Source organism: Copadichromis virginalis, linkage group LG6, assembly GCF_057382275.1.
Source record: "Copadichromis virginalis isolate Kocher_CV1m ecotype Utaka linkage group LG6, C_Virginalis_male_GT1.1, whole genome shotgun sequence".
NCBI lineage: Eukaryota > Metazoa > Chordata > Actinopteri > Cichliformes > Cichlidae > Copadichromis > Copadichromis virginalis.
This window is the reverse complement of record NC_140623.1, coordinates 351199-495377: the sequence shown is the minus strand read 5'-3', so window position 1 is coordinate 495377 and position 144179 is coordinate 351199. Positions and strand designations below refer to the sequence as shown.

The 144179-nt window shown below is 42.4% G+C and overlaps 4 protein-coding genes, 1 long non-coding RNA gene and 3 pseudogenes across 9 annotated transcripts; 5 read left to right on the top strand and 3 right to left on the bottom strand.

The window, feature by feature from the left end:
• Positions 1–475: 475 nt before the first annotated feature.
• LOC146706854 (uncharacterized) lies at positions 476–1539 on the top strand. The gene is made up of 3 exons (XM_085460707.1): positions 476–807; positions 932–1214; positions 1348–1539. The coding sequence occupies exons 1-3, from the start codon at positions 476–478 to the stop codon at positions 1537–1539; spliced, it is 807 nt and encodes a 268-aa protein (XP_085316833.1).
• Positions 1540–1887: 348 nt separating this feature from the next.
• On the top strand, positions 1888–2951 carry LOC146706853 (uncharacterized). The gene is made up of 3 exons (XM_085460706.1): positions 1888–2219; positions 2344–2626; positions 2760–2951. Exons 1-3 carry the CDS (start codon positions 1888–1890, stop codon positions 2949–2951), a joined length of 807 nt encoding a protein of 268 aa, XP_085316832.1.
• Positions 2952–22908: 19957 nt separating this feature from the next.
• On the bottom strand, positions 22909–23997 carry LOC146706852 (E3 SUMO-protein ligase ZBED1-like; annotated as a pseudogene).
• Positions 23998–52884: 28887 nt separating this feature from the next.
• Positions 52885–54493, bottom strand: LOC146706851 (syncytin-2-like). The gene is made up of 3 exons (XM_085460705.1): positions 54482–54493; positions 53251–54207; positions 52885–52989 (listed from the first exon to the last, which is right to left on the bottom strand). The coding sequence occupies exons 1-3, from the start codon at positions 54491–54493 to the stop codon at positions 52885–52887; spliced, it is 1074 nt and encodes a 357-aa protein (XP_085316831.1).
• Positions 54494–56862: 2369 nt separating this feature from the next.
• LOC146706848 (UDP-sugar transporter protein SLC35A5-like) lies at positions 56863–120389 on the bottom strand. 5 transcript variants are annotated; one of them, XR_014920690.1, is made up of 6 exons: positions 111528–120389; positions 111176–111307; positions 104177–104374; positions 76604–76781; positions 58378–58646; positions 56863–57754 (listed from the first exon to the last, which is right to left on the bottom strand). XR_014920690.1 is itself a non-coding variant. In XM_085458134.1 (6 exons), the coding sequence occupies exons 4-6, from the start codon at positions 76689–76691 to the stop codon at positions 57686–57688; spliced, it is 426 nt and encodes a 141-aa protein (XP_085314260.1). In that variant the 5' UTR covers positions 76692–76781; positions 104177–104374; positions 111176–116066; positions 119569–120389; the 3' UTR covers positions 56863–57685. The 5 variants fall into 5 exon arrangements, 3 of the variants coding, with proteins under 3 accessions (XP_085314260.1, XP_085314262.1, XP_085314261.1); XM_085458134.1 differs by having other exon boundaries at positions 111176–116066; positions 119569–120389; XM_085458136.1 differs by lacking the exons at positions 111176–111307; positions 111528–120389 and having other exon boundaries at positions 104177–104538.
• LOC146706850 (uncharacterized) lies at positions 83575–85765 on the top strand (annotated as a pseudogene).
• Positions 87475–89234, top strand: LOC146706849 (uncharacterized). The gene is made up of 3 exons (XR_014921035.1): positions 87475–87572; positions 88960–89028; positions 89126–89234. It is a non-coding gene; the product is annotated as an uncharacterized LOC146706849 (long non-coding RNA).
• A 7718-nt stretch (positions 120390–128107) lies between the features above and the next one.
• LOC146706847 (uncharacterized) lies at positions 128108–131716 on the top strand (annotated as a pseudogene).
• Positions 131717–144179: the final 12463 nt, after the last annotated feature.

Here is a 144179-nt window from a genome sequence, read left to right as displayed (position 1 = left end):
GAGAACAGCTCCACTGTTACTTTGGTCCAACCAAGTTTCAGTTAAAAACATAAAATCAAGGCTGTGCTCAGTGATTAAATCATTACAGTTTTTCTCAAATGTTAAAACACAAAAGCCAATTCTGTAACCCAAATGACCAGTAGTCTAAACACATTTACAAAATGTAGCCACCATATTCCAGTACCATAAACACATGTCACATGAAGACACAATTCACAAAACACAACCCTCTGTACTCATAAATCTAAACACATTTTCCCTTGCTAAAACACATGTGGCAAAACAACTCTGCTCATATTCTCAAATGAAAGCCCATGTGATGCAAAATGCTTGCCACAGTCACCAATCTGTGAACACAGGGAACACACCTGGCGTCAGTCACTACACACAACAACTCAAAATTGAAAACACGTGTTGCTAATGATGTGACCCCACCTATAAAAGCATAGTCTGGTGAAGATGCCAAACAATCACAATGGATGAAGGCATTCGAGCGTGCGGAAGGAGAAGAGCTGCAGGCCAAAGAGGAAGAGGGGTTGAGATCAGAGGAGGAAGAGGTGAAGGCCTAAGAAGAAGAGGAGTTCGGAGTAGAGGAGGAAGAGAAGGAGGCCAACAAGTGAGGGGAGAAGGTCCAGGTGGGAGAAGAAGACAACCTCGCACCATCATAACAGATGATATGCGAGCAACAGTAATTGATCATGTCATTGTCCATGGCATGACAATGGCTGAAGCGGGACGAAGAGTACATCCAAACCTGAGTAGGTTCACCGTGGCCACCATTATCAAGGCATTTAGACAACACAACAGGTATAGTACGCTATTGCTTTCTTTGTCACACTACAGTTCTACAGGCCTGTGACAGTGGTCTGTTACTTTACATGTAGTTTTACATATAAATCGGTCAATTGACAACACATGTTTCCTTCTTTAGAACTGAAAGAATGCCACATAGAGGTGGGAGGGTTGCCATATTCACAGCGGCACAAGAAACCCTCATTGCAGATATGGTCCATGAGAACAACTGCATTAGACTCCGAGAGATCAGAGACAAAGTCATTGCAGATAATGTCAACTTTGAGAACATTGATGCTGTCAGCGTGTCCACAATAGACCGTGTTCTCTGGCGCCAACAGATGAGGATGAAACAGGTCTACAGGGTTCCCTTTGAGCGCAACTCTGCGCGACACATAGAACAACGTTACGAGTACGTGCAAGTACGTATACATCCATGTCCACAGTACAGTTAGTGGACATACTGTGTTGCTTAGTGGCCTACAGTACTTCTGGACAATACTGTGCTACCTGATTGACCGTTCTAAACACCTGTACGCATTTCCATGTTCACAGAGGATAATGCAGTTGGACGCGATGGCCAGACCCCATGAGTACCTCTTCCTGGATGAGGCTGGCTTCAACCTCCAGGAACGAAGGCGAAGAGGCCGTAACATCATTGGCCAAAGAGCCATCACTGAGGTTCCTGGCCAACGGGGGGGGTTACAGTTTTTCTCAAATGTTAAAACACAAAAGCCAATCCTGTAACCCAAATGACCAGTAGTCTAAACACATTTACTAAATGTAGCCACCATATTCCAGTACCATAAACACATGTCACATGAAGACACAATTCACAAAACACAACCCTCTGTACTCATAAATCTAAACACATTTTTCCTTGCTAAAACACATGTTGCAAAACAACTCTGCTCATATTCTCAAATGAAAGCCCATGTGATGCAAAATGCTTGCCACAGTCACCAATCTTTGAACACAGGGAACACACCTGGCGTCAGTCACTACACACAACGACTCAAAACCGAAGACACCTGTTGCTAATGATGTGACCCCACCTATAAAAGCATAGTTTGGTGAAGATGCCAAACAATCGCAATGGATGAAGGCATACGAGCGTGCGGAAGGAGAAGAGCTGCAGGCCAAAGAGGAAGAGGGGTTGAGATCAGAGGAGGAAGAGGTGAAGGCCTAAGAAGAAGAGGAGTTCGGAGTAGAGGAGGAAGAGAAGGAGGCCAACAAGTGAGGGGAGAAGGTCCAGGTGGGAGAAGAAGACAACCTCGCACCATCATAACAGATGATATGCGAGCAACAGTAATTGATCATGTCATTGTCCATGGCATGACAATGGCTGAAGCGGGACGAAGAGTACATCCAAACCTGAGTAGGTTCACCGTGGCCACCATTATCAAGGCATTTAGACAACACAACAGGTATAGTACGCTATTGCTTTCTTTGTCACACTACAGTTCTACAGGCCTGTGACAGTGGTCTGTTACTTTACATGTAGTTTTACATATAAATCGGTCAATTGACAACACATGTTTCCTTCTTTAGAACTGAAAGAATGCCACATAGAGGTGGGAGGGTTGCCATATTCACAGCGGCACAAGAAACCCTCATTGCAGATATGGTCCATGAGAACAACTGCATTAGACTCCGAGAGATCAGAGACAAAGTCATTGCAGATAATGTCAACTTTGAGAACATTGATGCTGTCAGCGTGTCCACAATAGACCGTGTTCTCTGGCGCCAACAGATGAGGATGAAACAGGTCTACAGGGTTCCCTTTGAGCGCAACTCTGCGCGACACATAGAACAACGTTACGAGTACGTGCAAGTACGTATACATCCATGTCCACAGTACAGTTAGTGGACATACTGTGTTGCTTAGTGGCCTACAGTACTTCTGGACAATACTGTGCTACCTGATTGACCGTTCTAAACACCTGTACGCATTTCCATGTTCACAGAGGATAATGCAGTTGGACGCGATGGCCAGACCCCATGAGTACCTCTTCCTGGATGAGGCTGGCTTCAACCTCCAGGAACGAAGGCGAAGAGGCCGTAACATCATTGGCCAAAGAGCCATCACTGAGGTTCCTGGCCAACGGGGGGGGTTACAGTTTTTCTCAAATGTTAAAACACAAAAGCCAATCCTGTAACCCAAATGACCAGTAGTCTAAACACATTTACTAAATGTAGCCACCATATTCCAGTACCATAAACACATGTCACATGAAGACACAATTCACAAAACACAACCCTCTGTACTCATAAATCTAAACACATTTTTCCTTGCTAAAACACATGTTGCAAAACAACTCTGCTCATATTCTCAAATGAAAGCCCATGTGATGCAAAATGCTTGCCACAGTCACCAATCTTTGAACACAGGGAACACACCTGGCGTCAGTCACTACACACAACGACTCAAAACCGAAGACACCTGTTGCTAATGATGTGACCCCACCTATAAAAGCATAGTTTGGTGAAGATGCCAAACAATCGCAATGGATGAAGGCATACGAGCGTGCGGAAGGAGAAGAGCTGCAGGCCAAAGAGGAAGAGGGGTTGAGATCAGAGGAGGAAGAGGTGAAGGCCTAAGAAGAAGAGGAGTTCGGAGTAGAGGAGGAAGAGAAGGAGGCCAACAAGTGAGGGGAGAAGGTCCAGGTGGGAGAAGAAGACAACCTCGCACCATCATAACAGATGATATGCGAGCAACAGTAATTGATCATGTCATTGTCCATGGCATGACAATGGCTGAAGCGGGACGAAGAGTACATCCAAACCTGAGTAGGTTCACCGTGGCCACCATTATCAAGGCATTTAGACAACACAACAGGTATAGTACGCTATTGCTTTCTTTGTCACACTACAGTTCTACAGGCCTGTGACAGTGGTCTGTTACCTTACATGTAGTTTTACATATAAATCGGTCAATTGACAACACATGTGTCTTTCTTTAGAGCTGAAAGAATGCCACATGGAGATGGAAGGTGTATGACAGACAGCCATACACAAGAGAGAACCTCGTACGGGCAATGGAGCTGGCCTGTGCTGACATCCCAGTGGAGGCCTTCCAGGGATGGATTCGCCATTCCAGGGCGCCTTTCCCGCCCTGGAATGCCTAGCAACGGACAATATAGCCTGTGATGTGGATGAGGTGATGTGGCCCAATGCAGCTCGGCGACATGATGCCGCACAGTGACTGTGTGTAATACTGTAAAAAGACCGTGTAGACAATAAAAAAGACTTCACACCCTGATCATGTTTCCGAGAGTACTGTTGTGTGCGATAGATTCTGTTTTTGCATTGAGTTGTGTTACAGTAGTGTACGTACATGCAGGATGTTTTTATAGATTTATAGTCTTCATGTGAAACTCACAAATCTAAATTCCTAATCCTCTGCAGGGTTCTATGACGATCCGTTACTGTACAGTTTATAAAAATATGCATTGGCAGTTATGAACCAAAGAACCTTCTCACAGATTGTGCATTGTGTTTTCAATTGTTTTGCTGTAGTGTGTAATGCTGTGTATAGTGTTTACAGTTTTGACAGCTTCGAGCTGCTCTCTTGGTGTGGGAGTTTGAGTTTTGCAGTAGGAAGGTGTGGTTGTGTTTATGTAGCTTTAGAGAAGGGTGTTGTGTTTAGACATTGGGAAACATGGTGGAAACGTTTGTGAAATGTGTTTTAGCATTTGAGAAAAACTGTAAGCTGTGGAGTGCTGGAGTGGTTCACTTGAACCCCCAGAAGACACTCGAAGAGGCTACACAAACTGCCCAGTGATCCCCATGGAAACTGCAAGAGGCTCTTCAGGGAGTCCAGAGCAAACTGAGTCCTCCAACTCAGCCTCTGGATCCAACCTGGCCTGGGTCTCAGTCCCACAGAGGCTTAGATGAGCTTCATGGCTAGCATCTCCGGTGCAGACAGTCTTTAGGGGCCTTAAAGCAGTTGACAGAGGTGCCAGTTCAGCCAAATGATAACATTGTATGAGATCATGGTTTCAAGGGACTGACCTCCCAGCCCATTGTTCCTTCATTGGTCCTAGTTTCATTCATTATGCAAATGTACTGTTTATAAGGTTGGGGAAACCTGCAGTCAGTTGAGACTGAAGAAGTCACTTGGATGAGTGATGAAATGTTTTTCCAACTGAAAACACTACATCCGGATGGACAGAATCAAGTTTTGGGGATTTACTTACCTGAATTTTTGAGAATGCATTAAGATATACACTACGTAAGGTAAAATCATGCTAAAAACGTTCTCAGTATAAGCACTTAGTATTCAGGTCTCAAAAACACTGAGACTGAACTCAAGACAAGTAACCTTAACACTTGTGAGTGGAGGAATGAAACAGACAAAACTCACAAAACACAAGAAACAGCTAGACAATGAGGGAAGTAAAACATAATCACTAATAGCAAGGAACCAATTGACCTAACATAACCCACTCAGAGAACCTAAACATAGAATATTCTTTTAACCCAGAAACACAGTCCAAAGGAGACTGAACAGTAACGTAAACACAACAACTATAACTCATACAAAACCAAGGAATGTCAATCTTCAAAAAAAAAAGAAGAAAAAAAATAAATAAAAATGGACACTGGGTCACTGGACCCAAGACCATGGCATTTTTAGTCAGAAGAACAACCCAGTTATGGTCTATTTGCCCTCTGAATTTAAAAATTGCCTTTTAATCTTTAGGAGTTGAGTTCCTTGCAGGCTGGAAGGTGCTCCACCTAGAGACTCTGTTGTCCTCCTGTGTAGCTGTCACATTGAAATGTAATTATTATGTGATTGCAATGTTGAAAAATTTGGTGTTTAATCTGGATTCATGTTGTGTTGTCGCCACCTACTGGTGGGCCTGAGTGTGGCGCTTTGTGGTGCGCATGCTTTGGGGTGAGGCTCAATTAAGAGCACGTGTCACCAGAGACTGAGGCTCGAGCCACAAAGAGAATGCTGGCCTGTGTAAAGGGTGGAAATATAGAAAATATGGACTACAATTGCTCATGAATGTTCAGTAGAAAGGCGCACACGGTATGTTGGTGCATTTACTTTGTGTGTATGTTTTATTTGAGTTGTAATTTTTGTTCTGCTGATGTAATATCCGTGTTTTTCATTGATCATTTCACCATAGTTTTTCACGGTGTTTGCTGGTGAAAAGAAGATTAAAATACTGGCTGAACATCAGTTGGAGCATGGCCCTTTATTCTACTTCGAACATGAAAAACCTTCAGGAGCAGTTACAGTGAAAAACGTGGCCTGTTATAGAGCGAGCAGCCAGAGCCCTGCACGCCATTCTTCCAAGACGGCAGCCCATGTGGAAGAGTAGACTGTGAGATCTGCATAAAGAGATCTAAGAAAAAGCCAAAGGTAAAATTGTATGGTGTAGATATTGTACATCTGTTCATTTATTGAAAGTTTATTACTGTGCTGTTTGATATTTAAGGTAGTGTACTCTGGGTAAGTTTCCTTTTATTGTTCTAAGTTGTTGGTTCAAACATTGTAATGGAACAGAGTACACAAGAAACTCATATCCTTGAGCAAATACTTATAGCCTTAGAAGATGAAAAGGCACAGTTAGAAAAGAAATTAGAAACTGAACTTGAAGATGCAGAAAGAGAAGAAGTTGAAGCACGCATAGGAGAAATTCATAGAGACCTTGAAATACACAAAGTAGGGCTGCCTCAGCCATCATCTAAACCTGACGCAGAGGTAAGACGGACAGACCGTCAAAGGCAACTAACAGAAAAAATGCGCGAGTTTAAACAGACAGAGATAACAAGCAAAGAAAGAAAGTTTATGTCAACATATTTAAACTTTAAGGCAGAAATTCAGCTCACTAGGTCCAAACTTAAAGAAGAATGTTCTAAAGCAGAATTAGCTGAAATGATCAAGTCAGTAGAAAAATGCGAGTTAGACCTACAGCAAGATTATGTGGCTTTACGTGCACTGACTACACCATCTCAAGATATGAGAAGAAAGATGGATAGCTGTACTTCAGTTTCTGCTGAGATGATGATACTTCTGAAAAGGCGTTACGCAGATGTTGACAAAGAGTTTGATGCAGGAGCTGTAAAAGAATCACTCCTTCAGTTACTCCAAAGAGAAGGTGCAGAATCAATTTATGGCTCAACTGTGTCTAGAGCTGGAAGAAATAGCCAGCACAGCCATAGTCAGCAAGGAAGTCATGTATCTGCAAGGAAAGCAGAGGCAGCAGCACGACTGGCATCGAAGCAAGCTGAAATAAACAGAGAAATGGAAATATCTGCCCGGAGAAAGGAGATATTAGCTCAACAAGAGCAATTGAAAATGTTGGAAAATCAAAGAGATCTTGAGGTCATTCAGGCAGAATACAATGTATATGCTGAAGAGGAATCAAAAATGAATGCTGAAATAAGAAATTGTGAAGTAAGGAGTACTTTGTCTTTCAGTCAGCTTCCTAAACCACTTAGCAGTCCCCCATGCACCCAAGTTCCTCAGAGCACTGCACCTCCTCACTCTGAAGGTAAATTCATCCTGACCTCACAAAGTGTTCACGCCCCTCAATATGATACTCAAGTGGTGCCAAAAGAAAGTGAGCTCTCTCTGGTGCAGGCATTAAAAGAGTCCTTAGTAATGTCTAGACTCCCAGTGCCAGAGCCGTTTACATTTACAGGAGACCCACTTAAATTTGTTGAGTGGAGCACTTGCTTTAAGGCGCTTATCGAGACTAGCTGCACAGATTCAGCCCATAAGCTGTTCTACTTGAAGAAGTACATTGGTGGAGAAGCTCTCTGTGTTTTAGAAGGGACATTTTATCGAAGTGACGAGGAAGCTTACAAACAAGCTTGGGATGCTCTGAACAAACGCTATGGACACCCATTTGTAGTTCAAAGAGCCTTTAGGGGAAAACTAAGCAGTTGGCCAAAGATTGGTCCAAAGGAGTCACTTAAATTGAGAGAGTTTAGTGATTTCCTCATTTCTTGTAAGAATGCTATGCCTCACGTCCAAGGCCTCAAGGTTTTAGATGATTGTGAAGAAAATCAAAAAATATTGCTGAAACTTCCTGACTGGGCCACAACCCGCTGGAATCGTTATGTCACAAAATTACTGGATGAAGAAAAGGCATATCCAGGGTTTGCAGAATTTGCAGACTTTGTGGCTGAAGAGGCGCGTATAGCATGTAATCCTGTTTCTTCTCTGTTTGCCTTAAAAAACACATTTGAAAAACCTGAGAAAGAACAAAAACGTCTGAAGGCCAGTGTCCTGGTGACATCAGCAAATGGGTCTAAAGATGTGAAGAACACAACTCCAGTTCAGAGCCACAGAAAATCAAAACCCAACCCTTCCTCAACTCAGAACAAACGGCAACTTGAATGTATCTGCTGCAAGCAAAACCATTTTATCTATAAATGTGCAAAGTTTACAGCAATGCCGCTTGAAGAAAAGAAACAGTTTATTAGGGACAACAATATGTGCTTTGCTTGTCTGCGAGTCGGCCACATTTCCAAAAACTGTCGACAGAGAGCAACATGTAATGTCTGCAGACGAAGCCACCCTTCTCCTCTCCATGAAGATCCTCCACAGGGAGATGAACCTGAACCACCATCAGAAGAGGAGAATGCAGTCACCGTATCGTGCAGTGTGAGAGTGGGCAACAATGATTGCACTTCAATGATTGTTCCAGTGTGGCTTTCTTCATCAGCGAAGAATCAAGAGACATTGGTTTATGCTCTGCTAGACACCCAAAGCAGCAACACATTTATTGACCAAGATATTTGTGAAAAGATACAGGCAAGCAGGGAACCAGTGAAGCTAAAGCTGACAACAATGACTGACAGGTGTTCGATTGTACCTAGTCAAAGAGTGGATGGACTGAGGGTAAGAGGGTACAACTCAGAAAAGTACATTGACTTGCCACCAACTTACACTCAAGAGTACATTCCATTGGAGAAACACACTATTCCAACTCGAGAGACAGCAAAGAAGTGGCCCCATCTACTTAGCATTGCAAATGAAATGCCAGATCTCTTGGACTGTCCTATAGCTCTTCTCATCGGTTACGACTGTGCAAGAGCACTAAAGCCAAGGGAAGTCATACCAGGAAATGATTATGATCCCTATGCAATAAAGACAGACTTAGGGTGGAGTATCGTGGGAGCCATTAAGCCATGGAAAAGTTCGATGGAAGCAGCAGGGATCTGTCATCGTGTCACAGTAAAGGAGCTGCCATCTGTCACACCTGCTTCTGTGATTAAAGCACTTGAAATTGACTTTCTGGACACAAACCATAAAGAAGGGAGTGTATCTCAAGAGGACATTCAGTTTCTAGAGATGCTGAATGAGAACATTCACTACAATGAGGAAGGCCATTTAGAAATGCCTCTGCCTTTTAGAGAACGCCCACAGCTTCCAAATAACAAGCAGCTTGCAATGTTTCGCTTGAAACGTTTAAAAGGAAAAATGGATAAGAACCCAAAGTACAAGGAAGACTACATCAAGTTCATGAATAGTGTCTTTAAGGATGGTGATGCAGAGGAAGCAGATGGCACATCAGGTAGTAACACATGGTACATTCCGCACCATGGCATGTATCATCCCAGGAAGCCAGAGAAAATTCGAGTTGTTTTCGACTGCTCTGCTAAACACGAAGGCATCTCTTTAAATGACCACCTACTCACAGGCCCAGACTTGATTAATGCTCTGGCAGGGGTTTTGTGCAGATTTCGAGAGCATCAAATAGCAATTATGTGTGATGTGGAAAAAATGTTTCATCGCTTCCATGTCAACCCAGAGGATCGAGACTTTCTTAAGGTTTCTGTGGTGGAAGGACGGGAATACAGATACTGAGCCTAAGGAGTATCGCATGCGAGTGCACATTTTTGGAGCGGCATCATCACCGGGATGTGCTAACTATGGCATGAAGTATCTCGCCAGGGAACAAAAAAAGGACTACCCACTGGCAGCCAGATTCATTCACAAAAACTTTTATGTGGATGACGGGCTAATCAGCATTGATTCAGTCAGGGAAGCCAAGCAGCTGGTCTGTGAAGCACAAGAGGTCTGTGCAAAAGGGAAACTGCGCTTGCACAAATTTGCATGCAACAACAAGGAGGTCATGAGCATTATCCCAGAAACAGAATGAGCCAGCAAGACTAAAGATGTAAACCTGAACTACTCTGTAATTCAAATGCAAAGTGTGCTGGGAGTAAAGTGGAACATAGAGGCTGACGTGTTCTCATTCAGTGTAGCACTCAAAGAAAGGCCAGCCACACGCAGAGGAATTCTAGCAACAGTTGCTAGTGTGTATGACCCGTTAGAATTTCTCTCACCCTACATTTTGACAGGAAAACAAGTACTCCAGGAAATGTGCAAACGCGGAGTGGGATGGGATGATCCTATTCCCCCGGCACTAGAGACCAAATGGAAAGCATGGCTCGGTGACTTGGAGAATCTAAAAAGGATTGAAATACCAAGATGCCTTGTTCCTGAGAATTTCGGCAAGGTCAAAAAAATTGAGCTGCATCATTTTTCGGATGCCAGCAGCAGTGGCTATGGACAATGTTCATACATCAGGATTGTTGCTGATAAGAACGTGCATTGTGCACTGGTCATGGGTAAAGCCAGAGTGGCACCCACAAGAATAATCACTATCCCACGCCTTGAGCTCACTGCAGCTGCAGTTTCTGCAGCTGTAAGTAACTTCCTCAGGTCAGAGCTCGAGCGGAAAATTGACGAGGAGTTTTTCTGGACAGATTCTAAAGTGACGCTTGGATACATAAAAAATGATGCTCGCCGCTTTCATGTCTTTGTGGCAAATCGAGTTCAGAAAATAAGAGACTCTACTGATCCGAAGCAATGGTTTTACATTGAATCTGATCAAAATCCAGCTGATCACACGTCTAGGGGCCTCAAGGTGGCAGATCTGCTAAGCTCGAATTGGCTCACTGGACCTAAATTCCTATGGGAAAGGGAAATTGTCACAAACCAACATTCCCCTAATCTTCTTGTTGGGGACCCAGAAGTAAAGGTCCTGAAGACAAATGCCCTTGAAGAAAACAGCTTTCTTGAGAGGTTCTCAAGATTTTCCAATTGGGATACAGCTCTTAACGTTGTGGCAAGAATTAAAAGACTTGCAAGGAGAGATAACTCAGGACCCATTAGTGTAAAAGAAAGACAAATGGCCGCTTTTGTACTCCTCCAGGCAGCACAGAGGGAAGTCTTTAAAGAAGAGCTCAAATGGTTCAGTCAAAACTCAGCTGGACTACCAAAAACTCATAAAATGTATCAACTTGATCCTATTTTGGCAGACAACTTGCTTAGGGTTGGAGGAAGGTTGAGAAAGTCCTCAGCATCATTTGCATTGAATCATCCAGTAATCCTTCCAAAGGAAGGCATTGTCACACAACTTGTTCTTGACCACTGTCACAAGAAAACGCAACACCAAGGCCGAGGCCAAACTCTGAACAAACTCAGGGAAAGTGGCTATTGGATCATAGGTGGCAGTAAGGTAGTGGCCAAATACCTTAAAGGGTGTGTCAATTGTAGAAAAGTGCGTGGGCCAGCTGAAGAACAACGCATGGCTGACTTGCCAGTTGACAGAGTGGATCCTTCGCCCCCATTCACCTACACTGGAGTTGATGTTTTCGGCCCCTTCTATACGAAACAAGGTCGAAAGGAATGGAAGAGGTATGGCCTTTTGTTTACGTGTTTAAGCTCGAGAGCCGCGCACATTGAGATGTTGGAGGATCTCTCCACTGACGCATTTATAAACGCTTTAAGATGCTTCATAGCAATCAGAGGCACAGTCAGACAGATTCGTTCTGACCAAGGGACAAATTTTGTCGGAGCTAAGAACGAGTTCAAGAAGGGTCTGTTGGAGTTAGACAAGGAGATGATTTCTACTTATCTAGCTAAAAACCAGTGTGACTTTCAAATGAATGTTCCTGAAGCTAGTCACAGAGGAGGCATTTGGGAACGACAGATCCGCACTGTTAGGAATGTCATGAGTTCTGTCCTAGCCCAAGCCACAGGGAGTTTAGATGACACCTCATTGAGAACTTTCTTCTACGAGGCCATGTCAATTTTGAACCATCGTCCACTCACTACTGATACAATCAACGACCCCAACAGTGCTGAGCCTTTGACGCCTAATCATTTGCTCACAATGAAAGAGTCTGTGCCACTTCCGCCTCCTGGTAGATTTGTAAGAGAAGATTTGTACGCCAGGAAGAGGTGGCGGAGGGTGCAATATTTAACAGAGTTGTTCTGGAGCAGGTGGCGCAAGGAATACCTAACCAGCATTAGTTTAAGACAACAATGGCATAGTCCTAAACAAAATGTACAGGTTGGAGATGTAGTGATTTTAAAGGAGGACAATATTCCAAGAAATGAGTGGAAATTGGCAAGGGTGGTTGAAGCCAATGAAGATGATGATGGGTTAGTGTGGAAGGTTAAGATCCAAATAGGGCAAAAGGATCTGGGAAAGAAAGGTGAACGTTTGAAACAAGTCTCTTTTCTTGAGAGACCAGTTCAGAAACTAGTGGTACTAGTTAAAGGGTCTAAACTACAGTGAAGTAGTACATGGGTTAAGAGCACAAACATAATATGTGATCTATAAGTTTATTTAAGAAGTGGTTTTTTTTTTTGTGACATAAGTTGATGTTTGATTGTCAATTTATTAAAAATTACAGGATTTAATTTTGTTTAACACTTGTAAATAGAAATCCTTTGTAATTTTGGTGGCAGTGTAGCTGTCACATTGAAATGTAATTATTATGTGATTGCAATGTTGAAAAATTTGGTGTTTAATCTGGATTCATGTTGTGTTGTCGCCACCTACTGGTGGGCCTGAGTGTGGCGCTTTGTGGTGCGCATGCTTTGGGGTGAGGCTCAATTAAGAGCACGTGTCACCAGAGACTGAGGCTCGAGCCACAAAGAGAATGCTGGCCTGTGTAAAGGGTGGAAATATAGAAAATATGGACTACAATTGCTCATGAATGTTCAGTAGAAAGGCGCACACGGTATGTTGGTGCATTTACTTTGTGTGTATGTTTTATTTGAGTTGTAATTTTTGTTCTGCTGATGTAATATCCGTGTTTTTCATTGATCATTTCACCATAGTTTTTCACGGTGTTTGCTGGTGAAAAGAAGATTAAAATACTGGCTGAACATCAGTTGGAGCATGGCCCTTTATTCTACTTCGAACATGAAAAACCTTCAGGAGCAGTTACATCCTGGGAGACTTCAATGCTCACGTGGGTAACGACAGCGAGACCTGGAGGGGCGGGATTGGGAGGAACGGCCTCCCTGATCTGAACCCGAGCGGCGTTTTGTTATTGGACTTATGTGCAAATCATAGTTTGGCCATAACGAACAACTTGTTCGAACATAAGAGTGTCCATAAGTGCACGTGGCACCAGGACGCTCTCCGCCGTAGGTCGATGATCAATTTTGTAATCGTATCACCAGACCTGCGACCATATGTTCTGGACAGTCGGGTAAAGAGAGGGGCTGAGCCGTCAACTGATCACCACCTGGTGGTGAGTTGGATCAGGTGGCGGGGGAGGACGCTGGACAGACCCGGTGCACCTAAACGCGTAGTGAGGGTGTGCTGGGAACGTCTAGCAGAGGCCCCAGTCCACGAGGTCTTCAACGCACACCTCCGGCAGAGCTTCAACAGCATTCCGAGGGAGGCTGGGGACATTGAGTCCGAATGGACCATGTTCAGCGTCTCCATTGCCGAAGCTGCTGCATTGAGCTGCGGCCGCAAGGTGGTTGGTGCCTGTCGTGGTGGTAATCCCCGAACCAAATGGTGGACACCAGAGGTGAAGGGAGCCACCAGGCTGAAGGAGTCCTATCGGGCTTGGTTAGCCTGTGGGACTCCGGAGGCAGCCGACAGGTATCGACAGGCCAAGTGGAATGTGGCTCGGGCAGTGGCTGAAGCAAAAACTCGGGTGTGGGAGGAGTTCGGAGAGGCCATGGAAAAAGACTTTCGGACTGCCTCAAAGAGATTCTGGCAAACCGTCAGACGTCTCAGGAGAGGAAATCAGTGCTCTACCTGCACTGTGTATAGTGCTGGCAGAGCGCTGCTGACGTCGACTGAGAAAATTGTCAGGCGGTGGAAGGAATACTTCGAGGACCTCCTTAATCCCACTGACACATCTTCCGAGGAGGAAGCAGAGTCTGGGGATGAGGAGAATGACCCACCAATTTCTGGGGGCGAGGTCACTGAGGCAGTTAAACAGCTCCTTGGTAGCAGAGCCCCTGGTGTTGATGAGGTCCGCCCCGAGTTCCTGAAGGCTCTGGACGTTGTAGGGCTGTCCTGGTTGACACGCCTCTGCAATGTTGCGTGGAGATCAGGGGCAGTACCCCTGGACTGGCAGACCGGGGTGGTGGTCCCCATCTTTAAGAGGGGGGACCGGAGGGTGTGTTCCAACTACAGGGGGATCACACTCCTCAGCCTCCCTGGGAAAGTCTATGCCAGGGTGCTGGAAAGGAGAGTTCGTCTGCTAGTCGAACCTCGGATACAGGAGGAACAATGCGGTTTTCGTCCTGGTCGCGGAACACTGGTCCAGCTCTTTATCCTCTCGAGGATACTTGAGGGTGCATGGGATTTTGCCCAACCAGTCTACATGTGTTTTGTGGACTTGGAGAAGGCATTCGACCGTGTCCCTCAGGGTGTCCTGTGGGAGGTCTTGCAATGGAGTATGGGGTGTCTGGCCCATTGCTACGGGCCATTCGATCCCTATACAACCGTTGCAAGAGCTTGGTTCGCATTGCTGGCAATAAGTCGGACTCGTTCCCGGTGGGTGATGGGCTCCGCCAGGGCTGCCCTTTGTCACCGGTTCTGTTCATAATTTCACTTTGGTGGCCTCAGAATCTCATCTCTGATTTTTGCGGAAGATGTGGTTCTGTTGGCTTCATCGGGTGGGGGCCTCCAGCTCACACTGGAACGGTTCGCAACCGAGTGTGAAGCAGTGGGAATGAGGATCAGCACCTCCAAATCTGAGGCCATGGTTCTCAGCCGGAAAAGGGTAGAGTGCCCACTCCGGGTCGGGGATGAGTTTCTGCCCCAAGTGGAGGACTTCAAGTATCTCGGGGTCTTGTTCGCGAGTGATGGGAGAAGGGAGCCAAAGATCGACAGACGGATTGGGGCTGCAGTAATGCGGACGCTGCACCGGTTCGTCGTGGTGAAGAGGGAGCTGAGTGTAAAAGCGAAGCTCTCAATTTACCGGTCGATCTACGTCCCTACCCTCACCTATGACCACGAGCTGTGGGTAGTGACCGAAAGAACGAGATCGCGGATACAAGCGCGGCAGAAATGAGCTTCCTCCGAAGGGTGGCTGGCCTCACCCTTAGAGATAGGTTGAGAAGTTCGGCCATCTGGGAGGGGCTCAAAGTAGAGCCGCTGCTGCTCCACATCGAAAGGAGCCAGCTGAGGTGGTTCGGGCATCTGACAAGGATGCCTCCTGGGGGCCTCCTGGGTGAGGTGTTCCGGGCATGTCCCACCGGGAGGAGGCCCCGGGGCAGACCCAGGACACGCTGGAGAGATTATATCTCTCGGCTGGCCTGGGAACGCCTTGGTGTTCCCCCGGATAAGCTGGAGGAGGTGGCTGGGGAGAGGGAGGTCTGGGCCTCTCTGCTTAGGCTGCTGCCCCCGCGACCCGGCCTCGGATAAAGCGGATGAAGATGGATGGATGGATGGATGGATGGATGGATGGATGGATGGATGGATGGATGTTTGTGTTTGTGTGAAAGTTTGTTTTTGCATGTGGACCTCTGACCTTTCCAGTTTGTAGGGCAAGCCATGCAGATTCTAAGGAGAAGACAGGATAAATTGCAGTGTAGCCACATCTGAGAGCTGCTTTCTGATCCTGGCCACTGGAGAGTTCTGGGATGCAGGTATATCATATAAGGGTGCTTTTAAATTCAACAGTTAATCTCTGAGTATGTGTTTTTCTATGTTTGTGTGTTTTTGCGTTTGTGTGAAAGAGTGTGTGGGTTTCTGTTTCTGTTTGTTTGAAAGAGAGAGATTTTGTTTTTTAAAATGCATTTGTTCACTTAATACTGATCAATGAAAACATCCAACTCAAATGAACACATTCCTAAATAAAATGAACTTCCAGTAACAGCCAATGTAAAGATGTAGATGTCCCAAGTCATTCTGTTTCCTTCAGCCTTGAAGCTTTTAACACACTAACTGTCATGGTCCTGGGTCATTTTGACCCAGCGTTTTGTGTTTCCTTGAAGTTCAGTTTTGTGCCTTGTGTTTATTCTGATTTTGTACTAGTTTAGGGTTGAACCTGAAGTTTGGTGTATATTCAGCCCTACCTGTGTCTGTCCTTGGTGCTCTGTTCATGTCCCCGTGTTGTGTTGTAAATCAGTCTGTGTGTTTCCTGCTTTACTTTGAAGGCTCGTGTTCTGGATTTCCTGTTCTATTCTGAAGGTCTGTGTCTGTTGTCATTGTGTTCAGCTTGTGTCCTCCAGTCATCATGTGTATTCAGATCAGCTGTTCTTCCCTCCTGTGTGCGATTACCCGATTACCTTGTGTATGTGTGTATATATAGTGGGTGTCGGTCTGTGTTTGTTGTCGGCTCGTCTGCGTTCATCTGTGTATCTCTGCGTTTTTGGTATCCTCCGTCAGTCTGCGTCTTTCTGCCTTTCACCCCGTGTCTTGAGGATTTCTAGTTGCTCTTTAGTTTTCCCAGTTTAGGTTTCCGTTACTATGTCTCATGATTCGTTGTCTGTTCTGCCACTGTCACCTGTAAATAAACCCTCACTCATATCGTCGGCTGTCTGCATTTTGGGTCCTCCTTTTCCTCCACACCACACGGCTCAACCCGCCAGCCGTGACAGTACGAGCCGACCAAACATGGACCCAGCAGCATCCGCACCTTCCCAGGAGTTTCGGGAGGAATTAATTGACTGTGTTTCTGTCACGGCCCAGCAGCACGAGGGAACAGAGATGGACACAGGTGCAGAAACCAACCCGGAAGCGAGACGATAAGGAACAAAGGATTTTTTTGCGCCCACAGGCAAACACAAGCAAAAAACAAAACGACGCCACCACACTAGTGGCGCGTAGGATAATCTAAGATAACGGAGGGTGACCTAGACACCTCTAGGAGACGGCTGAACAGCAGAGGCAGCGGGGAGGCGGAAACAGGACTAGGCAGGGGCCGGGGCACTGGAATAAGAGGAGATCACGGTCAGTGGGATTCAGCAGACAAGCAACGATCCTCCACAGTTGAATTGAGTTGCCTTACTTGGTTCCAGGTGGAGGGGACAGGTGGGGCGGAAGGCCCGGAAGCGGTCGAGACGTGGGGAGGCAGGCCACGTCGTATCAGCAGCAAGCGGCCCAGATCCAGGAAGGCGGGAGTGAGGGAGACAAGACCTCCACTCCAGGTGCTACCTCTGAGAACAAGGAGAACAAGTAAGTCATCACACGGATTCTGGACAGAGTTATGATGCTCCACTTGACTAAGATGGGGATAGCAGATACTCAGGCGATGAACGGTTGAGAGCGCAGGTCTGATATACTGCTGGAATAATTGCTCACAGGTGGTCAGCCAGGGAGGAGCAACCGAACTCCGCCTAAAGGAGGAGGGGCCGCTGTTGGAGACCTGCAGGTACCCACCCAGACCATGACAGTTTCAAGGTTGGTCAATCTGTGGCTCGAACGTGAGGGAGAGGAGTTTCACCGCGCTGTAGAAGCCAGGCTACAGCAGTTAATCTCTGCTCACTCCTGGCTGCTGGACTCTCTTCACCCGCTCGCACAGAATTTCATACTCAACGAACTGCACCTTCACCCACCAGCCGCTATCGCTTCCCAACCCAGCCTGGCGGTGAAGGTTTTGCCCGGCCCGCTGGAGGTTTTGCCCGGCCCGCCGGAGGTTTTGCCCGGGAGGAAGCGACGATGGTGCCGTTGGCGCGTCACCCCACATCCGGATATTAGGACTTCAGAGTTGCCGGCTGTGGTGAATGGAAAAGACACTCTGTCTGTTTCGCCAGATCGTGTGACTGTTTATTCCGGGGCTGTGTTTTTTGAGTCAGCTGCCCAGCCGGTAGCTCGGTTAGCTGCCCAGCAGTCATTAGCTCAGTTAGTCGCTCAGTCATCACCTCCATCACATTCAGCCTCACTACCCATAGCCCAGTTACAGTCACAGCCAGACTTAGTAGACACTATGTTACAGTCCATAGCCCAGTCAATAGCTCAGTTGGTAAGAGACTCATCAGCCTTATTATCAGCTCAGCCATCATCTTCACCAACTCCTCCGGTACAAAAAGTTGAGTCCATCCAACCCGAAAATAATTATTTTTCATGTGTTCATTCCAAGCAGAGAGACACACCACACAATGTTGTAATCAGTCCTCAACAGCTGGCCAGTTCAGAGACTGTGACGCACTCCAGGGCCTCCCCAGAGGCTGGGTTTCAGCCCCCAGCCGACTCTGGACCCCTGGAGGCTGGCTGAAGCCAGCTGAGGACTGCATCCGGCTGTCGCTGCCTGAGCTGAGTCAATGCTCTGTGCAGCCGCAGTCTGCTTTGTGTTCGCCAGAGGCCCGTGCGCCTGCTGGTTCCGATCTGTTCCTGCCAGAGGCCTGTGCACCTTTTGGCTCTGATCTGTGTTTTCCAGAGGCCAGTGTGCCTGCTGGTTCAGCCCTGCGTGTGCCAGGGGCCCCTGTGCCCGCTGGTTCAGTGACTATTTCCGCTGGGGGTTCTGGAGAGCCCGGCCAGCACTTTCCTGTCTCCGCTGGAGGGTCCGAGGGGCCCGTTCAGCCGCCTGTCTCCGCTGGAGGGCCCGAGGAGCCCGTCCAGCCTCCTGCCTCGTCAGCCGCAGGGCCCGAGGAGCCCATTCAGCCGCCTGTCTCCGCTGGAGGGCCCGAGGAGCCCGTCCAACCTCCTGCCTCGTCAGCCGGAGGGCCCGAGGAGCCCGTCCAGCTTCCTGCCTCGTCAGCTGGAGGGCCCGAGGAGCCCGTCCAGCTTCCTGCCTCGTCAGCTGGAGGGCCCGAGGAGCCCGTCCAGCCGCCAGCTGCAGCCTCATCATCCTCGCTGGCTGCAACAGCAGCTTCATCCTCGTCTGCTGCAGCTTCATCATCCTCGTCTCCTGCAGCTTCATCGTCTTCGCCTGGACCGGCTTCATCGTCTTCGCCTGGACCGGCTTCATCCTCGTCGCCTGGCTCGGCTTCATCGTCGTCGCCTGGACCGGCTTCATCGTCGTCGCCTGGCCCGGCTTCATCAGCGTCGCCTGGCCCGGCTTCAGCATCCGCTTCTGCCTCACCTGGCCCGGCTTCAGCATCCGCCTCGTCTGGCCCGGCCTCTGCTGCCGTCTCGTCTGGTGCTGCGAAGGCCACACCACCTTCAGGTCCCGAACTGCCGCCTCGACATCGGCGGTCATCTGCCAGGCCGCTTGTTGGGTGTCATCGCCGATATTGACGACCTCCCAAACGCCGCCGCTACTTTCCGTGCGGCCGGCCTCCAGACTTGTGTCGTCGCCGCCGTTGCTGTCCGCACGGTCAGCCTCCAGACTTGTGTCGTCGCTGCCGTTGCTGTCCGCACGGTCGGCCGCCTGAACTGTTTCCCCGTCCCCGACGTTGCTGTCCGCGCGGTCGGCCGCCTGAACGGTTTCCCCGTCGCCGCCGCTGCCGTGTGCACGGTCGGCCCCCTGAACTGTGTTTTGTTCTTGAACTCCAGCCTGTGTGTTTGTTTTGGACAATTCACTTGGTTCGCTGGAGCTTGTTTTTGTTCGGTGTTGGTTGATGGGGTCCTTCTATAAAACTGTGTTTCACAGACAAAGGGGTGAAGATTTTTGCAGAGGGACACACCGGCCTCGTCTTCCCTTCTAGAAGTGCATGCTTAAATGAAGATGAATAAAGATGAATAAAAGTTTTATGAAAATGACTACTGAGTCCGGTGCCATCTCTGGATGCTCGAGGAATAAAAAGAACCGGTGTAAAACTGATTTCTCAACAGTTTTGGTGCCGAAACCGCTGGGATTCGCTCGAGGCGCAGAGATGAATTGGCAGAGCTGAGATCATGAAACGAGGCGAACAGAGAGCTAGCTCACATGATTAAAAGGTAAGCACAACCTGTTTATTTTCGAACCGTGCATATTGTTTAAAGCCTAAATTATCTGTTCGCTAAGTTGAACGTATCCCAGTGTAAATTCACTCAGTAGAAAAAAAAGGCGGCTAGCGTCCGTCTCAGTGCGTTAAAGCAAGAGACTTTTCTAAGAACTCCAAGTTGATGTTTAGCGTACTGTGAGCGACTAAAGCAAGAGACTTTTGTAAGAACTCCAAGTTGATGTTTTGCGCCCCGTAAGAAAATCTCAGTGCGTTAAAGCAGGAGATTTTGGTTACGGATTAATAGCATCGGTGTTTCATCCGTCTTAGTTATTAGGAAAAAAGTGGCGGTGATCCGTCCTCGTGCGTTAAAGCAGGAAACTTGTGTTACTATTAGTTAGAAAGCGGGGCTGAAAGGCTGTGTCGCCAGCTGAGCGCTGCGCGTGTCACGGGTTTGGTTACCCCACCTAGTCTCGGACGCGGGGCTAGGACCTGAAGGCAGGAGATCCAGGGTGGTGACCTGGGGATTCGTGGCTCCTTAAATAACTAAGTCGGGGAGAGGTCCCTGTCACAGTCTGAAGTATGCATAAAAGCAGGATCGGTTGCTTTCGCGGGTTAGATTCCGAGCTGAGTTGAACCAGTGCCTGATGCAGAAGGAGGACGGTGTAGTGTGTGTGAAAGCGCCGTTAGAGTCGGCGTCTCGTCTGAAGTACGGGAGTTAATTAAAGTAACAAAAAGAATTCGTGTCTAAAAGTGTGTGTTTGTGGTGTGCAGAAATCGCGGCAGGATGCCGTGTCGCGAATTGTTGGAAACTGTGAAGTCAATTGGGGGTTTAATTTGGTTTTATATTGTTTAGGGGAAGAGAAACCGCGGTATCGAGTCCGTGGCGCAGTTTGAATGATTTGTGAAATGTACGAGAGCGGACGGCACCCGCTCTGTGTGCTGATTAGGGCGTTGTCCTGAATCAGCAGAAGTGTCTCGCAGAAAGTTTGAATGGGACTGCGAGAAGCATGAGGTGCGTGTGAGCCAGCCTCGAGGGGGCGGGTTCACAGGTGGAACGAACGAAGAGTAAAATGTGAGTGTGTGTGAGAGAGAAAGAAAAGGTGGGGGCGAGTGACCAGCCTGTGAGTGTGTGTGAATTCCTTGATGACAAAGAGGGAGACAAAGTAGATTAGTTGATTTTTTGTGAAATAATAAATAGTCAAGAAATCGTAGTGATCAAAGAGGAAAAAATGAACTAAAGTAAATAAAAAGAAAGAAAGAAAGAAAGAAAGAAAGAAAGGATTAGTGTTAAACTAATGATAAATAAATTGATAAAATTAACAGTGACATTTAAAGGTGATCAAGTATTCAAGTATTCAAGGATGAATGGAGAATTTGATTGCTGAGTGTATGAGAGCTGTTGGGGTGAAAGGAAAATGAGGTTGGAGGAGTGAGTTAACAGGTTAATGTGTGGGTGTAAAACAATGGGGTAAAAAAAAGAGAGAGAGAGAGAAAGAAAATGATGAAAACAAAGAAAACAAAAAGTGTGGAAGTGTGAGTGGGAAATTGTCTCCAACTGGGGGAAGCAGTGACGCTACAGGTCACCTTCTTCCCCTGCTGGACACAAAAGAAAACATAATTTGGAGTGTGGTGGATGAAAATAATTAACAATAACATTAAGAAGATTTTTGTGTTTGCGGTTAAGACCAAATAAAAAGTTCATTTTTGGGGTTTAAAGTCAGTAGAGTTCAAAACAAAATAAGCAGAGATGTGTTGCTTTAGGAGTGATGAAAACATATGCAGTCACAGTGAATAATGAAAGTCTCTCAGTCTGTCGATTACAGGTGGGGAACGGACCTGGATCAATTCTCCACGGGCAGCAGTCGGAAGAAAATTATAGGTTAAAATCATTAGAAAAAATAGAAACACCCAGCCAGAATTTTTTGGCTGAATTGTTTTGCAGCTTCCCATCCTCATCCTGAACAAGCAAGCTCCAAGGAAGCTAATCTCTCCCTGAAGACACCGAGTGCAGTTCCAGAAGCACAAGCATGAACATCAACGGTGGACAGAAGTCCAAGAGACAATACCAGAGTTCTGAGCAGAGAGGTCCAGCAGCGCTGTGGGCAAACAGCATCAGAAAGAGAAGAACCACCATCTAGATTGGATGGATGGAGATGCGTTTCCAGCAAGCTGCAACCTCACTGTGTGTGAAGGACTTTTGAGAAGACTGTCTGAGTTTGACATTTGCCATGTTTGGAGTGAGATGGCAATGAAAGAGACAGTGGGACAAAGAGAGACACGGGACAAAGCTGAAGAAAACTGACTCATGCAAGGGCAGTCACAGAGCACTGGCACGAGAGCGACAGCTCCGGGACTCGTGCTCTGCCACTGCCCTGTTCTATATTTATATACAACAGTAGGTGCATTTGATCAAAACATTGGAATGTGGATGTGTATATGTGTGTGTTTGTGCGCGTGTTCCAGGAGAGGCTCCTGCTACGAAGTGAAACTGCTTGTTAAGCTCTTATGTAGCAGGTACTGCTCCTTCCCTGCGTGATAACGGGTCACAGTGAATTAAAAACAGTCTGAGTTATAAAGAGATGATCACGCAGTATTCTATCATATGCAAACTTATATTATTCAAAAGATTATAATGACTACTAGGGCTGCTCGATAATGGCTAAAATGATAATCACGATTATTTTCAATGAAATTGAGATCACGATTATTTCACGATATTTATTTAACAATAACAATGCATTGAATAATTGCTTTAAAGATTTTCATAAAATAATGTGCAAATTCTGATAACCGTGCAAATGTTTGCAATATAAAAAATAAATAAAAAAATGTAAACATTAATGTTTAGTGAACTTCAAACTACTGCATAATATTTATGCATACAAATAACCAAACATCAAGGCAAGCTGTGTAGCCACACAATGCACAATTGCATCAAACTGACATTGAGGTATGTCAACTAAAGTTGCTGCCTGAACAAAAATAAAATTAAACACTGAAAGTAGTACCTTTTATAAGAAATAAATAAAAACTAGTAGGCCTGAGTCCCATACAATCTCAAAATGGCTCAACAAAACATGGTTCCTGCAACCTTTCAAAGGTTTTTAGCCAAAAACACCAGCCTATTGACATGATCAGGCTTCAGGGATGCACACAGGCAGTTGACAACATTTTCACCAGTGCTAAAGACCCTTTCTGATGAGGCACTTGTGGCTGGGATGCAAAGATATTTCTTTGCCAGGATGGAGAGTCGTGGGAAGAGGTTCTGTGATAGCTTCCACCACCCCAGTGGGTCTTCCTCTGTGTCCAGGGTCCCTGCCTGGAGGTAGGCTCAAAAAGCTCAAAAGCTATGGCCTGGTCCAGTTGAAGAGCATGTTCTGCACCTGGAGCTGTGCTGTGAGGGGCCTTAAAGAAGCTGCTTAGGCCCTTTTTCCTCTTCTTTTGGTTTGATGCACCATCATCAGCAACCTCCGTGTTGCCAACAGGTGTCCCCATCACTGCAGCCTCCTTTAATGGGACAAACATAAAATGACAGCAACACAGAATGAGGAACCGGTTTTATCTGTCTCGGGTTTGGCATTCTAAAATACAATCCTTAAATAATTACTATAAATAATGATAGATAGATGGATAGATAGATAGATGTTTAGTATCTTTATAAATACCATGATGGACTTCATTTCCATTGTCAGTCTGGCTTTTATTGTCTCTTGGCTGACCTCGCTTACATATCTCAGTTTGAACCTTGGGTCCAGGACAGTGGCCATGTCAAGCAACTCTTGTGTTGGTGAGTCACCATACTTTTCCTTTAGGTACTCCAGTATTCTCCTCTTGATGCATTTTGAGAGGTCTGTGTCATCATCTTGCTCAGCCAAGATTGAGTTGTTAAATAGGTGGAGTGTTGGTTTTATTAAAGACACACTCACATATTTCTCTCCAGAAAGTGCATCAGTGAATTCAACCAGAGGTCCCAAGGTCTTGTTGATGGCCTCAAGGACATCAATGTCCTGCCATGAGGGGATGAGGTGCCTGGTTCCTTTGTCTTGGGAGAGGACATGGGCAATGGCCTTCTGCTGCTCAAGGACTCTGGAAACCATGGCCTGCCTAGATCCCCATCTGGTTGGACATTCAGTCTTTAAGGAGTGGTCTGGCAGTTTGAGGTCTATCTGTGCCCTTTTCAGCTCTCTCTTTTTTTTCCAACTGAATGAAAAGGTGCTGAACACTTTTTTGCAGACCCCCACTGCACGCTCAATCCTGTGATCTTTCATGGCTCTTTCTATAAAAACATAAAAAATATAAACAAGCATTATCAGGATGATGATTGTCATTTCCTTGAGTGTGAATGAATAAGACAAAGTGATGGTAGCTTATTTATGTGTTTGTATAATTCATAGAAAATGTGTATGACTGTGAGAATGAATAAAAGTATCTCTGAATTTAAATTGTTTTTTATTTATTATATTCATTCGAAGCATTATGTTGTATACTTATTGAAAGAAAATCACATTATGCATCATATTCAGTAGGAATTAGGCCTACTCACCTATGGCCAAATGTAATCTGTGCCCAAAGCACTGGAGCCTCATCCAGCCATTCAGTTGTGCAGCCAGTATGATATTTGCAGCGTTGTCTGTGGTTATACAGACGAGTTTACTCTCCTCCAGATCCCACGTAGCCAGTGCTTGTTTCAGACCTGCAGCTATGTTCTGCCCTGTGTGGTCTTCTGGGAAAAATGCTGTCTGGAGACATTTTGTTTTCATGTTGAAATCCATGTCAATGAAATGTACCGTGAGGCTCAAATACGGCTCCATGGTGCGGCTTGACCACAAGTCCGTTGTGGTGGCAAAATATTGGGCTGTAGCCACTTCCTTTGTGACACCATCATGACACTCATCATATAAAGCGGGAATCGCCACTCGACTAAAATAGTGACGAGATGGCAAGTTATACCGTTTGTCCAAAGTGTTGATTAGTTTCTTAAAGCCGGGGGTGTCCACTGTGTTAATTGAGCATTGGTCTTTGGCGAGGAAAAACGTTACCGCGTTTGTTATCTCCTTGTGTCTCTGGGAGCTGGTGGGATATTTAGTCGCGTTGTACATGGTAGCGTGAATGGAGGTCTGTGAGGATGAAGCATGTGTTGTTGAGGGTTTTTCTCTATGCTCCTTCATTGTTTGATCGTATGTCACTTTGTGAGCGGTCTTCAAATGATTGAATAAATTTGTAGTGTTGCCCTGTGGTGCAGCTACAACATCGTAGCAAAGTTTACACACTATATCGACTTGATCCACGTCGGACTCATAATGTTTCCACACCACTGAAGTAGTTTTACCTCGCTTTTCAACCAACGGCATTCTTTCTTTAGCAGCCATTATCCTCTCCTCTCCAAATAACGTCTGGTTAGCTTTCCTCAGGTACTCTTAATTGATGTGACGTGTGTTCGATTTGCCACCTCGCGAGAGTAAAGCATGAGGGAGGGGCTAATAATAGGCCCAGTCATTTTTAATGATCGTTGAAAGCCCAGATCGTAATCGTGATTAAAATTCGATTAATTGAGCAGCCCTACTGACTACTAAGTACAATTTTCTATTGACAGTTCCTTTGGGTAAATTTTCTTTAGGTTATTTCGTTAATTTTGTAGAAAAGCCCAGATCCCACAACTCACTGGTTTGCCTGGTGTTGTTCTTTCTTTTCTTTTTTTGCCATCACTCCCTCTTCCTTTGGTTTTCATTAAACTGCATTCAAACATTGCTGCTTTTCAATTTATTTAAGGATGCACCACACTTATTTTAGACCATAATGACATTTTAAAAATGCATTGTATTACAGCTCTGACCTAATTCTTGTTTCTTCATCAGGAGGTATTGAATGACATCCGGAGTGTTTGGAATGCTCACCGTATAAGGCCCTCAAAGAATAACAACGTGCCCTGCGGGATACCTGATGTCATGCACATGGCCCCTCACCTTTAGGGTGCAGAAGACTGTCTCATTCCACTAACAGAAGATTTGACCTTGTGTAAAAATAGCTGCACTTTTGTTATTTCAGTCTCATGTGATGTGCAAGTGTTTGATTTGTGCACAATAATAATGGAGGAATCAAGCTTGTCCCATGTCCCAGGCCCTTGATTTATATTTTCATCTCAGGGATACAGTTCGTTCACAGTTATTTGAGGCTACTTAAATAGACACAAACATACAAATGTAGTACATTTTGTACTTAAGTACTTATTTCTACAGCTTAATGTACTTATTATTAAGTAATTATTTGTCTCCAGTGTGTGGTTACCTTGTCTTTGTATCAAAATTATCAGAAAAGACTGTATAACATAATTTTCATTTCATCCATGTCAGTAAATGAACTCATCATGAAGTGTTGCTTGCTCTTGGTAGCTACAAAGCGTGGAGTATTAAACTAAAATATGATACAGGTTAGAAAGAAAGAAATCTTTTTGGATTGAGTTAAACTTACCACACTGTTAAAGCATCAAATGTTGTTCATAATAGTTTTTGGTAGCAAAAATGCTTCTTCTTTTCTTTTAATCTTTGGGCTGAAGGAAGGACAGTACTCGGTGTATAAATGCTCAATCAACAATCATTTATTTCCATACAATTCAACACTTAAGAGCATTAAAACGTCCGGACGGGAGAGGTGTTTTGCAGAGGGTATGCAGCACGTCTCAACATGGCGACAGATCTCACAGTCTTTTATAGCTTCTGACGACCCCCACCTAGTCATAAAAGCTACATCTTCACATGTTTTTCTAATTCTTAGCGAGACTGGCTCCTGACCTTGGCTCCCTGTCTTTCTGCTTTCTGCAAAGGTGGGGGAATGGGCACGCTCTGAATTGCACTAATTCTTTTCAGCGCAGCGATGAAAATCTGCCTGCCTCTTAACCCGCCCATTGTTCGGGTGGAGCAACTTCATAATTTACACTGTATGTGAGTGTTGCTGTTAGTAGGAACTCACACACCCATTCTCTTACTTCTCAGAATCAGAATCAGAATCAGAGAGGGTTTTATTGCCAAATGTTGAGCAGGTTTACAACATTAGGAAATTGCTGCGGTGCTTCAGTGCAAACATAGTGTCATAAATTGCGCTTAAATAGACATGAAAAAAATAAAAGTAAGAATAAGAATTTAAAGTGCTACGTAGAAAGATATATGCATGAGATATACATGAGATATATACATGAGAATAAGAATTAAGAGTGCTACGTAGAAAGATATATACATGAGTGCAGGTGGTGATCAGTGCTAAACATGGAATGATGCAGTGAACACAGCGTAGGATCATGTGTTAGTGGTGGGAACAGTCATATGGTTATGACATGAGTCCAACAGCAGAGGGGAAGAAGCTGTTCTTATGGCGAGAGGTTCTGGTGCGAATGGACCGGAGCCTCCTGCCTGAGGGGAGCAGGTCAAACAGACTGTGTCCAGGGTGAGAAGGGTCAGCTGAGATCCAAGCTGCACGCCGCAATGTCCTGGAGGTGTACAGGTCCTGCAGAGATGGGAGTCTGCAGCCAATCACCTTCTCAGCAGAGCGCACAACACGCTGCAGTCTCTGTTTGTCCCTGATAGTGGCTCCAGCGTACCACACAGTGATGGAGGAGGTGAGGATGGACTCAATGATTGCGGTGTAGAACTGCATCATCGTCCGTGTTGGCAGGTTGAATTTCTTCAGCTGCCTCAGGAAGTACATCCTCTGCTGGGCTTTCTTTATGACGGAGGTGATGGTGGGCTCCCACTTCAGGTCCTGGGTGATGGTGGTACCCAGGAAGCGGAATGAGTCCACAGAGGTGATGGGGGTGTCAGTCAGGATGATGGGGGGGAGTGGAGCTGTGTGCTTCCTGAATTCCACAATAATCTCCACTGTTTTCTGGGAATTCAGCACCAGGTTGTTGTGGCTGCACCAAGACACCAGACGTTCAACCTCCCTCCTGTAGGCAGACTCATCCCCGTCCGAGATGAGCCCAATAAGGGTGGTGTCATCTGCAAACTTAATTAGCTTGACAGACTGGTGGGTGGAGGTGCAGCAGTTGGTGTACAGGGAGAAGAGCAGAGGAGAAAGAACACAGCCCTGAGGGGAGCCGGTGCTGATGGACCGAGAGTCCGAGACATTCTTTCCCAGCCTCACATGCTGCTTCCTGTCCGTCAGGAAGTCAGTGATCCACCGGCAGGTGGGATCAGGCACATTCATCTGGGAAAGCTTGCCTCGGAGATGGTCTGGAAGGATGGTGTTGAAGGCAGAGCTGAAGTCCACAAACAGGATCCTGGCGTAAGTTCCTGGGGAGTCCAGATGCTGCAGGATGGAGTGTAGGGCCATGTTGATGGCGTCGTCTACAGACCTGTTGGCTCTATATGCAAACTGCAGGGGGTCCAGGAGGGGGGGCGTGAGGGTCTTGAGATGGGAGAGAACTAGGCGCTCAAATGACTTCATGACCACAGATGTCAGAGCCACGGGTCTGTAGTCATTTAGTCCAGTGATCCTTGGTTTCTTGGGGACAGGGATTATGGTAGAGGACTTGAAGCAGGCAGGCACATGACATGCCTGCAGTGAGGAGTTGAAAATGCCAGAAAACACTGGGGCCAGCTCGTTTGCACAGTGTCTGAGGGTGGCAGGAGACACACCGTCTGGGCCGGGAGCTTTCCGAGCATTCAGATTCTTAAACTGCTTCCTCACATCTGCTTCATGAATATGAAGAGTTGTGGTTGGAGGAGGTGGTGTGAAATTCTCTTTTGTGTGGGGTGAGGAGGGGGGTGTTGTAGGTGAACAGTTTGAAGGTGGTGATGGCTCTATGGAGCGGGGAGAGGTGGGGGAATTAGTGTCCAAAGTGTCTCTATTGTTGGGGCCATTGGAGGTGTGAAGGCTGCCTGATGGCTCGTCAAAACGGCAGTAAAAGTCGTTGAGGGTGTTGGCCAAGAGCAGGTCATCAGTGGAGTGGGGGGTTTTAGGCTTGTAGTTCGTGATATTCCTAAAACCTTTCCACACAGAGGCCGAGTCATTCTCTGAGATCTGCTGCTGCATCTTCTCAGAGTGCTGATGTTTAGCAATGTCCACTTCTTTAGTGAACCTGTACTTGGCCTCTCTGTAGCAGTCCCTGTCTCCGCTTCTGAACGCCTTTCTCTTTTCCAGCCACAGCTTTTTGAGTTTAGGAGTAAACCAGGGTTTGTCATTGTTATAACTCACCGTGGTGCGTGATGGCACAATGCTGTCCTCACAGAAGTGGATATAGGAGGTGACAGTGTCCGTAAACTCGTCCAAGCTGTTAGAAGCAGCCTTCATTGTGTCCCAGTCTGTGGACTCCAAACACGTGCGAAGCTCCTCCACAGCCTCGTTGCTCCACAGTTTTTTAGTCCTCACGACAGGTTTGGAGAGCTTCAGCCTCTGTCTGTACGCGGGGATTAGGTGGATCATGACGTGGTCAGAAAGTCCAAGTGAAGCGCGGGGCACCGCGCGGTAGGCCCCGCTGATCATGCTGTAACAGTGGTCTAATGTCCTCTCCTCTCTGGTCAGGCATTTAATATACTGCTTATATTTCGGAAGCTCATGGCTCAGATTGGCTTTGTTAAAGTCCCCAAGAGCAATGATGAGAGAGTCCGGGAATGTCCGCTCCATGTGGAGTATCTGCTCTGCGAGTGCGCACTGAGCTGCCTGCGCATCCGCGTCTGGCAGGATGTAAAGAGCGGCCAGGATGAATGAAGCAACTCCCGCGGAGAAAGATATTCCAGAGAGGAAGAGCAGTGCTGAGCAATCACTGTCACATCTGTGCACCAGCCACTATTGATGTAGAAGCAGACGCCTCCACCGTTGGTCTTACCAGAGAGAGAGGCCTGCCGGTCCACGCGCAGCAGATGAAAACCCTCCAGCTCAAGCGCGCAGTCCGGGATGTTCTCGCTGAGCCACGACTCCGTAAAACATAAGACACAGGAGGAGGCAAAGTCTCTGTTCATGCTTCTCATCAGGGACAGTTCGTCTATCTTATTCCCGAGTGAGCGTACATTGGAAAGGAAGATCCCAGGAAGAGCAGTTCGCAGTCCGCGTCTCCTCAGACGCACGAGTGCGCCGGCTCGCTTCCCTCTCTTTCGGCGTCTCACTTTCCTGATCAGAGTCTGCAGTAAATCTGCCGCAGATGCGACAAATATCGGAAATAAATCCACAGGTGTTGTAGTCCTGTAGTTAAGAAGCACTTCTCTGGTGTAAGAGTATCCAGAGGAGTGCCCAGACACAGAAGAAATGCACAAAAACAAAACAAAAGTAACGCACTGAAGCACCAGGGCATCCATACGCGGCGCCATCTTGGTCTCCTGTTTCTCATTGCAAAACAAATGTAATTTATTCATATGCAAGAGAAATGACAAACCAAATCATTTTAACCTCTTCACATCGAAGCAGGAGGAGCGGTATAAGTCAGTGAACAAAATGCATTCGGGTGTTTGTAACTACTGCTACTTAATTTGTTTTTAACACATTCATAGAGAACAAGAACACATACTCACCCTTTGTGGTTGGTATCAATTCATGATGGTAGGTATCAATTCATAGTCCTTAGGACAGTTAGTATAATGCCAGCATACAACTATACTATTAGAGGAACATCGCCAGAACGTGGCCAGAACACACAAAAACAAGAACAAGACGATATATAAAAGTTCAAGTTCAGGCTCAGCTTTGGAGAGCAATTCATGGAAAACAATTGTACTCCAGTTCTGAAACCTTTCATTTGAAAACCCGTGTTTGCTGCTGAAGATCCTCTGGGTGTGGACCCTTCTGCTGCTGCTGGCACAGTGACTAGTTATGCAGAGCCAGAGGACAGAGGCATATGAGATTTAAACAGACTTAGCCATTATCATGTCTGACATTTAGTAATAACGCAGTACTTACAGCTCTGCATGTCTAGTTTTGGAGGTGAGATGCTCAGCATTGCGTCCTCCAGGTCTTTATCCTCATCCATCCCTGTGATGCAGGCAACAATTAGATAAATATATACTGAACTTATTTCACATCAACAATGTTATTAAAATATTATTAAAACAACTTACCCAGGGGCTTAGTTGGAGCGTTTGTGGAAGCAGATGCAGACTGCTGCTTCTTCCACAGGTACTGCTGCAGCTTATGCATCCGTGTTCCTTGACTGCAGCTCTTCCTCGTGATAAAGTCCTGGAGAAGAACTGCATTGTGCCTGCAGTTCTTATGTACCATGACTACCATGACTACATCGCAAATGTTGATTCAGATTTTGTCTCTTCATTGTTCTCCTGCATCCTGCTGTTAAACCCAGCCACAATGTGCAGCAAGATTAAAACCTGAAATGTCTTTGTTTCTGTTTGGAATCAATTTTGTTTAATATAATTGTTTATTTTTTCACTGAATGTCAAGATTTTCCTGAACTGTGGGACTCTCCCCAGCCTCAGGGTCAGGTTAGAGATGTTCTACATCACCCAACACAGTTGGTCTGCGCAGGACCTGATGCCAACTTGGTTTTAATCCTCCTCATTTCCCTCCTAACCTGGGTGGTTGAGAGAGACAGGCTGGAGCCTTGTGTTAATGTGTGCTGGATGCTGTTGTTGGGGGTAGGTAGTAGTGAGTCTGCCCGAGGGTACAACTGCACTACAACTACACTTACTACAACTGCACATTCCAGGGTGGCCTTTTGTTGTGGGCAGTCTGAGGTACACCTGTGCACTACTCATGATGTCAGATCAGCATCCTGATGTGGCACACCTGTGAGGTGGGATGGATTATCTCAATATGGCAGATGTGCCCACTACCACACATTTGGACTGATTTGTGACCACTGTTTGGGAGGGATGGTTATATTGTGTATCTGGACTGAATTTTAGGTCTCTACGTCCATCCCATGGGGAATGGGAGCAGTAACAAAGGTGTTGCGTTTATATTTTTGTTGAGTGTACGTTCCTTTTCACCTCAATACGAAACGCATAATATTTTCTCTGAATACGAGACGATTCCGTTTTTACGGGACGGTTGGAAACTCTACTAACTAACCTTATGAACAAAATAAAGTTCAACATCAGTAACATCATAGCACCCACCCAGCTGTATAGAAACTTGTGATGCTAGCTAGTACCCAGTACGAAAAAGTCAGCATAACGAAAATAAACTCCACTTAAACGTAGTTTATATCTGACCCAGACAGACTGCAGGTCATACCTTCTTACCTGAAGTTCAGTTCACCTGACACTCGGACTCCTCGGGTCTCTGCTCCTCCTGCCTCACCTTTCCCTCATCCACCTGCTGGCCTCCACCACTTGCTAATGAATCTGTGGATGCGCCGCGATAGCCACCACAAGAAGTAATGAATAACGAGCCTATCTAAATCCCAGTAACGATAACGTGTTCCTGATTTTGACATAATAACTAGTTACCGTGCTCATTATCACAATAATAACGTAGTTACTGTAACGCATTACTTAATAACGCGTTAGTCCCTACACTGCTGAATTCCGCCTGGGTAAAGTTTCAATTTGTAATTGGCCCAGTTTAGCTGCACAACAGTTCCAGAAAAACTGTTATTATCCGGAACTGGGTAACAAAGCCTTGGAATAAACAATCTCAAGGCCCTTATCCATTAGCAGCTACTCAGATCGACTCACCCCCTTATCACCACAACTTGGCTTGGAATGACTGGTTTCCCATTACAACCTAGTACTACCTTGTGTGCATGCTTGTCAACATAGCAATGCATCTGCACGTCCCACGACGTCAATAATGTGCGATACGAAGACTAAAGGTGGACATTTAGGCAAGAATATACCTACTGCTTGGTCTGTGGCTTTTCGTCAGACTCAAGGATCACCGCATTTCTTTTTTTTTGGGAGCTATTTCCCTCGTTGCTGGGTTTCAAAGATGACGGTTTTGACTTTCGTGAATGAGAAGCTCTCATGACTCATTGAGTGACACTACTGACCAGCCAATCAGTGTCATGCAGTGTGACGACATCACATTTTAGTACCTGCTCGGATCGTTTGGATCTGAAAAAGTACCAGGTACCAGGTACCAGGTACTATGACCTAATGGAAAACTGCGGTAAACTGTCAATGCGCGAAGGTACTAACACAAAAGGGGCTATAAAGTTTCCAGGCTTGGGAGGAGTGTGAAGAAAACAGTCTTCTAAATTCTTTGAGCTGGAGTTACCAGTCTCTGTAGTAATACTTCCAGGCTTGGAAGGAGCATGATGAAAACTTTTTTTTTTTTTTTAAAATGGAGGAAACTGCGTCAGAATAAACAGTTTTAGAATCTAAACACTCAGATCAGGACAGCTTTGTCTTTAAAAAAAAAACTTGGGACCTGGAGGAGGAGAGACATGGAAAATTTCTTCCGCTGCTGCAGCTGTGGTGATGTAGAAGACTCCTGCTGCTGTGGTGACGTAGTAATGGAGGAATTAAGCTGCAGCGCCGTAGAAGAGGAGGACCAATGACCTGGGCCAGCTCTCAGTGCCTCCTTAGCCTGAGTCAGGGAACAGCCAAAATCCTAAGCTATACATGTAAACAAAACCTAACAGTGATTGGAAACTGAGAACTGAAAACTCGAAACCAGGATCAGGAACTGGGGAGAATAAGAGAAGAGAGGGACACAAGGACAGCAGGGGAATACACAGCAATGTGAGACAACACAACAACAGGCAGAGGAAGGCGGTGGACTAAATACAAAGAGACATGACAGGGAGGAAGCAAAACTGAATACAATAAACACAGGACATGGGACTATCAAAATAAAACAGGAAACATGCACACACACTAAGACGTGGGGTTGACACTGGGACTGGGGACGAGACAGACATAGGGACATAGCCAACTGGGGAGACAGAAAGGAAACACGGAAATCAGACACAGGAGATAAATGAACATGAAGACAAGGGAGATGTGGAGCAGGGAAATTATTTTACTGCTATTGCTAAATAATTATTATCATTACCATTGCATTAAAAATATAATCTGGAGTTGATATTGTATTCAGAGGTTTAAACAGTGTGTGTCTTTCAGAAAGATTAAGTGACAGGCTGACAGGAAACAGGAAGTTGCAGAGAGTTTGCAGGACTGAAACCGAAAGTTATTCTGAGGAGCAGGCTAGACGAGGCTATTTTAATTGCTAGGTTATTTAAAAGATTCTGTTATACTTTTATATTCTTGTATTAAGCTTTTTAGTAGAGGTTCTTGATTAAAACATTTATTTTAAGTAGATGATATATCCATAGTTTCAGTTCGATTATTACATATACGAGAGTGGTTTCTGTCTCTCTGTCTGGTGAGAGGTCAGGAGCTAGTCGTGAGGTGAAACAGGGTGCAATTGTGGTTAAGCACACAGACACACACACTCAGTTAGAGAGAATCATTTATGGGGGAAAGTTTAATTATGTTTTGCTTGGCTTGCAAAAGCAGTTTGTCGCCAAACTGCTGCTGAGGTGTCAGGATGACAAAGCGAGCATCCGGCAGGGACAGGATGCACCTGTTAGGGAGATGGAAGACGATGTTCTTAAAAACTGTGTTAAAAGGTCTTTGTGGTTTTGATCTGACGTATGTATATATCCTGTTTGTGACGTATGAAGGGGCGTCAGTAAATTCAAACCCTGATGCTATAAGAATCTGTGTATGTGTTGATTAAGTCAAAGACAACTGGCTGTCTGCGTACAGAGTGTCTTCCCACATGTGTCATTAAAAATCAACTGTTTGACCAAAGACCTTCTGGACCATGGTGGTTTGTACTCTCCTTCCTCAATTTTTGAACCATAACAGAGACTAAACATGAAATGAGGAAAACAGGGGAGGAACAGTATCAAAAACCTAAAGACTAGAACTATAAATATAACCTGAGCAGATAGTAACTAAGAAAATTAGAAATACAAATGTTTAAACTGGAAACTTAAACAAAAGCCTAAGACTTAGAAATGCTGGTACCATGACAAAATAAGAAGATGATCAAAGTGTCTCATCTACCAAATCAGTTCAGATATGTACTGTAAGTCATGAGTAATCAGTCAGGGGGGATAAAGTGGACCTGCAGATTTAATTGGAGCTTCCTGCCCTTTAATCGTGCTCACTGGGCTTTCAAATTCCTTTTGTGTCTCATATGTCTGCACAATGACCGTCTTGAACACAGAGTGCTCAGCTGATGTTTGGTTTTAATGGATGTGGTGGTGACTGCTTGTGTGTCTGTGTGTAAGAGAGCAGGATTTTGTATTTAATACATAGTATAAGACATATAATCAGAATTATTTTATTGTATCTGTGGGTTATAGAGATACATAATTTCTTTCCCCTTTGAAAACTTGTGAATTTTCAGACGCAGTGAACCAAGCCATACTCTGTGAAACAGGGCAAAGTAGGCTTCTTTACTTAAACTCAAGATCAAATTCAACACACTTCTTAAGTCTTCAAATAGCTTAAGTTCAGATAGCATGTAAAAGTTTAAACAGTAGATCTTAAAGTTCTGTATTTTTATATATATGAAAGGCCTGTATAGCTGTTTGGTATAGTACTTGCACAACACGAGCGTTTGGTGATTGCTGTGCACATTTTTCTTAGTAATATTTGTTGTTGTTGTTTCTTCTTTCTGGATGAAAGAGGGAAGTTAAGAAAAAATCGAGGCAGTGTGCAAAAATGTTTCAGTTCTCTTTATTCGAAGAAATATTAAAATGATGTTAATCAAAAACATATCAACAATCAAAAATGACGTCTTTAAAAACATTTTGAAATAGACCATTCAGCATTATATCAACTTTCAACTGTTAGAGCTTTGAGCCAATCAACAAAGAGTATATTGGGACGCTGTGGAGTAGGTTGCCTGATGGAGGGAAAGCTTTGTGTAAAATGAAAAGTTCTTGAAACGTTTAACCTGACCCATTCAACCTGACCAGGCATAAAGGGAAACTCACACAATATATACACATGAGAGTGACAAGGGAAGTAGAAACACATGGGGAACACAGCTGGGACTAAACACACTGAACGCAGGATGAGAGAGACTGTCAAAATAAAACAGGAAACACTGAGGGAGAACACACATGGATACACATGACAGACAGGGGAGACATGGGAACAGAAAAGGGAGACGAGAGACGAAGAAAGAGAAAGTGAGCTAGAGAAATGGAGGGAAACACAGACATGACTGAGGAAACATACACAAAGGACATAACAGACTCTCAGATGAGACACAGGAATGAGCCAGAGGCAGGAAAACATGAACTAGAAATACAAAAAAACTTCGTACTAACTGCAAAAACTTGAACTTCTTGAAAAATGCAGTAAAAAGCAATCATAAATACAAAATAAACTCACTGTCAGGGTGGACCAACGACCCAGCAACCTGACAGTGTCTGTTTTCTTCTTAATTCTTCAGCTTTTCCTTAAATCACCACTTAGACCTTTGAAACCTGGACACAGCTGAGCGTTTCAACAGGTCAATAATTGCTGAAGTCCGGATTTCATAATTATTATATTAATATTAATATATTATATATATATATATATATATATATATATATATATATATATATATATATATATATATATATATATATATATATATATAATATAATATAATATAATATTATTATATTATTGTAGCTATAAATAATTATTAGTAGCTTGCTGCTGCTACTGCACATTCACCCAATGTACATACTATATATATATATTTATATGTAATGGTCTTCCTCTACCCCCCCAATTTGTGCACAAGTCGAGGAGCGTGTCAGGCTACATTGCACTGTGTGTTATACTTGTATGACTATGCATGTGACAAATAAAGAAACTTGAACTTGAACTGGTAGATCCCGCACTTAATGGTGACTTGTGCTATGAGCTTGAAGTTGGCCTAGTGTTGTACGCCACATCCCCATTGAGTTCCTAACGAAGGCTCTTAGGGTCCTGTTGATTGTACAATTCTAGGCATTCCAGTATCCAGCTGTGGGGCATTGAGTCATAGGCCTTCTTGTAATCAATCTAGGCAGAGCACAATTTGGTCAAAAGAAAAACAATGGTGTGCTTGGTTTCAACGTAACCAACTAATCTTGACTAATCTTTTGTCCAGTATTAAATATTGATTATGTTTAACTCATAGCTATGTGACTCACACTATTAAGAAATAAAATGATTTAAAACAGGTCTGCTTGCAGAAGAGACCTGCAGCACAGAGCTAATGTCCGTAGTTTGAGAAATTGTTTTTATCAAATCAAATACATACCTCAAGTGGAAATATAACAAGATTTTTAGATTATTGCTTCTATGTTTATAATGTTTACACGTTTTATAATTGTCTGTTTTTTGGGGGGGGGTTTTAGACATTGAGCTGCAAGAATATGGGGAAAGCAGCAAGTTCCACAGAATGCCGCGCCTAGCGCACACTCTCCATCTCACAATGAAAGATGCCATGAAACACCCAACTGCTGATTCAGTCATAACTAAAGCAAGAAATCTGGTACATGCTGTAAGAAAATCATCAGTGACAAATGAAGAAGTGTTTAAAAGGTGTGACAAAAGTCTGATCTGGGATTGTACCACTTGTTGGAACAGTACCAAACCAGAGCTGAACTAAACCAACTACTTGAGAAGCTGGGGATGGATACACTTCTCACAAGTGATTGGACCAAGATGGAGAACCTTGTCAAGTTGTTTGAACCCTTTGTCATTCATACAGACAGTGTTGGGGAGTAACAGAGTACATGTACCGCCGTTACATATTTAAAATACAAAATATGAGTAACTGTATTGTTGCGGGTCAGGATTGTTTGGGTTTTGTTTGACAGCTATGCTCTGTTGTTCCAGGCAGCAGCGTTATGGTTGCCATGGTGACGCGCGCTCTCTTTGCGACTGTGTGTTTCCAGGGTGAGAGAGCGCCTTTTTGTTGTTGTTGTGCTAAGCTAAAAGGGAGAGTGTTACAGACATAGCCCTAAAGAATGTAGCCTCATCGGCAGTGTAGTCCGTGCTGCAGGGAGAATGGACTGCCATACCCGTTATGTGTCTGTGAGTGCGAGGAGGGAGAAAAAGGAGAGTGGAAAAGTACGAGCTGTCATTGAGCAGAAACGGGAGCTGGAAGCATGTAAATATAATAATAACCACTGCAGCCAAGAAGAGTGCCTGACGAGCCCAGTTGTAAGTAAGCTATTAAGACTCGACTGTACACCGTGTTTGTGTTTTCCTCCGAAACAATAAGTTCTGTTGGAGCAGCCTTTCAACGCCTCTCTCTGTCTCTTGCTAGCAAAGATGACCCAGACAACAAAGTAAAGCTAGTTTTCGGCTACGACGTATTAGCCAGAGGTCCCTTTACTACGGTTCGGAGCCGCAGACCTTCAGTAATAGTAATAAATCTCATTCATGTAGTTGTAAACAGCATGATAATATATTAATATATTTTCTTTGTGTGAACTGCTGTCATCTTGGCTGAGAAACAGAACAACCACATCTCTGGAGTAGCGAGTTTTCCTTATGATCAACAAAAAATTGTTACTTCACTGATGTACCCTATATCCTTTTTGACCGACCTGGACATGCACACTTGCAGTTCAGTTCAGGGCCTTTTTTTTCATGTTTTACTGATGGATAACTAAACACTTAAAAACTACTCATGATGGCTTGGCTTTTGTGTTTTGTTGTGTATTGCCAGTCAGTTGCAGTGTTTTATCACAACACAACACAACAGTTGCAGCTTTCATTGACAGCACAAGTGGTACTTGAACCTTTGTACTGTTTTCATTAATTAATTTTGCAGTTAACTTGTGAACATGTTGGATGCTCTGTCTGCTGTCACTGGTTGGTGCTGAGGTCTGAATCTGATGGCAGCTTCTGTAATCATGATGAGAACAGAATCATCACAAACTGAAATATAAAGTTTATTTCTCGAAATTGAAATAAAAGCAATCCTTCTCTGTCCTCACACACTGGGGATCTGAAGTTCTATTGTTACATTTTTTCGGTTCTACAGTTTTGCAGACAACAAAAATTAATGCTTCAATTATTTCTTTCAAAGGATGTAAGTTGTACTGAGTACTGTACATTTAACCATGAACAATACTAAGAATTATCCAGACTGTTTCTTAACCTGAATATTTAGTATATTTGCAGAATGGCAGATAGAGACAAAATACTGTTAATCTGACTATCTTCAGGTTTTACATGCTTACATATACACATGCAGTTACTGTCCCTTCATTTAGAAAGGCAGAGGCGTCAAGGTGTAATTGTTTTACATGTCGTTGTTTTTTTCCTGTGTAATAATATTCAACATTGCTATCAATACATTTTTCAAAAAATGCCTCTCTGTGCAAAATGGGTTCAAAAACATAAACAACTGTGGGATACTGTTTGTGATTTGAACCGGGGGAACAAATTGTGGCAGGATCAGCCTGATATTATTTGTATCCCGCTGTAACTTTACTGTATAAAGAGCTAACATCTCCAAAATATCAGGAGTAGTTAGTCAATACAACAAGTGTGTGTGAACTAAAAATCAAGAATGTGGGATGCTGTTTGACCTACCTTGGCACTTGTGCAGGTGAAGCCAAAGGGAAGATATGCTTCACCATATTTTCTAGTCTTTGGATTAGAATGAAGTTGGTTTTGAAACATATTCAGCTATGTTTCATCTCCTGCTTTGCATTTCTGTGGGCACCCCGTGCTAGCAGCGTCCACACCTGAGACCTGACACTTGAGGCCTGACACCTGACTTTTGAGACCTGACACCTGACTTTTGTGACCTGACACCTGACTTTTGTGACCTGACACCTGAGACCTGACTTCTGACACCCGAGACCTGACTTTTGAGACCCGAGACCTGACTTTTGAGACCTGACAGCTGAGACCTAACTTTTGAGACCTGACGACTTTTTGTCTGAGACCTGACACCTGACAGCGTTTTGTCTGAGACCTGACAGCTTTTTCCTGAAACTTGACATTTTTCTGTCTGTGACCTGACAACTTTTTGTCTGAGACCTGAGTATGTCCTAAAATGTACACCGTTTAAAGGCCATACTTTGGACCTTGTTTGTTGCTCTGGACTTACTCCTTCCAACTGCAAAGCTAATGAACTGCTAATTTCTGATGACTTGCTTCTTTCTTTCAATTGCAAAATTACCTTTTCTATAACCAAGTACAATTTCTTTTCGGAATATTAAGAAAATCAATCCTGAGAACGTTTCTTTTGCTTTCTCTAGTCATTTGCATTTTCATAACTTGCTCAGCCAAGAGCACTTGGATTCCTATTATAACTCTAGTCTCAACAGTATTCTAAACTCTGTTGCCCCACTCAAAACTGAATCTGTATCATTCTCTCAGTCAGCACCCGGGTTTATAGCTGAACTAAGGCTTCTGAAAGCAAAAAGTCAAAGGCTTGAATGTCTCTATAAGAAAACTTACTATTCATAAGGACCTTCTAATTCTTGGCAGATCTGCCTTTTGGTGATTCTTGGTTGACTCTTTACCCTCCTGACCAATTTTCTCTCAGCAGCAGGTGATAGCTTGCGTTCTCTTCCTGATCTTGGCAGTGACGAAACAGTGCCATGCACTTTATACTTACAAACAATTGTTTGCACTGTTGCTCTTGGGACATGCAGCTGCTTTGAAATGGCCCCAAGTGACTTTCCTGACTTGTTCAAGTCAATAATTCACTTTTTCAGATCCATGCTGAGCTCCTTTGACTTTCCCATTGTAGCATTTGTGGGCGTTTGTATCCAATGAGCCCTATTTAACTGGTCTAAGAGAAGTCACCAGCTGTCGTCACTCATAATCACTCACAAGAAGTTAAGAGGCCATGCTATGAAGCTCAGTTCACTGACAACTTTCTAAGTCACCAAAATTGCTAATTCATGTTGCTGTATGTATATTTTTGACCCAGCAGATGTGATCACTTTTTTCTGTTAACCCATAATAGAGTTATTAAAGAACCAAACTTCATGAATGTTTTTTGTGACAAAGAAGTATCTGTTCCAATCACTCTATCAGAGGAAAATCAGAGTTTTAGAAATAATGGGACACTCGGTAGAGCCATTATGTTATATTGTTTACAAGTGTATGTAAACTTTTGACCACAACTGTACACATGCAGATATACACTCATCCCCCCTCTCCTTCCAAATGCCTTCGACGCTTATTCCCTCCCGATGCAAACGGTAGATCAAAGGGGACCAGCGCATATGCTGCAGGCCTAGATGTGCTGTCTAAACTGGCTGTCTCTCACCTTTTACCCATCCATGCCGATTGTCATGTGTTTCTGTGGTGTATTAAGAGTTTTTTCATGTGCTATGCACAGAGTTGTTTTTTTCTGTTGTCAAACTGATCTCCCTGTTCGAGCTCAGTCTTGGGGGAGTTCGTTTTTCTTGTTGTTTTTCTTGATGTTGTGTATTTCCCATTGTTCAATTCCAGGTCGCTGCTCATGCGGCTGACCGGCCAACTACCTAGCCTGACCTGTGTTAAGGTTCAAAATATTGGGGATGGACACCAGAGGAAAAACCCACAATAACAACACTGGTCCGGTCGGGTTGAGTCAAACGATGATTTTAATGGTCACACGTGGGAGATGGACACTGTATGCAGACAGTCTCAGATCTCAAAATGGTGGAGCATTGCTCAAACTCTTATAGCCTCTGGAGCCTCCACGTTATCATAAAAGCCTAAACATTCACATACTTTTCTCTCACACGGCGCCTAAGCTACGACCTTGGCTCCCCGTTTATCTGGTCCTGCTGAGACGGGGCAGAAAACTCCAGCATGTTCTGTTCTCTTCTAATCAGACAAATAAGGCAATGTCTTTTCTGCGAACAGTATTTCTCATAACTCAGCAGTATAATGCATCATAAAACAATATCATTCATCCACAATAAATCAGCAGTCTAATGTAATGCAAATCAGTTTAACTAATGCAATAGTTATCAGCTTCTTCTAATTCATAAGGCAAACTAAAACTACCTAATAATTCACAATCTTTAACTAAGGGCATAACATGGCATAAAATAATATTCCACTTTTTACACTCCCCCTGATGAGCTCGTTAGAATAATGAGCTCACCAACACCCTCTAATCCAGTGTGGCCGGGATCATCTCTTCTCACTCCTGAGGTCCTTTGTCCCTCTGATGGGCGAACCATATGTGAGATGACCTCTGTGTTTGCGCAGTTCAGGTGCAAGACAAACTATCACTACAACAATAGCAGGTACAGATGACACTCCCCAGTTCTCCCACAACTTTATTTGGTGCTACCTTATACCCTTCAGACGTACTCAGACTAGAACCTCTGTCCAAGGGACTTTTAACCTTTATTTTATTGCTGCAGCTACCAGTGTCTTCCAGTTGGGTGATCCTCTGCTCTTCTTTCTTCAACCTCAGGGGTTAGACAACCCTTCAGTCGTGGCACAGATCAGGGGATTATTCTGCCCCGATTTCAAACAACGATCTGTGTATCCTCCAGAAAAAGGAACAGGAACGTGTCCCCCTTTTTGCCCAAGAGCCTCTCGAACCTCGTTGGTCTGGTGTTCCCGAATTTCCGCCAACCCCTTCATGGTTATTGCTGTGTTTATGGGATCCATCCTTTTGTGGTGACTAGCTGGAGCCCAAACGCCATGACCTTTGGACCCAGGTGGTGTCTCGGCAGTCACCGTATCTGTTTCCGCTGCGAAGGATCCTCGCATATCTGTAACCTCGTCTGGTGTCTGTTCCTTTCTCTGCAAGAGACAGAAAACCAAAACACCTCTCTGCCTAGCTCTAATAATCTAATGTTGTTATCTACTGACCTTCTAGTGATTCAGAATTGGTTTAAAACAGTCAGAATGTTCCAGGGACTTATTCTAATCATATCCTATGTGTGTGTAAGCGTGTTTGCATTTAGCCCTCTGCACTCAAGGCATTTCCTACACTTTATCAGTCCAGACAATCACGCCGAACGAAGCTTCTGACCTTCAAAAGGCCGAGTGCCAACTCATTATAAGCACATTTGCAAGGTTTGTCTGAAAATTATTGAAACCACTCTTTTTAACAAAAGGCAAACAAATTAACGAATCTTCTAAACGCTCTTCAGTTCATTTCAATGATCGATGCTTAAACATGGAAATAATGATTTATGCTTCTCACTGATTCTCTAAAAGGAGTCCAGAAACTTCTCGGGCCACTATTAGCTTAAGCTTTACCATACCTAAATTATTAAAGACACAAATCAAGTTTTTGACACATTCCAATGTGTCAAATCAACGGAGCTAGAACATTTAAAGAAAAGGTTAGGCAGCTACAAGGTTTCCCAGATTGTTAAGTTGATCTGCGTGTAATGTTCTGACTCAGGTATTTAATATTTTTATAAATGTCATTCAATCAACTACCACTACTTAAACTTAGCAAAAGACATAATTGAATAAAAATCACAAACAATAAGATGATATCAGTGGTGTGTAAGCGCGTGCGGCCTTCTTTGCTTCAAGTCACTCAAATCCATAGATCAGCCAAACATCGCGCTGACTGTAGCTTTTAACCCTTATTAGCTTGAGCACAACTCTATAATGAGCAACAAACTGCAATATGTATAAAAATAATCATGGTTACACCTGCGAAGAAAGATTATCTGATTACCCTAACACCTGTGAATAAAAGATCAACCTGAGGTTATAACAATCACTGAAACACAAATGTTAATATAATGTCAAAAACTTCAATAAATGATGATCAATGCAATGCTTAGTACTTGATTCTGATACAATAATAATGCCGATGTGAAAATAACAGTAAAACACCCCCTTTTGTCCCGTTTAACTTGACACATAAATGTTTATAGATGGTCCTCTTAAATTTGATTTTCCCCTGGTTTCTTCCTCACTGACCACAGCAGGGGGAAACTCTGTTTTGATTCAGCCATGAATGCAGCTCACCTAATTAATCACTGAGCTCCTTCATGACTGACATCTGAGAGGGTGGCGCTGCCTACTCTTCCTTTAATGGGTCTATTTTCAATCTGTTAATTAGATTACTTAAACATGAAGCAGACTACATCCACCACAAGTCAATACAGCTGTAGATGTGGCCAATCATCAATCTATTACCAATTAATAACAACAGATAGCTTTTATTTTATACATGCTCTTAATCAACCACTCACCCAGAGGATCTTCAATCCCAGGAAATTCCTTCTCCTCTTAAATTAGTCTGTCCTCCTTCCATGCCCTGGTAACTGGTCCATCCAGAGCCACATGATCTCGAAATATACATACAACAAGCCAAACCACACCTTGGTCACACTAACCCTTTTCCGCCCTGATAATGTCCAATGCCATCCTAGTATGGACTGTCAAAAGTAACTTTAACGCTGACTGTTCTGACAATCCATTTTATAACATTTCCTGGTCAGATTTGTCAATCTCTGCACCAGGGTTTTAAACGTTTCGCCATTGTCATTAGTTTTTATTTTCATTTAGTTTTACCTCCAGATTTTCAATAATCATCAGTCCTGATGTTTATACCAGTTGCAATTAGTTTTTACCAATTCTTTGCTAGTTTAGTCTAGTTTTTATTTTCTGAAAATCCTTAGTTTAGATTTCAGTTTTAATCAGTGCCAGTTATAGTTTTAGTTGTGTTTTGCAAAAATTAAGTGTCGCCAAATCCTAGCTCCATCCTATCAGTCATGCTCTTCTGCTTATCTTTGGGTATTAAGACTATTAACTCTTGCAGCACCGGGTGTTCCTAATTTTGGTTCAAGTAAATTGATAAACTTTTGAAGGCGATTGACTCACACAGTTATTTAGATGTCCCAGTCCTGTTGTCTCGGGATGCATCACGCTGCCTTATCTGGGGTTAGCTGTTTTCTGGGGATGCGGGTTGAGTGGGTGAGCTCTTCAAGGAGGGGGAGTGTGCTCCCCCTGATGAGGTCTTCTAGGTAAACTAGGTTAACCTTCTTGTGTGAGCTTTTCAAATGCACTTCAAGGTTTGTGGGACTTTTGTTTTATAAATGTCCCTCATAACCCCTGATGACCCAGTATTTCATTTTTTGCACACTGTAGTACACATTTAGTTTTGCTTGTAGCTCTCATACTCTACTTACCACTCATCTAAGTCCTGATGTTAAAATTTTTATCCCATATGTGGGGGTACGGCCTTGCCAACTGTTCTTCCTATTCAAAATGGCTGGCATCCCCACAAGCACATTTTTGGAAGAAAAAGGTAAGCATGATATTTACATTTAAGATATTTTTATTTAAACTCAGATTTTACTTAATTTTCAAAACTAAACATCTAGTAAATGATCTTAGGTTATCTTTAGGATTAGGCTTATTTAGTTTCAGAGAAAACATGACTAATTTATTAATGTGTGCTCTAATGTACATTGGGACCTGGTACTTATATTTATTTATTTCACTTTTTTTTTTTTCTAGTAGAGAACTCTTTGACAAAGGCAGGGAGAATTCTTAACAGAATAACTGAGCGAGATTCAAGCATAGTTTTTTCAAGGAATGAGAGTCATGTGAGCCAAATAGGAGAGAGTGAGACCCCAGTAGGAACTACACAAAGATTATCGAGATGCAGTGGCAGGTGTATTAGAGAAAAACACAGGGCCACCTGATATCTATCATCGTATCTGGTTCAAAACCGATATGTAGGAGAATCCGGAAATTTTAATTTTTAAGTTAAAAATAAAATCTGGGTGAAATGCAGAAATGTTTTCCACTAAAGTAAAGATAAGAGTCGCAATTATAGATGAATCCATGGCCCCTAATTGTTTCTACAAGATCACGTCGTTGCTGAAAGTTATCAGTGATCTCAATATACGAAAAGGATTCACTGTATCTCGAGTTCAGGGTCCTCTTAACTGAGAAACCTGGGACAAACATATGGGTATGACCTGAATGATATCAGTAATGAAGAGTTCTCTCCAAAACTCAAGAAAAGGAGGTTCCAATCAGACGAAAGTGTAACCAAACGTTTCACTCCACTTGCCTGAACTGTTTAGCAGTCCAAGGCATTTCAATTATAGAATGGTTGGGTGTAACAATGAAACAGATGTGTGAAGAGGGAAATGCCAAATGTTCCTTTGTGTCTCCAAATAAAATCAGTACTTCCTCAGATATCCTAAATAAATTGACTTTTGTGAAACAGAAAGTTCAGTGCCATCACTTATTCCTGAACCAATAGTTTACAGCTAGTGAAGTGTCAGTGACTTCTGGGTTGGTCCCTGATCTTCATCTTATGAGATTGTTATTTTAATAACACTTGATTTATTTAAAAGAAAAAAGAAAAAAAAAGAAGAAAAAACGAAAATATTTTTCTCCCTGTTTTATCTTTTTCTCTGGGTCTCAGGAGGACATTATGTCTCTCTCCACTACAAGACTCTTGTTATGTCTAAAGAACAGTCATATTAAAATGATCCTCAATTGGACTCTGGCGCTTTCTCCCGACTTTCCTGACATGATTCTGTGCGTGGACGGAGCAGCCGCACAGACGACTCGACTACCGTAGCGCCTTAACTTAGCTATTGTAGGGCGCGCACACATCAATGAAACTAAACACATTTTACAATAAATCCAATTGACTTTGGCTAATTTTGTGAACATTCATTACAGTTTTAGGTAGTTTTCCTTTTTGTTTTGATTTTATTTCCGTTAAAGCAAACGTTGTTCCACCTCTAGTTTTCGTTATTTCATTTAAATAACATTTATTTTCTTTAATAATAATAACCCTGCTCTGCACACTGGAATAAACATAATCAACATGATCAACATTTTACTGCGTGTTATTTCACTATCTTATTGAGTCAAATACTCCATGCTTATGTGGTTTACGACATTATGTTTATGTACTCTGTCTCTAAATGTTTGAAGAATTTTCAAGTTTGGGGTCAACTTTTGAGAATTTGACCATAAGTGAAAGTCATGGCATTATCACCCCCTTTGGGGCTTACCTTTCCCAGTTTTGATGATATTCCTCCCCATTCTCTATTCTTTGCAAGTACCCTTTTTCGGTGGCGAGAAACTGTTGGTGTGGCCAAGTGGGTGCTGTAAAAACAAAAGCTCAAGACAGAACAGTCACCAGTCATGTACTTCATACAAACTTAAGATATATTGACCTTCATATTGATCCTCTGAGTGTAATGTTACATTTTAATTTAAACTTCTCAAAGCTAAACACAATATTTTACTTTATTTTACTCTTGTTCTTGTGCAGCACCACCCCTATCGGTTCTCTCTTAGTTTTAAATTGCTGACTATTTCAAAAAGCACCCAAAAGGCGGGGGCCAGTGTTTATCATTATATATCTCTCTTTTGAGTTTGGCAAGTCTATCATTCCCCTGTTATTCATAGACCTCAGTGGAGGATTTTTTATTTTATTGTTTTTTTATAACCATTAATTGAATTTTTACAATGGCCTGCTATGGTTAACAATAACATGTTCAGTCATGGGCGAAAACGGACCTTTTCTTCACTTTAGCATTTAACATTCCCAACAATTTTATAATGATACATTAATCGAAACACAGCTACTATAACACAATTTTCTTAATGCAAACATCAATAACTCAAAATTAGCAACCAAAGGGTTAAGTCTGCAGTTCACACTCATGTGACGCTGCAGCCTCCCCCTTTAGTCTCTGTCATTCTTCTGTTCTTATAAAAAACAACCCAAAGCAAGACAACTTTTCTCAAACTAGGCGTTACCTTAAAAGGAGCCTTTCTCTCACATTTCTCTGCTTGTGTGTGTTTTTGTTTCACCTTTTGTTGTGATGCTCCGGACGCCTTCCCAACCTCCACAAGTTTGTTGGGCCCAATGTTATATGTTAAAAACTCCTCTTAATTTCTCCTTTAACTCTCTGCTAGCTGCTGTCTTTTCCACAGCTGCTGATTCTTGCTGAATTTGGTTTCCATAACTATAATTTGCTTCGGCCGCTGTGCTTGTGGGGGCAGTTGGTCCAGGCCCGTAGCCACCTGTATCAACACACTGAGAGATTTATTTAATATCATTTTCATCACAATCTTAATCTGCCGACTGAGGTGCCGGTCTTAATCATATACGATTTGTCTCTTCTATATCAAAACCCAGCCGAACATCAAACATTCAGCGTAGTCATTCAAAACCTTATTTATAATATTATAATCAGTAAAATCAGCGTTTTAATTACAGGCATGTATCATTGTTTGCAAATCAAAATTATAAAACTCAATAACACGCTAAACAGCAACAAAAGTCCTCTGTACTCCTCCCAGCTCATTTGCATGTTCACACACAGTCTAAAAATAGCTTGCAGCGCTGCAGCTGCACGTCACACAGAGTCTCACACAAAGCTCAGGCAAAACTCTATTATTTTATATTACAAAGACGTCTTATATTTACAACCACTGAAAGGCCTGACAGATTCAGCACCTAACAAATTTCGACAAATTTAACCATAACGGGTCCAACCGAAGAAAGTCTCACTGTTTCTGATTTCACTGAAATCAGACAAATAAGGCAATGTCTTTTCTGCGAACAGTATTTCCCATAACTCAGCAGTATAATGCATCATAAAACAATATCATTCATCCACAATAAATCAGCAGTCTAATGTAATGCAAATCAGTTTAACTAATGCAATAGTTATCAGCTTCTTCTAATTCATAAGGCAAACTAAAACTACCTAATAATTCACAATCTTTAACTAAGGGCATAACATGGCATAAAATAATATTCCACTTTTTACACCTGTCTCCCCAATGTGATGTTTGTGTATTGTATGTACGGTTGGCAAAGTCAGTCTCTAAATTGCCCCTCGGGGATAAAGAGTCTTCTGAATCTGAATCTAAATTTCTTTGTGCCCTCCTTTCCCTGTTAATGCCCTACCTGACCCCCTGGCAAAGGTTTGCTAGACCCGCCCCTGCACAGTTACCAGCTGTCAGCTAGCTTTTAATAAATGATTATCTGAATCTTACAACCAAAGTTTTTATCTGACGTAAAATGTATACAAATCATACATATACCAACAAGACAAATAATTCAACAAATAATTCACCTGTTCTGGTGTGTATTCTTCTCTACAGGAAAAATGCCACGTCAGATGACAGAATGCCCAATATGCTTGGTTCCATATGTTGCAGTTGGGCAGCATTTAAAAAAAACCCACCATGTTGTAAACAAAGAAGAATTACATTTACTGCTAAATTACTGCTCTACAGTGTAAGTCACTGTCATACAGTATATGACAAAACATTGCAACAATTTAAAGTTGTAGTTACATTTGTCAAACTGGATGTGATATGCAGTTACAGGGGCAGGCTGGACTGTCCAGTATGTAAAGCTAAAAACCGTATAAGACTGGATAAGCACTTGGAAAATGTCCACTGTGAGATTGAGGTTAGTGTTTTGTATAGCTTACATTTTGTTGTTAAATTAGAATGCATTCTTATGTGACATGTTTCACTAACTTTCTCAAACATTGCTGTTCTATTGTTTATACCCTTTCAGAAATCAGATCAGAAGAAAGTAATAAGGACAGCGAAACGATTGGCTAATCTGAAAGCCCTCAAAGCTCTCAGACGTTCAAATCCACAGCCTCCAATGGTGACCTCACTGGACATAGAGCAGCTGACTGAAAGCAGTGATCAAGAGGAGCGAAGTGATAGCAGTGATACCAGTGAAGATTGTGTGGAGATTAGAGAAGACAGCTCAGTCCATTCCCCTCTCAATCAATTAGATGATGCTCAAGTCCAACATCAGACTTGCAAAAAGTGCAAAGAACAGGATTTGTTACTTCAACTCCTGAAAAGGAATCTGAAAAGTTTGAAATCCACTAAGGATAAACTTGGCTTCAAACCTCTCAGCCCCCCAAAGCGCCAGAAATTTGAAAGAAGTAAACGTGACCCAACAGCCCGGCTTCCTAAATTTGGTATGAATTCTTTGGCAATAATATTGTTTCTTGTGTAGTGTAATCTGAATTTGTATATCTGGTTGTTCTATTTTGGAACTCACATCCCGCTAATTAAACAGATACTACTAATTAGCAATATCTTCCAAATATCATTGTCAACCAATTGAATTAGAAGAATGTTTTCTGTACCTCATCAGTTTGTCATGACACTTCTAATTGCTATGTTGTTACTACACTTTATTTTAAACAGAGAAAGACCTGAATGCTTGGTTTCAGCACATTTGTGGGACAGGTAAGAAGGACGTTGAAAATGCCAAACAACGGGTCCAATATGTCCGTGCCTGGGCATATTTCATGTCTCACAATCAAGTTCCTGCAATGACGTTTGCATTTATGGACAACAGAGAAAGACTGACTGAGTACATTTTTACAAATTTCTGTGATATATTAGTCCAGTAATCTCAATAATACTAAAGTGATTACTGATTTGTGTTTGTTTGTGGGCCTTTTTAGATGGACAACGTATCTGAATAAATATGCTGTAACAACCAAAAGGATCTGGATTGGAAGTGTGAGGGCGTTCTTGCAATTTCTGATTGATGCACAACTGCCAGAGGTCAGAGCCTCCCGTAAGGCTTTAAAGGGGACTTTATTTGCACTTCAGTCGGAGATGAAGAAGAGCAGAAGGGAGTTACAAACCCACAGGCAAGACATCCAAATCAAAAAATCACGTAAGATCCAACTTTACTACTTATTCATCACTGTCGTTACTTAGCATGTGTAATAAATACATTATTTATAAATGTCATGATGTCATTACTGTGATGTAGTGAGGAAGGAGGACTCAAAATGTTATAATGTAAGGTATAAATTGTATTTAAGTATATATTTTGTACACTGGAAAGGTATACATTGTACAAAATAGAAACTAGGAAATGCAGAGTAACACAAACAGGCAGGCAGCAAAACAGTTTGTCACCACAAGGAAACAGTGGCACACCAAAGCTACTTATTCCAAAGTAAGAAGGAAGTAAAGATAGCTGAGAGAACCTACCACAGATGTAGACAACAAAATTGTCTACATCTGTGGTAGGTTGAAAGTGAGGGGTAAAAGTTATACTAAACAAAAGAAAAATGTCACCAAAAACAGGAGACATGACCAGCAACTAACCAGTGGGAAAACATAACTAAACATACAAACGCAGAAAGAAAAAACCTAAAATATGTCTATCTAAACAATAAGCAAACTAGTAATCAAATTAAAGATACCTAATGATAAAATGAACTATACAGTCAAAAAACACAAAGACTAAAATGGTAAAGGAAATGAGACTATCAAAATTTAGGATATTGATATTTCCTTTTTTCACATGAATGTGTTATATTCAGTACTAAGCTTAGTAAACTTCGAAAATTTAGGAAGTAGGATAAATAAATTGAAAGGGTTAGTATTCTGGATTGGGAAAGTAAGATTTAAGTTCAAAATGGCAATCCAATTCATTTTCATATACTGTGAGCTCTGATCGCCAGTTCTTCTTCCTTACAAAATAATTTTTTGAAAAAAATTAGGTCTAAACTACAACTTGTTTTATATTTACATCATTGCGTGCAGCATGAATGAGCATGACTGGAGCTGCAGGAACATAAAAACATTCTGTGTCTTTTAGAAATGCTTGTAGATCCTGTCCACATCACTGATTTTCTCAAGAAGACCACCACACACATCCCTGAAGCACTTGGTAAGTGTTTAGTTCATTTATCCATAAGGACAACTCTAATAACCCCAATAATATCTCTGTTAATGAGAAATTATATAATATTTACTTACCAGCTGTAATCTGTATGTATATATATAGTTCAGAATCTCAGATTTACAGAAATATATGACAGAACTTTTTGCTTTCAATTAGAACAGACTGCTCATTTATAATCACTTGTTGGACTTTTGATTTTTGTTCAAATATATAATACATATACAAACAGTAGCATTTGTGAGGTTTATATAGGATTATATTAGGGGGAGTATATAGCAATATAAGGGATATGCTCCCCTATCCCTTGTGTCTTATCGTGCAACCTCTATGTTACTCAATAGTCGAGCTTGAGAAACATCCCACAACTGAGAACCTAGACTGGTTCTATGGTCTTCTGGCTGGATTTGTCATCTGCACAACTGGGCACAGAAGAGGCGTCATATCAAATATGACAGTTGACGAAGTTGGCACTGCTGAAGCGGATGGTGATGGCCGGCGGATAATCAGAGTAAAATCATTAAGAAATTATTTTTTCTCCCTGATTAAAGGTTTTTTCTTACCAGCGACATCAATGACTGTGTGCAATGTAATTTAGTTGCTGATTCTTTTACAGGTAAAAGAGCACAAGACCAAAGAAACATTTGGCCATGCACTTGTTCCGCTAATGAACAACGAATACATATGGTTTCACCGCTTTGTGTACCACCACCACAGATAGCCTGGTGTATCATCACAATTGATTTTTGCCAACACTGATGGAGGGCCTTATTCTAAGATGCTGACATCATTTCAAGATGCATGGAGGAAGTTTGGTATCCCAGGAAAACCAACCTTCTCTATGATTAGGAGCAGCATCAGCACTTTTGTGAGTAGTTTCCACTTTATGGTGATTCAGTGTTTTTATCTTCCTATCCTTTTAGAGGGATGATATAAAACAGTCACCCTTCCTGGTTCTACTCCCAGTGTTTTAATGTTGAAAGGACATTTCTTTTTCTTTATATTGTCTTCGGTTGTACTTCTTTTTGTGGTTCTGTCCTTAGCTCTGCAAATCTCCTTGAAAATGTCAAATGTTAGTGCAATTAATAGGGCTGTCAAAACTGAGAGCATTGTCCTTGTTTCAGACTGTCCCACAACATTATCGGCTTTGTGGACCACTTTATTGAGCCAGTTGGCATCTGCAAACTGCAACCTGCTGCCCCAGCATGCAACAGCAAAGAGGATGGCACTGGCCACAACAAACTCATAGAAAATCGTCAACCACCTCAGAAAATTACCTGGGCACTCTCGAGTGCAGTAGTGTTTTTTTACCCAGTCCAGTTTATTTTCAGTGTGTACTTATATTTACAGTGCTCCACTATGTCTGCATTGACCCCTTTGATTAAAACAGGGGTCACGGGTTTCCTGGTCTTCCTAAAGTACAAAATCAATTATTTGGTCTTTTTCACTTTAAACTGCAGAGGATTTTGCTCACACTACATGACAAAGGGGTCCACCACAGCCTGGCACTCATCACCCTCAGTGATGCATCCAACCACCGCAGAGTCATCAGAAAATGATGATGGCAGGTCTTGCAGTGGCTGAAGTTTGTGATGTAGAGGGTGAAGAGAAAGGGGAGAGGACCGTCTCTTGTGATGCCACTGTTTTGCTGATCACCTTGTCAGACACCTTGTGTTGAAGATGCATTTATTGTGGTTGTCCTGTCAGGTAATCAACAATCTAGGACCAAGAGTGACCTGACTATGTCGAGAGTGATTTAGGAAAATTATGGCCAGTGCTGTGGCTAAGAATAAATGAAGCAGGCAAAAATAATGCTTTACATAAAGCATGTGTAGTCTTACCCACACTAAACGACCAATTACAGTTATTCTAGTATCCATGTCACTCTGCTGCAACAGTATGTAATTGGTAAAGGTGTTAGCAATCATTTTATTCACCATCGATCTTACACATGGCAAAATGCAACCTGTAAACAAGCAAAGCAACGCCAATAATGTAAGAATGGGAGTCAAAAACTTTAAGAACATATTCCACCATGGTCCAGATGTCAACCAGGCTATCCAGCCTTGTGACGCGTCTCCTCCTGATGTGTGGTCTGCCACATATTTCTGCAGAGCAGTCAAGTTTTGCAGTGCCTCATAGATGTCTCCTCCAGTCGTATATCCATCCGGAATAAACGTACAACATGTCTCTCCAATCAGCTTACACACACCTCCTTGTGATGCTGTTATCAAGTCTAGGGTCAGCCTGTTCTGCAGTACCATCGTTCTGATGGCCTGTTGCTCCTCCGCTAAGGCTGTTCCCAGAGTCTTAGTGAGATTAATGTGTCGCAGTAGGGCATATCGGTTGATCTCCACATGATCCCGCACCTCTGCAACTCCGATGTTTGGGATCAAACTTTGGAAGAACTTAGCTCCTCCACTCCAAATGCGGAATTCTCGCGGCACTCCAGTGTCTACTGTCACTCCAAACGAGTCAGGTGAGGCTAAATTCACCTCACGCTTCTGTCGGTTGCTAGCGTGATGTTCAACTCTGTCCATGAAGAAGACATGATCGGATAATTTCACCACGGCACACAATCCTCCCCATCCCTCAGGGAGTGATAGATAGGCTTTATGTCCACACAGGAAATACCAATCAGCCAAAACTCTTGTTCCTTTGCTGCTCGGCACCGTCCTTGAACATCCTGTCCACTTCTGACTCTTTGCCTTTACTGGTATCCTGTAAGCCCGGTTGGACTTGCATTCAGTCCTCCTTAATGTCAAGTTCTCAGCGCACTTTGCATCGGTCAAGTATACCTGTTGTAGTGACTTGTGAATAATTTAATTCAGGTTTAGGTAAATAGGGCCAGACCACAGTCACATCAAGCCATGTTATATTGATAATAAAGGGGCAGCCAAAAGTAGCTAGTGTGTGATGGGCAGCCCCATAACAGAATGGCCGTGCTGTGTAGATCAATTAACTTGTTGAATACTTAAATTAATGCGGTGTGAATTTGGAAAGCATGTAAGTCAAGCTGTTTTTTCACTCTAAAATGTAAAGATGTCCCCTAAATGAACCACACACACTCACGTCTTGATGCATTCTCAATCATCCAGGAGATGATTGGAGATTCACACACACTCACATTTTTGTTTTGAAAAGAAGAGTTATAAACATATACTCACTGAATGTGACGTTGTCAAGGAAGAAGGTGGTGTGGTGAGCTTTTTTGAGAACTGTGGTTTCACGCTGTGATGAAATTCTTAAACGTTACATGTTTTTGGGCAGCTCTTATATTTCACACCAATTTCAAGTCCTGTTGGAGGGACTTGGGAATGCATTACTGTCAATCAATATCCTCTCAAAGAGCCATATAAATATACAGTGGGGCAAAAAAGTATTTAGTCAGCCACCGATTGTGCAAGTTCCCCCACCTAAAATGATGACAGAGGTCAGTAATTTGCACCAGAGGTACACTTCAACTGTGAGAGACAGAATGTGAAAAAAAAATCCATGAATTCACATGGTAGGATTTGTAAAGAATTTATTCGTAAATCAGGGTGGATAATAAGTATTTGGTCAATAACAAAAATACAACTCAGTACTTTGTAACATAACCTTTGTTGGCAATAACAGAGGTCAAACGTTTACTATAGGTCTTTACCAGGTTTGCACACACAGTAGCTGGTATTTTGGCCCTAGTCTAGTCTAGTCTACCCTCTTCCTGACCAAGGATGGGATGTTTGCCTTCGTGCTTTTATGTTATATGACCCTTTTGACCACACACACACACACACACACACACAGTATTCTTTGTTCACATGTATACCTATGTAAGATGCTATATGTTAATGACCCTATGCATATTCATGTAACCACAATAAAAGGAGTGCTATGGGGAGCCTGGCTGAGAGTCTGACAGAGGTCAAGTGGTGGGACGACACTTGGCTCCAGGCAGATCTCCCTCATGCATGAGTAAACCAGAGCCTTGTGTCTTGCTTTTTGCTGCGTAGCAGATTGTCTGCAAATTACCTGCAAATTAGGGGCATAATACTATAAATAAGACTTTGCCAGTGTGGTTCTTTATCACAACTGATCAAGATGGCAAAAGATTATCTGCTGTGAGGGCCATCCAATTGATTTTGGAAAAGAGAGGGGCTTCGGATGATGATGTTGACAAAGAGGTTTCAGAATATTTCACATTTCTGAAAATTCAGAGTCTGACAGGGACTTTGAAGAAGAGGATGAGGTTGAGCACCATTTAGTAACAAAACGAAGACGAGCACCCCATCTGCTGCCAGCTCCAGGACCAGAACAAGCCCACCAGACAGCAAGTGAAGAAATATGGATGTCAATAACTGGTGAAATTGAATGGTCTTCTTGCCCAAGAAATGAGCCACCCTGCAGAGCTGCTACTGGCCAGGGCCAACACGGCTGACAGTTACTCATGTGCAGGACATCAAGTCTTCATTTGAGCTTTTCATCCCAGATTCCATCCAGAAAATTATTCTGGATTGCAGTAATCTAGAAGGAAGGTGTGTTTTTGGAGAGAGGTGGAAGGAGATGGAACAAATTCATCTAAGAACCCCAAAGGCCTACTTTGGGGTTCTTATCCTTGCAGGAGTTTTCAGGTCCGAAGGGGAATCCACAGAACCCCTGTGGGATGCAGAAACTGGCAAGAACCTTTCCGTGCATCAATGTCTCTGGAAAACTTCCACAAAATTTCCAGGATTATCCGTTTTGATAACCGAGACGACAGACCAGCTCGACGGCAGAGAGACAAGCTAGCTGCCATCAGGACAGTGTGGGATAAGTGTGTGCACCACCTCCCCCTGTTTTACAACCCTGGGCCTAATGTCACCATTGATGAGCAGCTGATCCCATTTAGTTGTGAAACATATTGCTTCACGTGTAAATGTGTTGTGTCTTTCCACTCACTCCACTTGATTATAACTGATTTATTTTTTTTATAACATTTTATAAAAAAAACAAAAAAAAAACGAGAAGCACATTAATTCATAAATGTGATCTAACAAAGGGAAAGGGAAAAAAATTAACCATCTTTGCTGTTCATATGGCTTGTAATTGGGATGAAGTAAACATCTGTTGAGTAATTTAACATAAAATTGTTTGATAGTGTTAATTTGGAAAGCCAAAACTCTAGTGGGTCCACCAGACGCATGAACACTGGCTGAGTAACAAAAATATGAACACCACACAAGGGTTAAAGCTTAGACATCAGACTGCGTTACAGTCTCTCTTCTCTTGGATCTGTATAATGTTAGTGGGTGTGGAACACTGTTATTCAGCAGGTGGGTAAAATATCTAAGAGTTGGCTTAAAGGAACTGATAGGGAGCTAAAACAGCTATCAAGCATGTGCAAAGTAATAGAAGAAAAACATGGAGTTAGAGCAGCTAGTACCCTTTAGGTCTTCCTCCAGAAAACCTCAGTATTTAAATAAATGCACAAATTTATGACAAGACATCAGTGATTGTATTAAATTGCATTACTTGCACAGAAGTAAAACAACTTGCCATTTATTTTACAAGAAAATGCATTTACACGTGAGGATTTTAATGGCACAAACAACAATCTTTAGACAATGTTATTTTACAGTTTAACAAGAAAATATTCAAGCCCCAAGTAAGAGAGGCAGGGAGTTTGTGGTGCTGACAGAAAGTCAGGCATTAGTGGCAATTATGTCAATACCACTTATTCTGGCTCAGAAAATAAACAAATAAAAAAAATAAACTGCCTCTTCCACAGTACAATACAAACTGAATTCATCATAGTGTGGATAAAGATTCAAAATCACCACAATTTCAAACAAATCTATTATCAAAACAATCCTGAAACTGCAGTTTCTGGTCCTTAGACGTCCAGCACCAGCAAGCAGTCAAATAGCAGCATGTACAACAGGAATCATGTAAAGAAATACACTGTCCATAAAAGGAATCCATAATGAATCCAAAAGTATCACTTATTTTCCAACAAACAGCGTTGCTGGTACTTTCCCCCATATGAATGACAGCAGTCATCCACAGACAGGCACGTTTCCAAAATATACACATTTCGCTAATTCTGTTATTAAACACTTTGTTTTTAATACTAGGAGTCTATCATATAATCTATCAACAGTATCTTTCACCGTTTACCTGCTTATCACTGTTCAAATAAATGCTTTCACAGACAATCTGTGACCATGTTCCATCCAGTCAATTGTCCAGTTCGATATCAGCAGCAGGAAAGATGCAGAGTATCCTCTGGATACTTGGGAGTGAGCTCTGTCATTACTACAAGGACTCTTCATCAGAAACACTGTCTGCATTTACCTTTGTCAGGAGATCGAGCTCCTCACTGTCCTGCAACACAAAAAAGAGACAAGGCATCAGAATGAATGAACAAGTGATCAAATCCAGTGGACAAATCTGCAGACATTGAGGCACTGTGCACATCTTTTTTCTGTTTTCAGAAAGTGGAGGGCAGTATTTACTCCCCGAAAAACACCGGGGAAGTACCGTGCATTTTAAAGCCACGGCTGCCAATGGAGAGGGTATTTTTGTTAGTGCTCTCGCAAAGAAACAAACACCTGAAACCTGGCATTTCACCTGAATTACAGGGTTTCTTCAATACAGAACAGGACGCTGGGGATGAAAAGAATTCCAGGATAGTATCCCCACAGACTACTGTATTGTTAAATAGCTTCTTCCATCAAAAAACACTTGACTACTAAAGGAATTCTATGACGTAAGGCTCCAGCATGAGCCTGGATGCTATTTTCATAGCTGGGAATCAGGTTTCCTCTTGCACTCAAGAAATGACATTACAGAGAAACAAGAGCCAAGTTTCCTGCAGAGCACTTGGTATGTGGGCGGGAGTAGAGGAAGTGGATATACATCGGGGTTAGGTGAGCGAAGTTGTGTGAGGAAAAGGAGTGTGTGGGCTTGTGTGCGTGACTACTGAGGATTTGTGGTTTGTCTCCTACCCCTCTTGACCTCTCAAACACCTCCCCGTTGATGACCCGTAGTTTCTCCCGCTGCAGGCTATATTCCAGGTCCTTGGGCCAGCTGGCATTGTAGATAAAGATGGCCAGCAGGACCGTGGGTGCCTGGAGGAAGAAGTCCAGCGAAGGGTGGAAGTCAAAGAGGAAGAGGGAGAGGCCTGTGACCAGAACAGTAGTGAACTGGCCAGTCAGCACATGGAACATGTTGTCTCTGAATTTTAAGATGAAGGCCACGGATAAGCCCAGGGCAGCTAGGGAGAACACAGAAGATTATGAGTTCTTCAAATGCATACTAGAGATAGATAAATGAACTAGTCCAGTTAATAACAAATTACACCCAGCAGCTGGATTAGTGTAACTTAGCACTGATGCCAGAAGCAGGACCAAATACCCACCAGGCTCTGTTCAAAGGCATAAAACAACTCAAGTACCAGCAGCTTACAAGATCACAAGTTAAGATGATTTTGTCTGTAGACGACAGAAATTGTACAAAGTAGTGGTTTTGCATGCTACAGTCTTTTGGAGCCCCCACCCCAACCCCTCCTCTATTTACGCCAGCTTTCATCTGATTGGCTGCCCCTACATCTGAGCTTCTACAAACAGAACCAGGTGCTGCACCACTTCCTCTGCTTATCAATTTGACAGACTTCCTTCAACCCAGCCATGCCTTCCAGCTCATCCTGGAGGACACAGTATTCCCCAAGCCCGCTGAGACCTCCTCCCAGTAGGACATGGCCAAAAACATCTCACCTACCAAGGAGTCCAGGAGGAATCCTGGTTAGATACCTCAACTGTCTTCTTTTGATGAACATATTTTCTCTTCCTCAAGCAACTTATATAATCCACATGGACATGTTTGCATATAATTCAAAGCAGCAAACTAATTAAATTAAATTAAATTAAATTAGAGTGGACATCTCCAGCAACAGAAATGACAGTAGGAGATCTCAGTTCAATCAACATCACACTTATGCCTGCTTGATATTCATCTTCCAGTCATATGCTGTATAAAACAGTATTCAAATGTCCCTCTGATGTGAGAATGATGCACTACAGTGCTGACTGAAGTTATCAATCTTGTGATAGGCAGAAACACCAAAAGTTAAAAATGGAACAGTCAGGTCACTAAACTGCTGAGACTGGAGTGGGGCTGGTGGAAACTGCGGCAGACCAGGGCACTGAAACATAGACAGACAGTTCTTTTGCAATGAAAAACATAAACACCCATGCTCCCGGTAGGTTTCCGCTGTGTCAGCTGTTTACATTATAGGTGCTTATGCAGTAACCATGGTAACCACGGACTCTGAGCGGCTGGATCGACGGAGGTCAGACAACAATTTTACATATATGATCTTCAAACAGGACACAGCCATTATCCGTCCTGGCCTCATATCAAATGTGAACGCAGACTGAGTCTATGTTTGACGTTTGCTTTATATCTAATCTTCCTCTCAAACATTTAAACAGTAGCGAGTCTGCAGCTGAGGGAACACAAACTCAAATTGTCGGAACAGGTTTGCTCGTTTCTTGCGTGTATTCATTTGGTGATTTATTAAATGTGTAACTGTTATTCTAATCTGCTGCTGAGTCTCTTACGCTGATGAAAATGCAGAAAACACAGATCACGAACACCTGTTCAACCAATCACTTTCATTCCACTTTGATCTGCGACAAACTGACGGTTCATCTCTGTTACAGTGTTGCGTTAGACTGCTATATTTTTTTGTTCTTTATGCTGTAGATTTTCACGTCTCTGGAATAGTTGGCAGTAATAAGGATGATCTTCTGTAAAATCATATTGATATGACCCGTGACATATTCGTACATGTCAGTTAGACTAGTCAGCTGGGAAACTGTTAACTCATAGAGCTGAAGATATCGTGGATATGCTGACCTCGCTCCGTGGTGTACAGGGCCGTTTACCCTCATGATTACTATTCACAATAAAAATATTAGCCGAACATCATGAAGTCTGTATGTGTTTCATAGTGTCGAACAACCTTTGTACAGTTAAAGCCAGCAGTTACTACATGACGGAAACACCAACATTATCTCATTTATACGTTTATACGCAGGTCACGCTGATTACTGAACAAAAACCCAAAGATCAGCTCTTAATCAAATTTATTTGCTCTCTCTCCTCCTTAAACATGTTTTTAATGTTAGTTATAATTCAGAATTGGCGACTGAACATCAGGAAATAAAACCCCGATAAATATAACCTCAGTAAAAGAAGTCAGTGTCAGCGGGGGTTATTACAGCTGTGTACCGGGGCCTGCGCTTTGTCAGTGGTAATAACAACTTGATTGCTTGCGAGGCAAACGGGTCTATCCTGGGCAGACATCTCCAAAATCATCGAAGGACTTTTGCAAAGAGGCTGTATCTTGACAAACCGACCAGACATATGAAGATTAAATCACTACATTCTCGCTAAAAAAAATATTAAAACGGTATTTGGTGGCACACAAACAGGGTTTTTCAAAGTTCAGTTCTGTGAGTTTCCACATGCTGGTTGTTGTGTGCTAAAAACAATGGCCACCAGGCCAAAGCAATGGTTTTGACTCGATCAGTGTTAACCCCGCCTCCTGAGTTTGATGGGTGAGGTTGACAGATAAAATTATTTCATGGTGAGACCTGAAGGAGTCAACTGTGCCAAAATGAATTAATTAAATACACAATTAAATAATTATTTAAATGTGGCAATAATTAATTAAAATGTGAAATAAATAAATAAATAAATAAATAAATAATTAAATGTGTCAATAATTAATTAATTACATTTGTTGTAAATATTTATGTAATTAATTATTTCCGATAATTAATTAATTTGTGCATGTAAATGGAGAGTCCTCTTCACACACTGAGGTTAATTATGGAGTTCCACAGGGTTCAGTGCTAGGACCAATTCTGTTTACATTATACATGCTTCCCAGCAAGAGCAGCAGTCATCAGGAACAGAGGAGCTTTTAGACAGAACGCTCTTCCAGTGTAGCAGTAACAATGTGTGCCCTGATTCCCTTGGTAAGAGTTTTGATTGTTTGGACTTCTTTCATATATAATCATTTACTCCATCATGAACAAAACATATTTAATTTGTACCATAAACAGATGGTGAGCCCAGGTCAGGGTGAGGGTGCCGGTAGTGCCGGAGCCACAATAAGAGAAACTAAACAGGATTTGAAAAAGGAGGTGGAGCATCTACAAAAAGTGACATACCAGTTGCGCAAGAGAAAAGTATGTAATGTATGTTCTTGCACTTGTTTTTAGTGTTTTCACTGACCACTGGCCACGGAAAAGGTCAAAATTGTCCTCGGTTTCAATGCCTTGACCAAAATATGTATTCTTTTACATCAGATGGTCAGCTCATCTGAAATATGCAAGGAGTAAAGGTATTAAAGGTAAATGAGTTTAAATACCTGGGGTCATTTTAAGCAAATTGACTTCCATGTCTCCTCAGAAATATTAATATTTAGGTCATTTCTCCAAGATTATAACTTAGAAACTGATGTTTCTGGGGAGGCAGAGACAACCTCTGTCTCTCTTCCACAGCATGTCTTTATCCTGTCTTCCTTCTCTCACCCCAACCGGTCGCAGCAGATGGCCGCCCCTCCCTGAGCCTGGTTCTGCCGGAGGTTTCTTCCTGTTAAAAGGGAGTTTTTCCTTCCCACTGTCGCCAAAGTGCTTGCTCATAGGGGGTCATATGATTGTTGGGTTTTTCTCTGTATCTATGAAGCGCCTTGAGGCGACTTTTGTTGTGATTTGGCGCTATATAAATAAAATTGAATTGAATTGAATTGAATCCAGTTATAGAATGTTGAAATTAAGCCTTTGTTACCACTTTTTTTCCCTCCACCATTAACTCCTCTAAATTAGTTAACTGGGGAAGGTTGAGAGACTGATTTTGCATGGAAGAAATGAAGCTTCAAATCTGTAAATGCTTAAAGAAGTGTTTTTGGAGGATTTGAAATTTTGAGGCTAAATCCTCAAATGGAACCATTATTCCATCACAAAAAAGATCACCCACTTTCCTAACACCTTTTTCTGCCCAACCCTGGAACCCTGCGTCCATATTTCCTGGTGCAAATAAGGCATTTTCCCCAAATAGGACTAAAATGAGAGAGATTATTCTTAATATTCAAAATTTCTTTTATTGTAAACCAAACTTCAATCATATTTCGGACTATAGGATTATTTGTTTCTTTCTTTAATTGTTTTGGCTGTGCAGAGTATAAGTACAAGTTTAATGGCATTTTAAGAGAATTTGCTTCCATGAAAAATAAAACATTATTGTCCTTAGATGAATAGCCAGATAGTACCAGTAAAAGTTGGGGCATTTCAACCCCCCTGTATCAAAGGCAAGATACAACAAAGACAAACAAATGCGGGGATGCTTCTTGTTCCAAATAAACTCTCTGATTAATGACGCTAGTTTGGTAAACAATCCAGCAGGAGGAGCCAGTGGGACATTCTGAAACATATACAAGAGTTTAGGTAATACATTTATTTTAAGAACACTTATAGATAGTGGTAAACTTATCCAACGCTCCAGATCTTTGGAAATTTTCTGTAGAATTGTATTATATTTAAGTACCACCACATCTTTTATTTTAATGCCTAGATGAGTGAATTCAGAATTAACAGTAAAGCTCTTGTTTAAGTAACATTAATGATGATTTTGTTACATTTACTTTATACCCTGAGAAGGCCCCAAACTGGTCTATTAAATCCTTTACAGCAGACACAGAAGTTTTTAGTTGCTTTAAAAATAATATGACATCATCAGCAAATAACGCAATTCTATGCTCCTTTCTACCAATCTTAACACCTTGTATTTGTCCACTGGTTCTAACCGCTATTGCCAGAGGTTCAATAGCTAAAAGGAATAAAAGTGGAGATAATGGTGAATCCTGCGGGCACCCTCATTGTTGCATTCTGAATTATATAGCGTTTCATAAAAAACTTTAAATGCATTGTTTATCTCGATTGGGTCTATTATGATATTTCCATTTGAAGTTTCAAGTTTGGTAATTGCCCTTTCAGATTGCTGCTGTTTTATACGCTAAGCCAGGAGTTTGCTGGGTTTTTCACCTTGGTCATAGGATTGTTACTTTAATCTCAATAAATGTACAGCTGCTTTTTCGCTTGTCATTTCGTTATATTGCGTTCTCAATAGTAATAATTCTTTGACATTGTCCTCCTTATTCTGGCCTGATTGAAAGCTGGTCTCTTCTAACATTTTTATTTTTTTATTCCAGATATTTTATCTTTTGGTTTCGTTCTCTTGTTTTCTTACTAGTATAGCTTATAATTTGCCCTCTTAAGTATGCCTTGAAGGCGTCCCATCTCACACTTGCCGATGTTTGATTTGAATTGTGCTCAAAGTATTCATTAATTTGCTTGCCTAAAACTCAAGAAACTGTTTGTCTTGCATCCACTTCAATTGAAACCTCCATTCAATTCGAGTTTTAATCAGTTTTGACTCTATGAAAGTCAAAGTAACGGCTGCATGGTCAGATATTATTATTTCCTTATACTGTATACTATATCTTTTGTATAAGGAGCCAGCTCAGTTGATACCAAAAAGTAGTCTATTCTGGAATACACTTTGTGTGTACCTGACCAGCAAGAATATTGTAATTTGGTTGGATTTTGATCGCGCCATATGTCGGTTATATTGAACTCCTTCATAAATTGTTTGATCACCTTTAGTGTTCTATTGTAAGTGTTATCCATGCCTGACGATTTATCCTTCTGTGGGTTCAAAGCAAATTGCAATCCCCAGCAATTATACATTTACCTTGTAAATCTGAAATTTTAAGAAATAAATTGCTATAAAAATGTGGATTATCTTCATTTGGGCCATAAGTATTAATTAAATTTAGTCTAGTAGATAGTAGGTTACCTTGTAGTATTAAAAAAAAACGTCCATTAGAATCCTGAAGCACATGCTCAACATGAAAAGGTATGGATTTGTGTATCATTATCATAACGCCCCTAGAATTGGAGGAGTAAGGAGGTGATAAAATTTGACCTGGCCATCTGTGTTTGATTCTATTTGTCTCACTGCCTAGCATATGAGTTTCTTGTAGAAACACAATTTTGGCTTTCAATTTCTTGATCCTACTAATGGCTTGTTTTATTTTTACTAACTTGGGTTTCAACCCAGCCCACGACCACCACTGCGACTACTACAACAACCAGAGCAACTACAATGACAACCAGAAAACCCACCACAAAAAGGCCGCTGATCCATAACTCATTTCACCATCATTTTTTATGTGTACAAAGAAAAGTTTACCACGACACCAGCTCAAGACCAAATCATTCTCACAATGTTTGAATCAGTGAAGAAAATGAAAAATAATATCTGCTTTTGTGCGCTGGTGTTGACTAACGAGTATGAAGACAAGTATGAGCCTAGCAAGCCAACAGCAAGCAATCCAGAGGAGTCAGAAGTCATCACTGTTATCACTCCTACCAGGAAGGGAAAGCACGATAAGCATGACAAGAAGAAGAAACCGAATGACAAGGGTGCCAAGAAAGCCGACAGAAGAGGAAAGCCAGGAAAGGAGGGAAAGATTGGGGGAAAGAAAAATGGAAAGAAGGCGTCAAAGTGGACTATCCAAAGCCCACTAAAAAGCCAACGCCACCACCAAAGGGTGCCCTTGCCTCCTTTCTGGATTACTTTGAAAACAGGAGGCGGCTGCTGGTGAGACGTAATAGCATGACATAATATTGACAGTTCATAAGAGGCTCTTTCACCTGGCAAAACTCCAGGCTTCGAGCTTTGGCCAGAGGGAAATGTCAGTACTCAGAGCACCATCGCTAAGTGTGAGGACAGGTTTAACATTTTGGCCAAAGTGCTTATTTGATTTCTTGCCAAAATACAGATGAATTCAAATGTCAGACTATGGGCATCTGGAACAGTTGCTTATTAGCCTATTATATTTCAAACACAGCCACTTCCTGATAAGCAGATAGCATGGACTTCTCTGCACCCAGCCAAAAAATGGCTCCAACAGATGAAGCATGATATGTGATTTAATTTCTGATTTAGCATTACCTCAGTAATTAATTGATGTTGCCTCCTTTCTGTAATAATCTAAATATCTCCTCAGTAATTAACTGAGTTTTCTGTCAAATACAACTATCAGCCAGCTTTATGCTAAGCTAACTGGCCAATAGCTGTAACTTAATATATTTCCCAAACAAACTCGAGAATGGGATCAATCTCTTCATCCTACTTGCAGCAAGGAAGCAAATAAGCAAAATTCCCTAAAATCTCAAACAGTTTCTTTAAAGAAAGACATCAGCACTACAGTAATGAATGCAGCTATAAGAGAAATTAAAAGACACAGCCATCAGTGATCCAACAGACGTGCCTGCCAAACTCATTAGTCAAACATGAAATTAGTGCTTTTTTTTCTGGACTTCAAATTTTGATCAACTGGATAGGTTTCGAGTTGGGAAGTTGAGCATTACACCATTCTGAATCACTGAGCAGCTGACAGTGTGGAGCAGAAGGAAGTGACCTAAAGTTGGTGCGGCTCCAATAAGGAAAGACTTTGTTTTCCAAGACAGAGTACTGAAATGTTCTAAAGACTCACATCAGGACAAATAATTTATTGTTGATTAATTTTAAACTAGTCAACAAACAGGTAAGCACCTCTGTACAATTTATTGTACAGTGTCACTTTGTGATGGCATGCCACACATGGTAAGCTCCACACCTCACCACCCGCTGTTCACTTTAGTTTAATTTACAGTCACTACTTTAAAATATTCTACTTATTGTTCAATATCGTTTCTTTATTAAATGTATTCATTTTTCCATCACACCTTCCAATGTTTATATGGCGTGCACACATATTAACCTTGCAAGGTCAAAGTTCTGTTTTATGTTATATTAATACATCTTTCTTTGTTTGAGTTACCTGGGGGTTGGTGTCTCCTCCTGTCTGGCAAAAGGTGTGGCAAAGGGCTGGGAGACCTGAAGTACTACTGACAGCCTAATTGGATTGCACCACATGCTTCATTGCCTGGGGGGTGTTTCATGTTTGTTTAAATGTTTTGTATTAGTTGGTTATATGGCAGCCATCTTATTTTCCCCCGTGTGTGTCATTTGGTTTAGCTAAACCAGTATTTAAGTCCCCCTGTGTGTCATTTCAGCAGGTCAGTTTGTCATATGTTTGTTTGAGGTTCTGTTAATTATTATCTTGAGTAGTGATGGTGAGATGAAGCCTCATGATGAACTGAAGCTTTCCATCCAATTGGTCGACTCATGGTTCGAAGCATTGTGATGATTCATTTGCTCTACTGCGCCATCAAGTGGACAATTCAAGTGAAGCGGGCTCTTTGATTATAATGATGTGTAAACCTTATGTACATCTGGATAATGACAAAAACTAGTGTTTGGTGCTTCACTTTTTAATAAACTAAAAGACAGAAATCAGATTATAGGATGTGTAGTGTTGTTTATTTATATTTTGGTGTTTATCATTTGTGATATTTATTACTGTGTGCATACTTTATTAGGAGAGACAAAATTTAAAAAAAACAAAACATCTCTTCCTTGCTGGTTCCATCGAAGAAGAAATGCACAAGTAACTATGTAGCACGTACGTAATCCAATTCCACAACACGGTGTGATGGGGAATCAGCTGTTTTCCTGCCCATGTTATTTCGAATCTGGCGCGAACCGGTGAACCAGTCCCTGAATCAGTCACGTGGTACGGACTGCCCGCGAGGCCTCGAACGTCACTGCCTACGTAATCAAAGCAAGCCTCGATACGCGCTTCAGAAAAACGCCCCCGCGATTACCCGACGCACGATTCGAAGCTTCGACACACAGGACACATCACTAATCTTGAGTTTATTGAGTTGACCTCTTTTATTGGTCTGCCTGTTTAAGTTTTGGCTTTGTTAAATATATATTTTCATATTTTTGGGTCAATAAAACCCATTTTTTGAATTAAAACCACCTGTGTCCTTTATGCTTTACTGCTTGGTCCCTGACAATTGGTGGCAGCAGTGGGATCATCCAGTATTGGACACAGGTCTTTTTTTTTTTCTTTCTTCTGTTTTCCCCATGAGGAAGAAGAATGCATCGTGGTGGCAAGAATGAAAAGGGATCTGCTCAGCAAACCTGCGAAGAGGAGGAAAATGGAGCCTCAGGAGTCACTGAAGTTGTGGAGAGAGTGGAAAAGGAGCCTACTTTGTCTGATCTAGTCAATATGCTACATGCTCACATGGAACAACAGGATGTCCGGGATGCAAAACAGAGTGAGTTAAATGCACGACAAGAACAGCGATTTAAAGCCTTTCAACATCAGTTTAGACTTCTGCAGTCAGAAATCCAAGTCAGAACAGCACCATCAGATTCTGCAGAAGCTCGCTCTGAATCATTAGAGTTTGATATTCATCCTTCTTCCTCTGCTCAGCAGGCCCAGGCTGAACCAGTTATGACTAATTCCAATCCAGCCATTTCACCAGCATTTCAGTTTCCCCTACAAATAGAGGGCAGATTGGAAAGATTAACTGAAGCTGATGATATTGAACATTTCCTGATCACATTTGAACGTATGGCTACAGCTTATCGATGGCAGAAATCAGATTGGGTTTTTCATTTGATACCCTTGCTTACTGGTAAAGCTAGAGGTGCCTATGTTCACATGGACATTGATGATTCATTAGACTATGATAAAGTGAAATCAGCTATTCTGCCAAAATATGACATTAACCCTGAAACATATAGGCAAAGATTCAGATCCCTGGACGTTCAACCAGATGAAAGCCCTCGTGAGCTATATGCGAGACTGAAGGAGCTTTATGGGAAATGGATCCAGCCAAAGGGTAAAACTATTCATGACATTGGTGAAACTATAATCTTGGAGCAGTTTCTCAGAATGTTATCTCCTGAGCTTCAGGTTTGGATCAGAGAACACAACCCTGGTTCAGCAATGGAAGCGGCTCGGTTAGCTGATGTTTTTGTTGCTGCCAGAAAGAAGGGGCAAGCATGGAGCCATAATGCATGGAAGGCATCGAGGGACACCCGGAAGATATCTCAGCAAAACCATCTGGATTCAGCAAATACAAGCACCAGTAAGACCTCTCAGTCTATCACTAGACCACCAAAGGCCTCTGGTAAGAAGCTCATTTGTTATCTTTGTGGATTAGAGGGCCATACAAAACCTATGTGCCCAAGAAATTCTGCTAAAATGGTGCAAATGTGCTTTGCCCCTCGTTCTAATGCTGATCCTGAGCAGGAGAGTGACAAATCCATCAAAATGAGTCAGATTGAAGTGAATGGGGTTCTACTCAATGCCCTTCTTGACTCTGGCAGTTCTCGGTCTCTTATTCACTCAGATTTTGCCCCACCTAATATTGTTCGCACCAGTGATACAATTTCAATCTGTTTTGTCCATGGAGATGAGAAAAGATATCCGACAGCTGACATCTACATTAAAGTTCAGGACCAGATGTATCTGCTGAATGTGGGTGTTGTGAACAGTTTGCCTTACTCTGTCGTGTTAGGGCGTGACCTTCCTGTGCTTTTTGATTTGTTGGAGTCTGAGCAGACTGAGGAGTGTAATGTAGCTGTTACCAGAGCTCAGGCTAAGCAAGTCAGTACCCACTCTGAGATCCTGAGTGCCCTGCCTTTTTTTAATGAGGAGTTTGAGACAACTGTGGTGAAGCCACGGAAGACCCGCAGACAAAGAAGGCAGGAGAAATTCAAATTTTCACCTGTGGATACACTAACAGACGCCGAGCCAACACCGTCACCCCTAGGGTTTAATATTCCAACTGAAATTGCTGAACTCCAAAAATCTGATCAATCTTTAATATCTCTTTTCCGGAAGGCCAAAGAAAAGGAAGCTGGAGTGGAGCAGGTTCTTAACAGTGAGTACATCTTGCAAAATGACATTCTCTATCGTCAGCAGGGGTCGGTGCTGCAGCTGGTGGTTCCCCAGAAGGTTAGAAACGCCATTCTCACCTTAGGGCATTCTATTCCGTGGGCTGGCCACCTTGGTAAACACAAGACCACAGCTCGCATCAAACATCATTTCTACTGGCCTGGTCTTAGCAAAGATGTGGCTCAGTTTTGTAAAAGTTGCCCACAGTGTCAGATAACATCTGCTAAAATCCCCCATAGAGCTCCACTCCAACCTCTCCCTGTCATCGGCACTCCTTTTGAGCGTCTTGGAATGGATGAATAGGGCCTGTTGAGAGGAGCAAAGCAGGAAATCGTTACATGCTTGTTGTAACAGATTATGCCACAAAATATCCTGAGGTGTTCCCTTTAAAATCTATAAAGGCCAAGCCCATTGCATTTTGTTTAGTGCAGTTCTTTGCACGAGAAATACTAACTGATCAAGGCACTAACTTCATGTCTACTTTGTTAAAGCAAGTTTATCAGTTGTTGGGTATCCGGAGTCTGAGAACTTCACCATACCACCCTCAAACTGATGGGCTGACAGAACGGTTTAACCAGACATTGAAACAGATGCTCAGGAAGTTTGTCAACGACAGTGGTAACGATTGGGATCAATGGCTGCCATATCTACTCTTTGCTTATAGAGAAGTCCCCCAAGCCTCCACAGGTTTTTCACCTTTTGAGCTGTTGTATGGTTATGAGGTTTGCGGCCCTCTAACTCTGTTAAAGGAGATCTGGGAGGGAGACAAGGCGGAGGAGGGACCCAAGAACATTTTGTCTTATGTCATTCAGATGAGAGAACGGTTGGAGAAAATGAGTGAACTTGCTCAATCACATATGGTGGAGGCCCAGCAGCAGCAGAAGTCTTGGTATGATAAATCTGCTCGTCAGCGTGCGTTTGAGCCAGGACAAAAGGTGCTCGTGCTCCTCCCCAGTGACAACAACAAATTGTTGGCAAAGTGGCAGGGGCCATTTGAAGTCATGAGGAAGCTGGGACCCACCACATATGAGGTGTCCACCCCAGGGCAGTTGCGCTCAAGCAAGGTCTTGCATATAAACCTTCTGAAGGAGTGGGTGGAGCGTATTGAACACAAGGCAGATGCAATGCTCATACGGCGAGTGCCTGAAGAAGATGAAGCAGATGAGCAATATCTACCACCTGCTGGCTCTCTGGATTATGATCTCAGCCATCTCCCAGAGGACAAGCAGCAGCAGGTGAGAGAAATGTGTAAATCAGCAGTCTTTCAAGAGAATCCAGGGAGAACTGACATTGTCGAACATGATATTGTGGTACGAGAAGGTGCCTCTGTGAGACGATTAAGTTACAGGATCCCGGAACGTCTGCTGCCTTCATTGAAGAAGGAAATTGATTTGATGTTATCCCTAGGGATCATCGAAAGATCTAAGAGTGAATGGTGCAACCCTGTGGTCTTGGTACCCAAAAAGGATGAGAGTATGAGGTTCTGCATTGATTTCAGGTACCTGAACTCCATATCCATGTTTGACTCCTACCCGACACCAAGAATTGATGATCTACTTGAACGTCTGGGAAAAGCAAGGTACCTGACCACAATAGATCTGTGTAAGGGTTACTGGCAGGTCCCACTCACTCAACGGTCCAGAGAGTTCACAGCATTCAGAACACCATGGGGGCTTTTCCAATTTACAGTCTTACCATTTGGACTACATGGAGCTCCAGCAAATTTCCAACGGCTGATGGATCAGGTATTACATGACTGCTCTGACTTTGCTGCTGCTTACTTGGATGATATTGTTATCCACAGCAACACCTGGTGTCTCCTCCTGTCTGGCAAAAGGTGTGGCAAAGGGCTGGGAGACCTGAAGTACTACTGACAGCCTAATTGGATTGCACCACATGCTTCATTGCCTGGGAGGTCTTTGACCAACTCCACCATGAAAATCGACCACACATACGCACACACAGATAGGTGTGGGTGTGTTTGTCTCAGGTGTCCAACTCCAGGTTGTGATGGATCAGGCCACATCACTGGAAACTATGCTTCACATTGCAGGTGAGAGTTTGCCTCTCTAATCACATATTCGTTACAGACTACATCAGTTACTCAGTGTATTTATGTCACACTTTGGCAATAATAAAAAAAAAAGTCTGTGTGTAGAGTGTGTAGACTTATTTTCTTGGTCCCTACTGCTTACACAGTCCACCAGTCTCACTAAGACAGAAGCTGACATTGAGTGACAAACATTAAGCTAACAGAATATAATGTTCACATAAACTCACTGTAAATGTACTGAGTCCTTGTAAACTGTTAAAATGCACATTAAACAGAATCAGCCTCACCCATATTAGCTTACATGTTTCAAAATATACAAATGACTTTTTTACTTTTTGAGATCATTCTTTTAAAGAATTTTATTTAGCCCATGTTTAAGCAAAGCTTTGTCTTTTCTGTGTGGTCCACTTTCTTCCTCTGTGCCAGTTTGTCTGGATGCCCCCGAGCCAAGAAAAGTAGAGTCAAATCAACTCCTACCAAGGATGACAAAGAAGATTCTGAGCTGCTCAGGTTGGCAACAATAGCTCATTAGCACTGGGTGTGTGTTTGCCAGATTATAATTTGGTTTACTTTGGCTCAAAAGAAATGTATCATAGATATTAAGTATCAGAAGATGAATTATGATGATTCAGATGAATGATGGAGTTTTAGTTCTTACACCACCTTCAGGGCTGTCACAGGACAGCACACTGACCCTGTGAAGAGGACAATCCATCCATCTTCATCCGCTTTATCCGAGGCCGGGTCGTGGGGGCAGCAGCCTAAGCAAAGAGGCCCAGACCTCCCTCTCCCCAGCCACCTCCTCCAGCTTATCCAGGGGAACACCAAGGCGTTCCCAGGCCAGCCAAGAGATATAATCTCTCCAGCGTGTCCTGGGTCTGCCCCGGGGCCTCCTCCCGGTGGGACATGCCTGGAACACCTCACCCAGGAGGCGCCCAGGGGCATCCTTGTCAGATGCCCGAACGACCTCAGCTGGCTCCTTTCGATGTGGAGCAGTAGCTGCTCTACTCTGAGCCCCTCCCGGATGGCCGAACCTCTCACCCGATCTCTAAGGGAGAGGCCAGCCACCCTTCGGAGGAAGCTCATTTCTGCCGCTTGTATCCGCGATCTCATTCTTTGGGTCACTACCCACAGCTCGTGGCCATAGGTGAGGGTAGGGACGTAGATCGACCGGTAAATTGAGAGCTTCGCTTTTACACTCAGCTCCCTCTTCACCACGACGAACCGGTGCAGCGTCTGCATTACTGCAGCCCCAATCCGTCTGTCGATCTCCGGCTCCCTTCTCCCATCACTCGCGATAATACAAAGAATCTTGAGGTAACGGTTGTTATGATTTAGCACTGTATGATTAAAATTTAATTCAATTGAAAATACCAAGATGTACTGTCCCCACTGCTCTTCTGGGGCTACGTCCACACCTACGTGCGTATTTTTGAAACAGATATTTTCAGTTTTCTTTTTTTTTACTTTAAATCCCATCCACACATGCAGTTTTGAAAAATATCTCCATCTACATGTAAACGCAAAAAATAAAGTCAAACGCTGTCAAGAACATGGCAAATCCTAACCGTATAGAAATGTTGGCCAATCAGAAGTCTAGAAGCTTAAACAGGGTTTTGTGCCCTCACAAAACCTTAAGTACTTCTGAAAAGTTTTTGTGTTTTTTCTGGAAACACAGCTAATTTTGTGTTACTTTTCAAGCTTCTGTATCATTTCAAATGTTAAAAAGTAAAGACAGTATTTTGAATTTTGTCTCACTGGCTCTCTTGGCCAGAGTTTATTCAATTAAGAAAGAAACTGAAAATTTTACATTAGTCTGAGTGATTCATAATCATAAGTCACAGTGCTGTGAAATATGGCTAGTGTAGACTCAAAACTCAAAAATGGACAAAATCCATGCAGAATACATGATTTAATTATGTATTCAAACCCAACGACAGCGTTGGCATCAGGATTTGGGTTGTGAAAGTGTCTGTGCTGAATGTAGTGATGGGACGTTCTGTATCGAGGCTTCGGAGCGTGTGTCGAGTAATGGAGGGGGCGTTTCCGCGAAGCGCGTATCGAGGCTTGCTTCATTTATGGGAGGAGCTGAAAATGATGACGTCCGAAGCCTCGCTGCCCGGCTGTACCACGTGACTGGTTCATGAAGCGGTTCGAACTTTGCCGCGAGATATGACAGCGATATAAACCCCTCAGACTCCATTCAAAATGTGGGTGTTTGATGGAGAGTTGCGGTTAGTGAGAGTTAGAGACAGTTTGGAGAGAGTTTGGAGGGTTAGGAGAGTGAGGAGAGAAAGTCAGGAGAGAATCGAGCCAGCTAAGAAGAGGAGGATGTCCTCCCCTGTGTGGGAACATTTTGATCTTATTCCTCCCAACAAGGTATGTAAATTTCTACAGAAGATGTATTTTCATGATACTGATGGTGCAATACAATTTATGTTAAGCTGTCGTTACTTTTGTACAAGGTGAAGTGTTTGCTATGTGCCAGGGAGCTGGGATATAACAACAACACCTCATCCATGCTTAGGCACTACAGAGCTTTGCATGAGAATAAGGGGAACACCGATTGTGGAGCAAGACCAGCTGAGCCATCAAATGCCAGGATAATATAGCATGCAGTAATGTTACTAAATGATATAACAATATTATACAACTGTTATAAGTTACGTGTGTGATATTTATATTTGTGCTTTATCTTTATTGTCTTTCCTCAGGAGAACAATCTCAAATAGAAGAAAACCTGGTCAGCATGGTGATTGAGGACTCACAGCCATTTAGCATTGTGGAGGACAAAGGATTTAAAAGATTTGTTAAATCATTAAATCCTAGCTATGTTCTCCCCACTAAAAAGGTCGTAAAAGCAGTGAAAATTTAGATTTTACAGAATAAAATGTGAACAGGCAGGACTGAGGCTCAGTGTGTAGCTGTCCATACCTCAACGTTACAAAAGCACAACTACTGTCCACACCTCACCTCACAGTAAATGATCATTTCCATTTCAAGCATTTCCAAATGATCATTTTCCATACTGCCACTATAAATATACACAGTATACTGCCATCACTACAATATACATGTTTTACACACTCCTTTTGTTGTTGACATTTACAGGCTGTGTGCAAAATGCCACACTCTTCAAATTCATGCCAGCTATTATTTTTACGTCCAGTAGGTGTCCTGCTAGAGCAAATGAAGCTTCATGAAGCTTCGCGTTGGGGTGAACCAATTGGATGAAAAGCTTCAGTGCTTCATGGGGCTTCATCTGCCCATCACTAGCTGAATGTAGAAGCCACGTCCAAAGTTCACTCTGACGCCTCTGTCTTTGTAAATGGAGGGACAGTAACTGTGTTTTGATATGTAAGCGTGTAAGAACTGTAGATTGTAAGATTAACAGCAACAGTATTTTGTCTATATCCACCATTGTTGAAATTCATCTCATGTAAACAATAATGTGGCGCACACCTTTGACATTGCGTGACTAAATCTCAGTTTTCCTTGTCCACATGTAAATGCAAAAAATCTCCACCCTGGCAGGAGTTTTTAAAAATCTCAGTTTTCAGTGATCCAAAATGCTGTTTACGTGTGGACAAAAGGTCCAAACACATAGAAAAAGCTGCGTTTAAAAAAAAAAAAAAAAAAAAAAAAGAAAGAAAAAAGAACCATCTACATGTGGACCTAGCCTGGATAGACCTCAACCTTCTAAGCCAGTTCATTAAGAGCGGATACAGATATCGTTTCAGGAGTGAAATGAGTGGAATAACCCTCAGCCACTCCTGTACAAGGATGTCATGAAACTATACACCAGGAGTGAGCAAGACATCAGTTAACTGTAGGTGATCCAAACCAAAGGGATGAAGTTCACAGAAGGTGCGATAGCATACGTGTAGCACAGCTCCAGGTACATAGGTACCCAACAGGCCAATGGGGACCATCATGAAGAAGCAAGAAGGTCAGTCACAGCCAAATATATCTATGCCCAGGATAGAGTCACAGTAAGATCCAAAAAGTAAGAGAGACACATTAAAAACAAGATCAATAGTAGGATTAAGGTTAGAGCTATTAATACATACATACGCTATGCAGATAACACCCAACTTTATCTATCATCCATAACACACACCAATTATTTAAACTGCAGGAAGGTCATAAAGACCTGGATGGCCTCTATTTTTCTGCTTCTAAATTCAGATAAAACTGAGGTTATTGTATTCAGCCCTGAACATTTTAGAAATACTGTATCTAACCAGATTCTTACTCTGGATGGCATTACCTTGGCCTCCAGTAACACTGTGAGGAACATTGGAGTCATTTTTGACCAGGATATGTCCTTCCATACCCATATTAAACAAATATGTAGGACTGCTTTATTTGTACTATATCTCTAAAATTAGAAATATCCTGTCTCAGGGTGATGCTGAAAAACTAATTCATGCATGTTTTACTTCCAGGCTGGACTACTGTAATTCATTATTATCAGGATGTCCTAAAAACTCCCTGAAAAGCCTTCAGTTAATCCAAAATGCTGCAGCAAGAGTACTGACAGGGACTAGAAAGAGAGAGCAGATTTATCCTATATTGGCTCCTCTTCATTGGCTCCTCACATAAAGGTATTTAATAATCAGGCCCCATCTTATCTTAATGACCTTGTAGTACCATATCACCCATTTAGAGCCTCACCTTGAGGCAACAGTTGTTGCCTCAAGGTGAGGCAATCAGAGGCAATAGGTCTTATGAAGTAATGAGTTCAAATTTGGAATTATAAAAAAAATATTTTCAGAAAAGGTCAGGTGTAATAGTAGTTGTTTACAGGGAGTTGTATTTTTTTTTTTTTTTTTTAAAAACTGGAACTCTGTCATGGTTTAGTGGTACATTTCAGCCAGTAGGGTTGGAGATCTGGTCTCTTCCAAGTTAGATGTGCCTGGAACATTTCCAAAAGGAGGTGCCCAGGCTCTTTTTCACACGCAGAAACAGCTTTCTTCTGAAATCTTTCTGGATGTCTGAGCTCCCTAACCTTCTTCTAAAGCCGAACCCAGCCATCCTACAGAGAAAACTCTTGTGATGTAGAGGGACTGGTAAATTGAATGCTTTGCCTTTCAGCTCAGCTTCCTCTTCACTATGGCAATCCAGTACAATGCTCACATTACAGTTGATGCCACACCAATCTGCCAGTCCAACCTGTACTCCGTTACTCATTACTCATGAATAAGACACTTGAACTCCCTTGATTAAGGAGGCCTCTCACCTCTGACCCAGAGAGACCATTCCACTCTTTTTCTGGCAAAGAACCATGGCCTCAGACTCTTGGGTGTGCTGACTCTCATCCCAGACATTTCACACTCTGTTGCAAACTGCACCAGTGCATGCTGAAGATTGCGCTCTACTCTTCCACACCCTTCTCAACCTGGAAATGCCTTGCAATCCTGTCAATATAAATCAAGAATGTTAGAGACAAGGGGTTGAATCCAACACCTGCTGAAAACATGCTTAGATTTGTTACATTTGTTTGTTAAATTTGACAGCCCCACAATGTCAGTGTCAATGTTGAGATGCGAGGGTGAATCTCATCCAAACATGGTGCTCACACCCATGATTCTACAATTGTCAAAGCCACAGCCCTTTTGGTGCTCTGATACTGCTCTACTGCTTCACAACACCCCTGGTCCCACTGCCGTGACAGGTACAGATGAGCTGGATTCCTCCGAATTGGTCCTGAACATGGCCCATTATGACTTTATTTACCCCACCCTCCCCTGGGATGGGACTCACTCACTCACTCACTCACTGCACAGATTTCCAATAACATTGTGGGCACTGAAGTCTCTATAGAGAAACATTGCACCCAACCACAGTGCTTGCACCCATGGGTGGTGGATCCACAGGGTGGCAAAACTATGTTATTTTTGTGTGCTGTGCCCGAACAGGCCCCATGGACCCAGGGCTGGATCCAATGGTGGGCCACAATTTAAGGTTAACCAGCCCCAAGAACTCAGTTCCATGAGGGTTTTTTGAATTGTTCTTTGACAAATAATAAAGGTGGCCATGCAAAATATTTACAATAAAGCTCATTTGAAATGTACAAATTCTATTTTTGCTGTATTTTCATGTATGTTTGTACATTTAAATAAAAACCTATTTTCCATTTCCCTGGCAAAATCTGAAAAAGTGAGGGGTTGCTCAAGGTGTGTGTGTGTGTGTGTGTGTCTCCCTTCTCATCCATGTCCACTATTTCAGCCTTGTGTGAGAATGTAAGAGCTCTTGATCCTCATCAGCTGCTTCTCTCAGTCTGTCAGGTTGTCCCAGAGCATCAGCCAACAAGAAAAGAGCCAAGTTCCCTGGAGATGAGTATATCACTGCAAAGTTCAGAGCCAGTGATGGTAAGAAACCCTGATTATGCTGCCCTCACGACACGTGACCCTGTGAGGTTAGACAGCTAGCGAACAAATAGAAGAGGTCTTCCACACAAGGCTTGACTTTCTTGTTTTTATTGAAGATCCTTTTAAAGCCTTATGTCTCTCAAGGCTTCTCCTTGCTATTTCTTATTTGTAACTGAAACACAGAAAATAAAAATAAGTTGCTAGCTAATACACATCTTAATAACAACTTGCCGATTAGCCTAGCTTAACATGTACATTACATCAGCATACAGTTCGCTCCATGTAAACACATATAACGACTGTCTCTACACATGTCAATACTCACAAAGACGAACGTTTTCCGAGGTGCGAACGTGTAGAGCACTCTTAGTGTGAACATGAACTAGTCCCTATTTAATAACTGCCGGAGCACTTTTCACGACATCATAAACGAAAGGGTACATCAAAGATAGGTTAGTGAACAGGACGCTCCCTCGCTCCATTTCCGCACATAGGATACAAAGATCTCTTGTGGAAATGATGTCTCACTCTGAGCTTATTTATCACTCTGCTTATGTGGCTCAATCAGCACACACACCAACCGCTGACCTTTGACTCAAGGGCATAACACTCGCCGCTTGATATACACACATTATATCACAATAAACATCAATACAACATATTCAAACATCATCTAGCATTGAAGAATATTCATTCAGTCTCTGCAAGCAAAACAATCTCTGAAACTGGTCTGAGAAACATTTTAACAGTCCCATCTTTTACAGTCCGCACTTCCACTTTTCGGACCTTCTTGTCGCTGCTGGGGAATGTTTTTACTATTAGTCCCATGGGCCATTCGTTCCTGCTGGCTTGGGAGTCCTTTAGCAGGACCACATCTCCTATTTTGACATTAGGTCTAGTCTCTGTCCATTTTGCACGACCTTGTAAGGTGGATAAATACTCTCCCTTCCACCTTTTCCAAAAAGTGTCAGCGAGGAGTTGAACATGTTTCCATTGTTTCCCAAACAGCTGCCCTGATGAGAAGTTCCCAAGTGGGGCGGACACAGCACTCATCTTCTGCGTTAGTAGCACTGCTGGAGTGAGTACTGCAGGACTGTCAGGGTCGGTGGATATGGGGACAAGAGGCCTTGCATTAATAATTGCCATCACCTCGGCCATGAAGGTGCACAACACTTCATGAGTAAGGCGTGTTTGTTCAGTTCGTAGCAACATTGCATCCAGAATCCGCCTGGCGACGCCTATAAGGCGCTCCCACGAGCCTCCCATATGAGACGCATGAGGGGGATTGAAAGTCCAAACGCACCCTCTCTCTTGCAGGTACTTTCCTACTGCTTTGTTTCCTGAGTTTAGGTCTAATTCCTTACAAGCGCCCACAAAATTCGTGCCTCTGTCCGAGCGCAGAAACTTGGCTGGGCCCCGAATAGAGAAGAGCCTTCTTAATGCATTGATAAAACTATCAGCAGACATAGTCTCTATCAGTTCGATATGCACAGCCCTAGTTGACATGCATGTGAATAACACAGCCCAACGTTTGTTCTGGGAACAACCACCTCTTGTACGACGCGTCACAATAGTCCATGGCCCAAATACATCTAGGCCTACAGTGGTAAAGGGTGGTTCAGGGGTGACTCGGTCTGCAGGCAAGTCTGCCATTTTCTGGATCTGCATTTTGCCTCGCAACTTGCGACATGTGACACACCGATGAATGACAGATGACACAAGCCGCTTCCCTCCAATTATCCAGTACCCAGCACCATGGATAGCTCCTTCAGTTATGTGTCTTCCTTGATGAGCCACTTGTTCGTGGTAGTGAGTCACAATTAGCATAGCGATGTGGCTGGTAGATGGGATAATCAGAGGATGCTTTTCGTTTTCTGTGAGATCGGCGGCGGAAAGACGTCCACCAACTCGCAAGAGACTGTCTTTGTCCACCACAGGATCGAGCTTTTTGAGTGTATCAAACACGCCACTGACCTTCCTTCCTTCTTTAATGTTTTCAAGCGTCCCTTTGTAAGCTTCTTGTTGGACAGCTCGAATGATGACTACTTGGGCTCGGGTGAGTTCTTGGACGCTCGGTGTCTCACTGAAACCTTTCCATCCCCTTTGTCCACTTGTCTTTTGTGCAAAGGATGTAACTACATGAATGAGTCTGGCTATGACTCTGCAAAGAGTGATCCAGTTTGAGTACTTTTTGAAACGGTCAGAACCCAACTGTGGCTCTGCTACAGTAGTTTTCATTACTTTTATTTCCGGACGTATCTCTCCGTCTCTTTCAGGTTCGATGAGCATGAAAGGACCAGTGTGCGGTTCTTTGTGTGGGTCGGAGTACAGAAAGGGTGGACCTGAGAACCAGGTGCTGTTCTGCAGGTCTGCTGCTGGAATGAACCGAGTGGCCTGATCAGCTGGATTTAACTCAGTTGGTACATAATGCCATTGACTCGGATGGGTGGATGCTCTAATGCGCGTAACCCTGTTGGCAACATACATGTAGAATCGTCTGGAGGTGTTGTGTATGTACCCCAACACAATCCTACTGTCTGTGTAAAAAGTCACATTGTCTACTTTAATGTCTAACTCATCTCTGATGAGCTCAAACATTTCCACCGCGAGCACAGCAGCACATAGTTCCAGGCGTGGTACAGTGTGTGCGGGGCGAGGTGCGAGTTTAGACTTCCCCATCACAAACCCAGTATGACACTGTCCTTCACTGTCAACTGTACGCAGATAGACTACTGCACCTATAGCGACAGTGGAGGCATCACAGAAAATGCAAAGTTCTTTCACTTTCGTTGTGCTTAACGTACCTGGGCTGTAGCACCTTGGTATTTGGAGGTTCTCAAGGGCTTGCAAAGAGTCTTTCCATGAGTCCCACCTCTCCTGTTTCTCAGGGGGTAAGAGTGTGTCCCAGTCTTTTCCATCAGATGACAGTTCTCTGAGTAATGCTTTGCCCTGCATTATTATGGGAGCAGCAAATCCCAAAGGGTCATAGAGGCTATTAACTGTCGACAATACTCCCCTCCGTGTGAATGGTTTGCTCTCATTTGACACCTGGTAAGTGAAGCTGTCAGATTGTAGGTTCCAACAGAGTCCCAAGCTTCTCTGAACTGGAAGAGGGTCTACTCCTAGGTCTAAATCTCTCAGGTCCTTTGCACGATCCTCAACAGGGAAAGCTTCCATGACTTGACTGCAGTTTGATGCCACCTTGTGAAGGCGTAAGTTAGACTCTGCCAACATGTTTCGCGTTCTTCTGAGCAGGTTGATTGCTTCCTCTGGTGTGGCGACTGATGTGAGACCATCGTCAACATAAAACTGACGCTCAACAAACTGTCTTGCATCAGATCCGTGTTCTCGTTCACCCTGCTGTGCTGCCTGTCTCATGCAATAGATGGTGACAGCTGGTGACGGGCTGTTTCCAAACACGTGGACCTTCATTCTAAACTCGACTATGCTCTTTGTAATGTCATTGTCCTCATACCACAGATAACGGAGATAATCTCTGTGGTCTTCGCGCACAACGAAGCAGTAAAACATTTGCTGCACGTCGGCTGTCAGGGCTATGGGCTCTTTGCGGAAGCGCAACAGCACTCCCAACAGGGAGTTGTTCAAATCAGGTCCACCAAGAAGCACTTGATTGAGCGAAATTCCACCACATTCTGCACTTGAATCAAACACGACTCGTATTTGTTGTGGCTTCTGTGGGTGGTATACACCAAACGTGGGCAGATACCAATGTTCTTTATTTTGCGGCAGAGGCGGGGCAGGCTCGGCTTGGTCGTTATCCAACATTTTCTGCATGAATTGGATGTAGTGATCTTTCATTTCTGGTCTCTTTTCCAAAGTCTTTCGGAGAGAGCAGAGGCGTTTTAGGGCTTGTTCTCTGTTGTCAGGGAGCCTCCTTCTCTGTGAGCGAAAGGGTAAAGGTGCAACCCAGCTGTTCTCTTGGTTTTGATAAACTTCATTGTCCATTATTGTCAGGAATGCTCTGTCGTCGATAGACATGGCTTGTTTGTTATCACCCTCAGATCTAACAAACACAGAGTGTCCCAAATTGTCTGTGATGCAGGTTGCATTCATAGTGACCCCATAATTCTCTTTAACGTGAATTGTGTTTGGGCAAGGCTCAAAATAGGATGCACGTCCATTATCTAAGGTGTGTGTTTTATAGACATTGACCTCTGACTGACCGTGTGCTTTTCCTAGACACACCTCCCCCACAATAACCCAACCCAGGTCTAGCCTTTGGGCGTATGGTGCATCATTGGGTCCGTTGATTTGCTCACGTACCTTATGGACCCTGATGACATCCCTTCCAAGGAGTAAAAGGATTGGGGCGTGGTGGTCGACAGGTGGGATGTTATCTGTCACTGGAAGAAGATGTGGGTGATGCTGAGCAATCTCTGGAGAGGGTATTTCAGATCTATTGTCTGGAACAGAGTCACATTCAATTAAAGGGGGTAGTTGGATGTTGACTTCTCCATCCAAGGACTCGAGGAAGAAGTTTACAGCTCTCCTACCTAAGGCTTGTTCTCTGCCAGAGCAAGTCTTTAAGGTGTATGGAGTGGGTTTGGCATTGATTTTGAAAAGGCTGAAAAACTCTGACTTAACCAGTGACCTGTTTGACTGATCATCTATTACAGCGTACATTTTTACAGCTCTCTCTTTTTGGCCTGCGGGATACACTTTGACCAGACTGATCTTAGAACATGAACGTGGGCTATCACCTTGGCCACATACCTCTGGGCACTTTGACTCGACTGAAGGTGCACTCTCGATTTGCTCTTCATTGTCGTTGTTTCCTGGTGTAGTACTCTTAGGGACAGGAGTAGGACCAGGATGCATTGCAGATAAGTGTTTAAGGCTGTCACATTCAATACACTTCACCGTTGCTTTACAGTTTTTCGCAATGTGTTGGACAGACCCACAGCATCTGTAACATATGTGGTGCTCTTTGAGATAGGCTTGTCTTTCTTCAATAGGTTTGTCTCTAAAGAGCTTATACTTTTTGAGTGGATGTGGTTTTTTGTGGATTGGGCACTGGCGATCCGGTTCCTCCATTTTCTTTGGACTGAGATTATTCTGGTCCGGGTCTGCCGTAATGTCCATTTTGTGTGCTGACACGGTAGGTTTGCGACTATAAGACCTCAGCTTTTCTGTGGGGGAAGGGACACTGGTGTTGGCCTTGGACATAGCAAAGCTTGGGTCATTCCTCATTTTCGCTTACCGCTGGACAAATTGTGTGAAAACTGAGAAAGGAGGAAATGACACACTATGAGTCTCCTTGTACTGTGTTCCTACAGTTGTCCACTTTTCCTGTAGGTTGAAGGGAAGTTTTTCCACTATTTGCCTGACTCCTCTGGCTGTGTCCAGGTAAGCAAGTCCTGGGAGTGCGCCATCTTGTTTAGCACACTGTAGCTCCAATAAGATGTCACTAAGTTCCTGCAGCTTAACATTGTCTTTGTTTGTGAGTTTGGGAAAGTCCTCTACCTTTTTTAAGAGTGCGTCTTCAATAGCCTCATGTGAGCCGTAGCACTCTTCAAGGCGTTGCCAGACCATCTTCGCACCTGCAGCAGGATTGAGGGTGTGTACAGGGTGAGGGTGTGGAGAGATTATATCTCTCGGCTGGCCTGGGAACGCCTTGGTGTTCCCCCGGATAAGCTGGAGGAGGTGGCTGGCGAGAGGGAGGTCTGGGCCTCTCTGCTTAGGCTGCTGCCCCCGCGACCTGGCCTCGGATAAAGCGGATGAAGAAGATGAAGATGATGATGATGACAAAGGCAGGACGAGTTTGGAAGTGACCCAATCAGATGTAATCGCCCTGTGCATAAAATGTAAAATGAAACCTGAGAGTGCTATCATGGTCAGGTTAAGAAACAATTATATCTTGCCATGTCTCCATGGGTGCTTTCGTTCACAAGTGGTCTCTGCTGGTGTGGGCAGGCCACGTGTAATTGTTGGCACCAGTGGTCAGTATTACATCCTGTCTTCACGACTCTGCTGCAGGGCTTGTCGCAGGAACTGGTTTGCTGACAATCCACGATGGCTGGAGAAACTGCCCAAAGGTTTACCAACCTTCTCCCTTTTCTTACAAACAAAAAGGCCATCTGCAAGTCTGTTATGGATGAGCTCAGGAGGACTGGCAAATCTCCAACAGACATGGCAAACCAAATAAATGAACTCATGCACCTCAAGTACGAGCGAGCTCACCTGACGTACCTCCATGCCACAGGATCGGTCTGGGATTCTGAGGCAGGAGCTCATGGACAGAGGACCATTGGGCAGTTCCTGAGGAAGGAAAATAAGCCACAGGAGTTCAGGTCTTATGAAGACCCACATGCCTGGTGTGGCGTCTCTGTGTCCAGCCATTACCTGACTGACTGCCTGCTCGACGAATTCCGACGTCAACATCCAGCCATATCCAAACTCCTCCAGGGCACTTTTGGCCACATTTCCAGGTCTGACCACATCAGGAAGGTGGCACGAAAAGTCATGCTGGCATCTGGGGTCATGTCCAGTTATTCCATAATGAATGAAAACTGGCTGATTGTTTCGTGGGTCATGGTTCAGTCTGACACAGAAAGGTCCTTGGAGCCCATGTACCAGGGAATGGCCAAGAGGTACAGTGATGCAGGAGTGGAAAAGGCCGGCTACCACTGGGTGGAAAGGTAAAAACCGTAATCATCGTTGTCATTCAAACTGCTAATCTGTCTGGAAAAACTGAGTTTTTCTTTTTCAGATCAATTTGATGCACACACATAATATTCCATATACTTACATGTATTTGTATTTCTTACATTTAGGGATTGCTGTGCTCCATTTAAGATCCCAGACTGCATCCCTGTCGAAAATCTATCGTGGGATGCCTGAAAAACCACTCCTGCTGTTGTTGCTGCGGCCACATCTGGACCAGTGGCAAACAGCTGTGCCTCTCGAACCCACTACAACAAGAACATTATTGTAAAACTGGACCTGTTCCACTGCCTGAGGCGATTTTTGCGGGAGTGTACCTCTGAGCATCTTCCTCTGTTCAGCACTTTCTGCCAGCTTCTCTCTGCGGCATTCTCAGTGGTTGATCAGGCAGACCTGAAGAGGCTCCAGGATGCTTATAAGTTCTGTGGCATCCATCCTGCTAATCCCACAAAGCAACACATAAGGGAGCACTGCAGGATCCAAATACCACAACCCACTGAGCTGCTGAACAGAGTGGAAAAGGTCCTGAACCATTTTCACCTGGCCACAGACCCCAACAACGTCCCACTCTTCAAGCCATCCATGCTGAAGACGTGACGCAGTGCACATTCTGCGTGGCTGCCTAAGTGACCCTGAACTCTCAGAGGGTGTAATGTTTAGGTACGGTGGGACTCTTCAGCTTAACCATGTCCCTGGTGAAGGTGCCAAGGTCCCCATCTGGATTCCTGTCCGAGGCACTTCACAGCAGGAGGGTTATCATTTCCACCAGGCCCAGTGGATCACCGGGACTCACGTTTCCACTGAACTATTCCAGGCCCAGGGCATCACAGGGGTGGCACGATGGAACTACCAACGACTGGTGGACCTTAAGCAGCCAGGTGTCATGCTACCTTGTGTTTTTGATCCAGCTCTAGTGGTGGAGTTGAATGCAGCCTCCAGAAGAGTGACTGGTCAGGAGAAGTACACTGCACTTCACCTCTCTGACAGAGACACTGGAGAGCAATTTGGGCTTGAATACAGAGAGCCAGGCTGCCGTCCAGTCCCTCTGAACTGGGACAAACACAAAACTCTGAGAAAAGATGAACCAGCTGCCCTTCAGCCCCCACCCTCTGTTCCAAAACCTGTGGCTGCCCAGCAGCTGCTGTGGCAGTCTTTAACTGAAGGCAGTGAAACAACTAGTGTCCCTGTAGTCACCATAGAGCCCTGCCGTCTTTAACCCGCCTCCTCCTGCCCTGTCTACACCACTGACACAAGTCTCAATAGAGAAGATTGTGGAGGGCATCTTAGAAAGGCAACAGCAGCAGCAGCAGCCACTTGGCAGCTTATTTCTAAATCACTTCATGTAATGATAACAAGCCATCCGTTCTCTAGTGGGGTCTCACAGCTTTTATCTTCATAATCTTTCTGGTTGATTTGTAATATTAGAAACATGACTGCTGTCTTTTATCTGTGTGACTGTACAGCCTGTTTCAGACATGACAACCAGACAGTGTCTGAAGTTATCTTTAATACATGCAACGCAGCTGGAGTCCAGACACTTTCTCACTTCTGATGATAATATTTTTGGTTTAGGTGTTGTTGCTTTCTGGCTTGAAGCTTATCTACAAAAGCAGTTCAATAAGGAGAGATCATGTGGAAAAACTGAGCATGATTTATTGAGGTACAGAAATAAATGTAACTGTTAGGCAGTTAAACTCCAATGACCCATCATAGCAGAAGAAATCTCAGCAGTGACAGGATTTTGCACAAGCCACACCCCAGAGTCAAAATGCTGGTAGTGATGAAGATGGAGGCTGGGACAGGGTTCTGAGTGACCACGGTGAGGAGGAGAAAGGAGAGGAGGCGGGCTGCATAGCTGAGGATCTGAAACGCAGAATGGCAGAAGCAGAAGAGCAACAGATTTAAAGCATGCAGAGTGGAAGCTGGCATGCTCGGTGAAGGCAGGCAAGAGCATAACTGGAATAAAGTAATGATGTCAGTGCTGAGTTTGTGCTGGAAAATGAATAGATATAAACAAGACAAAAGATGAACTTTTCCCGTGTGAATGCCTGCTTCCAGCTTCCTGAGATACCTTCCGTTAGCAACATGAATGTGTGAGACATTGAGGCATGCTAAAAAGCCCGTGGCACCAAAGCATTGTACAATAAAATAATGTGAATAATACATAAATATAAATAAAAGATATTCCTTAACACAGTATAGGTACATAATACTCCACAGGCCAAAACACTATGATATAAATAGAATGATAATCAAATAATAAGAAAAAGCAAAGTGAAAAATAAATTTTATCCACATTAACTAAATTAAAAATGGTGTTTATCTTTTGATAATGTAACACAGGCTTTGTCCCAACCAGGACTCGAACCTGCGCTCAGACAGTTCAGTGGAAAAAAAAAAAAATCATCTTTTACACTGGCTGAAAAGCTGCGATTTGATTGGCTGTTTCTCCGTTACACCGCGATGGGCCAGTCTGTGATTGGCTGGTTTTGTGGGACAAATATAACGGCGTAGAGAAAGAGAGAAAGAGTTGAGCACGCATGGGCAGAAATGTTGAGAGCATGAGCGACACATTGCGAGCGAGCGCAAATGCAAAAACTGAGCGAGAGGGGCTGCCATTGTATGTGTGTGTGTGTGTGTGTGTGTGTGTGTGTGTGTGTGTGGATAATAGCAAACACTGAAATACATTTTTTGCACGCAGGAATGAGTTTTTTTCGCTCAAATTCAGCTTTTCTTCGCTCAAAATAAATTTCTCCTCAAAATACATCATTTGCACCTGCAAACATTTTTTACGTGCGCTCAATTTTTTTTTTACATGCGCTCAGAATAGTGGCACAAAAATAACGCCATATTATTTTGACCCCGAAAATGGCGCATCAGGCCAAAATCCTTTCCACGCCCACCCCCGTGACATCACGCTCCAATGCCCTATGGTAACTAATGTTATAAAAATGTTCCGCCCCTAATGAGCATTTGAGCAGCCAATCAGAATCATCTATGTCATGTGATCATGAGTACAGCAGCAGATTGTTCTAGTGAGAGTTTAGAAGCACCATGGATGAAGGTAAATGCACCTTTCAATTGTTTGCCAACCGCCAATACGACTGTCAGAAAGAAAGAAAGAAGAAAGAGTTTGAAGGTACCAGCTCTCAGGTATGAAGCTAACTTTCAAAAGTTACATGAGTACAAACAGGTACCTTGTCGGGTTTTTTTCGTTTGCTTGTTTTTGGTTGGTTTTTTTTTTAACCCTGTCCTGTCTGGCTGTTTTTGTGGCACAAATATAACGGTGTAGAGAAAGAGTTGAGCGCGCACGGGCAGAAATGTTGAGAGCGCCAGCAACACGTTGTTAGCGAGCGCAAATGCAAAAACCGAGCGAGAGGGGCTGCTGTTGTGTGTGTGTGTTAGTGATGGGTCGTTCGCGAACGAAATGGCTCTTAGAGCCGTCTCTTTGACGTGAACGACGGGAGCCGGCTCCTTATCGCGAGCCGTCACGTGGTTTTTTTTCTCTCTCTCTCTCTCTCGCTCTCTCTCTCTCGCACGTTTTTTCCGCTTCACTCTGCACGTGGGCAGAGGGGGGGAGGGGCGGTAGTTACTCTCAGTAGCACAGGAACAGCCAGAGGGAGAGAGAGAGAAAGAGAGCCAGGGATAGAAAGGTATAGTAATCATCCACAACTATTTTCGGTTGCAGATGATAAAGGATTCAGAAAGTTTATTCATGCGGGCCCATATGACAGAGAATATACATGTTCTTTTTGTTTTCATATTATAATTTATATTTAATTGTGTTGTGGTTTGCAGTGTTTTGTGTTGTTTTCACTTTAAATTTGTAAAAGGAAAAAGCTGAAAATTTAAATAGTTAAAAGTTGAAATGTGAATAGTTGATTTTTGTATTATATGATTTATTTATTACATTTTATGTGGATTTTGCAGCAAAATTATCCACACCCACCGCCGCGCTATGAATTGTGGGATATATGGGACCACGAAGCGTGCACCGGACCACGCTTGATATTTGGGGAAATCGACGGCGCATTTGAAGTACGCTTCGAGTTGGGACAGTCGTCACGTGGCGGTGACGTAATCGCACTCAGAATGCGTACTTCAAGCGTGCGGTCTCTGAATTGGGACACAGCCCCAGTCTCCATTTCAACTTGTGTTGAAAGTGCGGACTTCAAATGATATTCTCTTAATTGTGTTAATAGGCCACGTAAAACCAGAGTTATGATTCGAAACAGTACAAACGGTGTTTTCTGAGGACAGCGCTACCAAACACTCTCCGTTGGCGACCAAAATTTTAAAAACAAAATAAAAAAAAAAAAAAAAGGATGCATGTCTGCCATTACCTGCCAAAACCGGAAGTAACATAATATTTTGTGGGAAACGTAGTTTTTCCCCTCAGGGCCTTGATGAACCTATACTGGTGGTTTTAAGTTATGTCTGACATATGTCTGTGCAGTTTCTGGGATGCTTAGACCTCAAAATGCACTGTTGGAAATTATTTTATTTTCTATGTTTTGTTCTGTTACTTTTCTAAAAACAGATGGTGATCTTTTCTAAAAGCGATAGGACAGGTGTGGAGGAGAGTGAAGCAAGAGAATGGGTTCCTAAGGTGGGCAAGAAAAATCCAGCTAAGTTTCTGTAAATATGTTGTTTTCACACATCCATGGAAAATGAGCAAAATATATATTTTTCTGCTCTAATAACAGTCTGTGAGCTCATCTGAAGATGATGGGACAGATGACTGGAAACCCACACAGGATGAATCTGAAGGCTATTCAGAAGAGGAGGAAGAACAAGAACGTAAAAGGATTCCTAAGGTAGCCATGAAAAACAAAACTGGGTGTCCTATGCCACAAAGAGATGTGAAATTCATCCTCAGTTTCACTGCTTCCACAATCTATACATTCAACAAAATATGTCTTTGTATTCTTCTACGTCACATGGTCAGCTCATATGTATGGAACACCAGGACTGCCATAATGAATTAATTAAATACACCATTAGATAATTAATTAAATGTGGCAATAATTAATTAAAGAGAAGATTTAGAAGAAGATTAGAAATGAGTGATGATGGGAAACCTCCACCAGATAAATTTAAAGACAACTGAGAAAAGATGAGTTTAAGGAAGAGGTGAGTTAGCTCCAGTCCATTTTTAGTGAGGTCATGAGGAGGAGTAGTAGTGGGTTTCGTACACAAGATGAATTCAAAGACAGTATATATATTCAAAGAAATATAAAGGTCAAATCAAAAGTAGTCAGAATTACTAACAGTACTGCAGATAATTTATTTTCATTGGCATTTGTAAATATTAAGTAAGAGTAAGACAAAAAATAAAACTTTTTTAGTAGTTGTATGCGTCTTCTTTTTGTGTACAGGGGGCGTTCGTGAGCAGTGAGTTGCCGCAGAGGACAGAGGAACGGCAACAGGTTGCTGTCGCCTCAAAGTCTCAAAGGCATCACTATGTCAGAAATGGACACAAGTGTCCCATATGTGGACATGTATATGCTGACTTCATCTACAGTTCACAGGGTGAGTAACGTGATCCCGCTGTGACACGCCTCCCTGCAGCAGCCATGTTGGTGACTCTGTCTCACATTATTTCAGATCAGAGTTTCCAGACCTCCGGAGTTTACAGCGCCACTGAGACCTCCACCAATCAGGTAAGGGCTGACCTCTGCCTCTGTCTCCTGTTAGTGTGATGCAGGTCAGCATAATGTTGCACATGAAAATTGGTTTGAAATTTGCACGTGTGAAGAGGTCATGTGATCAGTGACCTGTTAAGGTTCAAAATTGAGGAGGGAGAGTACAAACAACTCTTGGTCCAGTAGGTCTTGGTCAAACAATGATTTTAATGAATACACGCGTGGGAAGACACTCTGTACGCAGACAGCCAGTAGTCCTCGACTCAATCAAAGCATGAACAGATATTTTATAGCATCAGGGTTTGTTTACTGACGCCCCTTCATACGTCACAGACAGGATATATACATACGTCAAATCAAAACCACAATAACCTTTTAACACAGTTTAAAAGAACATCGTCTTCCATCTTCATAACAGGTGCATCCTGTCACTGCCGGATGCTCGCTTGTCATCTTGACACCTCAGCAGCAGTTCTGCGACAAACTGCTCTTTGCAACATCAGCAAAACATAATTAAACTTTCCCCCATAAATGAATCTAACTAAAAGTGTGTGTGTGTCTGCGTCTGTGTGCTAACCACAATTGCACCCTGTTTCACCTCGCGACTAGCTCCTGACCCCTCACCAGACAGAGCGACAGAAACCACTCTCGTATATGTAATAATCGAACTGAAACTATGGATATGACTTTTACTAAATAAATGTTTTAATCAAGAACCTCTACTAAACATAATAACTGTGTGCATAAGCATCTTAAGGCCTTCTTAAAGCTATCTGTTACATTGTTAAAGCAATGATCATACTGCAGATTATATTATGCTGGTCAAATACTTTTTGTTCATTCCCACAATCCCCCTTTCGACCTCTGGAACACCAGAGGTCGCAATACATTGTGTCCTCGCTCAGCAAATCAGACAACCTCATGTCATCTAATTGGTCCGGTAATAAACACCAGCTCCCCTTCGAGAACACTCCATGTGTAAGCTTAGGTTTTCTCGGTCCCTCTCTGCAGGCCTCGAGATCTCCAGGATCCTCGCCCCTCCTGTGGACGCCGAGATCGATCTTCTGCAAAGGAAACAAAACACCTTTTCCTGCATCTCCCTAACTTATCCTATTTGGGACTCTTTAATCAAAAGCCTGATCCTAATTATCTTCTTAACTTATTGACTTGTATTTATATATATTCTTCAACGTTACTCATCACCTTAAAACTCTTTAAGCCCTGCTTTTACGTCCGGTTGCTCGCTCTATTTTTCCCTTATCTGATCATCAACATCCTGTGCACAAATTGTCGCTGCTGCAAGTTCCTCTACTCTAAAAGATCCAAAAGAAAACAACCATTCTAATCAATTAAGTTTAAGCATATAAGCAATTACTCCTGTATACATTTCATCATAGCTAAATGCTGCCTTGAAACAACTCCTATGTGTTAACTTCATTTTAACCTCACATTTCCTATGTTATCACCTGTTTTTGGTATAGCCTTTTTATTTCATTTTGCTCCTTTAATGTAACAATACCTCCTAATTCTAGTTTATCAGACTTAACCAAAATATATGCTTTCCTTCCTCTTTGGTCCTTCTTTAAGTTCAGTTAAAAGCTAAATGAATTTAAGGCCTTTTGCCTGGAATCAATACTGTCGTGTGTTTCTTAACTCTGTGTCTGTAAGCGTGTGCAATCCTTCATGAACTCATATTATCCTCACAGTAGATTGGCTAATCATAGCGCTAGCCAAAGGCTCGTGACCCTCCAGAGACAAATTTGAGCCACAACTCCTTTAAAAGCACAAAATGCAATATGTATAAAAATCATTTCTACGTAGAAGCTCCCCCTTTATCCTAAAGATAAACCTATGTAATATCTGTATGTGTACGCCTACATTATAACCACTTCTTCTAAAGATCAAAAAAATCAAACCTGTTCTACTCCTTCAACCCTCACTAATTTTCCCTCTAAGATTTATTCACAGCTTTGAAAAACCGGCATTGTATCTTCTAAACAGGATTCAGTTCTGTCATGGTCCTGGGCCATGTTGGCCCAGTATTCTTGGTTCCTTGTATTTTCGCTCCTTATTTAGGCCAGGTTTTCTGAGGTGTCCTGTTGTGGTGTTCCCTAAGTGTTTTTTCCCTTTGTGACTCTTACCCCCTTGTGCCCCTCTGTCTATTTATGAGCTCTCGTCTCTCTTTGTGTTTATTCCATGTTTCCCCCAGCCTGTTATGTCTGTGTTCTCCCCGTGCTTTCTCTCCTCCTGTCTGAACCTCTGTGTACTTCCTGTTTTACTTTGACAGTCTCTCGTCCATATGCGTAATGTTGTGTTCACTCCTGCCCTGTCTCGTTATGTTTATCAGTATCCCCTGTGTTCCCCACCTGTGTGTAATCTCCCTGTGTTCTCTGGGTGTATTTAAGTTGTGTCTTCTGTTATGGTAGTTGCTGGTTCGTCTGTGTTGTTTCCCCTCGGTCTCCCTGCGTCTCTTGTGTATTTCCCCGGACCTCCCTGCATCCTCGTTTCTGGTTTGTGTTATTAGCTTACCCAGTTTAGGTTTCCGGTTTCTTGTTTTTCCACCATTGTAAATAAATATTCACCTGCACCAGAGCTGCCGCCTTTTGGGTCCTTTTCTACAACTCCACACGGCTTGCCTCGCAAACCGTGACAAGTTCACTTTTAATCCTTTAACCTTAACTTAAAAATAACAGTTTCAGTTTTACCATATCCAAATGATCAAAAACCCAAAAGGTCCTAAAATGATCCTAAATTATTAAACAATTAAATTAATAAACCCTAAACCCCCCTTTATCTTGATACATTTCATGTGTCAAGATACTATACAAAACTTAAAAATGCTCAGTTTCCCCACTCATGATCCAATGTATGTCATAAAATAAACTTAAAACAGAACAGTTATCAGTCATGTGTTTCTACAATTAATGGTAACTGAGTTACATCAAAAAAATATTTCCCCTTTAGCATTTGGCATTCTCCCAACAATATACTATAATCCCATAATCTAACCCCAGTCAACAAAACAAAACAGAAATTTTCTCTGGTAAAAACAAATTGTTTGTCCACATTAATTCATCCTCACTCACATTCAGTCACACATTCACTCACATGCAGTCACACCATGTATTTGCTGATAGTGGAGCTTCCCGCACGATCAGATACTCCACCCTCAGCAAAATGAGCTCAGTCATTTTTTATTTTCCATAGGAAAATATTTCTTTATGCTTTTGGACTGGATTGACTCGCATAAAATCCTTTTTACAGGGACTTACGACCTTGATCAGTCCCCACAGGTAGCTCTCCTCAGCCAATTGTAATCTGGAAAGCCCACCTTATATTTGCTCTTCCCGAGAATTTTCAGCGCCGTTATTCACTGTTGCAGGCCTGCTTAAAACAGAAATGAAAAATAGAGCTGATTGTTAGCTCATAAAAACAAAACAAAATCACCTGACAGGTTTTCTTTAAGTGCACTGTTACAAAATAATGGGCCCCTCCCAGACATGTCCATGTTTCCTAAAACTCCCTCTATTAAAAACAAAAATAACAACAACAACCTAACTGACAGAATCAACCCCTCACCACAACAACCTCAACAACCTTAAACACACAAGTCTTGCCACCACATAATTTCACCTCCTCAATACACCAAAAGTCTCATTAAAACCACACAATTTGCACACAAAAATCACCCCCTTATGCTCTGTAACATACTTCAGTTCAGCATAAAACATAACCCCCTTTGTCATATGGCTTCTTCTATTCCTCAATTACAAACACAAATGTATTTTATTAAACATTCATACCATTGTATCATTCACACAAAATAGCAAGCTGTTCTTCATTGCATATGTTTGTGTTCTTAGTAGAGATGGACCGATCCGATATTACGTATCGGTATCGGTCCGATACTGACCTAAATTACTGGATCGGATATCGGAGAAAAATAAAAAATGTAATCCGATCCATTAAATATCACGAAAGCACCTCACAAAACTTGCAACACGCCGTAACTCGCCTCAGAACGTCGGAGCAGTATGCATCACGTGATAGAGCAGCTGTGGCATGCGGGACCTGTCGGTGGTCTGGATAGCATTTGGAGCTTCGCTAGCAACCTGGCATTTCATCTCCGACAAAGTTATCCCCGAGAGAAGTAAAGCAAGTGTGTAAGTCCATCTCTGAATGTTTGTAAAGCATTCCCACGTTAAGCTTAACTAGCGACTGCCTCTCGCTCTCCGGCTGCTACTTCAATCGTGAAACTGCTAATGATCAGCTGATCGGCTTTTCTGTTGTGAGTCCGTCTCTCTTGTTTGTTTTTGGTCCACTTTGCGCCAGAAAGAGCAAACCAGCGGCTGAACAACAGCAGCACGTTTAAGCTTGATAAGCTGTTGTTAGAATTTATTTAATATTACTTTCTACACCAGGATCGTTTTCTATGTAGCTGACGCTGGTAACTGTGCAGGGGCGGATCTAGCAAAGTTTAGCCAGGGGGGCCGATAGGGCATTAACTGGGAAAAGGGGGCACAAAGACATACTTTTCTTTCTTATTCTCATTTAAAATGTCTAGCTTTTAATAAATAATTATCTGACACCCAAAGTTTTAATTTGATGTAAAATGAATAGAAGTCAATTACTGTATATAGTGACTATTAAGTCTAATATATATACCCTAGTAAGCTATAGTACATTTTCCTTTGGGAAGGTACCATCTGTGCAGTCTGCAATTTTGTTGAAGAAAGATGTTGAATCTATTTAATATTTCTTGAAAAATAATTGATTTCTGTGCATTTTTTTTCACACTGCATCAAATTAAGGTTGATTACGTTGATTAAGCATCATGAGGTGGAGCGTGAGGGGTGGTTCCCTATTTTTTTATTTTTTTATTTTTGTTGTTGCTGGGAGTTGGAACCCTATTAGTTAGGTTGCTTAATATTTACGCTAAGTACTCTTTAAAATACCAGAATAGGGAGGATGGTGTAGGTCTAAGTTTATTAGATTGATCAGTATTGCTGAACTATGAAATATTTTTTTTGTATACAGGTATAACAGAATAGCTTTAGTGTAGTTGTTGTTTTAAACTTGAGTATGAACTTGCAGACTTGCAAAATGCAGCAAGATATTTTAAAAAACAGTTTTGTTGATTAAAAAACACTATATCGGATTCATATCGGTATCGGCAGATATCCAAATTTATGATATCGGTATCGGTATCGGACATAAAAAAGTGGTATCGTGCCATCTCTAGTTCTTAGCCAAGTTTAATCTGTATCTATGCATTAATCTCGATGAGCTTGTCTTGTCTTCATAAGGTTAATGCATTTTCTGCTTGTGTATGTGAATTTGCATATGTTGCTTTTGCAGTGTGTCAGACTCCTGCACAATTCTCCACTTAAGCCGTCAGTTTCTTTCCCAAATTTGCTAACCCAAATTTTAAGTTCCCACCTTATTCCTGCTCCTCAGCCAGAAGTTAGGGCCCACTTGTCAGGTTTATGGAGACATGGCGCTGTGAACAATTCAACCAGGAACTTGCCTTGGCATGTCCAGTCAAGTTAACCTACAGGTCTCTTCCGACCGCTGCACGTGGAAAATTGATCCAGATCTGTTTAGCCCCTAAAGAAACACAACTGAGACATTTTCATTATTATCATAAGTACTTAAACTACCCGTGTCCCTTTCTCTGGTCAGAAATCCCAACTTATGTCATGTATATACGTGTAAGCAGGTCTTCATTGCTTTTCCTATGTATTTTGTTAATGTTCAGTGAGTGTAAGCTGCTTTCTTCATTGCCTCTATATGTTATAGTCAGGTTTAATTCATGCATCTTTTCTCTGATTTCTTAATTCAAAACTATCTCACTTCTGATTCTTTCCAGAAATAATTTCACATGTAACACTTTGTCTATGTGTGTTTTCTATTCTTGTTTACCTCTTTGTTTGTGACGGTGGACATCTCTAAACCATCATGAGTTCAAGCTTCACTTTCAGTCCAATTACACCCTGTATTCTCACAGTCGAACTCGTCCTGCTTCACCTCTCACTGGTCACTGTCCTCTTCTCTCAGTGTCCTTTTGTTGTCTTGAATTCCAGCAAACACAGTCTGTTTCTTCTCTGTTTCTCTTCAGTATTTTCCTTTTGGATCAAGTCCCAGCCTGGCAAAATACCACATTCAGTGCCTTTAAACAGTCATGTCACACTGTTCTTACCAGCCTGCTGTCCACCGTGCATGGTTCATCACGTGGTTTCTTCTTGTCTGTTGATCCTTTCACTCGTCCCTTTCAAGATTACTCCAAGCAAGACAAATCTGACAATCAGTGTCCAGTGCTTTACCACCGTTCATTATCCCACTGTTCAACTGCCCAGCCTGTAATTTACAGTACATGTTTCCACCTCGTGGTTCCTTTCATGCTGCTGCTGGTGTCGTCAGTGTGGTTTCCGTTGCACTGTCTTTTGCCTGCTATTAATTCTTCTCAAGTCCACGATGTTCTGTCGGTCTTCATCAGGAGATTAACTGTCCTTTGAGCTTCTTCTCAGGATGGGGACAAGTGCGAGGTCAAGCTGTAAAATTTTAAGCCAAACTCTGGCCTGTTTTCTCCCAATTATGCTACTCTAGTGGTTTTGGCGCCGTACTCAAAATTCCAGGTTGAGAGAAGTCCACCTTCATTTATCTGTAATCTGTGTTGACACACTAAAACATACAATTAATATCCTTTTCATTTCTTTTCTCAAAACCTCCATTCGCTTTATCTGCCTAGAGTTTAACTCATCTGTTTCTCTCTCTGGGTGCTCACTCGTCACCTTATATGGGCATGCAAACTTCCTGTCACCCACACCATTTCCTGTTACACACACACAGCACGCAGCTGCTCAGAGCAGCTCAAGCTGCTTTGCTGTTTCTCCAGGCTAATCAAACTTATTTTGTATTTACAATCTACAAACCCTCTGTAATTCTACTAACTTTTGACCTAAAATGTAGCATCATTCACACAATGATTTCATAATCCTCTCACACACACCTTTTAAATAAACTAAACTCTTATAACATCACTCATGCATCTCTTAAATTAAAAACACTTTCAAACTTTAAAACATCCTACTTTACATCACCAAAGAAATACCTCTCACACCTTTATTCATCATTCAAAACCTTCTAGTCACCGCATTCACACAAGAAATTGAAAAAATAAAACACACCAGCAACTATTGCTGGAGAGAAGTTACTACTGAAAGTAATATGTTAATCTTAAGTATACACAGTGCACTCAATATATTTATATATCTACATCCAACTTCAGTCAATTACTATACATCCACTACGGCAACTCAAAACTTTATTTATAGTCCTCTAATAAACATGAATGGCATTTTAAACACACACTCAACAATGTTTGCAGCAGTATTTGTAAAACCAACTGTGGCTTAAACAGTTCACTGCTTACTAATTTGCATTATTAAGCATGTTCTGATTTTATCTGTTTTGATTTTATATACTGGTTTGTTTGTTTGTTTGTTTGTTAGTTAGTTAGTTTATTTGCTTGTTTTAATCAATTTTAAATCATGCTTTTTATTTGTTCTTGTTTCTAATGTCTCTGTAAAGCACTTTCAATCACCTTATTGTTCAATTGTGCTATACAAATAAACTTGCCTTGCCTTGCCTTGCCTTGCATTTTCACACTCACACACACACATCTAAAAATAGCAGCAGGCAGTCAGTGCATTACTGACTCGACACACAGAGATCTCTCACACCAAATTTTCTTATTCTATATTACAACGACGTCTTATATTTACAACCACTGTCAGATCTGTCAGCTTTAGTGCCTACACAATTTTAGACAAATTTAAAATAACCGCCCAGCGGATAAACTCCCTGAGTTTTTTGCGACCAATTAACCAGTATCAAGACTTTAACTGTTTCTGGCCTCATTTCTAAAATCCCTAACTCAATTTAAAAGTGTCCAACACCCAAGGTCCAACCTTTGCTGCCCAAAAAAGCGCAGATACCGTTCCAAACGGTAAGGAGACTCTAACTCCTAGCTATTTTGGAGGTTCCCAAGTTCTCCCCGGTTGCCAACCGTACTAACCCTATTCGCCGATAGGTCAGGGCCAAGCGTCCTTGGCCGGGAGGGAGCATTACCTCCGAGAACTGCGCTTCCTAGCAGACTCGAACTGCCGTCCTAGAATAATTTATAATACTTTGAAACAACAATCAACACCCAAAACAAGTGTATAACTGAGGCAGGTGCAACCTAGTGGTCAAATGGAGACTCCAACTCACAAAATGACCGCTCAGGTCCACTCTTATGACCAAATTTGGACTCTAACCAACACAATAACCAATTCCCTACCAAACTACTTGAGACTCTAACTCAATTTCTTTGGGACTTCAACCCAGTATTTAAACTTTTCCTGGCAGACTCTAACTGCTTTAGCAGACTTTACTGCTTTCATTTCTTCATTCTTCTTAGCAGAACTCTAACTGCTTCAACTCATGAGATTTTTCATCAAAATCAAAACAGACATCCACCAGTAACTTCAGTGAGTAGACTTAAATTTTATCATATCCAATTTGGCACACTTTGGAAATAATTCAACAGGTAGTGCCTTACCTTTTGGATAAGCCGGCTTATGCCCACTCACTTCGACCACTGGAATTCATGTCTGCCCGTCAGACCACCTAAGACCAAATTTCTCCATCTAAACCTCCAATCCTCCCTCCTCAACCACCGGACGAAGCCCCCAAATGTTAAGGTTCAAAATTGAGGAGGGAGAGTACAAACAACTCTTGGTCCAGTAGGTCTTGGTCAAACAATGATTTTAATGAATACACGCGTGGGAAGACACTCTGTACGCAGACAGCCAGTAGTCCTCGACTCAATCAAAGCATGAACAGATATTTTATAGCATCAGGGTTTGTTTACTGACGCCCCTTCATACGTCACAGACAGGATATATACATACGTCAAATCAAAACCACAATAACCTTTTAACACAGTTTAAAAGAACATCGTCTTCCATCTTCATAACAGGTGCATCCTGTCACTGCCGGATGCTCGCTTGTCATCTTGACACCTCAGCAGCAGTTCTGCGACAAACTGCTCTTTGCAACATCAGCAAAACATAATTAAACTTTCCCCCATAAATGAATCTAACTAAAAGTGTGTGTGTGTCTGCGTCTGTGTGCTAACCACAATTGCACCCTGTTTCACCTCGCGACTAGCTCCTGACCCCTCACCAGACAGAGAGACAGAAACCACTCTCGTATATGTAATAATCGAACTGAAACTATGGATATGACTTTTACTAAATAAATGTTTTAATCAAGAACCTCTACTAAACATAATAACTGTGTGCATAAGCATCTTAAGGCCTTCTTAAAGCTATCTGTTACATTGTTAAAGCAATGATCATACTGCAGATTATATTATGCTGGTCAAATACTTTTTGTTCATCCCCACAGACCCCATGAAGCTGTAATCAGTCTGTTTCTATTTTATTTTGAAAGGATGAGCAGGAAGGAGGCGTGGCTGACTCTCCCACGAGATCAGACGTGAACTTCAGCTACAGCCAGCAGGTACGTCCCGCAGCGTAGCTTGAAGGTGACATCATCGCGTGTGTGACAGCGGTGCCAGGGTAGCTCAGTGGTTGGCGCTGCTGCCTCACAGTCTGAGCGTCTCGTTTCAGACCCGGGGAAGTTCAACTTCCTGCTTCAGACTTCAGGAGAATATTGTTGCGACCGCGCCACAGACTGCAGCTGCCATCTCTGCTCCGCCTCGTCTCGGTGGGCGGCGATAAGCTGGACAGAGAACAGCTCTAAACATTGTTCGTCCAATCAAAAACCTGTACAGCAGGCCTAAAGCGCCTGTCCAACGTCATCCTCCAGAGGTCGCAACCTCTGAAGGTAATGGTGCTTGGACTTTGAGCACTTCCTGTTCCTGTGACGCGCCGAGCTCTCTTCTTCTCTTGGTTTTGGTCTAACGGCAGTCGGGACAAAGTCTGAGTGTGTATTTCCTGTTTCTGTTCAAAAACATAAACGCATTCATTCCTTTCTTCATACGGGAACAGGGATATCTGCATCTGACTGAAAGGAGTATTCCTTTTTCTCCTCCTCTCACATGACCAAAGCAGAGAGCACGATTGGTTGAAAGATCTGAATGCTAAGATCCCCATAGATTATATGCAGAGCTGTTAGTGTTCATTAAGTTGAAGACGGTGGAATTACATAAAGGTAAGTTTAGATAAAATTAACTAATTCCTTCCAACTGGAACATCCAAATCCCTAAGCTCTTGTGTTGAATTTAAATGCTATAATTCCAAGTATTGTATATAAATCACTAATGTTTAGGTTCCCGCATGAGGTTATTCTTTTGTGTGTGGTGGGGGGGTCTTTCATAATTAAAGTCTACAGTCAAGGAAGAAGTGAGTAACAAAATGCAATACTTGTTCATACCTTTATACCTTGTAGCACCACACGTTAAGACCTTAACAACTGTCAGCAAAAATACTGCTTTAAAAAATCGGAATCACCTTGTTTAAGTTCAATATAAATACACGGAAGTGTTATGAAAGCCCTAAGTCAAATGAAGTCATTTTAAATGGTTCAGCATTGTCTGCATCTGCAGAGGATTCATGTGTACATGTATTTTAAAATAATGATGCCAAGCGCCTTGATGGAATTGAAAAATCAATAAATGTTTTTCACCCCTTAATGTCTTACTTACAATCATTAATTTAGAGAAAATGTAGGAAATTGACCTCCCATTCTGAATTAGACAACCCCTGAAAAGGCTCTTCTGGGACCGCAGAAGCAGGTCTTGTGTGTACTTACCCCATTTTTCTTCTTTTTACTTACCAGATTCCACGAGCCATGGATGATGTTGGCAGGGAAAATATGCGTGCTTTGTCCAAAGCATTCACGTGCTCCCCAAGTGTGCTGAACTTCCTCACCGACCCTGACATCCTCATTCCCCTCCAAGCAACTACTGTTGACAGTCCCGTTGAACAACTAGCTGCTCAGTTCAATATCAATGGGATAGTCATCGAACTGAACTTCTTGGAAAAGTTGAAGATTCAATTCTCCAAGTTGAGGCTTTCACTATGCAGAAACCCCCAGCTGCGAAATTCCTGGCACATCATTAAAAAACACATTGATCGTACAAAGTATTCCAGCGAAGGGTTAGAAGTGCTCCACAGGCTGCGAGGTATTGATCTAGCTGAGCTCAATGACGGATTCAAACTCCATGTCACAGCAATCCCGAAATCCCCTTATGGGATGGAAAAGGTATTTTCCACATTTGGATATCTGTCCTTCAACACCATAGAACTCATCAATGCGATGTTGATGAACTTCATTGAGAGTCTGAGAGCACTTCCACCAGAACAGCTTTGTAGACCCTCGCTCCAAAAGATTATCCTCCAAAACAAAGGTTACATGAAAGTCTTACCACAGGACCAGGAATTCCTGCTGCGCACTCTCGATCAATCCAAGGATTTGCTACCTGAACATGAGACGTTGGATTTACATTTCTATGTCTACAAGTTTGGCCACAGATCCCAGGAACCGCTGATTCTGTCCGACATCACTGACTTTGACAACATTGTTCGCTTGTCTTTACATGTTGCGTGCACATTGTCAACAGAGGACCCCCACACCCTATTGTTTTGGTCCAGAGCAGGGTTAGAGAAGTTGGTCGGTCCAAGAACAACATTCTATACTGCCATGTCAATGCACGAGTGCGCAAACATGCAGACTAAATTGGATGAACATGAGGTGGACGTCAGTCCAGTTCTGGGGTCTATTGCCGACCTGCTGTTTGCGAACCATTGGCAGTTTTACATGGACAGTCCCCACACCCACGCTCTGGCAACGTTCCGTCACCCAGTAAGTGGCTTGATAGTCATCGGTGGGCTCGGCCACCCCAACTATACCAAGGCCCTCGAATCCCGTGCGCAGGACTACTACGTACACATGCGGGACCTTGCAAACAAGGCCATGTGCAAGTATCCCTTACGCATCGAGATGGTGCAAGCGCTGGACGCCGCGGACCTCTCATGCCTGATCGAACCTATTCTCGCTGTTCATTTCTTCTCCCTTCGTCATTTGAAATGGTTTTTAAACGAACTCCCAATGGTGATACCCTTCAAATGGGACGAGGGAGACTGTAGTGTCCAGGAGATACTCTGTACATGTCTCACCTACATGGCCGACGAGCTCTGGACTCTGGGAAATGAGCACTCGGGAAAAGGTGGGTTCATCCCATCGTGGAGAGCCTTTCAGCTCGAGCTCGCGCTGGAAGAAGCTTTTTACGGCCACCCTTTGTCCAATGTGGACAATGTCTACTCCTCAGCAATGGGCACTAGCTCACGTCATGAGTTCAGTGCCACTCATATCAGGGGGTTCATGGCGCTTGGCTCTGCCACAGCGCCAACAAGTGAGGACACACCTCCACCTGTGTTACACTGGACAAAGGATGCTCTCCAGACCCATCGAATCCACAGGCTGTTCTCTCTTACATGTAACATGGAGGCTGAGCCTTCTGTAGTTGGCCCTTCACTTGTAGTCCTTCTCCTCCAGGATCTTTTCGGGAGAAACGAAGAGATCCCCATCTCTGCGCTCCAGGGAGATAAGTGCCCTGACATTCTCAAGGGACACGTTAACCTGTCAACATTAGTAGGCAACCTTGCAACCAGGGACACATTTCCAACTCCCTTTACATTCTCCAGGGCCAGGATCCTCATTCAAGAGGCAGGGAAAGATGTGTACGAATGCCTGATGGCTGGTTTCCTGCAGCTGAAGCTTAGGTGGTTCCCCGAAATCAAATATCGTGATGTCAGAGGCACGACCACGGCCTCATGGAACTTTCAGCACTTCATTGAAGTACACAATGATCACCATGAGCCTTCAATGGAAGCACGGGCGTCAGCCATGGTTGGAGACATTGCAGTGGAAATGGAGCGCCGTTCGATGTGTTATGGCCGCAAGTTGGAAAGATACCAGGAACATGGCATGCCGTGGTTGGCTGACGTTTTGAAAAGGATCCCAGGAACAGTCCCTGTACAGACCCAGAAGAACATCTTGATTCTGGCCAGTTCAATCGGAATGTTGATGAATGGTGATTATGTGTCATTTGAGAATATAAAGGACCTGCTCATCGAGAAGAATATCAGCCAATCCGAGCTGCAGAAATACAAGATCCTGTCAACTTCTCCATGCGAAAGAACATCTGGATTTACATTTTACAAGCTCCACTATGACATCCCCTACAAGATGTTGCACCGTCCATTCCTTCCAGACCAGAAAATGCCTCCAACAGTCCAGCTGGATATGGAGGAACTGAAAGCTCCTCTATTGCTAGAGGACGAAGTACCAGAGTCTGTGGTCACAAGAGCTGTGTACATGCCAGCCAACGTGAGGAGGGATTGGACTCCAGAGGAGACAGGGTTTGTCAACCCGGACTCTGCAGTCCCAGTTCTTGACGGGTACCGCAGTTATGTCCAACAATGTAAGGCCGCTGCTATGGCTGCTCGATCATACCAGGCATACGTCCAGAAGAGGAGGGAAATTTTGTTCAGAAATTTATAAGTAAACGTTCATTGTGTTCTGATTCCAGATGTGACTTCACTTATAAGTTACATTCCAACCAGATCATGCTACACGTTATGTTATAGGTTCGATGCCACTTGACAGAAGTGTGATTTAAGTTATATTTCATTTCAGGTGAAAAAAGTGCTGTACTACAGCATGTGTGTTCCATGAAGAAGTTACCTTCCAACCAAAGTGTTCAAAAAAAGAGAAATCCATAAAGAGATATAAGGAAAGGAGGAGATGTGTAAAATACTTCAAAAATATATATTTCAAATAAAAAAAAAACCCAAATAAAATGGGGGCAAAAGCCAGGAGAGAATTGCATTGTGCGTCTGTCACTCTCTGTGGTGTGTTTGAGTCTCTGATTTTTAAATGCACAGCAAGTGTCTCTCTCTCTCTCTCTGTCACACACAAACATACACACACACACTGAGCGGGTCACAGATAAGGGAAAAATAACAGAAATGAGGAGAGGTTTCAGTGTCAGGAGAGGGCCTGTGATGCTGGGAGATTTTGTGACAGTGCATGGTTTACCTGCGGGTGCTGAGTACTCCCTAAAGGTCCCAGGAGGAGGAGATGAGGAGGCAGCGGGCGGCTGGCTTTGGGCTGGGCCTCAGGAAAGTGATTTGTCTGTGTGGTGCCGTGTGTGCCCTGTGAAGCTTAGATGGCTGCTGCTGACGCTCTGTGTTTCCTGTCATCTCCTCGTCCACACATATGCCTTCAAGACACAGCCTACAAGTGGAGACCAAGACATCATCGGTTGCCACAAATAATACAATCTCCTTCTGCGTCTGACATTCTCTTTGGTTTGTTTGAGTGTTTGGTTTTTAAATACACAGCAAGTGGCTCTCTCTCTCTCTCTCTTTCTCTGTCTGTCATACACACACACACACACACACACACACAAACAGTTAAGAGGTCAAGATTAGTCAGAAATATATATCTAATTGGTTGGTGATTGATTATTTATTGTCAGATGTGAACTCAATTCAGTTTTGCTTAGTGCCATATAGTGCCAAATTCCACCAACAGTTTCTTCGAGCTGCTTGGAAAGGTAACGACCCTTACAATAATATCACGAAAACAGAACAAAATGACTATGGCCCTTGTGAGCAAATTCTAAGGTGACAATCGCAATGAAAACCTCCCTATTAACAGGAAGAAACCACTACCAGGCTCACAGAGGGGCTGCCATGTGCTGTGACCGGCTGGGAATCTGTCTGCATATCAATTCAATTTAATAAAACCTTACTGATACCAAAGGTTGACCCCGAAGGAAATTGGTTTAAGGGTGCCGACCTTTTGCCAGCGCCAGCTTACCCTTCCGAACATACATATATTACACAAACATCACATAGGGAAGACAGTTCAGAGAGGCATAACAATGGAAAATCCACAACACGAGGAAAGACGAGGAGAAAAAAGAACTCCCCCAAGACTGAGCTCACACAGGGAGATCAGTTTGAGAACAGATAGAAACACCTCAGTACATGAATCATCACATCTCACAACATAGAAGACATAAGCTTCGAAGGTGTTTGGCGGGGGTGGGGATCTGTGTCAGTGTGAATGTGACTGTGTCCTGCCGAGTGAAAGTGTCCCTTCACTTTGTTCGGTAAAAGTCAACTATCTTCGGTCGACGCACATGGTCTTGAATGAGGAGAGAGATACAATAAATGGTCTTGTTATCAAAGGAGAATTGTTATTCCTGTCAGCTTTTGCCTCAAGCATCCAGTCGGTGCCAAGGGGGCCGCATGAGGTGAAGATGGTAGTTGTTTTGGTTAGTGCGAACAAACTGCTTCCAATTTACAGTAGGTCTAATGTCCGTCACTGGTGACCAGGTCTCTAAATTCCTGTTGTTCTTCTCCAAAATCTTAACCATGTAGCAGAGCCATGAGCTTTTCCAAGATCTTGTCCATGTTGTGTCAAAAAAAACCACAGTCTGAGTACTCACAGCCCTGCCCATCGTCTATCATGTCGGCCAGCCTTGTGGGATTTTGAACAGCTGTAGCCGCTTCTTGTTTTTCTTTAAGCCAGGTCCGAGCCAGCTCCAACCAGGAGTTTGTCAGTCTTGTTAAGGGAGCAGTTGATCAAATCCATAATTCTTCTTTAGGTTTATAGAGAACAAGTCTGGTAGACTCTCTCATTATTAAAGAATAAGACAGACCATACAAAAGATATGAGAAGCCAAACAGGAAAGATAAGGGAGAAGGAGAAATTGCAACGACCTCCGTCAAAAGCCAAGAGATTCAAAGTGTTGTATTCATAATACTATTTCCTTTGTAGTATTGTCTTTTCTATTTCTATTTTAAATGTCATTGTTTTCCTGTCACGCTTAGTGTGGTTCTTTCTACCTAGTTTCCCCTAATCTCCACCTACTTTCTGCTAATCACAACATCACACTGATCAGATGGCGATGCCTTTCACCCTGGTTTATCTCTGACATCAGCACCAACTATTCTGTTGTTCTTATAATTTTTTTCTACATTGCAACATAACTTTGTATGTCCAATAGCCAGATAAGAAATTAATCTAACTATAAATTGTTATCTACAAATTATATTAAGCTGTTACGTTCACGCGGTTGTTAATTTTTATTTACATGTAGTTAGTGTACTGCTGCCAATGAGTTCATAACCACGTCTGTTTGAAGGTATTTTATTGGAGTATCTAACAGCAAGAATTTTGAGAATCAAAGATCATGGGTGCAGTTCCCCCCTCCAGGGGCAAGGGTACCTAGACCCGGTTCGTAGAGTACGCTTGGGGAGTGTGATTGTGTGTACAGCGTCTCTTTATGTCTGTCTCCACGTTGGTTGAATGTGGAGTAAGTGCATATGAGAGCATGAGGGTGGGAATGGATGTTTGTATCTGTGTGTGCCTGTATGTCTGTGTCTATATGTCAGGTTGGGTATCAGACGGCACCTCTCTGGGGACATCTCAGGCCCTCCAAGGTTTGGAGGCCTATCTCCCCCCACCACCACTTCCCATGCCAGTGGCGGACTCCCTCAGACATCGGTGCGTTGGTGGTTCTTTGTGTCTGGGGATGGGCGTCCAGGTACACACCGGCTCACTCCTTGGCGGCCGCTTATCGGGGCCTGGAGCCTGGGGCTCGCTCGGGCCACTTCGGAGGTGGGGTGCCCCCGGCCTCTCGGCCTGGGGCTCGGTCACTCAGCCACAGCTGGCTGCCGGCGGAGCTCACAGGCGCGTCACTGCAACTCCCCCTGGCTTCTGCTCTGCGGCTGCTGAGTGAGCCCTCATCCGGGACTCTCCTCAGCTCTTTCTCGGACAGTGGCGCGGCTGCCCCTCTGTTGATCTTCCATGGTCTCTTGTGTTCTGGGGGCCTCTGGAGGTCTGGAGTTTTGATCTCCTCCATACCTGCTTCATGCCCTGGAGGACGGGGCTGTGGCCCCCCCACACCCTCAGCAGATCATTACATGAAGGAACCTTTTAAAAAAACAAGCGCGTCCATGCTCACAGGTGTACACACGGGTGCTCACACACACAAACTACACCCTTTTTGGCTCCTACCTCAAAGCACACTGTGTTCTGTTGATCTTATGTGCTGCACAATAATGTTTAATATTTAGTATTTACTGTCATATTCCCATATATCATTGTGATGTTGTTTATTCTATTACTCTTGTTCTCTTCTGCTTGTTTTCCTTTTTCTTTCTCAACAGGTGATCCAGGTGATCGATAGATGCATTTTCTTTTTTTTTTTCTGCCCATTCTGTTGGTTTTTGTTTTTTGCCCTTCTCCCCCGTCCCTCTTCTCAGCTGTTTCTCTTTCCCTCTTTCTTTCTCCCCTTCTTTCCCCCAGTCAAGTCTGTCCCGTATTCAGCAAGTGAAAATAAAATAAACAATAAAAGGTGAATCAAATGGATCATTATGGCAAGGCTGGGATGGTCAATTTGGTAAAGTAAATCCGTTGGGCATCTTTCTTTGCCTTTAGACAATAATTCTGATGTCAAAAGAGCCAAACGGGACAGGCAAAAAAAAAAAAAGAGAATCAAAGATCATTTTAACAAGCAGTGATTTCAAAAGAGTTAAACATTGCACTAACACAATTCCTAAAAGCTGTTAAGATATTAATTTAATTATATTTAGTTTATTTTTAATTGCAGAAAAGATTCCAAACGAGTCGTCTTCCGTTCCAAGTACTGGTACCATCAACTGTGTTGGTAAATTAGATCGTGTGATTGGGTGAAGAATCTGATTTGTCATGAACTTTGGGGGGAGGAGCAATAACATCAAAGTGTGGTGAGAGTACAGCAGAGAGCAGATTTTTTTTCAAGGTAAGTGCAATCCTAACCACTAATTCTTTCATTTTGTTATGATCCTAATTGGAAACATGCACCAAACATCTGAACTACATTTAATGTTTTTGTTTATATTTCATGTATTTTTAAAAATAATTTCTCTTTCAACACAGTATTGCAAGTCCTTAGTCAAGTGGGCTCCTCACAAGAAGAGGAAAATGGATAGAAGAGGGAGTACTCCAATTCCTGAGGACCCTGTGAAAAGCAATAAACCACCACTGGTGGAAAAAGATGAAACTAGGAAGCTGGAGATTTCTGAAGCCATTAAAGAGCCTCAGTCCAGCAATGATGGTGTGCCAGTGAATGTAAGTTAACAGAGTAACACAGCCAACAACAAGTGAAATATCAGATGAAATGAGTTACTGCAACAAATACTAAGAATCTCCTCTCTTCATTTGTCTTTGCAGGCAGACGGTGTTGCTGATGGGAAAGGAAAATGACTGCCAATAAAGACACACAAACATAGCTACACACACACAAGCATGCATGCACCTGCACACATATGTTCATATACAACAATGTTCAGATAAAGTTCACTAAAGTTCTTGTTGTTCAACTGCAAAATCCTGTGTTTTCTTTCTCACACTGATGGAGGATGGGAAAAGTCCACAGTCATGGTATTCAAAAAGAATATAATGCAAAGATTTGCAGCTGAATGTAAGAATCAGCATTGTAATGTAATCCTTATATAATAATATTGTATACCTACTGACTATCTGAAGCACTATAGATAAAAAGTCCCATTTTAACTGTAGATTCAAAAAATCCTTTATTCAAAAAATTTGTTTTATTCTTTTCTTTGTAATTCCAGATTAAAGTTATAGTACACTAACAAGATTCCTAAAGGATGATAACCAAATGCAATTCATTAGGTTTGTTGAATTAATTACACAAAATTCCTAAGAAGTCATCCCTCATTCCAAGTTACACTGTCCTGCAATGTGTTGTAGAAATGCATTGTCTGATTTGCTAATCAAGAGTGATGTCACCAGAAGTCCCGAGAGGTGTGATTTAGTAAACGGTAAGTCTAATCACAATTCCTTCTATCCAAATGACTAATTTTATTTTTTTAAAATCCTCATCCCTAAAGGTTCCAATTTTAGAATACAAATCAATAATAATTCTTTCAATTCCAGTTTTTTCACTCTAATTCATAGATCTTCCACTTATTGAATAGAAATTACTAATCCTTCCAAGATACTACCGGTAATTCATATTTCCTCTGTGTGCAGCTTATCTTTTGAAATTGGGTCTTTTGTTCCTTCTTATTCCTCCTGTGAGAATGTCAGGTATGTGCCAGTGTGTTAGATCTACACCTCTTTGATTTCTCAGATTGAGTGGTCTCAACTGATGCTCCTGAAATGTCATTTGTAATTCCTGCAGTGGAAATGCAGATGCAATGCGTTGCTCCCAATATAGCACCCTTTGGTCAAATCCAGAGCCACCAGGCTGAACATCCTGTAGCAGAATCTTGCAGGCAAGAGCAATTTCTCTTATACCCTTATATTTTACACATTATAATAAATCAAATGATGTTTACATTTTCTTTGTATAAACTGATAACTTTCAGATGCAGATGTGGACGTTTGGACAAACTGTTCATGTGGATAATCCTCATTGCTGTTTTTGCGATCATTGGACTCTACATGATCATTTTGCTACTGCTTTATTACAACAACAACTTTTCATGAGTTCATTCACAAACCACTGAGGAAAGACAATAAAAGTGTTGTTGTTCAATGTCAAAATACGTAGTCTTCATTCTCACACTGGGGATGTACTGGTTATGGACAGATTAAGTGTGTGATCATGTATGAGTTGTATAGTTTTAATGTTTTATTTGGGAACAGAATGGTGTGTATATGTAAGTTTGGTGATGGAGTTTTTATTATGAATGAATGATGAATTTTTATGATTATGTCTATTTTTTAAGCTTAAGGTTAACAGATGGAAATTAGCCCTTGGCTATAATCTGGTATGTTTACATTCATGTACTTTTTTTTTACATTTATGTTCATTAACATGCACTGTCCTAAATAAATACTTAATAAATAAATAAATAATAAATGTCAAAGGTTGTCTAACATCAAGATTTATGGTGGTTCAAACTGCAGACAAGAAAAGAAAACTACAGGTGAATCCAAATGTGATGCTCATTGTTGTTCCCAAGACTAAGCAAAAAATGCAATGTAATATATTTGTACTAATCTTTAGCTGTTAGACTACTAAATGCTGACAGGGGTCGTTTGGATTCATATTTATGATCATTATGTTACACCCCGGCCTAGGCAACCGGGGTGCAACGTAGAAAAACAAAGATAAGGAAAATAAAACCACGAAGGCTCTCCACCAAAATCCCAAAACGAAAATATCCCATGACGAAAGTATTAACAAACCCATTCACAACTATTTACAACAGACTATTTATTTACAACAAAACACCAAACTATTTACAACACGGGGGAGATCGACCATGACACACTGAAACACAGGGTTTAAATACATAGAGGGAGCAATCAGGAAATGGACCACAGGAGGGAAACACAGCTGGGGCAAATTAGAACTGACGAGACAGGGAAAATGTAAACTGAACACACTAAGATAACACAGACTTTCAAAGTAAAGCAGGAAATACATAAGTCATGCAAAAACAAAACACTGACACACCGAAACGTAACATTTCCCCCTACCCAAAAATCAAACATGTAACCCCAAGTGAAAAGTTTGATTCAGACAAACGAAGGCTGAAACGAAGGCAGACGAAGCTGATGGAGGCTGGAGCGGTCCCACTGACCCTCCAGCAGACGACAAAGGCTGGGGCGGTCCCACGGACCCTCCAGCGAAGGCGGAGGGTGAATGAGCAGACAAAAATGGCCCTTTTTGGGATTAATAAAGTTATGTGAGATTAGTTAAAAAGAAAAAAAATGGGCATTTGTGCAACATTTTATTTAATATTACAGAGTCAAAGTTTATTGATTTCTTTTACAAGGTATAATTTCAAATAAAATGATTCCTAATGGTAGCTGTGCAAATCTTGTTATTAAGTTAGTTGTATTAGTTACACATAAAATTCCTAATGGGTATTCCTATTTTCCAAGATCCTATAAAAGACAGCAGAATTCAGTGTTCTTATTCGCTGAACGGTTGTTGTATAACAGCAAACTTTAGAGGAGTGGCAGTGGAAACAGGCTTGAATTAGCAGTCCATGTTGTTACCTTTTAGGAGAAGATGGAGAAGATGGATTTATTTGAAGGTTCTCCAATCAGGGTTAGTGGATCAAGCTGGAACCAGGGAGGTTGTTGCAGCTCTTCAGGGGTCTCAGTTTCAGAGCAATGACGTTCCATCCACTGTAAATTCATGGAGCACAGGAACACAACAAATCATTAATAAAAAATTAAAAAATGAATAAAAAGATTGCAAAAGGCACTTAGAATCGCCACCATAAATTTGTCTTTGCAGCCGAGGAGTTCTAATTATGGGAAAGAAAAATAAATGCTAGACAAGACATACAAACATGACCACCACACACACACACACACACACACACAGAGAGAGAGAGACACTCACACAAAAGATCAAAAGCTATGGCGACAGCAGCAAGGAAAACCTCCCTTTTAACAGGAAGAAATCTCCAGCACTACCAGGCTCATGAAGGGGCTGCCATATGCTGTGACCGGCTGGGATTCTGTCTGCATATCAGAGATACAAAGTGTTGTATTCATAATACTATTTCCTTTGTAGTATTGTCTTTTCTATTTTACTTGTCATTGTTTTTCTCTCACACTTAGTGTGGTTTATTCCACCTACTTTCTGCTAATCTCCACATCACACTGATCAGATGGCGATGCCTTTCACCCTGGTTTATCTCTGACATCAGCACCAACTATTCTGTTGTTCTTATAATTTTTTCCTACATTGCAACATAACTTTGTATGTCCAATACCCAGATAAGAAATTAATCTAACTATAAATTGTTATCTACAAATTATATTAAGCTGTTACGTTCCTGCGGTTGTTAATTTTTATTTACATGTAGTTAGTGTACTGCTGTCAATAAGTTCATAACCACGTCTGTTTGAAGCTATTTTATTGGAGTATCTACCAGCAAGGATTTGGAAAATCAAAGATCATTTTAACAAGCTGTGATTTCAAAAGAGTTAAACATTGCACTAACACAATTCCTAAAAGCTGTTAATATATTAATTTAATTATATTTAGTTTATTTTTAATTGCATAAAAGATTCCAAACGAGTCGTCTTCCATTCCAAGTAGGGGAGACCGGGGATAGTTGTAACATTTTTGACATTTCTGTCTGTAAATTGAAGCTCTTTTAAGGTAGTGGATTCAAAATGTAATGCAAAGTATTTACATGTCTCTGCTATTAAATAGTGCAGCTATTTTCTCTGCAGCACAATTACCCATTGCATGGTATGGCCTCAAACACGAAGAGTGAAATGTTACAATTAACCCCATAGTCTGGGTTAGTTGTAACATATCCTGGGGTAAAATGTAACACAATGAAATAAGGGTACTAACAAAATATTAACATGTAATTGTTGGGTCTAAACTCAGACCCCGCTGTATCCAAGACTTATTCCCATGAAAGAAAAGCAAGGCAACAGTGTTCGATCGATTTCTTGCGCAAGGGAGGCCTCTCGTCTGTGACCAGCACGTTGAAATGACCACACTGGTGGCCTCCTCTCGCCGCCTTTTATTGACAAACTTCAAACAATAGTTTACAAAACACCTCCCCTTGCAACCCCCCTTTGGTTACAAAGACAAGGCACTGTATGTAAATGTATACACTGAGTGTGTGTGTGTGTGTGAGAATGTGTGTGTGTTATGTGAGAATGTGTGTGTGTGTGTGTGTTGGTCAAAGGGTCATAAAACCTAAAAGCAGGAACAACATCCTTGGTCATAAAGAGGGTAGTCTTCCCCCACACCCAATGTATGGTTTACCAAAGATAACACAGTGAAACCATACAAAGGGTAGGAAGCTCTACCAAACATCAAACAGATCTTCAAGTTAGGATGTATCTACAATAAAACCTCCCCCAGCACAGAGTGGCTGGAGAGGTGGTCAGGATCAAAGGAATGGCTTTGATCCTACTGCTTAAACTAAGACTATACAAATTTAAGAAACACAATGGCGACATTCAACAATTAGACTTAACATTTCCCTCCTTTTTGTCATTGTATACTTAAATTTCAACTTATGCACCCTTTGTTTGACAGTGTCAGTGTAGATTTCATTCATGCACAGTAAACTACATCCTATACATAAGCAAATCAGTATCAACAGTTCAAAAACAGGAATTAATATTTTCAAAAGAAGATGCCACCAAGGACCAGACGGTAACCAAGCTATCCAGTCTTGTGGCGGATCTACTCCTGTCGTGCAATTCATTATGTATTTCTTCAAGTACACAACTGAATGTCAAAGGTCAAACAAGAAGAATCATCATTCTCAAAAATCATATGTCTCTACAATCCAACTGTATACAGACATAGGTATTTAAACGCATCAGTTGACTTTATTGTTTGTCCATATGGCTCTCAGCTAACTTCAAAGCTGCAGCCTGGTCAACACCCTTCTTTATGACTCCTATCAACCCCCCAAATCTTTTCACTGTAGGCATCCTGTGGGGGTTAGAGTCAACTGGTGAATTATCTGCATTTACAACTCTTCTCCTGTCCTGTTGTCACCACAGAAAAAGCTTTGTAAAGGAAATTGGATCAAGCTGTTTTGATCTTCTTGGCTCAAAACCTCAAGTGTTCATGATGTAAATGTAGACAAAAGGCTTCTCTGTTTACATCCTTCTTGCAAAAGACAAAAGAATAAGTGATGTTGCCATGTTCCATGGTTAATCTCCAACTTGGGCTAATCCATTGTCCTTCGTACACATAGGCAATTGGCCTGTTTCCAGTTCGTTTAACTGTATAATGTCCTGCAACAAGTCATATTCTTTGAGTCAGACGAGCAGGTCTGTCTCACCAGAGCAGTTCACCTTCCCAGCTACTGGTGAATCAACCTTCCATTCAGGTTCAGAGCAGTTGAAAAGTTGGCAGTGTTCCTGGATGTGTTGCTAAAGCAACCAAACAAACTGTCTCGCTCCAAGTGATGCTATCCGGTTGTGTTCTTAAACTGCCACCAGTAGTTGGTTGAAAACCCATGCGGGTACTGGGTGTGATTTGCTCTGTCCCAATGCGCTCCTGTCATCCCACTCAGGGTCCACAGGCACAAGAAGATGCACAGCACATTCCCAGCCATTCTGATGAGTACCTGTGGCTCAGTTGGTTTCTTCACCGGATTGAGACGAGGGGCCCTGGAGGCTTTCCCCCCCCTTTGTTCCCGGTCTTCCTGCCACTTACTCCGAGCTGGCCTGGATGTGTGTCACCTTCTTGCAGTGCGCTTGATATATCCAAGTGTTCCTTCCGGCAATCTTCACTGCTGTGGTCGTCGTCAGCAGCATCCGATATGGACCTTCCCACCATGGACTGGACCAGCACTTCCTCTCCATGGCCTTATCATCATCCAATCTCCAGACTTCAGGCTCTGCTCCTGCGAAGAAACAAAATCATCTGGCAGATCATTTGTTCTCATGACTACTTTACTTTTAAACATTTTCAAGCATCTAATCTGCTAATATGCTCTCTCTTCTGCTTTTCTATCATCACTACAGAAGACTGGAACTCTAACTCTAACTCTAAATCCTCTAACATGTGTAATCTCAAAGAGTCAGACCATTCTCTGTTGGAGTAATCCTCGTGTACTTATTCTATACAGTCTAACCATGTCCTGCCTGTCTTCCTAAATCCTAACTTTACTGTTCCATTAGTTCTCTCTGCAAAAAAGTTTTTTTTTAAAAGTATTTAATAATCCTAGAGTGAGTATAACGACTGCTCATCTCCCTCCTGTTTGAGACATGGTATAGCCAATGGCTCAAAATAGCAGCAGTCTTATACAAATTATTAGGCAGTACTGGTGTATCACACAGATAAAAAATCATCCTGCAAGCTTGCTCCCTCTGTAAGTCACAACTATTGTCCTGCAGTAGGTGAGTGGGCCTGCATGTCTGCTAATGCTGTACTGATAAAAGGTTAACACCATGTTTAACTAAAGCTGCCTCTTTTGCGATCTTATCTGCAAAAACTTTCCCTAATGCAACCGGATCTTTCCCTCACATGTGTGCTGCACATTTACAAACGGCAATTCCACTGGTTAATAACGCTGCCTCCAGCAGATTTTGCAAGAGTTTGGTGTGTTCTGCAGGTTTCCCTGTTGAGGTTGTCATACCTCGTCTCACTCACTGCACTACAAAGAAATGTACAGTAGCAAATGTATACTGCCTATCACTGTATATTGTCTCTCTACAGCTTTACACGCTTCCGTTAAAGCTAGCATCTCTGCTGCTCAAGCAAATATGAAACATGCTAGTTGTCCTACATAGATAACTCTCTCTCACTGTCTGCTACAGTAAAACGTGTTCTAGTCTGTCCCTCTGCTGTTGTAAAACTCAAATCATCAACAAACCAAACCTTTCCCTCAACGAGTGGCACATCTATTAAGTCATTCCTCAGCTTACACGTCTTCTCCTCGCGCTCTCTACACTCATGAGAAGTGCCCTCCTCCGTTGGCAAAAAGGGTTGGACAGATTCAGAATTCTGCACCACTTTATGGTAATATGTGTGGTTGTGAGAGTAACAGTAACATTAAAGACAAGTGTCTTGTAGGTGACAGAAATGTAAGTTTAGTCTGCAGTAGTAGACATCTACCTCGTGTGGAACTAACAATTGCAAAAGGTGAAATAAACTATTGAAACATTGTACAGCTTAAGCTGCTGCACATACTGATCTCACGCATGGAGGTAAAGCACGAGCAACTAGAGCTAATCTTTTAGGATAGTAAGTTACTGGCTTCACTTGTGGAAAAAGTGCTGTTAGTTATTTTACAGTCACCTTGCATTTGTGCTGTTCACAGAACCACAAGTCCATCGCTGGACCTCCTCTGCGCTGTCACTTTTTGGAGCTTGGCACGCTCCCTCAGGTTCCATTTTGTGGGCGATCCTCTCAGTCACTCCTTCTCATCATGGCATCTCACGACATCTACAAATTGAAAAAATGACACTCCTCTCGCCACACGGCTTTCGCCATGTGTCAACTCCCCAATGAGACATGTACAAGAGTGTTGCACAGTCTCCCTAAAACAATCTCCAGGGTTTGTCCCTTGGAGCAGCTTCACTCCAAGCTGTAACCCTGTGTAAAAACATTAATCAGCACTTAAATGTTCAGCTTGTTTAGCTCCCAGCTCCTGTATCACAGAAGACAAAGTCTTAAATTTAAAACAACTTCACATTCGCAACCAACTGTAGATCATAAGAGTAATAAAGTATTCAGCATCACAGAGACAAGTATCATTGCAGGTTTATTCTAAACTCATTAAACTCCTACGTTTTCCCATAATTTATTCCAAATTATTTAACATCTCAATGTTATTCCACATTGTAATCAGTGAACTTCACTTATAGGCCATCAAAGCCTCATCTGAACATGGATGCACCACTTGCATAGGTTTAATACTTGTAAATAAACAGCTAATCACACAAATCACTGCAACAATAATAGTAAACATTGTTTAATGTTACTTCTGGACCCCACCTCTTGACGCATGGACACTCTCATGCGTCAACTCACCAAACCTGGATCCCTGCCTTAAAAACTGGCTCCACCAGGAGCCTGCATACTCACCATCATGGCCTGGAAAACAAGATCTGGAAGTAAAATCAAACTTCACACTTATAAACAAGTATATCACAAGGGTAACAAGCATTCAGCATCAGCAAGACAAGTGTCATGTGCAGGTTTTCTCAAATCATTAAATCACTATTGTTACCATAATTCGCCTCAAACATGGATCATCCCATGTGCTCAGTTAACATTAATGTAATCGGTGACTTCCCTTAAGCAAAGTCACTCCACTCATATATTATTATGGGTCCAAAAGTGGCCAGCAAATGAGCCCATAATAAACTATTCCATAAATATCGTAATCTCTTATTTGTTTTACTCATGTCACTTGTCCACTTCTGCTGAATGCTACATGCACTCTTAAAGAAAACAAAACCTGAAATAAAGAAACAAACATCCACCAGTTGTTCTGCTAAAAACCACATCATCAAATCACATGAAAAACTGCAATGCTGTAAGAAAAAATGCAAATGTTAGCGCTGCGCAGGTGTGTACACACTTTCTCACAGTAACTTCTGTGAGTACCACAAGCCCATGAATAACACACCTCTGATAGATTCACAAACATAAAAATGGCATTTAAAAGGTTAAACCATCACACAACCTCAGATGTTGCTATCATCTTTCTGCTCCTGTAACAGAGACACACACAGAGATACATCCACACCTTTGTCAAGCGGGGGTTGACTTCACACAATGGTGTTAAGTCAGTCAGTCAGTTCCCCATTTATTTTAAAATTCTTACTCATTCACTCAGTGATTCCTTCTTTAGCTAATTGTGGAAATTATCGTCGCATCCGTTTCCACGCTCAGCAAAACAACGTCATTTCAAAAAGAAAAATAATTTAGACTGGATTTCCTCGTTGAATCCTTTTGGACAGGAACTTGTTTCCTGATTGTCCCAAATAAGAGCCCATTTTAATTTTGGAGAAGCTCACTTTGCAACAGTTTTCTCGACGACGCTTCGATTCTAATCGTGCAGATCTGCTCAACAGAGATCATCAAACAAAACTTTCAGTGCACCATGAAAGTAACAAAATAAAAGAAAGAAAATAAAAGAAATCAAAGAAAATAATGGAAAGAAAGGCCTTGTTTAAGTCATGACACGTGTTCTTCATGCCAGGGGGATAAATCGTAACAACCCAATTGGCAGGTTCAACTTTAGTAATAAAGACAAATCAAACAGCCAGTTTAATCTCAAACATTCATCCAATCAGCCATACACACAACATACAGCATAACCCTGTTGTCTTAGCACATAATAAGTTTTAGTTCTCATGTAACTAAATGTGTGCCATGGTAAAACTTCTTCACACACCAGAAACTCACAATCAGCTCACTCAACTCACTCATTTAAGACCTCTCATCAGCATTCTGTTTCCTCCTCTATGATGCAACCATCTGTCCTCCTATAATATTCAGTCCACTAGTCTATGTATCACTTTCATCTTACTAGTGACTTGGACAAGATGACAAACAGAATCTCATGCTTAAGATGCTGTCTGGTCTCATGAGTATCATTGTATGTGTATATGCATGTGGGGTTAGTATAGTTAATGCATTTTCAGTATGTTTTTGTGTTCATCTCTCACCACACTTCCATTATTCTCATCACTGCTTAAAACAACACACATCTCTCTCTGTTTTTTTTCTTTAACTGTACTTTTCTCCAAAACAGAAAATAGCATTACAGCTGTTTCAGACTGAGAAACACCAAACACTCTTCGTGCCATCATTCATCCACACAACTATTTTATTTCTTTTTGTCCACTGGGCAGGTGACCTGCAGAATCACGTCTGCCCCAGCTGGATACCTTTCACACACACCATGACGTCAGACACTCTCACACTCGCGGAATTGATCAGGAGAAAAACTTTCTTCATCTTTTCTGTCTCCTCTCTTGCCTAGTCTGTCTTGGACTCAATGCTGCTCCTAATATGCCTCTAATCTCTCCTCCACTTCTACCTCTGCTCTCTCACGCTCTTCTCTGACTCTACTTTCTGCTAACATTCTTGCTCTTCCTAATGCTTTTCTACGGTGTTGTTCTAGAGTAGTTGCAGTGGATTGAGCTGTAGTTTCATCCTCAGGTTTCACAACTACTGCTTGCAATATTGCTCTTTTAACATTCTGTGCTTCTCTCCTCCTCTGAGCCTGCTCCAGCCACAACTTAGCAACTGCTAACTGCAATTCCTTCCTCTGCTTCGCTTTACCTGTTTTACCTGCTACACTTACAGATATTCTTTCTACCAGCATTTTACACTTAACTTCCACTAATGTCCCTTCAAATCCACATTTCTTATACCAACAACCTACATACTGCGTGCTGCCTGGTAAAACTTTCTGCATAAATTTTACATCTCCTTCTAAGGCAGACTTACACATTTTATTCTCCATTACAAGACAACAATCAGCCACACTCACGCAGACCACGTCTGGCCCGCACACACACAACATAGGCCTATCGCTTGCGTCTGCACGCACAGCCTGCGCTCTCTGTTGAAAACTCTCAAACGCCCCATATGGCGGAGAATTCAACCTTCGGACACTCTCCAACGCCCCAAATGGCGGAGATTCCGGACTCTGAACCTAGGTTCTCTCCACGCCCCAAATGGCGGAGAACTCTCTACGCCCCAAACGGCGGAGAAGCCTGCGTCTCTCTCACGCGGCTAGCGCGCTCCCGGACTCACGTTTAACGCACAGCCCGTAGCCGCTCTCTATTGTTTTGGGTCCACGTGCGCTCTCGTGACCAGCGCTCCCCGGGACTCAAACGTTTCACGCAGAATCACGGTGACGCGTTTCTAGGATCCCACATTCATTCACGCGGTTATAGAGACGCTCTCTAAGGCCTTCTGTACTCACTGTTTGTTTACGTTCATGGGAAGAGTCTCTGGATCCCGTCAATCGTCATCCATCCCGAGGGGAGGTCAGGCGCAAACTTCCCGGCCTGGTGGCAAGCCAAAAACACCAGGGCTTTACGTCAATCATCCCAGACGTTGCGGTGGCGTCCTCTCCCTCTCCTCGGTGGATGCAATGTGTTAGGCTCCGGCTCCGAAGGACCAAATAAATGTTGGGTCTAAACTCAGACCCCGCTGTATCCAAGACTTATTCCCATGAAAGAAAAGCAAGGCAACAGTGTTCGATCGATTTCTTGCGCAAGGGAGGCCTCTCGTCTGTGACCAGCACGTTGAAATGACCACACTGGTGGCCTCCTCTCGCCGCCTTTTATTGACAAACTTCAAACAATAGTTTACAAAACACCTCCCCTTGCAACCCCCCTTTGGTTACAAAGACAAGGCACTGTATGTAAATGTATACACTGAGTGTGTGTGTGTGTGTGAGAATGTGTGTGTGTTATGTGAGAATGTGTGTGTGTGTGTGTGTTGGTCAAAGGGTCATAAAACCTAAAAGCAGGAACAACATCCTTGGTCATAAAGAGGGTAGTCTTCCCCCACACCCAATGTATGGTTTACCAAAGATAACACAGTGAAACCATACAAAGGGTAGGAAGCTCTACCAAACATCAAACAGATCTTCAAGTTAGGATGTATCTACAATAAAACCTCCCCCAGCACAGAGTGGCTGGAGAGGTGGTCAGGATCAAAGGAATGGCTTTGATCCTACTGCTTAAACTAAGACTATACAAATTTAAGAAACACAATGGCGACATTCAACAATTAGACTTAACAGTAATCTTTGTTTATTCAATACATGAATGCACTTACATCCATTTATGTAGCTGTGTGTGTGTGTGTGACAGAATGCAGAAATCTAGCTTTTGAATATATTCCAACCCCCCCAAAAAAGACAAATTATGGAATTTTCTGCAACTGAATATTTCATTCATTTTGGTTGGTCTTCCTTGAGTTTGGCCTCATTGGCTCAGTGGGCATCTTGCACCAATTTTGAACATAACAATGAAGCTGAAAAAATGTAGTTGTTCACCAGCATCGCAATTCCATTACTTTTTATCATGGCTTACCTTGGTGTGGTTTGCAAAGTGCTTCAGAAAGATGAGGAAATCTGTTCCTTGCACCCATCCTGATTTATTTCCACAACCAGTACTTCCTACTGGTCTGACACAGTGGTCTGCATAATGTATGTGTGGGAACACAAACAGTGGGGGAATTGTGTTGCCAATGGCATTAACCGCATATACAAATCCGACCAGTGAACCTCTCTCTGCTGATATCATTGCCCCAACTTGTTTAATATAAGTTAAAGTAAAAGTGTGGTAAGTTGTAACATCTGCATTATTGTTACAACTAACCCAGACTGTTGCTGTTACAACTGACCCAGACTCCTATAGCCATGAACTAGCTAACATTACAGCCAACGGCTAAAACACTAGCACTAAATAGAACAGAATATATCCCCATAGACATACAAATAACATAATTTAGGTTTGATGAGTTTAACTGCAAAGCAGATAATGCTATTAGAAATTGAAATAAAGTAGAAAAACTTACTTTTTGGCATACAAATTGCTTTTTTTCGTGTTAAATTGTCTGTGTTTGACGAAATGTGCTGATTTTTCACATGTGATAGCAGAACTGAGTTGGGCATGCACAGGATGAGTCACATCATTTGAAACTTAGCCCTGATTGGAGAAATTGGAAGTGTTACAACTGACCCACGTTACAACTATCCCCGGTCTCCCCTACTGGTACCATCAACTATGTTGGTAAATTAGATCATGTGATTGGCTGAAGGATCTGATTCGTCATGAACTTTGGGGGGAGGAGCAATAACGTCAGCGTGTGATGTAGGGCTGGGCAAAACGATTATTTTCCTAATCAATGAATATAGCGATTAATTTTTCGATGCATCGATTAATCTAACGATTCATTTTTCAATCCAATTCGATTTCGATTCGATTCGATTAACGATTTTTTTCCCCATTATTTGACTTGTATAGCAATTTCACATTTATTAATTTATGTATATAAATGAAAAACACAAATTTATTCATTTGAAGACCTTTTAATAAAAAAAAATTGCAAAATAAAGTTGTAGAGGTCGTACAATCAATACAATAGAGATAGCATTTAACAAGAAATGAAATGTGCAAACATATAAAATTAAGGAAAAGTTAACAAAACATTTCAAATAAATAGCAACAATGGTGTCTTTAAACAAACAAAATGTAACATTCACTTTGCTTTCTGCCAAAAAGTGCTCTTCATTCACAAAACAAAATCCACAATAACATTGTACTACAATCTTCTGTTTTTAACAAAAAATTAAATGTTTTGCAAAACAAACAAAGGAAATCATAGCAAAAAAATTAATAATATACAAACAGCAGCAATGGCGTCTTTGAACAAATAATGAAATGACAAGTTACCCCTAAGTAGGACTCTGTGACCAGACTTGTCCAAGCATCAGTGGTAAGGGAGATTTTGGATGTGGCTTGTTTTAGTTCATTCCTTAGTTTCTCCACTGAAGTTTCATACTTTCTCTCCATCATGCTTGTAAAATGACGCCTAGACGGCAGAGTGTAACCTGGTTGGAAAGTGGTCAGCATTTCTTTGAATCCCTCACCCACAGCAAGTGGTCTCTTGTCTTTTAAAATCATAGCTAAGACGCTCTCAGTAAGTACAGCCACCTCCTGGGGGGTGCATGGTGTACTTCTTCTCTGACAGTAGTCCTCCAGACTTTTCTGTTTATTCCTGAAATCATAAATCACACACAGCACACAGATGAATTCGAATAATTACAAAATAATTATATGGAAAGCATAATATCAAAATAATTTGATAAGGATCTGGTTGAGCTAGATAGATAGATACACACACACTGTTATGCCATGTGCTTTCATAGCATAACAGTAAGAGGTTAATAATAATCCCCAATGTTGAACATATGATATGCAGTAATCATGATGGCTGGAAAAGATAACGTTTAAACAGCCATAGCTGATGGCACCTTTACTGGTGCACTGCTTTCTAGTCATTAGATGGCATAACTTTGACCTATAAGATCAAGCTGGAGAAGCATTATGTATAAAAACAGCGTTCAAATAGGATGAAACACATTAAATTTGACAAATCAAGAGTTCCTTGTCATTTTGCTTTTGCAAGCACTTTAACAATGTTGTAACATTGTCCACGACGGCTACGTTTAGCAGGTGGTGCATTATCCTTGTTAATATTTCTCCTGCGGCCAATTCGCTGTCTAACATTTTTGCCTTTCGCCGATTCTGATAATCAGCCTGCGTGCATTCCGACTCATTTTGCCAGCATGGGCCACATACAAAAAAACAATAACAACAGCAGCTGCTATATGTTACTGCTCAGCAGCTTAAATGAGTTTTGCATTTACGGAGGTTGGGTGTTTATCTGTGTCTATGAGTGAGTGTACGTCTACGTGGGGGGGGGGGTCTGGATGAATTAACGGGTAAAAACTAGCGTTAGTAAAAAAGTTGAAAACTTACGGTGGTTTGTCCTTTGCAGAAGCTGCTCCTGGATGCCGTCGTTTGAGGTGCTGGTGCATAGCCGTCGTGCTTTTATGATAGGCCATTTCCACCTCACAAAGCCGGCAAACGACTGAATCACTTCCTTTTCTGTTAAAATATCCCCATACTGTAGAACTGCGTGTTTGGGTGGAGTGATTTAAGTTGACTGCAACTTCCTCACTCATGATTCCGCTACTCGCTGCCGCCATGTCTTTTTTTGAAAGTGACGACGCATCGACGCAGATTTTTTTACGTCGACGTATTTTTTGCGTCGACGTAATCGATTACGTCGACGCGTTGTCCCAGCCCTAGTGTGATGAGAGTACAGCAGACTGGCAAAGATTTGTTTCAAGGTAAGTGCAATCCTAACCACTAATTCTTTCCTTTTGTTATGATCCTAATCCTTAGTCCTTCCAATGATACAATGCAAATAGCTAAACTTCCATAATTTTCATCCCTGTCCCTGGACATTCCAGCTATGTAATATACATCACTAATGCTTCCAACATTGTGCTGATGTCCTCTGTATGCAGTGTGTCTTTGGAAACATGCCACGCTATGTGCACCAAACATCTGAACTGCATTTAATGTTTTTGTTTATATTTTATGTATTTTTAAAAATAATTTCTCTTTCAACACAGTATTGCAAGTCCTTAGTCAAGTGGGCTCCTCACAAGAAGAGGAAAATGGATAGAAGAGTGTGATGGCATCAGCCACACATGGGTAAATCAGTCCATTTGTTCACTTTATTAGTTTGTTTTGCAGTTTTCTTCATTAATATAATTCATTAATCATTTGGTTAAACCTAACATTGGTATTATGAGGCACGCACATAGTAACATTGTGTGGTTTTTCTTAAATGTTTTGTTATAGTAATTATGTTTCTCTTTCTTTGAGTTACCTGGGTTTGGGCGGTGGCTGTTTCCTGTCTGGGCAAAAGGCGTGGCTGAGGACTCTGGGAACAAAATGCCTGCTCAGCAGGACCAACCATGGGCTTACCAGGAGGAGGGGTGTTTTAGGTTTAGTTCGGTTATTCTGTGCTTAGTTAATATTAGTGTGCGTTTTTGTTTCCCCCCTATTGTGTGTAAATGGTTTGGCCAAATCATTATAAAAGCTACCCTCATGTGTCTTTGTAATTAGGTCAGTTTGTCAGTTAAGTTGTGTCTCACTTTGTTTTGTTTAAATTTCTGGAAATTACTTTTCGTAGAGTTATATTTAGTTGACCTCTTTTATGGGCCTGCAAAGTATGTTTTTGAATTTTGTTAATTTTGGACTTTTTGAGGGTTAAAGTAAAGAAAACCCTTTTTGAAGATAGTTTTTGCCTGTGTCCTCTATGTTTTAGCTGCTTGGTCCCTCACAAGAGCGAGGACTCCAATTCCTGAGGACTCTGTGAAAAGCAATAAACCACCACTGGTGGAAAAAGATGACCTGGAGTCACAGGATGAAACTAGGAAGTTGGAGATTTCTGAAGCCGTTAAAGAGCCTAGAGTTGGATGTCTCGAGACCGGTCTTGGTCTCGAGACCGGTCTCGAGACCACGTAAAAGTGGTCTTGGTCTCGTCTTGGTCTCGACGGACTTTTGTCTTGGTCTTGCTGTTTCGGTCCTGCGTTCTCAAATCGACATAGTGTTCGGGAGATTTGGAGTCAACCATCAGCGGAGCGGGGGGGGGGTGGCTTACTGGGCTTAAGCCCGGGTCATTTTTTCAGAAGCATGGGATCTTTTGGAGTGTAATTTTTTAGTTAGATGCCTGACTGACAACTGTATAAAACAAAAACAACACACGAAGCACAGAGCGCACCGTCGTAAATTCCCCCTAATTTTGGTATGATCCGAGCTCAGGCACTAGGTGACTGAGCACAGCACCCATGTGAGCAAGGGGGGAGAAGCTGCTGCCTGCAAGTTTGCTGCAGACAGAGGAGAGCTTAAGTTTGACCAGGTACCAAAGCAAATCATTCGTACTGAACTAATAATGTAAATATGACGGTGTATCACAAAAGATTGATATCAAACTGATCACTTGGTTGCGTTACTTGCTCTTCGGGTGAATCAACAAATGGATAAATGAAAAGCCGAACAGCAATGCTGATTTTTTTAGAGAGTCTTAGCTTACATTTCATATTTTTAGTTGTTACCCTCCATGGCTAAACAAACTCTCTAAATCGGTTTCAATTGTGTACCGATGAACACAACAATGGACATAAGGAGCTTCTTTCAAAGAAAAAACTCAGGTAGATGTTATTTTATATATTATGCTTTGGATGTTGTTTAGTATATCTATGCAAAACAAGAGGAATTTCAATACACAGCAGTATATTCACAGCTGAAACCAGATATTTACATACACTTTATGGAGAAAACATAAACTTTTTTTACTGTTAAACATCAATTTAGAGTAAACTTTTGTTTTAGATAAATAAATGTTGAAATATCTTTTGAATTAGTTAAATGTCAGAATAAAAAGAGGGAGCTGTCTATTTTAATCACTTTGATCAAATGTAGGAGCACATGTACACTAAGTTTATTGTTAATTAATAAGAAAACTCCAGACGATTCAATTCTGAGCTGAAGAAGCTTCTGATAGGTTCGTAGAGTCCATGTGAGTAAATTGGTGGCACAGCTGTGGATGCATATAAGGCAAAACACAGAGCCTGTTTCTGTGACATGGGAAAATCAAGAGATGTCAACCAAAACACCAGGAAAAGAACTGTGGAGCTCCATAAGTGTGGCTCAGTTTGAATACAATTTGGTGCCATTTGCAATTAAGAAATACAGATAGTTTCTCTCTTTACTCTCAAAGTTAACAAATATGTTTTTTATATTTATCAATCTAAAAAAATAAACATTTTGTCTGATTTGATGTTACAATTAAAAAAGTGTTTGTGTTTTTATCTGAAGAGTACATAAATATCTGGTTTCAACTGTATATTTGATGATGTTGGTGTTTGGCTTGATTGTCAGCACAAAGAGGGAGAGAGAGGAGCAGAGAGGGAGAGAGAGGAGCAGAGAGGGAGAGAGAGAATGACGACAGAACAGAGATGGAACAAGAGCAGGTGAGACACACATGTTAGTCAAATGGTTGTTTGCCAAAACTCATCAGAACATGTACCTAGTGTTTCTTTTTAGATACCATTTGTTCCTTTTCAAATTCTACATTTATTAATAATTATATAAACTTTCTCAATCTAAATAGTGGACTTTGGTAGAATTAAAAAATAACTGTAGTGCAGGTCTATGATGATTTTTAGTGCTACTATCATCTAGTTCTGATTCTGGTTCTGTCTTGGTTACTGTTGTAGTCCTGTTTTAATTCCGGATCAGTTCTGGGTCTGGTTGAATTGGGGTTTAGTCCCTGTGTCTTGATACAGGCCCGACTTTGTTCTGCCTTGCTGCTTAATTAAAAAACTAGTTTAAGGTGTCCTGCATATGTATATAGAATAGCATCTGGCTGCAGTTTAAAGACTTTTTTGGTCTCGGTCTCGTCTCAACTTGGTCTTGGTCTTGGTCTCGATACCCTCTGGTCTTGGTCTCGGTCTTGGTCTCGATACCCTCTGGTCTTGGTCTTGTCTTGGTCTCGGATTAGGCGGTCTTGACTACAAGTCTAAAAGAGCCTCAGTCCAGCAATGATGGTGTGCCAGTGAATGTAAGTTAACAGAGTAACACAGCCAACAACAAGTGAAATATCAGATGAAAGTTACTGCAACAAATACTAAGAATCTCCTCTCTGCATTTGTCTTTGCAGGCAGACGGTGTTACTGATGGGAAAGGAAAATGACTGCCAATAAAGACACACAAACATAGCTACACACACACAAGCATGCATGCACCTGCACACATATGTTCATATGCAACAATATTCAGATAAAGTTCAATAAAGTTCTTGTTGTTCAATGGCAAAATCCTGTGGGTCATTTTGACCCAGTGTTTTGTGTTTCCTTTTGGTATCACCTTGTGTTTTGTGCAGTGTTGGGGAGTAACGGAATACATGTACCGCCATTACGTATTTAAAATACAAAATATGAGTAACTGTTGGAGCAGCCTTTCAACGCCTCTCTCTGTCTCTCGCAAGCAAAGTTGACCCAGACAACAAAGTAAAGCTAGTTTTTAGCTACGAGCCCGACATGGAACCGTATTAGTCAGAGGTCCCTTTACTACAGTTCGGAGCCGCGGACCTTCAGTAACAGTAATAAATCACAGCAATAGTACATTCACATAGTTGTAAACAGCATGATAATATATTAAGTAATCCAAAGTATTCAGAATACGTTACTCTCATTGAGTAACGGAATACGTTACAGAATACATTTTGGGGCATGTAATCTGTATTCTGTAATGGAATACATTTTAAAAGTAACCTTCTCAACACTGGTTTTGTGTTAATTCTGATTTTGGTATTAGTTCTTAGGGTTTGGTTCTTGTGCTTAGTGTTTGAGTGTTTTTATCAGCCTTACCTGTGTCGGTCCTCTATGTTCATTCACTATGTTCCTCTGCGTCTCTCTGTCCAGTCTTCCTCATCTGCCATCTCTGAGTTTCTCCCACTGACCTTATGTTCCAGGTTTGTTTGTCCTCCCCATTTTTTTCATGTTGTCATGGTGAGCGTATACAGCGTGTCTTTTTTTCTTCTTCTGTGTATTCCAACAGAAACAATGTAAGAGTAACACTGTTTTGTCAAATATTTATGTTTCAATCTCAGCTCAGCCAGCTGTTCCAGTTCCACTGGCTGGTTATGAGCACGACCTCAGCAGCTGGAATTGTTCTCCGCACCAGAAGCTGTGGATGAAGACTGAGCTTCAGGACCTTGGACTGTGGCCTGGGTCTCGACCAGTGCGTCACGCAGTGAATGCAGTTTCACTCTGGCGTCTCCCTCCACAGCCTGTGATCATAGATACAGTGGCTGACCTTCTATCCCCAAATTTCTTCCAGCTCCACCCCTTCTTTATTTGGAAACCTGAGAGTGCTATCATGGTCAGGTTAAGAAACAATTATATCTTGCCATGTCTCCATGGTTGCTTTCGTTCACAAGTGGTCTCTGCTGGTGTGGGCAGGACACGTGTAATTGTTGGCACCAGTGGTCAGTATTACATCCCGTCCTCACGACTCTGCTGCAGGGCTTGTCGCAGGAACTGGTTTGCTGACAATCCACGATGGCTGGAGAAACTGCCCAAAAGGTTTACCAACCTTCTCCCTGCTTTTCTTACATACAAAAAGGCCATCTGCAAGTCTGTTATGGATGAGCTCAGGAGGACTGGCAAATCTCCAACAGACATGGCAAACCAAATAAATGAACTCATGCACCTCAAGTACGAGCGAGCTCACCTGACGTACCTCCATGCCACAGGATCGGTCTGGGATTCTGAGGCAGGAGCTCATGCACAGAGGACCATTGGGCAGTTCCTGAGGAAGGAAAATAAGGCACAGGAGTTCAGGTCTTATGAAGACCCACATGCCTGGTGTGGCGTCTCTGTGTCCAGCCATTACCTGACTGACTGCCTGCTCGACGAATTCCGACGTCAACATCCAGCCATATCCAAACGCCTCCAGGGCACTTTTGGCCACATTTCCAGGTCTGACCACATCAGGAAGGTGGCACGAAAAGTCATGCTGGCATCTGGGGTCATGTCCAGTTATTCCATAATGAATGAAAACTGGCTGATTGTTTCGTGGGTCATGGTTCAGTATGAGACAGAAAGGTCCTTGGAGCCCATGTACCAGGGAATGGCCAAGAGGTACAGTGATGCAGGAGTGGAAAAGGCCGGCTACCACTGGGTGGACAGGTAAAAACCGTAATCATCGTTGTCATTCAAACTGCTAATCTGTCTGGAAAAACTGAGTTTTTCTTTTTCAGATCAATTTGATGCACACACATAATATTTCATATACTTACATGTGTTTGTATTTCTTACATTTAGGGATTGCTGTGCTCCATTTAAGATCCCAGACTGCATCCCTGTCGAAAATCTATCGTGGGATGCCTGGAAAACCACTCCTGCTGTTGTTGCTGCGGCCACATCTGGACCAGTGGCAAACAGCTGTGCCTCTCGAACCCACTACAACAAGAACATTATTGTAAAACTGGACCTGTTCCACTGCCTGAGGCGATTTTTGCGGGAGTGTACCTCTGAGCATCTTCCTCTGTTCAGCACTTTCTGCCAGCTTCTCTCTGCGGCATTCTCAGTGGTTGATCAGGCAGACCTGAAGAGGCTCCAGGATGCTTATAAGTTCTGTGGCATCCATCCTGCTAATCCCACAAAGCAACACATAAGGGAGCACTGCAGGATCCAAATACCACAACCCACTGAGCTGCTGAACAGAGTGGAAAAGGTCCTGAACCATTTTCACCTGGCCACAGACCCCAACAACGTCCCACTCTTCAAGCCATCCATGCTGAAGACGTGACGCAGTGCACATTCTGCGTGGCTGCCTAAGTGACCCTGAACTCTCAGAGGGTGTAATGTTTAGGTACGGTGGGACTCTTCAGCTTAACCATGTCCCTGGTGAAGGTGCCAAGGTCCCCATCTGGATTCCTGTCCGAGGCACTTCACAGCAGGAGGGTTATCATTTCCACCAGGCCCAGTGGCTCACCGGGACTCACGTTTCCACTGAACTATTCCAGGCCCAGGGCATGACAGGGGTGGCACGATGGAACTACCAAAGACTGGTGGACCTTAAGCAGCCAGGTGTCATGCTACCTTGTGTTTTTGATCCAGCTCTAGTGGTGGAGTTGAATGCAGCCTCCAGAAGAGTGACTGGTCAGGAGAAGTACACTGCACTTCACCTCTCTGACAGAGACACTGGAGAGCAATTTGGGCTTGAATACAGAGAGCCAGGCTGCCGTCCAGTCCCTCTGAACTGGGACAAACACAAAACTCTGAGAAAAGATGAACCAGCTGCCCTTCAGCCCCCATCCTCTGTTCCAAAACCTGTGGCTGCCCAACTTCAGGTTCCAGCAGCGGGACCCTTCTCCAGCCTGGCACCGCTTGGTGTGGCATCCTCCGCACCCAGCACCACCTGTCACCCACCCTTTCTCTGGTGCACTTTTAAAGTAGGAGTTAGCATCAGAAGACACCCAGCAACCTACAAAAACTTACTTTTACTCAATGATCATCTCTCATATGGACTATTGTTTGACGTCCTGGTCACTTGCTTGTCCAACAACACTTAAAACTATTGAAAACATTTATAAAAGAAGTTTAAAACTACTTGACAAAAAACCGACTTCCCACCACCACTGTCATGTGTTAAAAAAACAAATTACTGAACTTCAATAACTTAGTGAAACTTAAAAGAGTGTGTTTAATATATAAAGTCTTATACTCCCTTGCTCCACCACCACTAAAGCAGTTCATTAGGCATAAAGAAAGCTCAGACAGGACCACTCGAGCTACAATCCGAGGAGGCTTGTTTATACCCCACAGACGGACAGCATTTGGGCAGAACGTCCTCTCTGTTAAGGGTGGCCAGCTGTGGAACAGTCTTCCTCAACCCATAAGAGAATGCTCGACATTCAATTTGTTTAAGGCAAAGGTTAAAAACTGGTTATAGACAAATCAAGTGTGTGATCATGTATGAGCTGTATAGTTTTAATGTTTTATTTGGGAACAGAATGGTGTGTGTGTGTAAGTTTGGTGATGGAGTTTTTATTATGAATGAATGATGAATTTTTATGAATTATTATGTCTATTTTTTTATGTTTAAGGACAACAGATGGAAATTAGCCTTTGGCTATAATCTGGCATGTAATTTATTTTTTTACATTTATGTTCATTAACATGCACTGTCCTAAATAAATAACTAAATAAATACAACAGTCATGGGTAAGTTAACATAATGGTATTGTTAAATAATTCCGTGTAATTATTATTATTATTATTATTATTATTATTAATATGTAAGTTATTATTATTAGTTCATTACATGATATATGAGTAACTATTACTATTGTTTCCCAGAAATCTCTGAAGCTCTACCTCTGCCGCTGCGGGCCTCACCAAGGAGTGCTCGCACTGGACCTATAAAAACAGGTGGATGGGTTTTTGTGCTGGACCACACACGCTGGCCATGACCCATGAAAGAGGCAATACATGATCTGTTGCAAAAGTACCATGGGAAGAAGGACATGCTGAAGCTTGTGGATCAAGATCATGCAGACATGGTCCATTGCTCTGCTAATGATCCCAACAGCCTGCTGCATCCCACATCCAAGGCGCACATATCCCGGTATGTGAAGCACTTGGCAAAACTTCTCAACACCAATTCATCTTTGAACATAAGCCCAGAAAAACTTCTGGAGACTCAGCAGCTGTGGCAGTCTTTAACTGAAGGCAGTGAAACAACTAGTGTCCCTGTAGTCACCGTAGAGCCTGCCGTCTTTAACCCGCCTCCTCCTGCCCTGTCTACACCACTGACACAAGTCTCAATAGAGAAGATTGTGGAGGGCATCTTAGAAAGGCAGCAGCAGCAGCAGCAGCAGCCGCAGCAGCAGCAGCAGCAGACTGAGGGGAAAAAAAGGCAGACAAAGACTTGTCTTGCCTGTGGACAGCCCAAGTCTCAATATGAGACAGATGGATCCACCGTCCATTATTTTTACCAGAGAGGGCCTGTGCGCTATTTCTATTGTTCCAACAAGGTGCATCAAACTTATGCTGCTGAGGGAATCACTGACCCTAAAATGCCCTTTGAGGAATTTGCCCAGACAGACTTTTTCCAAAGGGAACTGGATGCTACCAGGAAGAGGTCAGAGGAAAGGATGGAGAAAAAGAGGAAAAGGCCAGAAACCCAACAAACAGGCCGCCTCTACAGGTTCTGCCACATGGATCTGAAACAGGGCCCAAATAGCCCACATGTTCACACAGGCTTCCCTGGAGTGGCAGGGAAATATATCTACTGCCCTTCAAAAGTGCATTCTCTGTACAGGGACAAGGGCATGGCCAAGGAGATGACCTGGAAGGAGTTTCAGGAGTCTCCTTTCTACAAGGCAGAGAGACAAAGATGGGTGGAAGAAAAACGGAAATGGGGGAGAAACTGTTGATCATGAGAGATCATGTGGATATACTGAACATGATTTATTGAGATACAGAAATAAATGTAACTGTTAGGCAGTTAAATTCCAATGACCCATCATAGCAGAAGAAATCTCAGCAGTGACAGGATTTTGCACAAGCCACACCCCAGAGTCAAAATGCTGGTAGTGATGAAGATGGAAGCTGGGACAGGGTTCTGAGTGACCACGGTGAGGAGGAGAAAGGAGAGGAGGCGGGCTGCATAGCTGAGGATCTGAAACGCAGAATGGCAGAAGCAGAAGAGCAACAGATTTAAAGCATGCAGAGTGGAGGCTGGCATGCTCGGTGAAGGCAGGCAAGAGCATAACTGGAATAAAGTAATGATGTCAGTGCTGAGTTTGTGCTGGAAAATGAATAGATATAAACAAGACAAAAGATGAACTTTTCCCGTGTGAATGCCTGCTTCCAGCTTCCTGAGATACCTTCCGTTAGCAACATGAATGTGTGAGACATTGAGGCATGCTAAAAGCCCGTGGCACCAAAGCATTGTACAATAAAATAATGTGAATAATACATAAATATAAATAAAAGATATTCCTTTACACAGTATTGGTACATAATACTCCACAGGCCAAAAACACTATGATATAAATAGAATGATAATCAAATAATAAGAAAAAGCAAAGTGAAAAATAAATTTTATCCACATTAACTAAATTAAAAATGGTGTTTATCTTTTGATAATGTAACACAGGCTTTGTCCCAACCAGGACTCGAACCTGCGCTGAGACGGTTCAGTGGAAAAAAAATATTTCTTTTTACACTGGCTGAAAAGCTGCGATTTGATTGGCTGTTACTCCGTTACACCTATACGCGATGGGCCAGTCTGTGATTGGCTGGTTTTGTGGGACAAATATAACGGCGTAGAGAAAGAGAGTTGAGCACGCATGGGCAGAAATGTTGAGAGCGCGAGCGACACATTGCGAGCGAGCGCAAATGCAAAAACTGAGCGAGAGGGGCTGCCTGTGTGTGTGTGTGTGTGTGTGTGTGTGTGGATAATAGCAAACACTGAAATACATTTTTTGCATGCAGGAATTAGTTTTGTTCGCTCAAATTCAGCTTTTCTTTGCTCAAAATAAATTTCTCCTCAAAATACATCATTTGCACCTGCAAACTTTTTCTTACGTGCGCTCAATTTTTTTTTTACGTGCGCTCAGAATAGTGGCACAAAAATAACGCCATAGTACCATAGCCTACTACTAGATTAACTTGTGACACATCTGCACCTGCTGCTATGATCACATTGAGTAGAGGCTGAGTGGCTGCACTAACCCCTGGTACATCCAAATCTACCCACAAATATGTTGAAAGATGCAATGCCAGCAATGTGGATTGTCAACACTAAAAACAATCAGTAAGCAAAGACAACAGGGATCACTTTTTTTCTGTTTATTTAGCACCCACAACATTTGTAGTCGCCTTCTGCACAGGGGAAGTCCACACACACTGTGTGGTACCACTTTCCGCAGAAAGTGCATTCAATCTGCAAGATTGAAAGAGATTGTCAGAGTCATTGTCTGACTGTTTATTACTAATCACCTGCTGTACATTCACAGTAACTGCCATCTCCTTACAAATGTTTATTAGATTGACCACACTTATGCAGACTGTACAACCAACTCTAAAATGTTTGTTCGCGGAGAAAAGACACAGGCAGACTACGCTAACAACATGTGATGTTACAACACTAGTGAAATATTAGTGTCATTTCATTCATTTCAAAGGTTTATTTGCATGACGCACAAACAGACACAATTGAAAGGTACAAATGTGCATGAAACGAATTCAAACGTCGTGCAGATGTGTGTCACAAGTTGATCTGGCTGTAGGCTGTGGCACTTGGTCAGAGGTGACGCTGGTTGATTTGAGTCCATGTTAGTGCACAAAGTAAACTGCACGCTGTAGTTGTGAAGCAAAAACGCTGAAACCGGAGAAATAAAACGTTCGAGGGGTACGATAACGACGACAAGAGTCTCCCGATCGTTTACAACATCGGCGTGGTGTTAATTGTTTGCTGTTTTCGCGATCGCGTCGCCCATGAAGATATCACCAGGTAAACTCGCGACATTTTTAAACATTTTGTTGTTCAACAGCATCGAGGCTGACAGAGTGTGTTTGAGATAACCTCACAAGTGTCACAGATGACACATTTGGCTTTTTTTTTTTTTTTTCGCTGGTTTGTCGGTAGCAGCTCCTGAAACGCAAGACTGCCACATATCTGTTCGACCAACGCCAGTTGATCTAAACGCCAGTAGATCTGGAACACCGGCAGTGATCGGTGAGAAAGTGGACGGAGATGCAGGAGTGACCCGGAGACGTAAAGAAAGAGGCATTCACGGGTAGTGGAAAACTCCGATATTACACAAAATTGGCATTGAAAATGTGAAAAAATATATGTAAATTTAAATATTATTGTACTAGATTTCTTTGCAACAGAAAACAGCTAGCAGAAATTTGATTCTATAAGTTGAATCAATATTTCAAACAGGATTATTTGAATTTGAAATAATGGTTAAAAGTCATAAATAAATATATTTTTGGCCCACTTTGCACCAGAAAGAGGAAACCAGCGGCTGAACAACAGCAGCACGTTTAACCTTGATAAGCTGTTGTTAGAATTTATTTAATATTACTTTCTACACCAGGATCCTTTTCTATGCAGCTGACGGCTGGTAACTGTGCAGGGGCGGATCTAGCAAAGTTTAGCCAGGGGGCCGATAGGGCATGAACAGGGAAAAGGGGGCACAAAGACATACTTTTCTTTCTTGTTCTCATTTAAAATGTCTAGCTTTTAATAAATAATTATCTGAATCTTACACCCATAGTTTTAATCTTGCGCAAAATATATAGAAGTCCATTACTGTATATAGTAACTGTTAAGTCTAAATACCAGAATAGGGAGGATGGAGTAGGTTTAAGTTTATTAGATTGATCACTATTGCTGAACTATGAAATATTTTGTTGTATTTTTTACATACAGGTATAACAGAATAGCTTTAGTGTTTTGTTTATTTAAACTTGAGTATGAACTTATACAAAATGCAGCAAGATAATAAAAAACAGTTTTATTGATTAAAAAACACACTATATCGGATTCATATCAGTATCGGCAGATATCAAAATTTATGATATCGGTATCGGACATAAAAAAAAAGTGGTATCGTGCCATCTCTAATTTAAACCTTTAGCTAGAATACAATTGACCTTTTTGCGTTACAGTACTCATTACATGCTCCATTTTTAGGACTTTACTACACAGCGTTTGCTGGTGTATGATGCAGTGATATGCTGTTAACTCACCCGTACACTTCACATCCTGCATCTTTTACTCGAATCCTGCCAAATAGTTCACTTTTTTCACCACACATTGCGGGTGCTCCATCTGTTGTAAGTCCAACAAGTTTGTCCCAGGGCAGACCTGGATGACCTCTAATTTTCTGCTTCTAAATTCAGATAAAACTGAGGTTATTCAGCCCTGAACATTTTAGAAATATGGTATCTAACCAGATTCTTACTCTGTATGGCATTACCTTGGCCTCCAGTAACACTGTGAGGAACCGTGAAGTAATTTTTGACCAGGATATGTCCTTCAATGCACATATTAAACAAATATATAGGACTGCTTTCTTTCATTTGCGCAACATCTCTAGAAATATCCTGTCTCAGCACGACGCTGGAAAACTAGTTCATGAATTCATTACATCTAGGCTGGACTACTGTAATTCATTATTATCAGGATGTTCTAAAAACTGCCTGAAAAGTCTTCATTTAATCCAAAATGCTGCAGCAAGAGTACTGACGGGGACTAGAAAGAGAGAGCATATTTCTCCAGTACTGGCTTCTCTTCATCGACTCCCTGTTAAATCCAGAATTGAATTCAAAATCCTGCTCCTCACATACAAGGTCTTAAATAATCAGCCCCACGTCTTATCTTAATGACTTTGTAGTACCATATCACCCTATTAGAGCACTTTGCTCTCGCACTGCAGGCTTACTTGTTGCTCCTAGAGTATTTTACAAGTAGAATAGGAGGAAGAGCCATAACTTTTCAGGCCCCTCTTCTGTGGAACCAGTTTGGATTTTGGAGACAGACACTATCTCTACTTTAAAGTTTAGGCTTAAAACTTTCCTTTTTGCTAAAGCATATAGTTAAGGCTGGATCAGGTGACCCTGAATCCTCCCTTAGTCATGCTGCTGTAGGTGTAGGCTGCTGAGGGATTCCAATGAGGCATTGAGCATTTCTTCTTCAGTCACCTTTCTCACTCACTATGTATTAATAGACCTCTCTGCATTGAATCATATCTGTTATTAATCTCTTTCTCTCTTCTGTCTTTATCCTGTCTTCCTTCTCTCAGCCCAACCGGTCGCAGAAGATGGCCCCGTCCCTCCCTGAGCCTGGTTCAGCCAGAGGTTTCTTCCTGTCAAAAGAGAGTTTTTCCTTCCCACTTTGGCCACAGTGCTTGCTCATAGGGGGTCATATGATTGTTGGGTTTACATCTGTATGTATTATTGTAGGGTCTACCTTACAATATAAAGTGCCTTGAGGCGAATGTTGTGGTGATTTGCCGCTATATAAATAAAATTGATTTGAACCGAATTTTCTCCACAATAGATGTGTGTCGTTTGTCTTCAATGATGAGGTATCTGGAGACTGCTGTCTTCAAAAGTGTTTTGTCATGCTCAATGATGTTGTTTGACCACTGTCACTTTTCTGCAGCCATTGGTATAGCTAATTTGATTCCACCCCATGTTTTATAGGCAATCTGAGTTTGGTTAAGTCACCCTAGCACTAGTGGTTTTAACTTAATCCAGATTAATTTAGTACAAGACTCAATAGTCCAGGTGGTAGTAATCACTGATTAGTCTGTGTTTCGGAAAGGGGATTATCAAGAACTGATTAACAATTATAGATTATATAGACGCATCTTTGTTCCCTACAAGAATTATGAGGAAACACTACACAATGTGTTACTCTTCTATCACTCCCAGTTTCAACATTTTTCCCATTTTCTTCTGAACAATTTGCCTGTTGTGCTCGAGTCAGGCTATGAGTGCATTATCACCCCAGGCTGTGTTTCAAAATAGCGCTCTATAAGCAAAGTAAGTTTCTGGGGTGGCTGTAGCTCAGGTGGCAGAGCAGGTCAGCCACTAATCAGAAGGTCGGTGGTTCGATCCCAGGCTGCCTCCTGGCTGCATGCCAAATATCCTTGGGCAAGGATACAATGCAAAGCATTGTATTAAAAAAAATAATAATAATTACTCAAAGCAATCCTGCCCTGCTAAGACACATAGAAGGAATTTGGTTCCATTTGAGGGCGTCTTTCAAGCACAAAAAAGTAAAACACAATCCATATATGTGTATGGACATACATAAATACACACGCACACAGGTGTATAAACTAACAATATAATACACAATCTAATTCTTTTACACAGAAATTACAGGATTACAGAAGTTGATACCAAAGAGTGCAGTTGCAGTCTAGCAGTGTGACAGTTTAACCACTTAGGAGGGAGATGGCGGGGGAAAGAATTTTAATCAAAGTTAATGTCTCCACTTATTTCGAAAAGAAAAAAGAGCATACTGTCATTTACTTGCTTTTATTATTTATTTATATGCCCTCTGCGGACCATCTCTGCACTGCGTGGGTGATTAGTGGCTCCCTGCACAGTAAGGGCTGCACACAGGGACAAGACGCACTCGGTTACGATCGGATCTTCCCTGGGCAGGGGGAGGTGATGAACTGTATGCCACTTTTTCATTGGCATACATTAAGTACAATGTTTTATTGCCTACGGTGGGGCAGGTCACATACTGGGTGAAGGTGGGCAGTGTGGAGTCCAGCGAGACATGATTAAAGTCCCCTGATATTAGAAGAAGAGCTCTCGGAGATTGCGTTTGCAGTCTGCGGACCACAGAGAGTCACAGGCTACCTCCACGGATGCTAACGGCTAATAGCGCAATGTCTGTGTTGCAGAGTTGTTCTTTCACAGCGATGTGCCCAGAGATACCACAACCGTCTTTAACAAACACTGCCAGCCCCCCTCCTTTCCTCTCACCGCTGTCTCTCGTCTTGTCCGCCCGCAGCAGCTGGAAGCCGGGCAGTCTACTCACAGAGGGAGTACCGGGCAGTGCCGGGATACTGCCACTGTGACCGGGTTAGCGTCATTGGCTCCTCAATCATATCAGGGAGCGATCTCACATTTAAAGTGATTACAGGAAGGAGAGATGGTGTGTGAGGTGTCCTCGGGAGACATCACCCCCGTTTCTTCCCTCACTGGGGATGTAGGGTCTGTCTGCCGGTAGCGCAGCTGCAGGGCGCAGTGCTAACAGCTGATCCCTAATGTAAACAAAGGAGCCATGCGCCGAGTGTCCAAACACGGGTGAAAAAAGTGGAGACAAAAGAAGAGAAAAGTCAACATAACTAGCGCGAAGCGGTAATGCAAGATGGCAGGATCTGATTGCTAAAACATAAGTTAAAGGTTAAGAGAAGTAAAGAGGAAAATAAGAAAGAAGCTCAGAAATGAGCAGAGCTAGCTCTGCTCATTACCTGTTAGCTGCCATAACAGGTAACACAGTTAAGGTTTCAGAAAAAGTATTCTGTCGTTTGTTTGCTCGATCATGCCTTAAACACATCAAAATGCATAGTGGGATTATAATACAAGTGAATACTGTGACAAGCACTGGTACTGAATAGGCAATCATTTAGCAGCAAGGTGAATCGGTGATGCATTAGTGTGGTCTGCACTTCCTCTTCTTTGATTGGGTGAAATGAGTTGAAAGTAATTGGATGAGGGAACCATGGGGAGTGCCCTGCATAATTTCAATAAAACGCCGTTTTAAACGCCGTTACAGCTGGCAGAGAACGCCGTAAAAAACGCCGTTCAAAGATGCATAAAAACGGCGTTTTGTGCCGAGTAGCGTAAAAAACGGCGTTTCCGTCTGTCTATGAACGCCGCTTTTTACGTCACTCGGATGGTGCGTTCAGGGCGCCATCCGAGTGGCGGAAAAAGCGGCGTTTGTCGGAACAGAACGCCGTTTTTTTTTTTGGCGTTTTGAATAATTAAACGGCGTTTTTTACGCCATTTCTTAACCAAACGGGTTAGGAAAGTGGTGAATTTTGGCTCTAATGGCTTGCCATACAGGACCTGTCAGTGGTCTGGATAGCATTTGGAGCTTCGTTAGCAACCCGGCATTTCATCTCCGACAAAGTTATCCCGAGAGAAGTACAGCAAGTGTGTAAGTCCATCTCTGAATGTTTGTAAAGCATTCCTGCGTTAAGCTTAACAAGCGACTGCCTCTTCTTGATGCTACTTCAATCATGAAACTGCTTAATGATCAGCTGATCAGCTTTTCTGTCGCCAGTACGTCTCTCTTGTTTGTTTTTGGCCCACTTTGCACCAGAAAGAGGAAACCAGCGGCTGAACAACAGCAGCACGTTTAAGCTTGATAAGCTGTTGTTAGAATGTATTTAATATTACTTTCTACACCAGGATCTTTTTCTACGTAGCTGACGCTGGTAACTGTGCAGGGGCGGATCTAGCAAAGTTTAGCCAGGGGGGCCGATAGGGCATTAACAGGGAAAAGGGGGCACAAAGACATACTTTTCTTTCTTATTCTCATTTAAAATGTCTAGCTTTTAATAAATAATTATCTGACACCCAAAGTTTTAATTTGATGTAAAAGGAATTGAAGTCAATTACTGTATATAGTGACTATTAAGTCTAATATACACTCAACAAAAATATAAACGCAACACCTTTGTTACGGCTCCCATTCCCCATGGGATGGACGTAGAGATCTAAAATTCATTCCAGATACACAATATAACCATCCCTCCCAAACAGTGGTCACAAATCAGTCCAAATGTGTGGTAGTGGGCACATCTGCTATATTCAGAATCAGAATCAGAATCAGAATGGGGTTTATTGCCAGATGTTGAGGTTTACAACATTAGGAAATTGCTGAATATTGGGGTATCTCAAGAATATTGAGATAATCCATCCCACCTCACAGGTGTGCCACATCAGGATGCTGATCTGACATCATGAGTAGTGCACAGGTGTACCTCAGACTGCCCACAACAAAAGGCCACCCTGGAATGTGCAGTTTTTTGCGCTATTGGGGGTCTGGGGACCCAGAACCGGTCAGTATCTGGTGTGACCACCATTTGCCTCATGCAGTGCAACACATCGTCGCATGGAGTCTATCAGATTGTCAATTGTGGCCTGTGGAATGTTGGTCCACTCCACTTCAATGGCTGTGCGAGGTTGTTGGATATTCGTAGGAACTGGTACACGCTGTCGTATACGCCGGTCAAGCACATCCCGAACATGCTCAATGGGTGACATGTCCGGTGAGTATGCTGGCCATGCAAGAACTGGGACATTCTCAGCTGCCATCTGCCCTGAACAATGTGAACCATGATTCATCCGTGAAGCGCACACCTCTCCAACGTGCCAGACGCCATCGAATGTGAGCAGTTGCCCACACAAGTCTGTTACGGCGACGAGCTGGAGTCAGGTCAAGACCCCGATGAGGACGACGGGCATGCAGTTGAGCGTCCCTGAGACGGTTTCTGACAGTTTGTGCAGAAATTGTTTTGTTGTGCAAACCAATTGTTCCAGCAGCTGTCTGGGTGGCTGGTCTCAGACGATCTTGGAGGTGAACCTGCTGGATGTGGAGGTCCTGGGTTGGTGTGGTTACACGAGGTCTGCGGTTGTGAGGCCGGTTGGATGTGCTGCCATATTCTCTGAAACGCCTGTGGAGACGGCTTATGGTTGAGAAATGAACATTCAATGCACGGGCGACAGATCTGGTTGACATTCCTGCTGTCAGCATGCCAATTGCACGCTCCCTCATTGCTTGTGGCATCTGTGGCATTTTGCTGTGAGACAAAACTGCACATTCCAGGGTGGCCTTTTGTTGTGGGCAGTCTGAGGTACACCTGTGCACTACTCATGATGTCAGATCAGCATCCTGATGTGGCACACCTGTGAGGTGGGATGGATTATCTCAATATAGCAGATGTGCCCACTACCACACATTTGGACTGATTTGTGACCACTGTTTGGGAGGGATGGTTATATTGTGTATCTGGAATGAATTTTAGGTCTCTACGTCCATCCCATGGGGAATGGGAGCAGTAACAAAGGTGTTGCGTTTATATTTTTGTTGAGTGTATACCCTAGTAAGCTATAGTACTTTTTCCTTTGGGAAGGTACCATCTGTGGAGTCTGCAATTTTGTTGAAGAAAGATGTTGAATCTATTTAATATTTCTTGAAAAATAATTGATTTCTGTGCATTTTTTTTCACACTGCATCAAATTAAGGTTGATTACGTCGATTAAGCATCATGAGGTGGAGCGTGAGGGGTGGTTCCCTATTTTTTATTTATTTATTTTTGTTGTTGCTGGGAGTTGGAATCCTATTAGTTAGGTTGCTTAATATTTACGCTAAGTACTCTTTAAAATACCAGAATAGGGAGGATGGTGTAGGTTTAAGTTTATTAGATTGATCAGTATTGCTGAACTATGAAATATTGTTTTTGCATACAGGTATAACAGAATAGCTTTAGTGTAGTTGTTGTTTTAAACTTGAGTATGAACTTATACAAAATGCAGCAAGATATTTAAAAAAACTGTTTTGTTGATTAAAAAACACTATCGGATTCATATCGGTATCGGCAGATATCCAAATTTATGATATCGGTATCGGACATAAAAAAGTGGTATCGTGCCATCTCTAATTCATACTACTTCATTTCTTTGCTTTCTGACTAACCTTTGTCTTTTTATTTCTTACCTGCCATCATCCCTGGGAGTTGCTGGACAAAAGATGGTAGCCAGGGTTTGAAACCATTAAATATGAAGGAAGATAATTGGACCACACCACCACTTCCTGCTGAAGGGGGGGAATGTGTGTTTTCTTTACAAAGTATTTGTATTTAATTAAATATTTGAGTTTAGGGTTTAATGGGGTTTTTTGATTTTCTTCTTTAGTGTTTAGTTTATTAACAAACTAGATTGTACTGCATTGTTTGTGATTTATGATTGTGTTTTGTTTGTTACCCCTCATGTGTCACAATGGTCTGATCAGCCATTAAATATACCCTTGTATGTCATTTCATGTTTAGGTCAATTATGTATGTTTGGGCAGTCATTTGGTTTGTTAAGTTTGCAGTCTTTGCCTGTGTTCAGTTTTGTTTCTTTGACCTCTTTTATGAGCTCAACATTTATTGCTTTTGTAAATATAATTTTTTGGGGTTAAATAAATGAAAAGTATATTTCTCTAATAATTCCTGGGACTCCTCCTGTTTTTCAACTTGGTCCATCACAAGGGGGGAAGTCCATACAAACAATATTCATTTCTAAATTATTAATTAACAAACTTGTGCTTAAAGTGCTTTGTCAATATTGTAGAAAATGTTAAACTTAATCATCATCTCGGCCTCCTCTGACGACCTGTTTGCTGCTGTCTGTTGCTGAAAGGCAGTGGGGAGAGGGGACACTTGGGCAGTGCATTTATTGCAGCATATAATGTGTTTCCTGGATACACTGTGCTTTTTCAGCATTCAAAGATTGATGGCACCGTGTCAGATCACTGGCTATGAATTTCAGACAGATCAGGCCTTAACAAAAAAGTTATCAATAGTTCTTTTCATCTTTTCTTATTACCCACAGCTATATCCACTTCTCTCAGGCCTAGGCTGCTCACTAGGGCTGGGTATCATCACTGATTTCTATAATCCATTCAATTCCAGTTCTCAAAGTCCTGATTTGGTTCAATTTAGCCTCAGGCAGTCAGAAATATTATAGTTCTGATCATTTATCAGTACTAATACATGTGAGACTTCATCAGAATTGTGAACATCACAGCACATGCCTTTGTGTGAAAGTAACTGAGAATAAAACACAGAAAAACATGAAGAAGATTTTCCTGGTCTGGCTTTTTATAGCAGATAACCTTAAAAATATTCTGCAAAATTCTGCAATTTTGCATAATTTTAAGAAGTTTAAATTTCTTCAGTATTGAACAGCAGAAATTAGGCTTTCTTGTCCGAGGTCATTTAAGTGAAAAAAGAAAAAGACAGCGCTGTAAACAACGGTAGACTGATGGGTAACAAGCGAATGAATAATGCCGAAAACAGAGATTTGAGACGGGAAACTGTTCCTGAAGAGAGAGCTCTGCACGAAGTGTGATTTTTATCGTGGTGGAAGCAAAACAGCAAAAGTCAGAGGGAATTCATGACGACATTGATCAAATGTTAAGCGTAGTTTGCTGCTTCTTTTGCTGCTGGCTCGGCGAATTTTGGTTGGAGAGAAACAAAACCTGCAGCTCAGAATCAGCGCAAAACAGACGTAAACACAGAACGGACCCGACAGCTCCGACAGTGTGTCCGTGTTCGGGCTGTCGGGTGAGAAAGCCGAGAAAGACAAAGCTGATTCTGATGCGTGGGGTCCGCTCTGTGATATCTGTGAATCAGAGAGGTCCCGCCGGTGACTATCTCTGATTGGTTTAGTCCACGATAGGGGCATAATGTGTGTCTGTTGTTGACCACACCGAGAGTTGCAGAGATATTTTTTTTGTTACCAGAATAGTTGGTTGCACGACGAAATATTTATTTTTAGTCGCACCACTGAAAAATTTGGTCACATTTGCGACCAAATTGGTCGCACTCTAGAGCCCTGCATTCAGATCACAAGTCTGATTGCAATATACCTGCCAGACAGGACAGGGTTAAAAAAAACAAACAAACAAAAACAAACAAAGAAACCCCTGACAAGGTACCTGTTTATATTCATGTAACTTTTGAAAGTTAGCTTCATACCTGAGAGCTGGTACCTTCAAATTCCTCATCCATGGTGCTTCGAAACTTTCAGTAGAAAAATCCGCTGCCTTACTCATGATCACATGACATAGATGATTATGATTGGCTGCTCAAATGCTCATTAGGGGC

Excerpts from the sequence above, each read along its gene's own strand:
- LOC146706851 (XM_085460705.1), bottom strand. Across the intron at positions 52,990-53,250 it reads TAATTGGTCGTTTAGTGTGG|CCACTGCAAGACCTGCCATC; the intron begins GTAAGACTACAC and ends CACAAACTTCAG.
- LOC146706853 (XM_085460706.1), top strand. The coding sequence starts at position 1,888 with ATGGATGAAGGCATACGAGCGTGCGGAAGGAGAAGAGCTGCAGGCCAA. Across the intron at positions 2,220-2,343 it reads GCATTTAGACAACACAACAG|AACTGAAAGAATGCCACATA; the intron begins GTATAGTACGCT and ends TTCCTTCTTTAG. Across the intron at positions 2,627-2,759 it reads AACGTTACGAGTACGTGCAA|AGGATAATGCAGTTGGACGC; the intron begins GTACGTATACAT and ends CCATGTTCACAG.
- LOC146706848 (XM_085458134.1), bottom strand. The coding sequence starts at position 76,691 with ATGTCTGGGATGAGAGTCAGCACACCCAAGAGTCTGAGGCCATGGTTC. Across the intron at positions 58,647-76,603 it reads ATGGTCTCTCTGGGTCAGAG|CTGCCCTGGGCTTATCCGTG; the intron begins GTGAGAGGCCTC and ends TGTTCTCCCTAG. Across the intron at positions 57,755-58,377 it reads TGTTTGAGAGGTCAAGAGGG|GACAGTGAGGAGCTCGATCT; the intron begins GTAGGAGACAAA and ends TTTGTGTTGCAG.
- LOC146706854 (XM_085460707.1), top strand. The coding sequence starts at position 476 with ATGGATGAAGGCATTCGAGCGTGCGGAAGGAGAAGAGCTGCAGGCCAA. Across the intron at positions 808-931 it reads GCATTTAGACAACACAACAG|AACTGAAAGAATGCCACATA; the intron begins GTATAGTACGCT and ends TTCCTTCTTTAG. Across the intron at positions 1,215-1,347 it reads AACGTTACGAGTACGTGCAA|AGGATAATGCAGTTGGACGC; the intron begins GTACGTATACAT and ends CCATGTTCACAG.